Source organism: Pongo pygmaeus, chromosome 10, assembly GCF_028885625.2.
Source record: "Pongo pygmaeus isolate AG05252 chromosome 10, NHGRI_mPonPyg2-v2.0_pri, whole genome shotgun sequence".
NCBI lineage: Eukaryota > Metazoa > Chordata > Mammalia > Primates > Hominidae > Pongo > Pongo pygmaeus.
In genome coordinates, this window is record NC_072383.2 from 27,243,343 (window position 1) to 27,372,771 (window position 129,429).

Below are 129,429 nucleotides of genomic sequence, written 5' to 3' on the forward strand. Positions count from 1 at the left end.
TGAGCCACCCCGCTCGGCCAACAGAGCTTTTAAAAACAAATACATGTGAGAGGCCAGGTGCATGGTGGCTCACGCCTGTAATCCCAGCACTTTGGGAAGCTGAAGCAGCAGGATCCCTTGAAGCCAGGAGTTCAAGACCAGTTTGGACAACATAATGAGATCCCATCTTTATGAAAAAATAAAAAAATTAGCCAGGTGTGGTGGTGATTGCTTGTAGTCCCAGCCACTTGGATACTGAGAAGAGAGAAGCTATTGAGTCCAGGAGTCTGAGGCTGCAGTGAGCTAGGATGGTGACACTGCACTCCAGCCTGGGCAACACAGTGAGCCCCTGTTTGTAAAATAATAATAATAATTAATAATATATGTGAAAGAGAGTTCACAATTAGTCCAATATCTTTAGAAAGATATCTTTAGAAAGATTCAAAAACACCTAAATGCGAAAAATGCCTTTATTCATTTGTCAGCTGGATTACAGAAAGTAGGAGGAAAAGAGCCTGTGCCTCTGTAGGAAAGTAACAACGATTTAACTTCTGGAAATGACTTCCCAGCTTAGAGCCCAGCAATGCCTATTTTGGATTAAACTGTGTATTAATTAAGCTCAAACGATTTCAACATTCATCACCTTGCATTGCACCTCACAGAAAGCAAAACCAAAACAATCCTGGAGTTTTGAGTGAGGAAAACAGACACCCCGCACTCCCACACGCGCGCACTCGCAGCCTGTCTAAAGTGCAGAGGCTCAGGCGGCCAAGGGACCCGCGCCGGTTCCCGCGGGCGACCTGCAAACCCTGCCCGGGGCCCGGCAGGCGCTGCGTCCCGGCGCGTTGGCAGTTGGCGACCCCCCTCGAATCCCCCTCTGCTGCGGGCTCCCCGTGGCCTTTGGAGGCTCGGTGAGTCGGCTCCAAATGTTTTCCATATTTGTTCAGCCTCCATAATTCGAATACCAGGGCAGGCCGAGCCAGCCGTGCGCCGCCCTCCAGGGCCCAGGGCGCCGCACACGCACCCACCCACCCACCCACCCAGCCTCGCAGCGCCATGGGCAAGAACAAGCAGCCCCGCGGCCAGCAGAGGCAGGGGGGCCCGCCGGCCGCGGACGCCGCTGGGCCCGACGACATGGAGCCGAAGAAGGGCACGGGGGCCCCCAAGGAGTGCGGGGAGGAGGAGCCCCGGACCTGCTGCGGCTGCCGGTTCCCGCTGCTGCTCGCCCTGCTGCAGCTGGCCCTGGGCATCGCCGTGACCGTGGTGGGCTTCCTCATGGCGAGCATCAGCTCCTCCCTGCTAGTCAGGGATACTCCATTTTGGGCTGGGATCATTGTAAGCATCGAGTCTGTTTTGCCTAAGCGCGTTTGCCAAACAGGAATGCGAAGTCGCATGGTCGAGTTGAGACTAACCCAGCTGCATGTGCCCTTCCCCGGGTTCACTCTTCTAACTCGCGCTCTGCTTGGCGACTGAGGCGTGGGGCACTGGGTTTTCCCGGGCGGGGCAGGGCTGGACGCTATAGGGCTCCTGCCCCTCTCCTGCTTGCCGCTCCCAGCGCCTCCACGGGGCCTGACTCTGACGCTCTGGAGCTGGGGAGTTCATTTCAAAAGCTGCTTATTTTGGTCAGACTGAACAGCCTCAGTAACAACAGCGGATTCATTCGGGCTTTTTCCTTATCCTATTACCCAGACCCCACCCCTGTCCTTAAACAAGTGGCAAAAAGTGAATTAAGTTCATCTAGTAAAAGCAGGAGAGGAGAAAGCCTGTACTTGGAGTTGCCACATCGAGTAGCATTCATTTTATATTTTATACTGAGGCTCCATTAGTAAGTTTCATGAAATGATGGGCTAAGGCAGGAAATGCGAATACAGCAAGCACAGCCTTAATCCACTGGAGTCTAAAGTGGGATAAACCCATAGCGCTGGCCATGGCAGAAGTATATTTGGGACTCCACCGATGGATGTACTGTTCTAAGTAGAACAGTACTCAGCTGTTGTGAGTGTTGAAACATGTAGCATACTTGGCTTGATTAAATGAATTCTTTAATGTAAAACCGGTGCCACTTACTGAATACCTACTGCGTGCCCGCCCTGCTAGAGGCCTGACATGTATTATCTCTAATCCCCACATCATCCTGATGGGATCGTTTTAATCATTCTCATTTCTCAAATGAGGGAACCCAGGCCAGACTCACCCAGGGTCATGAGTGGGTAAAGCATTCAGCCATGCTGATTCCTTTTTATGCTAGACTATATCTGCATTTTCCTCATTGAACCACGCTGCCACCACATTTGGTTTGTAACTTTAATATTATGTTATATTACAGTGTCTTGTAGCTTATTAAACTCTTTCACATGCATTATTTCATTTGAGCCACGAAACAACACTTTGAAGTGGGAACTGTTATTCCTTTTGGATGTGAGGAAATAGGCTAAGAGAAGTTAGATGACATTCTGAAGCCCAGAGATTGAATGTGGTTGAATCAGGAGAGACTAGAAATGACATTTTTGACTCCTCATCTCATATTGCATCCTTACTGCTATTACTGACCACAGGAACTATAACTCACAAAACATCCCTCAAAATAATTTTGTATCAGGGACAGACATTAGAGAGACCTGATATATATGCATCGATGGAGGTATTTCCTAATTAAGATTATTTGAATACACAAATTTTTGCATAGTAATTTAAAACTTTAATTTTTGTACTAAGAATTCCCATGAAATTATCATGATTGGAGTTTTCTAAATCAAGTGATTTTAAAAATAGCTTTTCAGTAAGATATACTGTGTATTTCAGGCACCTCAATGACTATCCACATACCCAGGAGGAAAAAATGTCTGTCCTTTAATGCCAGGGGAATTAAAACAAACAAAGAATGAAGCTCTTTCATTCAATGTTTTTGAATATCATTTGTGAATGTGTTCCCCATCCTTCCTTTATTGCAGCTTCAAAAATCTCAGCACCAAAGAGGCAAATTAGATGGAGAAAAAACTTATTTTAAGGTTTAAGGCATGAACATACAAACCGTGCAACCCAGAAATTTTATGAACTAAAGCTCCGGTGGGAGATGATGTTCCTAATTGCCCTGGAAGCTCCCTGGGTGTTGCACAAAGGGCATTATATACAGCCAGGTCTCTGCTCTTTCTGGTTTTCTTTTTTATCATCTAGGATTCATTTGAAGTTTGCTCTCAGTACATAGCCCTGATGAAATCTGTCATCTTAGATTTTCTTTCAACTGAGAAACTATGTAGAGGAGAGCAGCTAGTAGAGATGTTCTGAGACTAGTGAGGAGGGTCTCTGAGGAGCCAGGCCAGGAACAACCCTCATCCTAGCAGAGCCAGAATTTGGGCAATGTGTCACTGTCTCACACAGACACCATGCTCTGCTTGTCCTCACCACTCTGTCTGTGGTTGGTCACAGGGCACTCTTCCAAGCTTTCAGGGAAGGGAAAAGACAGCGAGGCAGATGGCAAAGTGCAGATGTGTACACACCACACCTGGTGTTGAGCACCAGCTCAGCCACTGTGTGCCGAATAACTTTGGGTTTTGGGGGGGGGGGTTTGGAGATAGAGACTTGCTCTGTCGCCCAGGCTGGAATGCAGTGGCACGATTTTGGCTCACTGCAACCTCCCCCTCCTAGGTTCAAGAGGTTCTCGTGCCTCAGCCTCCTAAGTAGCTGGAATTACAGGTGTGCGCTGCCACACCTAACTTGTGTGCCAAATAACTTGTGTGCTAACTTGTGTGCCGAATAACTTTGGACAAGTTACTTAACTTCTCTAGGTTTCCATTTCTTTACTAACAAAATCAGAATGATAATAATTCCTACCTTTTCGGGTTGCCCTGAGGATGAAATAAATTAATACATGTAAAGCACTTAAAATAGTGCCAACAAATGGCATGATTCAATGAGTTAGCTTTACTTATTAGCTGCTTGGGAAGCAGTCACCGGCAGTGTCACTCTTCAGAGGAAAGGTGGCTTTATTTCATCTCTAGACTTGCAAAACTATCATTTTTGACTCGCTACATTTCCAAGACTAGTTTGAACCCTGAAGAAAATATCAGTTTTGCTGTCTCACCTTTCTCTGTTCTCAGCCAAGTTACTATTTAGCAATCACAGTGGTATTTGATTTGTCCAGTACTTTCTGAATCTTTCTGGAGGTCTATAAAAATGAACTTGGAGGAGAGTGGCCTCCCCAAGGTCATTTTTCCTTTGGGATATGCAGTGATTCAGGGCTGGTATATCCTGCCGCGTTATATCAGTTTTCCCTGTTCGGGAGCCCCACCAAACCAAAGCAATCCAGGCCCATCCCTGGGGCTGAGGCTGAGTCACACTGGCTCCGGGATATAGGCTGAAGCCAAGCTGAGTGAGGCACCCACGCCGTCTACAACTTTCCATGCTTCATTCTTCTGTTTGCCTTTATTCTGTTTGCCTCTTCTCATGTGGTCATCACTTCATTTTACAGGGGCCACTATCCCATTAACTTGGAATTTGGGGATTGCCATTTCCTTAACAGAACCTGGATATATGGGTAAATCCACTTAGGTGACTTCTCTTTGGCCAATGCCTGGGTGACTTGATGAATATTCAAGGTGTGGTTACAGACTAAAGAGGCCCTTGGTGATCTATGATCAGAAATTTATGTCCAGTGGAATTTTAGGAAAACAAATAGGTCATTTCTTATCTATCCATAAATGTGACTCCAATCCCCAATCAAAAGATGATTGAAGTCTTTTTACTTTGATTACAAAACATTCCTGTAAGGGGGGAAAAAACCCAGAATAGAGTCACTATGGAGACTATGTAAGCTGTAAAATTGCTGTTCATGTATTATAATTCTTTATAGATGGTTTGAGGGTTGTAAGTCATACCGCAATGACAAAACAAAATGAAATAGCAACTTTTGAGGATGCACTTGGCTGGGTACAGGGGATCCTAGGACAGAGAAGTGTATTCTGCATTTTATTCTGTTAATGGCTTTAGTAGCTAAGTCAGATGGGAATTCAAGTTTGCTCATTTTTCTGGAATTCTTATTGATGAAAAATGTGTAAGGATTGAAGTAATCTAAGGACTTTGGGGATTTTACTTCTCACTCAAATGAATACAGTTTTAGTTTAGGTAATGCACTGCATGCTTAACCTTTGGTTTTCCCTTCTTCATTCAGTAACATCTGTGGAGGGTGTCTGCTGTGCTACGCATTGGCCTAAAAATAATGAATCAACTACCTGGAGGAGATCTCCAGATCCTGATGGACATGTGCCCTTATTATATCTGACAGTAATGAATACTTCCGATTAGAAAATTTAACGTACACAAATATTTTTAAGATCCATTTACCTTTCAAAGTATTCCACTTGCAGTGATTTATTTGCTTTGGCATCTCTACTCTGAAGTCAATTTAAGTGCAAACTCTTGCTTCTCATCCCTAGTGAATATGTTTAGTATTCGATATTCTCTTGGCCGTTGTAGGGAATATTCCCATGGAAAGTGAGAATTTCTTTGCCTTATTGTGTTTTTAGCTTCCCCTACTCTCCCTCCATTGTTCCCATACCCCACTCAGTGGAGTAAAAACCCTGAGATAAATACTGCATTAATCACATTGGAAAGTTTAAGGCAAGGGCTTAAAAGAAAGGGAAGAATATTTCCTTTATTTAATGTCATTCGTAAAACTCATCACACGAATCTGTAATGATTAAAAGTCATGTCAAAAATTTCAGTAACAGTTTTCATATGTTAACTTATCCTAAGAAATTCAAGTTGCAGGTTTATTCAGGTTTTAAAAAACTGATTTTAAGTCTTGCCTTAATGGAAGGGAAAATTGGATGGTTATTTATTTTAAAGCAGAATATACCATGAAACTCACAAGCAGATATATGACATATAGCAAATAAGGAACAAATATAGTTGTTATCCAGAATTTATAAGTAGGGAAAGTAAGATAATAATTTAGCTAAATGGTTTGATCATGGTTATGAAAAGTAACTGGAAGAGAGAAAGGTTTGGCATTAGGGTGTGGGATAAACCCTCAAGTCAGGAAGCTAAATGTGGTGTTAACTTTCTGTAGAGTTGTATTGACATTTGAAAATTTTAATCTGGAATTATACTTTTAGGAGTACACTGCATAGTAACACATTATTCTTCATATTGGGACTTTAATATGCTTCCAAAATATAATGTTGCATCCCTGGTATCCCTGGGAAATAATTTTTATTATGGCAACTGCCGCAGGATTGTTAGGAACCGAGGAGAGATAATTACATGGCCCAACTCAATCTCCATTGAATACATAGAACAATAATGACAGGAAAATTATTGTATAGGCATAGGAAGTTCTCATAGTAAGTATAAAAATGGAATGCAATTGAATTATTTTGGCAAAAGAAGTTAATTTATAGATATATATATATATATATATATTTAGAAATAAAATGGAATATTCAAGAATTTGGTGAGGCCGGGCATGGTGTCTTACACCTGTAATCCTGGCATTTTGGGAGGCCAAGGCAGGCAGATTGCATGAGCTCAGGATTTTGAGACCAGCCTGGTCAACGTGGCAATATCCCATCTCTACCAAAAATACAAAAATATAGCTGGGTGTGGTGGCACCCACCTGTAGTCCCAGCTACTCGGGAGGCTGAGGTGGGAGGATCACTTCAGCCTGGGAGGCAGAGGTTGCAGTGAGCTGAGATTGCACCACTGTACTCCAGCCTGGGCAACAGAGTGAGACCCCGTAACAGAAAAAAAAAAAAAAAAAGAATTTGGCAAAATGTTTCCTGAAATAATTTCAGTAATAGAATAAAGAATAAGACAGGTTGAGATTGAACAAAATCATTAGATGTTCAGAATCAGCAGGATAAATGTGTTTTTGCCTCTACTTACAGCCTTCTACTAAGCCTGATGTGCAAAGGCCAAGAGAGTGCTAATATAATGAGGAAATTGTCCCTAAATCTTCTTTTTTTAAAAAAAAAAATAAGGAGGAGAAGGGGCAGGTTCTAATATTTCTTTAATCCTGTATTGTGGATATATCCAACTCAGAAAGTTAGTCTCTGGAAGCTTTTGAGATGTCAATCATCATTTTGGATTTAATTTTTTGATAGAAATACTGGTACATAGAATTTTAGGATAATCAAATGAAAAATAAAATAATTTATTCTCTTACTTTAAGTAATATTCTCAGGGCCACTATATATCCCCTGACACATAATGGATAATTAATAAATGTTGAACTGAAATCTATTTATTCCATACTTGCCATTATCAGAGCTTCTGTTTGAACATGCATATGCCCATTTTTAAGCTATATACAGTCATCCCTTAGTATCTGCAGGGGATTGGTTCTGGGACTGCTGATACCAAAATTCACAGATACTCAAGTCCCTGCTATAAAATGGTGTAGTATTTGCATATAATTTATGCACATCCTACATATGCTTTAAATCATTTCTAGATTACTTATAATACCTAATACTATATAAATACTATGTAAACAGTTGACACACTATATTATTTAGGGAATAATGACATGAAGACGTCTGTACATGTTCAGTACAGACGCAACCATCCTTTTTTATCCAAATGTTTTTGATCTGTGGTTGATTAAATTCATGGATATGGAACCCATTGATACAGAGGGCTGACTGTAGTTGTATATTCAAACACAGACAAATTTATTTATGACATTTAAGACAACTATGAGGTAATAGTAAGGAATGTGTTATTACTCCATTTTGGCTTCTGGATTCTAGAAGAATTCAGAACATATTAACTTAACATTACTTAGATTTTTTATTTCATGTTATAAAATGGCAGGACTCAGGAAGGTCATTTGACTTATTTTGCACTCTCCTAACTAGAATAGGGCATATTAGGATTGATGTGGCTGAATGCTAGATGTTGATATTACCACCCTTAGCTTTTATGAAGAAAGCAATGGCATAGGTTTCTCTAATGTTTGGTCTAACAGTTGAATAGATAGATTGCCAATATGATGCCCTCTTTCAGTGTTGTCTGAGAAAATGAATGTTTTCTAGACTTGCTCTTGCCTTTAGCTGTATCTGAGACATTTCTATTAAGGATGGTCTTTCACTGGATCCACTTGGTTGTATTGTGGCCTGAAGGGTTAATGATAACATTAAAAGGAAACACATAAGGTTATGTTGAAGAGTTCAGCATATATGTTTCTATGTTACTGTAGGATAGTGTATTAGTCTGTTCTCATGCTGCTATAAAGATACTACGTGAGACTAATTTATAAAGAAAGGAGGTTTAATTGACTCACAATTCCACATGGCTGAGGAGGACTCAGGAAACTTACAATCATGGCAGAGGGCAAAGGAGAAGCAAATCATGTCTTACAGGGCTGCAGGAGAGAGAGCACTGGGGAAACTGCCACTTATAAGCCATCAGATCTCATGAGAACTCACTACCTCATCTTCTCATGAGAAGAGCATAGGGGGAACCACCCCCATGATCAAACCACCTTCCAACAGATTTCCCCCTCAACACATGGGGATTACAATTCAAGAGAGATTTGGGTGGGGACACAGAACCAAACCATATCAGACAGGAATGTAATCTAGTCATTAAACTTTAATTAGGTATAATTCACTGCAAAATGCAGTTCATTTTTAGGTCTTCCATCCTGGTAAACTAAGGAAGTACTGGTCAAAAAATGTCCATCAAAATCCAGAGCTGGATGGGACCTCATGATGTCGTAGTTTAACCTTCCAGTTATTATTTGCTGTAAATGTTCAAGTCTAGGTTTATCACGATGAGGTCATAAGCTTACAGTGAACTTCTTTTAAAAAAATAGATGCTAGGAACAGGCTTTACAGCATAAGCTATATAAAAACCTATTCCATAGGCACACCCTCTTTCAGATGCTTTGGATGCAGTCTCAGATCTCTGTGTATTGAGATAAAACTTGGCAAGAGTAACTGTCAGATGCCTGAGTGAAGCAGCTCACTCCATCACCCTGGTTAATTTTAAAATTCATATGTGTACACCTACACATATGGCATTAACTAAAATACATTTTTCTTTCTGTCTTAGTCGGCTCAGGCTGCTATAACAAAATACTGTAGACTGGGTGACTTAAACAGCAAACATTCATTTTCTCACAGTTCTGGAGACTGGAAGTCCAAGATCAGGGTGTCAACATGGTCAGGGGCTGGGGAGGGTTCTCTTCCTGGCTTGCAGGCGGCTGCCTTCTTGCTGTGTGCTCACATGGTCTTTTCTCAGTTCATGCATGTGAAGAGAAGAAGAGATCTCTTTCTCTTCCTCTTCTCATGAATCCTCCAATCCTGTTGGATTAGGACCCCATGCTTAGGATCTTATTTAATCTTAATTACCTCCTAAAAGCCCTATCTCCAAATATAGTTACTTTTGAGGTTAGAGCTTCAACATATGACTTACGGGGACACAATTCAGTCCATAGCACTTCCGGTGAGGGTTATACATTTGCACAACAACCTCAGTGATTCTTAAGCTCGTTTTACGCTTATTATTGAAAGCCCTACGGCTTTCTTGGAACAGCTAGAAGTCTGAGTGTTTCCGATGGGTATTCTGCGCCAGTAATCTGACACACAGAGGTATGATGGGGTGGCGCGGCTCCGTGCTCATGCCGGTAGTGAGACATATGGAGGAAGTTGTTTTCATTGCATTTACAGATTGCTTCTTTTGTCAAATTTCTGTAAAAATAAAATCAAGTAAATCTAGCTACTGAATACAATTCTAAGGTTAACTTAGGCATTTCCTTTGCTGCATTAACTCTTTAAGGCTTAGGAACCTCCATGCTGTAAATTCCTGCATTTCTTTATGTTCCAGGGAGTATCCTGATGTCAAGATGTAGCTCAAGGATACTTTGGCTTCTGATGCAAAGGTGGCTGGCTGAGTGGTACCATTGGGGAATGCTTATATGTTCAGCCATTGACCAAGCCTGCTGTCCTGTGGGGGGTAATGATCGCATACTGTGGGCACCCCCCACCCCCTCTTTGAGCCTTATGAGGTAATAGCCTTTAGTAGGTGCCTTCACTCTTTGGTAGATCTTCACTTTGACACACATTTAAGGGCTTCTGATTGGATTCTGTTCACTCACCTAAGAAGTCCTGGGCTGGGCTCTGCTTTTCCTTCACTAAGTATTGTATTGCACAAACCCAAGCCACCCAAGAGGGAAAGACCAGGGAAGACTAAAATATGCAGCCTTTCATAACAATTGGTCCAATCTCAGTTCCAAAACAAAAAGACATGGCCACGATGGGATGCTGTAAGCTCTCGAGTTTGATTTTTGAGCATATTTAAAGTCGTTGCTCTCTGATCTAATGTTGCTAGAGCCACAGTCTCTTCCTAATTGTGAATTTCATAAATGTGAGTGTTTCAGTACAGTGTTTCCTGGGGCTGGCAAAGGTCCAGTAAGTGACGGGAGGTTAGAAAGCAGACAGTTTGTTCACAAATGAGCATTCTCAGATTCTGCTGAAGAAGTTCTGTTGGACCTGCTTCTAATCTTTGCAGAAATGAGCAACTCTCCCCTGGCTGGGAGTGCCGTGGTACTGAGAGAGGTGGTGAGAAACCTGGAGGATGCGCTTTTAAGTGGCATCCCACTCAGTTGTTTTTAAAGCGTTAGATTCAGCATTCATTGTAAGGAGCAATTAAAAACCCCTTTAAGATATGTTATTATCAAGCCAACTCTCTTGTATGGAAGATAATGACAGGAGACCAGAAAAGGGGGAGGGGGGTGCTGCTGTGTTAACTAGACTTTGACGAGGGAGAGAATTTTAGCTTTATTACTAGGTGGGGGAAAAAAACACTTCCTTGGCTGGCTTCCTTCTAAAGTATCACGTATGGCATGCATATCAGGCCATTAGCCTGATCTCACAGGCTTAGCCCCATCTCACATTTAGCTATGCCAGGAAAGCTATGAAGGAGGCATTTTCTAAGACAAGGGCAACAGCATTTCAGTCCTCATCAATTCTGTTGGAGGGTGGAGGTGCTCTTCTGTCACGGAGAAAGTTGCAGGAGGACTGCAGGAAGACAGTGGGGCACCCAGGCAGTGAAGAGGGCAAACTCGGACTTTCTAAGGCAAATATATGATCATAAATGAGAAGGGATTTCTTCATGACTGCATACGGAATTCTGTGTACAGAATTTGAATCTTTTAGTTTATGAGTTACATGTTCAATAAGTTTATGTACTTCTCCCAGGCTCTTTGCTAGTCAGGTTCTGAAACAGAAGGACCAAACCCACACAGGTTGGCTTCGTCTCATAATCTTTCCACGAACAAGTAGTTTGAGAAGCCTCTTAAAGGGCTTTGGTGTGCATTAAGGGCTCGAGACCAACTAGGATTTTTTTTGTTTGTTTTTTAAATTTATTATTATTATACTTTAGGTTTTAGGGTACATGTGCACATAGGGTGACCGTAACTATTGTGTTATAGAACCCTCAAGAAAGAATTCTTCTTCAGTCACCAAATCGTGTGCGTCACAAATTTTTCCACCTCAAGACCTCCCTGAAGCTTTGCTCCCCTTCTCTCTGTCCTCACACACACATCACAAAAAGCTCAGTGTCTGGCTAACCCGTGTTGCCATGGGAGGCAAGGGGAAACGTAGGAGAGGCTGCAGGCTGCTTGGGGACACTGACCTCCTCATGTTGAAAAGGACAAAACACTTTCAAAGGAGAAGTAATATTATAATATATATTACTTTATGTTCCCTTATGCTGTTTTTCATAAAGTACTCTCAATTAGAAAAGCCACTTGATAATATTTTTAAAGGTTGAACAAAATGGTTCTCTCATTTACACTCCCGTTCCAATGTTACATAATTCAATTTATATTGATTTACTGTACAATTTCTATGCACCGTGCTATTTAATATGTTTATATTTATTGTACTATTCGACATATATGAACCCAGGAGTTTAATGTAGAATTATCTCTGCAGTCATTTCTAGAATGGAACCTAATTTGAGAACTGACTGAATTATGGCTAAGTAATGAAATCCAGCCCATGACTATACCAGTGGAGTAGGCTCAATCCACATCAGCAAGATTCCTTTCCCTCTTCTGAGGGCTTGAAAAATCCCCAAGTGAAACAAATAAACTATAGGTTGTTTATTTCTTCCCACAAATACTGTTTGTAACAATTCTGCCCCTCCTGTTGATTCATGAGAAAGGCTGGAACACAATCTTTGATTCTCTTACATTCTTTGGAAATTGATTATTTTGCAAGAATAAGTATTTATAGAACTTGGTGATTAGTTTCTGGTAAGTCATCACAAGAGTTAGTTAGGAGTAGAAGCCTATAAAAGGGTGCTTACTGGTGAAACAGAACCGTCTCACACCCTAGCCACTCTCCCTCTGTATTTTCATATACCAGGTATGGTGCCCCCAGGAGCTTAGTCTCTGGGTGAGGAAACACAGGTACAACTAACTGCAACTTAGTTTTAAAAACAAAATGCCAAGTTGGTGCCTTAAACAATGTACCGTGCTAGCACAGAGAAGAACATGATGAACCCTCAGGGTAAGATCAGAAGAAGAAAGGAGACGGGTCTGAAATTTGAGGAATGGCTCCAGCTTTGGAGTCAGGGTAGAATTCTGGCTCTACTAATGTAGAATCATTTTCTAAAAAATATTTGGTAATGATTTTAAAATTTTCATTTCTGTGTGAATTTGAACAAATGTCAGTAATTCTGTGCAATTCTATGATTTTTAAAATTATAAACATTTCAATTGCATAATGACATAGAAAATAATAAAATGCCCACTTATCCATTCCTAGCTTTGCTAAATTTTAGTATTTTGTAATAATTGCTTTTTTATTATTTTTTAAGAAAGGAAACATTGCATTGTATTGAAGTCTCCCGTGTTTCATTTCTTAATCAAATTCCCCTACCTCTCCCATCTTCCCCAGAGATATGTACTATCCTGAATTTGGTATTTTTTATGCATAAGCCTGTTTTCATACTTTGAAAATGTGTATATGTCCATAACCAACATGTCATATTTTAATTTTTATACAGATGGTATCATATCATTTCTGCTCAACATTGTTTTTGAGATTTATTTATAATAGTACACAGATACCATTCATTCATGTTTGCTATACTGAATTTCACTGTTAGGAATATACAACATTGGCCAGGTACAGTGGCTCACACCTGTAATCCCAGCACTTTGGGAGGCCAAGGCGGGAGGATTGCTTGAGCCTAGGAGTTCAAGCCTGGGCAACATGACAAAACCCCGTCTCTGTAAAAAATACTTTTTGTAGAGAAATTAGCTGAGTGTGGTGGCAGGTGCCTGTTGTTCCAGCTACTCAGGAGGCTGAGGTGGGAGGATCATTTGAACCTGGGAGGTTGAGACAGTGGTGAGCCATGATCGCACCACCGCACTTCAGCCTGGGCAACAGAGCAAGACTCTGTCTCAAAAAAAAGTGGTGATGTGGGGGGGATATATAACAGTTAATTCATTCATTCTCCTGTTGAAGAAAATTTGTTTTCAAAAATGATTTTGTATTTTGCATTTATGGTGTTACAGTGGATATTCTTGTCTATGACTCCCTGTGCACATAAAGTCTTGTTAAGGCATATTCCTAGAAGTCAAATTGTTGGGTCATAAGATATAGGCATTGTCAAATTACTAGATATTGCCAAGTCACTACTACAAATCCAAATTGGACTAACTTACACCTCACCTCCACCAATGGTAAATCAGAGTTCTTTACCTATCTTATTTGTGTGCAGTGGTATCTTGTTTTAATTTGCATTTTGGGGTTGCTACTGGAGTTGAACGTATTTTATGTTGATTGGCCATTTTATTTTGTTTTCTATAATTTATTTATTCAAAAATATTTTCTATGGGTTGTTGGTTTCTTATTTATTTATAGGATTTGTTACTTTTGTTACTTGATCTTTGTGGTTTTAGGTACTACAAATATCTTTTTCTGGTTGGTATCATATCTTTTATTTATGGTGTTTTTGTTACGAAAAAAGATTTGATCTTCATATATTTATATTTATCAGTTCTTTTTTTATGGATTTGATATAGTTTAAATAAATTTTTCCCTACTCCAAGGCCATAAAAATATTTTTCTATACCATTTTCTAAAAATGTTAAAGGTTTGCTTTTGGGCATTCATATCTTTATTATAAGTGGTTTCTTTTTGGAATGATGTGAAGGGTCTATGTATTTTTTTCTCACATGGATTGATAATTGTTTTAGCACCATTTAATAAATAATTGGTCCTTTTCACAGTGATCTGTTACACCCATTTATCATCCGTCAAGTTTCCATATTAGATTTGCTTTGTGATTTTCCTTAGTTCTATTGTTTTATTTGGCTATCACTATGCCAATACCATTTTCTAAATTAAAATGATGCTATAATGCATCTTATTATAAAGATGATAGGATAAGCAGCCCACCCCCAACCCACCCTCCTTCATTTTATTCTTCTTCAAAATTTTCTTGGTGAATCTTAGCCATTTTCTCTTGCATATACACTTTAGAATAGGCTTTTCAAGTTCCAAGAAAAATACTTTTGGCAATTTCCTGGGATTTGTACTTTCTATACTTGACCAAAGATGATCTCACCATTTATTTGAGTCTTCTCTAATGTCTTTTATCTGGTCTTTTGATTATTGAGTTTGCTTTAATTGCTTTGTGCTCAGTTCATGTGTTTTTCGTATCAATTATTTGATATTTGATTAGACTTATTTTGTGACCAATCTTTATAAACAGTTCATGAATGCTTGGGAAAAATGTGAATTCTCTCATTTTGGGGTTTAGGGTTCTATACTCAATTCTAAAATTAAGCTTGTTAGTCATACTTTTTCAGCTTCTACATCATTACTGGGTTTTCTGCTTAATCTAAAGGTTACTGAGAGATGTGAGTTAAATGTCCTAAAATTATGTGGTTTTGTTTATTTCTCCTTACAGTTCTGCTCATTTTCATTTAACATTTTTAGTCCACTTAATAGCTACATACAAGTTAATGATTATAAAACATTCTTCTGGTGCTAGGTTGACAATTATTTTCTCTCAGTTTTTTTGAAAATATTATCCTATTATCACTGGACTTCAGTTATTGCTGCTAAGACATCTGCCAAAAGTCTAATTGTTGTCCCTTTAGAGGAAACATGCCCCTTCTGGTTGCTTTACAGATTTTCTCTTTGTTTTTGGTGTTCTACAGTTTGCTACAATATGTCTAAAAGTGGATTCTGCTTTTGTTAATCCTACTAGGGACTGGCTATGTTTCCTGAATCTAAGATTTTTGGGTTTTTCGTGAATTCTGAAAAAATTTGAGCCTTTTTTTCCTTAATATTGTTTCTCCCTTGTCTTTGATCCCTTTGCCTGGGATTGCTGTCAGATGTATATTTAGAATCTTCTTATTCTCCTTCCATATTTCTTATCCTGTCTAGTATGTTTCATCTCTCTTTATCTCTCTGTGCTGTATCTTTGGTTATTTTCTCAGATCTTCTGGTTCACTTTTCCCTTCTTCATTTAGGTTTAATCTGCCTTTTACCTGTCCATTGAGTTTTTACTGCCAGTAATTTTAATTTTTCGTTTCTAGAACTCACTGATGTTGTTACTGATGTTATTTTCACATATCCCTGGTGCTTTAAAAACTGTCCCGTTCTTTATGTTTTCAGTTCCTTCCTTCATGTCTTTGTTTTGAATGTACTTTTTATAGGCTCTGCTCATTACTTACATTATTTGGAATTCTTATAGCTCTGATTCTTAGAGCGAGTGTGTGTGTGTGTGTGTGTGTGTGTGTGTACATGCATGTAAGAGCTAGACTTCACTAATAATTAATTCTTCAAGTGTTTGCTAATTTTGGTTTGTGAGTTCATCTTCCAAGAGGCTTTATGTATGATAACTTGGTATAGCCTATTTGAGAGTACAACCCTTCCAGATGGGTTTGTCTTTCCATATGTCCCAGTGATGTTACAGGCCTAGAACCACTTTGTTTCCTTAACTTACTTATTATGAAAAATTTCAAGCGTACACAAGAGTAGATACAGTTGTATAATGAACCTCTATATTCTCATCACCGAGCCTTGATAACTATCAACTCATGCTCAATCTCATCTTATTTGTATGCTCCTATATTTCCTCCACACCCACACACTACACAGTGGATTATTTTGCAGTAAGTCCCAGACTTTGTATCATTTTATTTATAAATATTTTGCTATGTAAGTCAAAAGATGAAGACTAAAAAATAATCAATATACTAATAATACACCTAACAAGTTAATTTCTTAATAGAATCAAACCACTGTTCAAATATCCATGATTAGCTCATTAATAGTTCCTCCTAGGTTTATCAAAATCAGGATCTCAATAAGATCTATACACTGCAGTTGATTCATATATTTCTAACATTTCCTTTACTCAAAAATTTACCCTTTGTCTCTCCTTTCTATTCTCTCTCTCTCTGTGTCTCTCTCTCTGTCTCTGTCTCTCTCCCCCTTACAATTTATTTATTGAAATAGCCAGGTTTTGGTTTATTTTTTCAGGATCACTTTCATGTTACTTTCTCATCTTAATAGGTTCCAGGACTAGGAAAGTAGTAGAAAAACCTCAAACTGCCCCCCTGCATCTGTTGAGACAGAACAATTTTCTTGATGACTTCCAGTGCTAGTGGGCTAATTGTTTTCTCATTTTATAAGGGATGCTACGTTTTATCCAGCATTTTACAGTGTTTTATAGGGAGAGAGTTTTCCTATAATTTAGTCCTTAATATTATGCAGAAATGAAACTTTTTGACGCTTTTTAGAAATTTATTTTGGATCAACTTGCAAGTTTCTTATCCTCTCTGAGCTGCAAGTTTCTATAAAATAGAGTAATATTTTTTACTTTATTGCATTGTTTGGGGGAAAATGAGTTAATGTATAAAAAGTAAGTAATACAAAAAAGATACACTTTGTGGGTAGTGGGAATAGCTGATCAGGATTTGATGAATAAATGTGAGTGAATTCAAGATGGTTGAAAGAGTAGTACCATTACACTGGGTAGATAAGGAAAGAAAAGCACATTTTAGGTCAAAGGCACAATTCATGTCCTATGACTGTTCAGCCCAGTTTTCATCCATAACCAAATTTATTGCTTCACAATTCTGTTGGTTGTGCTTATTTTGTCTTTTGAGGATATAACTGCAGGAATTCCCAGCAGTTCCTATCAAATATGAATCTTAACCCACATACACAAATTTGTGTTATAATATGAAAATGAGACCAAAACCAAAGTGATTCTACTTGAAGATCTCCATGGTAAGTCATACACTGGGATAGTTGTCAGATTTCTCTTCTTGGTTTTCTGTAAATTGATGAAACACTCAGCCTTGGGTTCACTGATTTAAAATGATGAGCTATTTGCAATTGTTTCAGCAAGGTTTTTGGAACTTTTGAATTGTAGTCACTTTGTGCTGGCACACATCTTACAGATCTTCCTAGCTTTCCAGCCTCACTTTGGCAGGAACATCAGAGAAAGCACACTATATCCATAAGATTTGGGGGATTCACACTCCTCTCATCCAGCTGCTGGTCACAAGTTCCAACTCATTTTTATCAGCTCCATTGGGTGGTTTTCTAATATCCTATAAAGCAACATAGGAGATACAAGTGAACATCTGCAAAGCACAGTGTGTGCTGAGAAACAGGGCAGTCACTGAACAAGCACATTTTTCTTCCCACTCTTTCTGTGCTTGGACAACAGATCTGGCTAAACTACACAGCAATGCAAATTACAATGTAACTTTGGTGGAAAAAATTATATAAAATTCTAGTTATCAAGTAGTTTCAAACAATGACAAAACCTACCACTTTGAATTAGAAAGCATGTATCTAGCCATACAGAGCACTTCGGCTTGGCACGTAAGTATTCCATACTTCTTTACCAAACAATCAGAACTTTTATCACAACATACCAGTGAATCTACTCTCATTTCTGGCAACTGCACGAACAAAACTTTCTTTTTTTTTTTTTTCATTATACTTTAAGTTTTAGGGTACATGTGCACAATGTGCAGGTTAGTTACATATGTATACATGTGCCATGCTGGTGTGCTGCACCCATTAACTCGCCATTTAGCATTAGGTATATCTCTTAATGTTATCCCTCCCCCCTCCCCCACCCCACAACAGTCCCCAGAGTGTGATGTTCCCCTTCCTGTGTCCATGTGTTCTCATTGTTCAATTCCTACCTATGAGCAAAACTTTCTTAAGAAAATTGCCCATAAATTCTTAGATATTTTGTTTTTACAATGTGTTTTCCAAAGAGATCTAAATTTAACAAAGTTGTAGGTGAGGAAGCCCTGCTTTTGCATTATAATTTAATTAATTAGCATTTATTTTTGTTTACTTTGAATGTCTTTGCATACTCATATGAAAATACATACATTTACAATAATTCAGATGTAGACCTGTCAACTCCTCAGGTAGAATGACAGTTAAAATAATAAAGGGGTGGGTGTTAAACATGAGGTAAACTTAGGTGTGATTGAGCAAGTGCCTTTTCTCTTTAGATCCTGAAAGGAGATACTTTTCTGTGATGATAGAATTTCTTGTCCAGAATTGACTTTTCACTGAGAAATTTTGACCTGGATTTCTACCATCTTCTTTTAAAAATAATCTCGCATGTCATCTTTGCAAAGTCAGTATTACAAATTGTTTCCCCCAACTCCCCAGAAAGATGTGGAAATGACCAGATGAGGCTCTGTGTCGAAACCCAAACCCCTCGTGGGCAGGCAGAACTTAGTTCTTCCATAAATAGGATTTCTACACTAGAGCTTTTCATCGGCAACTTTTACTCTAATGAAAAAAAAAATTAAATCAGTGAAGCTCTGGGGTTGGCAATACCTAAGACAAATGAAAAGGCATTGAAAATCTTCCAGATATATCATAGGCCAAATAAAGTAGTCATTCGCAAAGCTTCCTAGACATAAAAAGTTGTTGCTAGCTACGGTTTTGTTCACAGTGAAAAAGAAGCTTCTATTTTGAGCTTGGTTAGATAAAACGAAGAAAAAACATTTTTTTTCAAGGTTATAATTAGTGCTCTGAGTTTTAATGCTGGTCCACTAATGTTAGTGTTTAGAGACAGATTGTTACAATGCTCCCCTCCTCTTGGGGGTCAGTTTTGCTATAAACTCTTCACTTTATATTTGCGCCCCTATTACTTCTGGAATTCGCCATGAATATTTGCGCACTAAGTTTGGCTGAAATAATTGTGTTTTTTAAAAAAGTAATATTAACTTGAGGATCTCATATGGCCAGAAAAATAGTTTTAATTGAACAGCATTTTTTTTTCAGCAATTAAATGATTGTCATTGTAAAACCACAGTAGTGTAATCAGAGAAATATGCAGCTAGGCATGGGACATAGTTCCTAAGATTGGCATTTCCTGGGTAGTAGATTATATATAGGTTTGTAGCAGAAATAAAAAGAGGCAGGAAAAGAAGTTTTATAACTCTTAGGTATTTGCAAACTATGTCAACATTGTTGGAAAGATTTTTGAAAAGTGGGTCCTTGCTATGAAAGCAAAATATCATCCTAGAGATGATGAAACTGAGGCTCCAAGGGTTAACTTCGTCAGTCAGCTAGAAAGTGGTGGAGGTGGGTTTTGAACCATTTCACTAGACCCAGAGCTAACATGCATGCACCACCTTGTTCTCTGTCTTTAGGTATGTGGCCCATTTTGCTGTAATACTTCACAGTTCCCCTTTGTTGTCCTTTCTCGGGGGCATTCATATGTTGTCTATGAATCCTGTGAATTCTTAGATACTTATAGTGGATGCATGTTGTTGAAACAGCAGAGCCAGCAAGGCTCTCAAACATCTACTTTTTTTTTAAAGGGTTGCTGGGCATTACCAATTCATTTTTTAAGGGAGAACATATCACTTTAAGGATTTATTATTTGTATTTTACTAATCACTGTATGTCATGTTTGTTGGGAAAAGAAGCTATGATGATAATTGCTACATTCTCCATAGCTCTTCTCAACAGCTGACAGGTTGTCTATCTACTTATTGATTTGTTTATGGTCTGCCTCTCCACTTTAGCCCCATCAAGGCAGGGATTTTTCTCTCTTCTTTTCACTGTGGTATCTCCAAGCCTCAAAGAGTACCTGGCACGTGGTAGTTACACAATAAATATTTGTTAAATGAGCAGAATGAGATGATTTCTAAGTTGTGACTGAGTGCTTATATTTACATCCGTTATTCATTTTCAGCTTGAATTTGAGCACAGTTTGAGTTCCTGTGAGATGGGGAAAAACATCTACTACAATTCCAGGCACGTTATTTATGATATTTAAAAGCCAATTATTAACTATCATTTTCTCCATCTTGTATGTGATAAGACTGAGTCTCAATGACTAAGTCACGGTCCCCTAGCCTGCATGGTCATTTGGACCTCAAAGACTTTCTTTTTCACACTGCCTTAGGATTGGTGCTTCAGCACTTCAGGAGAGGAGCACATGGTACAATGTTCTTCAGATCTCTGCAGTTCTTGCTTATAGCGCTGTCAGGATTCCTTCAGGCAGGTGGCTGTACCATGCAGTGGCTAAGAGCCAGGCTCTGCACTCTGACAGCACAGCCATCGATTCTGTGATATACAGTATATTTGCTGTGTGACCATGACATTATTGTCTCCATTTTATAGATAGGGAAACTGAGGCTAAAAATAATTAAACAGCTTTGTCCAAGATCATTTAGCTAGCAAAGTAATTGAGTCAAGATGCAAACTTTAATGCCCATGTTCTTACCACTATGTAACCCTGTCTCAAGTTCTATACTTGATTTTACAGAACCAAATAAGCAGTTATCATTTATTGAATGAACTGTTACTTGATGTTTCATGCTTTGCGCCATTTCACCTTTCTCACTTTATCCAATTACGAAAAGAGTATATTTTATGTTCCTTTATCTTGCTTTTACCTAAAACTATAATGAAAAAGAATTAATAATAACAAATATATGAAGGGGATATCATTCATAATGCTACCATATTTAAGCCCTATGTGATTAACACCAAAAATTGCGCCTTTAAAAAAGTAACACATTGGGGAAGCTGATTCACTGCTTCTTACATTATAAAATGGATGAGGGATTTTGATAAGTGATCAGCAAGGTGAGGGTTGTATAAGCTGCTGTCAGCTGCTCATATTCACATCTGGCATGGACTGGTCAAATGACATTACCCATGACAATACATTTTCCTGTGCCTCAGTTCCTCTGGGGATTAAACTGTGATTTTCTAAAGGGCAAAGACCATATATTCTTCTTTTATACTCCCAGTCCCTATCACAGTAAAGGTTGAGCTAAATTCTGTTGGAGAGTGATACCTAGATTAGGGTGGCCATTGACAGCAAGATCTCAAAGATTATGCTGTAACCGTTCTTCCTCTATTCCCACAAATCAGGAAATAAGTACTATGATTTCTCCTTGGCACTCTCCTCTGTATCTTTATACAGATTCTGTAGGCTGATTATAGGGATTCCAAGCAATTAGTAATGAGTAATGTGCCAAACTTAGATGCAAACCAATCTCACTTGTTAATCAGATACTTCTGTCAAAAGAGGGACCCAGAAAAGGCAGAAATGGGGTGGAGGTGCAGAAGCATGCTGGAGCATTTCTGATGGACTTGTGACAGCTGATTGCAAGCATCTCTTCGCAACTTTGCTCGGTGACTTCGTGTTGGTTATCTTGAAATCAGCCATGGTAGAAATAGTCACACCATGGAAATTAGCAAATGCTACAAATAGCCCTTCTCTAACTGGTTGTTAGACATTTACCATCACACCACTGGAGAGGTGGTGCAATTTTAGAGGTGATTGTTTTGCTTTGGGTTGGAGTGGCTGATGCCCTTTAACAATAGCAGAATGCCACATCACACTCAATGATTTAGAGATGTTCCTCAAACCACCAGTCAGATACATTGAGGAAACAGACTCTGCAATGAGGTCATATTTAAATAGCAATGAAGACATGGGGATTTCTCCCCCAATTTGAAGGACTCCTATGATAGCAGAGACTAAATTTCTTTATGGGGAAACAAATGGAGCCAACACCTTAGTAATACACAATAGTAATACAAACAATTCAGGGGTGATGAATGTATATCTAGCCTTTTACATTTCTAAGACATCAGTTTTCTCTCCCTTGAAAAATGCATTCTTGAGATGATTAAATGCAAGAATACATGTCAAGTGTTCAGCACTGGGCTTAACACTCTGTAAATACTCATAAACTGTATATTATTATTAGTAGTATATTATTGTTTATAATAAATGACTCTCTATAGGAAATTCTACTAGTCAGTGTGTCACTCTGGACCCCTAACCATTTCGATAAACCCCACACCAGACATCAGCATTTAGAACACTGGGCTTATAGCTTAGCCTAGCGGTTCTCAAAAGGGTCATCCCAGCACCGGCAGCATTAGCATTTCCTGGGAATTTGTTAGAAATGCGAATTCTCAGTCCTCACCCCAGACCTATTGGATCAAAAATTCTGAGGATGAGACCAATATTTACCCACCTTTTCAAGTGATTCTGAACCACTCTTAGGCTTTGTCTTACCATAAGGCAGTGGCAATGAGAATCCAGTAAAAATGTTTAAGTCATGCTAAAATATTCTCTCCAGTCTTTCTGAAATCTTGATTGGATAAGCAGCCTTTAATAGATCCGTGTGAAATGTTCTGTTGCATATCATTTAATTTTCTGGTCTATTATGTGTTAACAATCCTCCTAAGACTATCCTCAATTAACAGACTGTAATATATTTATCATTTGTTGAAAATCACTTCTAATACTTTACCTTAATGTATATTAAATAGATGACAATCCATAGAAATTCTCTTAAGAAATATCTGGAGAAACATTTACAGTTCTGCTACTTCTCTTGTTGATCAATTGATTTTGTAAACATGAGAAGAGAGTTCATCTTGTTACTATATTGATTAGATTAAAGCACTTTAAATACAAAGGTGAAAGTTTATTAACTTACAGAAATAGAGTCCCATTGCAGGTACACGATGAAACAGGGGTAAGAAAGGAGAAGGAAAACATTGAAAGGCATTTGACAGGGGAAGGTTGTATTCCCCAGACAACCCTGTCAAGCAGCTCTGTTGACAACAAAAAGAAGAAAACAAATAAATTGGAGGTTGTGTGAATGTCACAAGACCAGAATATAAATACACATGACATGGAGAGAGTAAATACCAATAATTCTCATTCTCACAAAATGTTTTAGGATGATACCTTCCAGCTATGACAAGATCAAAAGGAAAAAAAAATAATAAGCAGGTAAATCTCCGAGACACTGGTCCAGTGTCCACCTTTTATTCATAATACAAACCCTCAAAAGACACCACTGCAGGTATAATAGGCCAAATAACAAAGACAAAGACAATGTGTGACAAGACTCGGGACTCGCACATCCACAAAAATGGATTTAACATTCAGAGACCATTTCAGCCCTGTCTAACTTTCTAGCTCACAAGAGAGAATGCAGACTTCACTGCATGGACAAAAAAATATCTTCAGGCAGAATGTGGAATTTAGGACTTCAGTTTTCTCTTCATGCTAAACCAATTGTAGAAACACACATCCAAAAATAAGTTAAAGTGATGATTACTGTCTTTCTTTTTTCCATTAAAAATCACTTTAAGCTTTTCTTATCAACTTAATTATTTACATGCACATGGACTAAATCTTAACAAGCTCTTAAATGCTAGTTGCCCTGTTGCCTCTCAGCACTAGCCTTCCCAGTGCCACTCATGTGCCATTTGGCTTTGTGCTCTGTGACGCCGCCATCTGGGTGTCTGGTCCAACAAGCGCCTTCTTGAAAACCTTACATAACTGCCTTTTTCCTGTGCCATGGGCTTCACCTCACCATATCTAATGGGAGCTCTGGCCTGGACTCTAGGAATGTCGTTCCAGATAGGCCTGACGGGTCTCACTGCCCATTAACATGAGCTCCCCCTTCCTTGCTGGGAAGCCAGAATGCTGTGTCTTCCTGGCATGTCCACGTCCCGCCAGCTCAGGAAACAAAACCCTTAGTCTAGCATGAGAAATCTGGTTTTCTCTCCATGGCCAGAAAACCTTCAGTTTTCAGTATCGGTAAAGCCTCCCCTTCTAAAACATGCTTACACTGAACATCAATAAACTCTTTGATAAAGAAGTCTTGTTACAACATGCAAAGCTGTAGGCAAAAAAAAAAAAAAAAAAATGAAAGTCCCCTCTCACCTTAGAACATATCAAGCCCTATCAGAAGGCCAAGAAATTAAAATGTGTTGAATACATTTAAGCTTTATAGCAAATACCCTGTACAAGAACCTAAATTGAAGCTTTCAAAAATCTAAAAGGACAAATCTAAAAGGATAATCCATTTCATGATTTTTAGATATGACATACAACTACAATTATAAGAAATATACCCGAGATGCTTTCTGTTCAAAAAATTCAAAGATTCTTCATAACTGGGTGACTAACTAACATAACTGGGCCCTTTTCTGTTTTCAGACTCTCTCTGGATGGGCCACTGTTTCCTATGGTGTCAGTTGCTTCACATACGGTGATGACTAACAAATCCTTGTCTCCAACCCAGGCCTCGTTCCTGAGCTCTAAGCCCATATGGTTGTGCTTTGTGTCCACGTGGGATCATCATTCCCCACTCCCATTCTGCCCCTCCTTTTCTATCTTATCTCATTAAATGTCCACACCACCCACCTGGCAGCACCTTCCTGACCTCTCCCTCTCCTCAGCTCTTACATCTTTACCTTAATCAGTCTTTAGAGCCTATGGATTCAGCTTTTTTACTGTCACTCAAACACACCCACTCCCTATCCCTACCTCTACCTGAGCTCAGACACTCATCATTTCTCAGGTGAAGAATGGCCTCTAGGTGGTCTTCTCTTCCCAAGAATTGCCCCCATCCAATCCATTCTTCATAGCCAGAAGGACCATTCTGAAAGGCAAAGTCAGCCATGCCCTTCTGCTGCTGAAAATGTACTAGTTGAAATCAAAGTCCTTTGTGACCTACTTCCTGCCCATTGCTGCAAACACATCTTTTGCCTTTTATTTGTTTTCTCTGCACTGGACCTAGAGGAATCCTCAAATGTTTACTCTGCCTTTCTTCATGCCTTTGCACATACTATTACTCTCTCTGCACAGAATACCTTTCCTCACACTCTCCTTTTAGCCACTTTCTGCATATCCTCAAAACTCATCTTTCTCCAGGAAGTTTCCATCAGGGTAGTTATTCCTTCTGGGTATTCCTATAGCAGATGTAGTCCTAGTACTTTTATAATATTCCAACTCATTATCCTCTCTTTTCCCACTGGACTGGGAGATCCTTAGATGCTGGATAGTCCTTGGTGTAAGGGGCTGTTTTGCCATCTCTCGTTTCCCAGGATCATACAATAACACAGGGCCTGCTTATTGTATGTCCTCCATAAAATTCTGTGAATTGAATAAGTTGAATGCTCTAGAATGAGGTCATGTGTTCCTATGCAACTTCTTTCTGGAAGCCAGGGTGAATGAAGGCTACAAAGAAGTAGCTACTGCTGAAATCAGAAATTTTGTTCAAGTAGACGCACTGAATCAGATTTTTAAGGTGCTAGTTAGGCCTTATTACTGGAATGTGTCTCTTATGGAGACAAAGAGGAAAGTCTTGGCAATTGCCAACTTCAGCTGTAGTCTCTAGCAAAGAAGGCAGTTATGTGGGAGAGCCTGACCCTGTGCACCTACAGACAGAAACTCACAGGCATGTGCCTAGGGATATAAGCAGGATTACAAACCTCAATCTGATGTGTCACCAATAAACAAAAAGTAGGTCTTTCTTTGATTGTTTCAAGTTTTGTAAATTCTTAATGTGAGAATAAATAGTAAACCCCTACAGTTCTTATCAAACTTATCCTTCAATTTAGTATTTTTTACAATGAACTTTACAAAAAAGCTTCATCCTGACTTGAAAATGCCACGTTAGGGGCTACATGAATAACTTCAGTATCTTTACTTTTGTATGTGCCAGGCTTCTGCTGAAAAGCTGCCTACCTGGGTCCTATCTGTTTTCTTTTCTCTCCAGATCTCTCCAGTCCATTCCATGCTCACATGTTTTAATGCTGTATCTCTCCACTGCAAATATTCTATCCTGCTATTAAACCAGGCAGCCATTTCCATTCAATAATGGAAAACCCTGGAAACAGTCTGTAGTAAGAGAAGGCTTGGCTTTTGACTTCATGGTCCAGTAGAAATCTGAACAACCCACAACTTGGCAATGGATGAGGGCATAGGCAGCTTATTGATTGTGTAACCGAAGGGAGAAGAGGAGAGAAGTTTTACCTGAAAATGCCATGTTGGCTTTGCAAACAGTTTCTCCACCCTAACAGGGACTGCCTATGGCTTGAAGCTGGCCCTGGGGTAGGAACTATGAGTATGTGCAAACCAGTTGTTTAGTGACTTGCTGGGTGACTCTCAGCCACTCTTTCAACTTCTGTCTCTAGGATAATTGTGCTTATCAGGAAATGCAATTCTGTTGCTTATATTTTCTATTTTGAAAGTGTGGAACTTTATCAATGTTTTAAGCTTTCCAAAATTGAATGTGAATAGATATACTTTGATTAGAAACGCTGAATCCTAGTTCTAAAAAGTCTAGTTCATGAAAAACAAAATGCGGTTTAAATAACAGATTGAGTATATTTTCCCTCAGAGCTGCTGTTTCTCTGGCCAGCCTTCTTTCAGCAGGCACGTGCACCGTCTTTTTGTCACTGATGCACCAAAGCTTGGAGGTCACTTCCGGTTTCTCCCTCTCCAGGTCCTCCCATCAGTTATGCAATAGCCAGGATGTATAGATTCAGCTTTTACTATGCCTGTCCTCCCCATCTCTTTCTCTGAATTTGCATGCTACTATCTGAGCTCTGGTTCACCTGATATATTGATCTTGCTCAGATTAGCAAAATAATACCTGGATGTTCTCACTGCCGACCCACCCAACATCACTGCTAATTTTCCTGAAATGTGTCTCTCAAGTCATGTCATTCCCTGCTCAGAAATTTTCAAGGGAGTGCCACTACTTACTAAGTCCATCCCGTATCCCCAGATTTTCATCCTACCCTTTTTGCTCTATATGTTTTTTTGTTTTTTTGAGATGGAGTTTCGCTCTTGTTGCCCAGACTGGAGTGCAATGGCACAATCTCAGCTCACTGCAACCTCTGCCTCCCAGATTCAAGCGATTCTCCTGCCTCAGCCTCCCGAGTACCTGGGATTACAGGTGTGCACCACCACGCCTGGCTAATTTTTGTAGTTTCAGTAAAGACGGGTTTCACCATGTTGGCCAGGCCGGTCTCAAACTCCTGACCTCAGGTGATCCACCCGCCTCGGCCTCCCGAAGTGTTGGGATGACAGGCGTGAGGCACCACACCCAGCTTATACGTCGTTATTTTAAACTATGGGTGTGCATTTGCTGTTCTTTCAGCACATTCTTTGTGCAGCCCTTCCTCTGTGCTATTGCTTATGGTGCTGCTTTATCCTTAGCTACCTGATTTGAATCCTGGTTCCAAAGAAAAGGCTTTGTGCCTTTTCTTTCTTACTTACAATATGAGGATCATAATATCACCTACCTTATAGGATTTTGTAGCAATTATAGGAGGGAATACAATATAAAGCAATTACAGGAGGAATACAATATAAAGCCCTTAGAAGAGCTCCAGCATGTAGTAAATATTCAGCTAATGTTAGTAATCATGTTTCATTTCTTTCAAGGACCATTTCAAATCCGTGTCGTAATGGAAGCCTTTTATATCCCCCAACTCAATGTAATTTCTTCCTTTTTTTGTACTTCTTTGAATAATATTTAACATGAAATGTCCTGCCTTAGAATATGGTGTGCATTTATTTTGGCTTTCACCGGATTGTAAACTGATGAACACTGAGTAAACTTTATTCATCGTCATATACTCTGAAGGATCTTGTATAGCACCTGGCATATCAAAAGAACTTAGTAAATGCTGGCTAAGTGAAAATCAATTGATTTTTACTAATTTTAAAGTGGTTTTCCACCAGTTGAAAGAAAAACACAGTACATATAGATAAGTAAATGAAATAGACAGCTTTATAACATGGATGTGACTGGAGGAAGACGCTGAGACTGATGTCATTTGAACGCACAGCGTACCCTGATAACATCCTTTCTTCTGTGTTCTCCCTTGCAGGTCTGCTTAGTGGCCTATCTTGGCTTGTTTATGCTTTGTGTCTCATATCAGGTTGACGAACGGACATGTATTCAATTTTCTATGAAAGTAAGTTGTGATTGTTCTTTCTCTTTTATCATCACATAGAAAGAAATCCAAGTACAAAATAAAGGAGTGCCTTCTTAAGGGGTTGCATATCTGATTAGTCTAGAAATTGCATTTTTAGGCAGGCCAAAAAATGTTTTAAGAGGGCATTGATCCAGACCTCAAAGGTAATGCTGATTTTTTTTTTTTAAGTCTTAATTTCCATGAACTGGGTTGGCCTGGAGGATATGAAGTCTGTCCTTCAGTGCCCTTAAAAGGAATATTGAAAATTCATCAGTTCAACAAAACACTTGGCCAGAAAAAAGGTATCTCTTTCAGTGCCCACTTCCATATCTCGGGGGTTATTTGGGATATTTTAATAATGAAGCAGTCTAAGTGTATTTCCTCTTGTAGGTGGGATCACTGAGACAGAAAAAGTACATTGGGTGCATCCAAATGCTCTGTGCCAAGACTCTCAGGGCAAAGTGGGGGACGGGCGATGGGATATGCGTGGTTTGGCAAGCATGTGTGTCTTTCATTTGTGTGTATCTTTTTTCTGTTAGGGACAGTGCATTTGGCTGGAACCAATTCAAGTACACAGCATTTTCACTGCACAACAGACTCAACTCCAAAGGGAAGCAAAGACACTCCCTTTCAGAGTATAAGGACATAGACATAGAACTTAGCAATCAGAGCTAGTAGAAAGCAAATTCCTTCATTTTCTCTCAACTACTGTAGCAAAGAATACAAAGCTTTCTTTAATCTTTTTTTTTTTAATTTGGTCCACTAACATTGTTTTTTCTTCTACAAGAAAACGTATAAAAACTGGATTTTTTGTTCACTACAATGAGAAAACATCAGACATAAAAGTAAGTGAATGACATTATTTGGAAGTTACTAAGGTGAAAAAAAATAAGGTGTGTTGGAAGATTCCAGTATAATTGAAGCTGTTGACATAAAAAAGCAAAGGGATGATATCTTTTAAAATCATGCTATAAAAAGTAATTAATAGAATACAAAAGTTTACATTATAATAACTAATTTTAAAAAGCTGGTTACACAAAATGTATGATATCCTACAGAAAAAATAAAAGCTCTTAATGAGCATAGAAAATACAATTATCTATGAGTGGTGGGATTATATTTGCATTTTGCAGTTTTTCTCTAATTTTGAAATGTTCTCCAATAGTTATAACTTTTCTAAGTAAAAAATTAATAGATACTACTTTTTTAAATGATGAAGTTAGAATTTTGGTGGATATGCCTTCATTTGGAAATTATACTTTTCTGTCTGAGGACTTTCCTTGAAAGAATGCCAGATAGAGTAGACATCAGTCTATGTTTACTATTTTTTTTTTTTTTTTTTTGTAGGGGTTTGACTAAACAGCAAGGCTTGGTGATTTAAAAAAAAAAAGCCAGAAAGCTTAGTAAGAAATGGTCTGTTAAATTACAAGAACTTCATCCAGCAGCTGAAGAACACCCCAAACTAGGTTTTTATTAGTTTATGTGAAAGACCCTCATTTCCCCCCCAGATGATCCCAGAAAACAGCAGAGGCAAAAGCATCAGCTTAAGAGAGGCCCCGGTGCCATCTCAACATCTGCACCTTAGTTAAAATAGGGAGTAAGAGAAAAAAAAAAGAAAAAAAAAAGTCACTGCCAATGTCAGCCAGGTTGAGGATTCCCCACTAGGAAGATCTCATTAGCTACCTCTTTTTTCCACCCGTGACAGGCATTGGCAAATACTGAGGCACTTTTCTCTTCTCCTGAACGTGACCTTTCTTGATGCTTGCTGCTAGCTCTCTAAGGTTGCATGCTACATTATCTTCAGGTTGAAAGTGAGCTTCAGCCCATCTCCAGGTTTTCCAATGACACAACAGGGGACAGCTGACTTCCCTTATGCTTCTCACACTACTAGGGGGGGCGGAGGCATATATATGCATCTTCATAGGGCGTTTCTCATCAGCATAGCCGCATTTTGGTGCCCCCATCTCGGGACCCTGGCCTAAGCTTTGTTAGAGGATTTATTTCCTCCTGTTGAATGCCCAGATAGCCAGGACAAGCAAACGGGCCATGATGACAGTCTCACTGTAGTCCGCACGTATGCACACACACGCACCCTCCCTTTCTCTTAGAGACAATAGCCACGGGCTCTTTTTTTTTTTCTCAAGCTGGGACAGCCCTCTGGGGGTTCGGGGATTGGGGGTGGGGTCCCTTCGCAGGCCCTCGATGCCACCAGCGCGTTCCTTTTTCCTCCCTGGGCTTTGCCTCTCTGCCTCTGGGCTTGGCTGGGCATCGGCTGCAGGTCGCGCTTCCTGCCTTTCCTAGTGGCCTGACTTTCTCAGGGCTCCCCTGGAGGTTCGGAAACGTGTCGGGGGCATGTGCCTGCGGAAACATTCCGGGGCACGTTCCCTCCTGCCCACATCCAGGAGGCCCCTGGGCTGCTGCGGCAGCCTCCTCCCCCGAGCCGCGCGCTGCAGAGGGGCCCTTCCCGTTCAGGCCACCGGGGAAGGTAATTAAATTGGAGCAGAAACACCCTCCTCCCGAGGTCACCGAACGTGAAAGCTGCAGGCCGGGTACCAATTAAAGGCAGCGAGCGAACGGAGACGCGCCCGGGCGCTGCTGTTACATAAGCGCCCGGGGCCACCGCGCCTCCGCCCGCTGCGCAGCGCCGGGCTGATGGGCTGACACCAGCAAGACAGATGCCTCCCGCGCCGGGCTTTTATCAAGATATATTTGCTCGAATTCTCATGGTCATCGTAAACACTCTTCCTTATAGTTTATTCGTGCCATGTAGGTAAAACAAGCCACTTGATTTTAAATTACAGATTCTAACCCAGAAGCTTGTTGCTGTCAGATGAGTTAAAAGCCAGAAAGGAAAAATGCCACAGCGCTGCAGATGCAGCCCGCAGGCTTTAGGGGGGATCGAGTATATTTGTCTTAAAATGGATAAGAAACTTGATTCCGTGGCTTCCTCTAGTTTACTTGGCCTGATGCTTTCCCGAGTGGGAGAAGCCGAGTCATTAATGTGTGAGATAGATATGCACGATGTAAATTTATTCATACTCAGAGAAGCTAAGGGGCATGGTTTTTCTTTATGTTCTCCTTGGGTTCTAGCATAAACGGTTTAATTAAAAGTGAGCAACCACTGTGTTTGTGTAAATGTTTACATCCTTCCTGCAAGCCAAGAATGCATTGTTACCCCCACGTGACAAAATAAGACAAAAGCAGTCGAATTAATATCCTCAGTCCTGAGAACTGGCAGCTCTTTCCATCCCTACTAATTTGCTTATTATTTCACAAATACTTAAATAGTGCTCCTGTATACCAGACGCTGTTCTAAGCTCTTTACAGACACCAGCTCTTTTGATCCTTGTAATTATCCTGTGAAGTAGGTGCTATTATGATCATCATGCCAAGTTTACAGATGAAGAAGTACAGGTGCACAGGGGTTGATGAATTTGCCCAAGGACCATGGCTAGTGAGGGGAGAACCTGACTCCCTGCTTCACACTGTTAATCATCAGCCAGTACTGCTGCACACTTGTTAAATGGTCTTGGGCGCATCTTTTAATCTCTGAGCCAAAAAGTCATCTTTTAAAATAGACAAAATTCCCATTTTCAGCAAATGGATTTTTGTGGCTATCATGAATGAGTAAAATCTTTTTCAACTATTTAAATTATTTGCAGATTGAGAATGAGGGATTTTTGTCATTGCTTCAAGATATTGCCCCAAAAAATGTTACAGAAAATTGCTATCTAAGGAGCTGGGTGCGGTGGCTCATGCCTGTAATCTCAGCACTTTGGGAGGCTGAGTCAGGAGGATCACTTGAGGTCAGGAGTTCAAGACCAGCCTGGGCAAAATGGTGAAACCGTCTCTACCAAAAAAATTACAAAAATTAGCTGGGCGTGGTAGCACACACCTGTAGTCCCAGTTACTCAGGAGGCTGAGGCATGAGAATCGCTTGAACCCAGGAGGCAGAAGTTGCAGTGAGCTAAGATCAAGCCACTGCACTCTGTCTCAAAAAAAAAAAAAAGAAAAAAAAAAGAAAAGAAATTGCTATTTAAGGATGTATGTATGTTAGAGGTAGGAAGGTTATCACAAGACCCCGCCCCCAACTTCCATCCATTGTTGGTGATAAAACAGGTAGAGAAAACTCCATTTGGGGCCATTCTACTAAGCAGATGACTACCAGGTGGGAAATGATCACTTTAACCTGGGCCTTCCCTGGTTAAAGTCATAGATATATCATTGTTCCCAGAGCAAACTGTTCCCAGTTCTCTGCTGGCTGTACTGGGAACACAGCTACAATGGGTACACACACACACACATACACAGAACATGGTCAAGACAGCTTAATTTGGCTCTTGGAACCAAGAGTTTGAAGTCAGTAACCAAGCCTGAATATTTCAGAACAACCCAGAATTGTTCAACTATTCTGCCCCATTGGTTCTACAAAATAAATCCATATTTTCAGGCTAAAAAACTCCAATTTTTGCATAAAATGTAGTCACTGAAAATATAGAGGGTCAGAAGAAGTGGTTCACGGCTCTAATCTCAATACTTTGGGAGGCTGAGGTGGGAGGAACATTTGAGGCTTAGAGTTTGAGACCAGCCTGGGCAACATAGCAAGACTCCATCTCTTTAAAAAAAAAAGTTTTATGATTGTACCACTTTGTATATATCTGGTTCCCTTCCTCCAAGGAACACTAATATTGAGTACAATCATTGTTATGTCCCTGAGATAAAAGATGTTTCTATAAACTGTTTCACAGATGAAAATACTTAGGTTACATCTGACAATCCTTTAAATGATTTGAAGAGGAAAAAGAATGTGTGTTTAAGATCTCTTTGATGAAAAGATCTAAAGAATCCATGATACTAATTAAGATGGATTAAGAAAAAAAATGGCTTTAACTAATTCTACTCTCTTCCAGTGAGCTTAGATAGACCTTGACTGTCTTAGATAGACAGTCAAGCTGTATGTAATCCCTGATGGATTCCCTCACAGGCAAACCAGACATAAGCTTAGGGCACCAGCAACCAGTGTGTACACCCACACCCACACATACATGCACACATACCACTCAAGAAAGAGAAAAAGTAAAAATGTAAATACAGCATTCCAAATTTAAGACTTGAAAACACTTGAAATCATCACTGTGTGGAACACACTCATTTGGAGGACTTTTGTACACATATTTTACAGTGTCACATATATATTTTAATTTTGAATTATATATAAGGGAAGGTGGGGGAAGGGCATCATCTTCTCAGAGCTACTTTCATCTGAACCTGGAAATGACTGGAACTAATATTACTTTGTGAAGTGGCCATTCACCAGAATTATTCTCTGTAGGGAGCAACTTTTGATTGTGGTAATATAATTCTTGCACTAAGAACTATGTATACTAGTCTCAAAAGCTGGGGACTCTGAGCCTTACCTAAAGTCTCAGCAGGTGGACCATTAAGATTAACATTTCTAGTAGGTGAGTTCAATCACAAAAATATTTCTTGTTCCATAGATTTTATTGTGGCCATGTCAGTGAACACCCACAAGTTTTGCTCAGAATATTTTATGTGTAAGCTAAATCCCTAAATTGTTCAGAGTCCCCACAGCCCTTCAGCAGCAGAGCGAGAACTTTAACCAGACTTTTTCAATCCCAAAGCTAACCTGGAGGCCAACAGTGTTCAAAACCTTGGTGACTGAGGAACCATTTAGAGTTTTTTCATGCTCAGCAATCACATGGTCATTGTTGGGCCTGGGGTAAGTTTCACAGACGATGAAGCTGACATTGAGTCACTTGATTTCTGGAGCCATAATTTATTTTCTCCCAGCAACCTCTTACTGGGGATTCTCATGTTTATGGAGACAGTTTGGCAATCACTACATTGAACATAGTCTTTTAAAAAAATTAACCTATGCTATTAGTAGACCCATCATTGCTAATTTTGGCCCACACAGTGTTTGCATTACAGAAACCTGTTCTTTACTTCCTAGTCTTGTTTCAGTCTTAATATCAGAAGTTCTTGAGTTCAAAATAAGCACAACATGTCATCCAGGGGTGGCTAGCTTGTTTGGGATTCATCTAAACTGCTGGCAATATCTAGACAAAAACATTCCACAGTCCAGCTAATATGGTTGTCACAACTCTTGAAAAGGGCCCAACATCTGGATGGCAAGTGAAAATGTGATCAGGGTTTAAGAACTACCCACTAATAAACAAACATGGAGCTAGTTCTATGTCTTGGGTGTTGTGTTTCTAAGAAGAGACAGCCTTTCCATCAGAAAATTTCTGGGAGAGAAGAAAAAGAACAGTTTTGATGAATTAGCTTTGCAAATCATCATCCAATGTTCTTTGTAACCAGAAAGGTTTTCTTCTGCTTTCTTGCAGCTGTTATACTTTCTGCTGAGTGCCCTGGGCCTGACGGTCTGTGTGCTGGCCGTGGCCTTTGCTGCCCACCACTATTCGCAGCTCACACAGTTTACCTGTGAGACCACACTCGACTCTTGCCAGTGCAAACTGCCCTCCTCGGAGACGCTCAGCAGGACCTTTGTTTACCGGGATGTGACGGACTGTACCAGCGTCACTGGCACTTTCAAACTGTTCTTGCTCATCCAGATGATTCTTAATTTGGTCTGCGGCCTTGTGTGCTTGTTGGCCTGCTTTGTGATGTGGAAACATAGGTACCAGGTCTTCTATGTGGGTGTCAGGATATGCTCCCTCACGGCTTCCGAAGGCCCCCAGCAAAAGATCTAACATTCTTGCTCAAAGTTGTGAGAGAAAGTAGCACATGGAATAGCTGAGGTTAAACAAACAAAAAAAAATTTAAACAAAGGAAAAAAATTGACAATAAAAGTCACTCTTCTAATTGAATATTTTTATATTTTTATGAAACAAAAGAGCATTTCTTCAGGTTTCTATTGTATTTTTTTTTAACATTCTCACAGAGAAAGCAAGATCCAAATTGATTTTGGGATATTAAAAGTTAACAGAACACTGAACAAGGAAAGAATGGCATAGATCTATCTTTACAGTCTGGAGTTAATTCCTGTTACTCATTTTATCCATTCCTTACATAATCTTTCCTGTTAGTCCAGTCTGATGGTGTGAATGGTGAATTTCAGGCCCAGTTGCTAAATTTTGTGGCATCTTCCTCTAGTCCTTCCCACCTCCAGTCATCAGCCCCACTCTGTCTTGGAGATAGGCAGGAGGTGGGGGAAGAGCTGAATCTCTTTATTTTCCCTGGTAGAGGCATCTTCAAGGCATGAAATAGCTTAAAGAGCAGAGTAGAAACGGAAGAGGCTTTGCAAAAGGCTAGATAATTATAAACACCTGGGTTGGGGCGGCGGCCTCTTCTCTTCAGCTCCCTTAGCTTGGCTCTGTAAGTGGATCACTTGCTAAATGCTTTAGATGATTGCCTCTCAATAATTGAAAGGTGGTGGTAGTTGTATTCTTAATGATGTAGAAGGTTTAAAAATAATTACATTATGCTTCTATTCTATCATCTAAAACAAATCATTAAAACTAATTTCTAGCTAATTGTTAATTATAATTATGCTCAGAAGTCTATTTAATGAGCTCTGGCTGTACTTATGCTGCACTGTCGGTGTTAAGAGAAATTACTCTCACAAGAGCAGAGGCCTGAAGATTCTTTCTTCTGAAAGCCAAGCACCACAAGGAAAAAAAAAAATTATTAACAGCTCAGGTTAAAAACACTCATTTAAACAAAAACAAGAGCATTTGTAATAGGAAGTGTTTATACAAATAGCATATTTGTGATATGTTGAAAAGTATCTCTCTTGGCAACCAATCTATGTTTGAGGAAGATTGGGTAATGCTGATGTGTTCCATTCATGAAACTGTATTTGATACATAATTCTATTATTAATTCATATGCTTAGTCAACCTAAGAAATCAAAATAATGTTTTGAAGTTCTTATTTGAGCAATATGACCTTGACTTGGAGGGTAGTTTTAGTTGTTTTGTTTTTAAGTGACTGTGATTTAAAGCACAAATGCCCCAAGGTGGGGAGACTTCTCTCTGTGATTATTGTTATTATTAAATTCTGAACTGTATCCATATTTTAAGGAAGGAGCTAAAAATGGAAATTCATGAAACATAAATGGTATCAAGAACTTTCTCTATCAGTATGCTTTGTTGAAAGCAGAAATTAAGATAATAATTGAGTTCAATTCACCTCTCCACATTGCCTATTGATACACTTTACTAATCATGAAATTCTAACCTAAAAGGAAAACATTTTCTTGCTTGTCCTAGAAGAAAGTGGAATAATTCCATTGATTGTGATAACGGTTTCAATTTCTACACAATATAAATATCCAGTATAAAGGAAAGCGTTAAGTCGGTAAGCTAGAGGATTGTAAATATCTTTTATGTCCTCTAGATAAAACACCCGATTAACAGATGTTAAACCTTTTAATGTTTGATTTGCTTTAAAAATGGCCTTCCTACACATTAGCTCCAGCCAAAAAGACACATTGGAGAGCTTAGAGGATAAGTCTCCAGAGCAGAATTGATCACACACAAAAGTTACACCAACAGAATACCAAGCAGAATGATGAGGACCTGTAAAATACCTTGTGCCCTGTTAAAAAAAAAAAAAACAAAAAAAAGCCAGTAACTGAATCCATTTTGATTTTTGATTGAGTTTCCTACACAAAGAAGAAAATAACTGAGAATCTGGAATGTTGTAGTCCGTCCTTTAAAGAGTAAGAACATAGCACTTTAATGCTAGTAACCGTGAATTAGGCACCACTGAAAGCACATCCCGAATTCCTTTAACAACAACATTTTATAGTGAACACTACTAGTTTTTATACTTAAAAATTAAGACTGTATATCCTTAAGGTGCTCTATGCTTTACCAGTAATTCACAGGGTATTTCAAATGGTAGAATCATTTTAGCTTCTGTGCTTCCTTTTTCTAAATAATGCAACTTGTAAGAGTTGACATTGTAATAAGCTTTATAATAGTATAACTGTCAGGAGATATATATATACGTATATATATGAATATATATATTCATATATATGAATATATATATATGAATATATATACATATATATGAATATATATATGAATATATACTATACATATATAAAATGGGGATATTACTATTGTATGATTAAATCATTCTTAAGTCCCCAAGGAAAAAAAATCATAAGCAAATAGAACTAAGCAGAAAAGAAAGAAAGAAAAGATTCGTTTGCTATGAGCTTGCTGTATATTGATAAGTGTAAGAATTGTGTTGCATGAATAACCGCTTTGGGCTGGATTTGAAGTATTTTGATGTTGTGTTTTGCAAATATTGAAGTTACAATAATGGCAACAGAAAAGGAACAGATACACAGCTTTACACTTAGCAAAATGTTACATTTAAAATCTGACAAGGCGCCAAGATGGTGACTGTCTCCTCTAAACCATCAAAGAGTAAGATTTGTGCAACCCTCCTCCTCTTCCACCTCCTTCAGGAGAATTAAATGAATCAAGACTTTGGAAAGACGGGGAAGAGCCGGGACTTGGCAGTACTTGAAATAGGAGGAATACAGCAGCCTAAATGTACAGACTTTGTAGCCGAGCCCACTCGATCGGTCTGTGCCTTCACGTGACCACCATCTGTGCCTCCCTCGCTGCATCCAAATTTGTGTAGGCTGCTCCTTGGAGCTATGCCTAAAATATAGCTACACCAGAGCCCTGGAAACTGTAGTCAAGTAACAGGCCTCACTGTTTTTTTTCTTTGGATTAAAAGTGTATATCTCTCTACTGAGGGGTTTCCAGCTTTACACTTCTATAGGTTGTTCTGACAGTGGGAACACATTATATACATGTTTTCTATTCATGTCCAGGGCATGAGAATCTTAATATTCTTGTACTTCCCTTTTTGCATGCAGTATGTCTGGAATATGTTTATAAAATTTTAGCAAAGGGTGAGATCAAGGGACAAGGGTAGAGTGGTTATTTAAAGATAATCAGAAATGAACTTAAAAGCTGCCCTGCAAAACCAATCCTTTCCTATCATGAAGAGTACCTTCATATTTTCTAGAGACTGTCTCTGAACCGTTGCTACATAGCCATAAATTTCTGTAAATCATGTTGGCTATCAGTTCTTGCTATTCTCAGAGCACTCTATCATGTTTTTAGGTGTATATTGTGTATTCAGAATAGCATTAAAAAGAACTGATGGCAAATGTATTGACTCACAGTGGAAACATTCGTTTGGATGAAGAATTAGTGGTTTAGCCTTTGAAATGAATACCTTGAATCATTTCTTCTGATTTTCTAGTAGTTTATTATCTCAAATGATTATTATCCCCTTCAAAAATACTGGTCTGTACTTTGGTGTTGTGGTTTCATTTTTCTGGCATTGATCAAATAGCAAATACAAAATAAAGCATTTCTACATGTTTGAGGTGATTGTTTTTAAAGGGGATATGTGTAATGCAGATTTTCTTTATTAATAAAATTTTCATAATCTCTGAAAACACTGTTTGGATGTGCTTTAAAGTAACTTATGTTACCAATGAACTGGTACACATAAAATCTCTCAAGTTAGTGTTTATTTCAAAAATCTGGTTTTGGAAAGACAAAAACCAATATTCACTGTGACTCCTTTGTTCCAGTGACTGTCTCTGTTTTGCTACTCTGTATCCATTGTAGAAGTCAAGGTTGTAACTGCTCCCAAGGCAAAGAGAGTCTGACTGGAAAAAGTCTTGTAAAACGTACCTGGAATGCCGATTCTTACTTTATATCTACCAATAGCAACTAAAGTTTGTCCTGAAGAATGGGATTCACAAGTCCTATTCTCTATTTTATTATAAAGAAAAACAGACAGCCTTTTCCATTTCAGATCAGAACCCAAGGACTCTCTCTTACCAACTCTGAGGCAATTTAAACAGTTGATTATACTGTAAAATACAGTGGTTCTTTTTATGTTCTTAGTAAAGCCCAGGACACACAAGCCCAGAACACACTCCCTAATCTAAACTTTCTTTTCTTTTTCTTTCTTTCTTTCTTTCTTTTTTTATTATACTTTAAGTTCTGGGATACATGTGCAGAATGTTCACAGGTTTGTTACATAGGTGTACACATGCCATGGTGGTTTGCTGCACCCATCAACCCGTCATCTACATTAGGTGTTTCTCTTAATTCTATCCCTCCCCTAGCCCCGCACTCCCTGACAGGCCCCGGTGTGTGATGTTCCCCTCCGTGTGTCCATGTGTTCTCATTGTTCAACTCCCACTTATGAGTGAGAACATACGGTGTTTGGTTTTCTGGTCCTGTGTTAGTTTGCTGAGAATGATGGTTTCCAGTTTCATCCATGTCCCTGCAAAGGCCATGAACTCATCCTTTTTAATGGCTACATAGTATTCCATGGTGTCTATGTGCCACATTTGCTTTATCCAGTCTATCATTGATGGGCATTTGGGTTGGTTCCAAGTCTTTGCTATTGTGAGTAGTGCTGTAATAAACATACATGTGCATGTGTCTTTATAGTAGAATGATTCATAACTCTTTGGGTATATATCCAGTAATGCGATTGCTGGGCGAAATGATATTTCTGGTTCTAGATCCTTGGGAAATTAACACACTGCCTTCCACAATGGTTGAACTAATTTACACTTCCACCAACAGTGTAAAAGCATTCCTATTTCTCCACATCGTCTCCAGCATCTGTTGTTTCCTGACTTTTTAATGATCGCCATTCTAACTGGTGTAAGATGGTATCTCATTGTTTTGATTTGCACAATGAGGTTTTTTCATATGTTTTTTGGCTGTATAAATTGACAAATGGGATCTAATTAAACTAAAAAGCATCTGCACAGCAAAAGAAACTATTATTAGAGTGAACAGGCAACCTACAGAATGGGAGAAAATTTTTGCAATCTATCCATCTGACAAAGGGCTAATATCCAGAATCTACAAGGAACGTAAACAAATTTACAAGAAAAAAACAACCCCATCAAAAAGTGGATGAAGGATATGAACAGACACTTCTCAATAATCTGGACTTTCTATCATTCATGTTAAGGTGGTAGGGCCTCGAGTTGCAACTCTGGCTGCCACTTACTGCTGTGTGACTTTGGGCAAAGCATTCCATCTGTAGTTTCCTCATGTCTAAAGTGGAGAAAAATATAACTACCTCACAGCAACATAGGGAAGTTTCAATGAAACAGCACTTAGCAAAGCAACTGGCTTCTAGATGCTGCTTAATACACATCTGGTTTCTTCCTACCTTAGCCCAGTTCCACATAGCCTGGGACTTGTCTCCTCATTGCTGCAGGCTCCTGTCCGCACATCAAAGTAGAAAAGGAGCGCTGCTTTGCTGTGTGACTTCCTTTTTGTAAACCAGAAACATGAAATGGGCCTCAAACAGAAATCCTGCTTTTAAAATAAGATAGCACCAACTTTTGTAGATAGACATATAGCACACAAAATTATGTATTGGTTGGATCCCTTTGTTGTTTTACATATTTGGATGTGTCTTGAATGTGACTGTCTTCTCTCAATTCTTCTCCCAGGAAGAAGTAGAACTGGAGCTATTTCTCCTGTGTTTCATATAACTTCTAACTTAATGTAATAGAAGCATATGTTTCCCCAACTTTTAGAAACCAATCTTTTGTACATTATCAGTCCACCATATATTAGGTTATAATGTACAATTCGTCATTTATTTTAAAAGCAACCATTAAGCACCTTTGGTATGCTTGACCCTGCGGGTCACTGATTCTCATTTAAGAATCATACAAGGTTTATTTTTGAGCACAATCAGAAAATACCAAATGGAGCTTCATTCTGCAAACTGGATATGAAAACATTTACATGAACCTTCAAATTTGTGGCAGATTTAGTTATTGAAATTAAACAGCCATTAATTGACTTTTTCCCTTGATATAGCCTATCTGTCTTAATAGGTCATGATATGTTATTTTATTTTTCACTTAGCACACTCATATATTTTATAAGTTAAACTTTGTAAAGTATAAAACTAATATTAGATATTATATATTTTAAAATTCAGATTGTAAGTGAAAATAAAACTAATATATGGGGATGCCAGCTCAGAGACAACAACTCATTATTTCCAGCAAACATTTATTTATATATGTTTATTGATCCCTTCCAAAGCATGGGTACTTGGAGGAAGTTTTTTTGTTGTTGTTTGAGCGTGTCATTAGACAGGTCCTTTAATCAAAGGGATGGGGGAGATATATTCATGTCTACATGAACATACTATAACATAATATTAAAACATACTACAACAGTAATACTAAAACACGGATTTTATCTGAGACATGAAGTCTTCTGTTTAACAAGACTCTCTGACTGAGGGATGAGGAAGCCTGGAGTCACTTTTGTGGGACAAGGGCTGGTCCTTCCTCTCCCACAGGAAAGCCTGCTGGAGAGGAAGGCAGGACCCAGAATGGGACCGAGACCCACCTGGTGCTGCCAGGAATTGTGGAGGAGACTTAGATGATACCCAACGAGGCAACTGAACAAGGAGAGGTCAGTGGGCGCTTTAGAGACCTCATACCTGGAGACTTTGGACAGTACCTCTCTCTAGGCAGGGTGCCTTGTTTACTCTGTTTGATTTCCTACCCAGATGTTTCCCCCCAGGAAATTCTCACTGTGTTGTCTTTGCTTGGCCAGGTGTGATTGTAGAGAGCAGGAGGAGGACTCTCAAGGACCACAGGGGACAGTGGCACTGTGACCAGAGAAGATGAGAATAATCTCGTGAAATCCACCCCCAAGTGGTCTCTCTACGTTTTCCTAGACATGTGTTTGTTAGAGCACTGGTTACCCAGGGAGGGCCTGAAAGTGGTGTGCCAGCCATAGTGAATTATCATAAGCAGAGGAAGCAGAGTCTGAAAATTATGTGATTAAAGCTGTCACTAACCTCAGTGGATTAGTTTTCATTCTTTCGCTCGGGTATTCTTACAAAATAGATAACGTTCCTTCCTCAGATACCTTTGCTCACAAGAGTAGACTTAATTTTTTATTAATTTTTCCCTAGATTGCAACAAAGTGACAAAAGGATGGTTATAAAATTACAAAAGGAGAGATTGCTGCTTCATTTTAATATGGGGAAGCTTAGGACTTGGGACATTGAGCATGGCTATTTAACCAATGGCAGGGAACGTGCATTCTGGCAAATGCAGGGAGGAGCGACATCATGAGTGTACTTGGTGGCTGGACAAGGTGCCAGGTTTTCACAAGTGAAAACCTGGATTCCATTTGGCCTGGCTTGAATTAGAGTAAAAGCATTGCTCCTGGTACAACTCACACCCACCCACCACTAGATTTTAACATTGTTCCAGACACTCCGGGAGAAACTATTAGAAAGACTCCCTCCACCTGATTCATCTCTCTGTCCCCTCCTGGGCTCCCTCTGCTCCTCCAGATAAGAAACTTCCTCCCCAAACCTTATTCCACAGCAAAATCTGCCCCTCCTTCATTTCCTGTCCCATTTCTATGGGACGCTATTAAGATATTATTGACTTAAGTGCTCATGCTGAATACAGAGATTTCTTCATAAATATGGTTTTCATTTTAACAGGCTATTTCTAACAATCAGAAAAACTTTCAGATCCAGAGAAATGCAGCACCCTGCCAAGGAGTGGAGACCCACCCAGTCATCCTTCAAATTCACCATGTAGTTGGCCACCTACTCTGTCTGACCAGAATTATCAGACTTTCAGGGCCCATGGGACTTGGAGAACATGGACCATCAGCCCCAGCCCTGGCTGTGGCTTGGAAACCTGTGTGGATCTGTGGCTAAACAGGTTGCTGGTTACATCTGAACAACTCTGTGCTCAGACTGGTGGAAGGGAGGTGTCCAGAAGAAGCTGGCAGGGAGGGATATTTCCTCCCATGATTTCAGAGGACATTTTATTGTGGAAGACAGGATGAGTGAAAGAGAAGAATTCATGCAGAACCTCTTTGCTCCCAGGGCCCGGCTCCCTAAGCATTCCTTGTGACAACTCACCAAGGTTGACTGGCTTTGCTCAGACCCCTGAGCTTCTCTATTCATTCCACACAGAACACCCTCAGATACTGGCTGGGCTTCACAGTGCTGCCCAGAGGAGGATATGTCAGCCAATCAGCAGGAAAGATGCTCATTTCTTGTTGAAAAAGTCCCAAATTGTAACTTAACAGGGTGATCTCTCTCTCACTCTTTTTTTTTTTTTTTTTTTTAATTTCCAGAATGTGTTTTTCCCCTAGAGTCCTTGAGCACAGACCTGCGGTTTTCTCTCTCCTGGTTTTACAGTCTATCTGCCTCAAGCCAAGAGACTTGGCTCTGCTCCCCCCTGACTCAGAGTCTCGGCTGGTAGCTGAACCCAGGAAGCCCTGGCCCCACGTCTCTCCCTGGAACCACCAGACCACACAGCCTCCTGTGCTCAACCCTTTGGCTGGGTGTCCTGCCTCCTCTTTGTTTGGAAAGAGATGTCTTACGTAACTCCACAACCTACTAAAGGCTCCATTGTCTTCCACTTGGGAGAGCTCAAAATAACCCATTAGTGACTTACGACTTATCACAAAGAGAATCTATTGCCCACATATCCACAGCCCCCATGGAGCTAGCTTCACCTATCTTACTTAGATCAATAATCAACAATGAGACTTAATGACTTGTGGTCTTTGGGAAATTATAAGTTCAGTACAAGGTGCAGGAAATACAAAGGCTAGTTCATCTATAGGTCACGGTACTTTGCCCAAGCAGCACATGAAAGTCATTTGTAATTCAAGATTGAGATAGGCATAAACAATTCTGATCTGATTATTCTTTTACTAATCTGATTTTGATAAACAGCTGATGAAAATGGAAGGTGTCTGGTCATCAGAGGAGAGATACTCAGGCAGTGAAATAAGTTTTCCTTATCTCACTGGACAGGGATTTATTTCAAGGCTCCTATTAATAGCCCCTAATGCCAAGAACTGTGATCACTGCCCCTGATTGCAAGAGCCTTCTGAGCAAAATGACAGAAACCCACTGGGTAGGGTGTTCTCCTTCATTTTTATTTTCTATAAGTCTCTGATTAGCTCTGTTGGGAATTCTAGTAATTATTTTAAGCTGGCACCTTTAGGAAAAAAAATATATCTCTTAGGATTTAATTAAAAATGAAAAGAACCTCTGCATGATGTTGCCAAGGAGCTCTCACTGTTTAAGGCAGAGGTGTAGACCAGGAAGAATAAAACACTCTGCATTAGGTGACATTTCCATCTGGTTCTGCTGCCAGAGCAGCCCTGGGGAGAGGAGCAGGAGAAAGAGAGGGGACAGCCTGCTCCAGCCTGCTCTCTCCTCCCCGTGGACCTCATGGTCTTTCAAGGATCCTGCAAGTCCTTTGCTTCTTTCTTTCTGCAGCAGACATTTTCTCATCTGGGACCAGCTATGTGACTCGTTTCAGGTGGAGGCACATTTCTTTCCCTGCTCAGTGACATGTGAGTCCTCCACAAGCTTTCAGAAGGGATTCCTGAACTTGGTGAGGCGCAGCCATCTCCAACTGCCTTGTGGAGCATCCCTGGGCAGCACAGAGAGGAGAGGTGAGAGGCTGCCTACCCGTGCTGTGGCTGTCCCTCCCACCTCCCTTAAAGCCTCCACATTGGGCGCCAGTCCACCAGGTTCACTGCGTGGATCTTTGGACAGCAGCTGCAAAACTGAGGGTTCCAGAAATTGTGCTACACTCAGTTTTGTGTATACATGTGGCTCAGGTCTCATCATCTTCAGCTCATCACATTTCAAAATGCTGAGAGTAGAAAGGGTTTCTCATTCTGGCTTTAAAAGAGAGACTTCCCCAAGGATCATTGAAGACACCTCTTCAGTCTCTGGGCCCAAGCTTCTTGAAGGAGCTACTTGCCTACTTTACGGGGCAAAATTTTAGAAAACATAATTTGAAAATCCCACCAAATTTAATGTGAAAAAAAAATCAATTCCTTTTGATTTATGATCCCCAGGAGACAAGGTGAAGTTCAAGTACACCTCAGATAAGAAAATGAAATTGCTTCTGTTTTATGTGAACACAATCTGCATCCAAAATGGGTGGGGCTACCTACACTGCAAGGACAAGAACTCAAAAGGCAGTGCTCAAAATGCTCATGGAAGTGTTATTACAAATCCATATTCTTTTTCAACACTAACTGACTAGGAAGAATTTAGAATAGACATTAGGGTGAAATTCCTAACTATGAATCTGTAAGAAATGGAAGAAATTACCAAGGGATCTTTGTGTAAGCCCTATTTCTGCAGTATATTAAGTAAATTTTCTCTGAAGATTATTAATAAGATAGTATAAAACTCTCTTTCTAGAGTGTCTTCATTCAAATGCTACCCAAAAATTATAAGGAAAAAAATTTCCCAACTGGAAATTATGGGACTTTACCAAGCCAATAGAGACTTCTAATAGAGTCATTTTCCCTTCTTATTTGTCCCCTGGCCTCTTCTGGCTCTAAAAATACTTCTAGTTTAGGAAATTTTAGAGACAAGGCAAAAAATGGGGAAGTTAAAGGACTGAAGCAAGGAGTAGAATTGAAATATCAATACATTATCACTTCAAGATCCAATAACAATAAAACTTAAAGCAAAAAACTACTTAAGAATCATCTACATAGTTTAAGTACATAAAAATAATATGCAAACCATGGTCTTTAACTAGACTTGGGAAATCCCACAGAATAATATTTTAAAGAGCCCTTGAATTAGTATTTATATGTATTGGAGAGGCCACATATTATGGTCACTAAGAGAATAGATCTGGAACAAGTTTGCCTGTGTTTGAATTCCAGTGCGGCCTCGGACAAGCCACCTAATCTGTTTATGCCTCCTTGCCTCAGTTTCCTCATCTGAACGATAATAAACAGGGGCTTGTGAAGAATGAATGATAATTATTTTATATAATAGATACAGAACAATGCTATGCAAGTGTTTGATGATGGTGGTGATGATGATGGTGATGGTGAGAAACTGTCAACAAATAGAAATTCATAGGAACATCAGGAAATCAGGAAAATAACTGTAGCACCTAAAATTCCTATAGCAAAACACTTTGCAGAAACATAAGACAATAGTTTGTATCCGCTGGAGCCTAAGTACAAAACAGCAATCCCTCTGCCCTCTGCAAACATTAGAAAGTGCAACAGAGAAGATTTTCTTGTGTTTGTTCCCAAGCCATAATCTCTACTCCATGGGCAAACTGGGTCAGGCTTCCAAGTCCTGGCATCTAGGAATCCTGAGGCTCACCGACCTGGGAGAATGATGCCAGGGACAGAATAAGACTTTTAGAGCCCAGAGCCATCCCATTGGCCACTCCCCTACTTCCATAACTGCAGGTGACTTTAGATTATAAGAAATACCTTATACAGCCTTTCAGGGAGTAAAAAAGTAACAAAAGCTTAAGGTAACGAGCAGTGTACTTTGGAAGGGAAAATCCCACCATCTTTGTTTTTGAGACTCTGGTAGGTTTTATGAATTAAGTGTTTGCACAGATATATATGACTACTTTCTTCAACGCAGCTGGCCACGTTATGTTCTTCCTGCCCCTCCATTAAGCTCTGTCCCTGAGCCCTGCCCAGCACCAGTAGTAACTCAGGTTCCATATAAGAGCTGGACTTTGGCAAAGCCCTGGTAGGGACTTTTGTGTGACAGTAAGAAGGTGCAGAGCAAACTTGTTTCCTCAAATTTTATAGATTCATGTCCAGACTGTCAAGGTCAGCCCTGGAATCCAAGAAACAACACCTTCAGAGGCCTTTTCCAAAGCTGTTCTTACCAGGCCACATTGCCTGCCCCAGGCTCCGTGGGGTGGTGTTAGAAGTGGACTTAAAATGCAAGGCTACTCTGTTCAAACCTAAATGTAGAGTTCTATAAATTGACATCTTGGGTACCCTTAAGAGCTAAGATAGATGAGATTTAGATTTGCAGCCTCCTGGTGAATTAAAAATAGACATGAAATACAGACAGGACCAAACAATCTTGCTGGGGGAGAGATGCCTTCCTGCCTTTGGGAGAAATGTCACGGGATCTGATCAGACCATGAACAAACACTCCAAGCCACAGTCATTGCTCCAAAAGTAGTGGATCTATGAGGTCAAAAGAGGGGCATAGCCAACACGATGCCCGACCCCAAACCACCTCCCCTCCTACTCCAAGTTCACTCTTTCTCTGCTTTTCTTTCATGCAGAGGAAGAAGAAACAAAACTAGGGTGAGGGACCAAGGAGATGTCAGCATAGAAACCCTTGGATAGCTGCCCACAGAACTTTGCATTCATTCCTCGTATAACACAAAAGAGTTTCTGGATGAAAAAGAGTTGAAGGTCAGAGTGAATGAACATGTGAGGTACTTAAAGATAGGCACTAAGGTTTTCACGCTGTGTTCTGGCAAACCTAGGATTTACTGAAGGTTCACGGACTCTTTTGTAAGAGGAAGTAGGCTTCAGGTGGGGTTTTTATGAAATTACTGGATTTTAGTGTGCTTTTAAGGGATACTTCTCTTCTTCTGCCCCCAGATTTTACCCTCATCCATATTCTACCTCTGGGCATTGTTGCCCCAGTGCAGTCATGGCCCTTGACATAAGCAAAGGTGAGAAATCTTCTGCTCTTTAGTTTAGGTCTTGTTACTTAGAGTCAAACGTTATCTATTTATTATAATATATTAAAATCTTCTGCTCTTAATTTTAGGTCTTGTTACTTGTAGTCAAAAGTTATCTATTATACTTGTTTTCCTGTCATAAGGAAAAGTATGAAAAGGGAAAAGGAAATATTATTACAACCTCTTTTAGTTTACTCCCAACTCGATCACCTTTGCAGTTACTTCTTATCTTAAAATCACTGTGTTAGAGCTGGAAAGATTCCTTCCAGTCCAACTTGTGTATTTTACAGAAAAGCAAACTGAGGCCAGATGAGGTTAGATGACTCGTTTAGGCTCACTCACCTCAAATCTTTTTCTTATTAACATAAACTCTTGGCTTAAAACTGGCATATGTTTTTCTCCCCCTCCTTTTCCCCCCTTTACTCTTTGTCTTATGATTTATCTTTTTTTCCTATTTGATTGGGATCTGCAAATGTATAAACCCTAATTTCAACAGGTTTGAAACCCCTGCCCAGTATTCTCAAGGATATTAGGCAAGAACTCATTATTTTTTCTTTTTTTCTGGGACAGGGCAAAATGTTGACATTTATTTTGCTAATATACCCAGGATTTTTCTTCTATATATATTTTTTAGAATAAAAGAAAGTAAATAAAATGAAAGTTACTCATATTATCCGAGAGTGAAGAAAGGAAAAAGGTGATCTGGGGGACCCAAGACCTATTTGAAGAAGGGTAGCTGTAAGTGTGACTAGAAAACAGTAAGGCCAGACCAAACAGCCTCTTTCCTTAAGAATGAGCCCTTGGTGTTGATTATATAACACTGGTGACTGCAATCCCCGAGGAAGCTGCCCGCCTGCCACAGTGTGGTTCAGTGGTTAAAAACAGACTTGAGACCAGTCATATTGCCTCGTGTCCAAGCCTAGGTTTTGCTACCATTTTCTAGCTATATATATACGTGGACAAATTCCTCAACTACTCTATACCCAAGTTCGTTCCCTCATCCATAAAATGGGGGTAATAAGAGCACCCATCTCATAGAGTCATTGTGAGGCATACATGGGTTTCTCTCTGTGATGCACTGGGAAGAGTGCCTGGAACATTCTAAGGGCGCAATCTGTGCTTATCATTATCATTACCTGTTATCAACCCTGTTTCCCAGCTCATCTTTGAATCTGAAAATATGGGCTAGAGATGGAAGAGGAGGGGAATTATTTTATTATACTTGACTAGGTGCTCAGGAACACTAGAGTTACAACTTGATGAGAGCGCGAGGAATCCTTTTTCCTGTACCTAAACCCAGCTGCAAGCATGCATGCTTGTAGTTAACACTGAAATAGAGAGCAGTTTCCAGAGTGTGCTTTCTTAGAGAAATCCCTGATAGGCTTCAGACTTTTACATTAAAGTCTGGTTTCTGGCTAATATAATGACTCCTCTCTGAAACTAGCCCAATATGCACTGTGCTTTCTCATTGTGGCATCAGATCTACAACAGGAAGTGGCACTCCTGCCACCAAGTCTTCAGCAGTGGAATTGGGTTTTAGACTCTGTTGCTAATGCCCCTATTGCCAATAAGCATTCGATATTTCTGCTCAGCCTTCTTCTTGTGCAATTGGTGATGCCCTTCTCAAAGACGGGCTGGTCCTCCGGGGGAGATACATGCTGGGACTTCTAAAAAGCCCCAGGATTTCAGAGCCAGCCCCACTATGATGCATGAAAAGGGATAGTGGGCAAGTAGTGGGACTTTCTGTTTTCCATCAGATCCTCAGTCCTTCTAGTTCCGTGTCAGTGCTTTTGCCTTCAGTGAGTTTGCAGTGGAACTCTCAGGAGATATCACATAATTACTAGCACACAAGGAAGAAGTGGAAAGTAGAGAGGGAATCTAAAGACAATTTCCAATGGCAATTAATTGGCTTGATGCCAAAACATTCTGAAGGCCATTTTATGCTGGAAAGAAAAACAGTGATCTGGGAGTCCCTGATCCTGCTAATGAAATCATGCAGCAGGAAAACCTTCCCATGTTTCTGATTTTTTTTCTTTGTCTTTCCTACAACCACCAGTGCAAACACACAACACCCATAATGAATGGAGAACCTGGTTAATTGTGTAAACTCCTTCCAAAACAATCAGGTCTTAGCCCTCCCCACTGCATTTAATATGCAACTTAAAGCTAACACACATTGGACGTGGGAGTCCATAGGACAACAGAAATAAGCACCATCATTAGTCATGCCGCCGGAACAGTTAGAAACATTCTTCACCTGCTCAACCTGAAAAAAGGACCCGGCTCCAGCTTATCTTGGTAAGTGGCTAATGTGACGTGAGCTCGGGGAAGGCTGCCATGGCCTCAGAACCATCTTCTCCACTCTGAGTAGTGCCCTTGGCCACACAACAGAAGACTGGAGGAAGGGGGAGAGGCCCCACCCCAGGAGAAGGAAAGGACAGCCTGAAACATGATGCAGCTGCTGAACTTTCTTTTCATTACCTTTAAATTATATCAATTTCTAGACTTTGGGATATCTACTGAAAGGAGAAAAGAGACTTAAAAAATAATCTATCTGCTTTTAACCTAATTCAAATTGAGCAATAATGAAAGTAATTCTGCCTGTGCAGAGACTGGACCACCACTTTCACTGCTCCCTGCCTCCCAGTTCTGTGTGGCCAGGAGTTTCCATTTCAACTCTCCTCCTCTGAAGCAAGAAAAACATAGGCCTCGCTGCTGTCGCCTCTGGCCCTGTGTTACCCCTTACCTGGAGTGACTCACCACATCAGCCCAGGGTGTGAGCAAGGGCAGGGCTTGTGTACCAAAGCTGGAGGAATGTGCACCATCTCTCCAGCTTCCTTAATCACCTGTGCCTGAAGGGCCTCTGTTAGAAATGCCCAGTACCTCCTGGATCATTAAATTATTGATGTGCTCCATAGTCCAAGTGGAATTGGGGGAAGAGGTGACCAAGATGTTGCTTGGTCAGCTGAGGTTGGAGTGGTTGAGTGGGAACGTGGTGGGTAGAGGAGGAGGTGTTAGCGTCACCAACCCCCAAGCCTTTGTCAAGATCCTAGCACTCCAAGCCCTTCCTTGATCTTCTGCCATGAGGCATATTTTATTATCACTGGATCTATAGATCTTTGAGTCATCTGAGCTTCTCCTCTTGGTCACAGGATAAGAAATGAGGGCAAGAGGGAAAGGAAATGCAAAAGCTTTAATATACCTATTTTGTGCTAGTCATTGTTCTAGGAGCTGGACATATAGGACCAATAAAACAGACAAGCTCACTACATCCAAGAAGGAGAGACAGACAATGAAAAGATAAATAAATAGAACATTTTAGATAGTGGGCAAGTGCTATGAAGAGGGTGCTCTTACAGAAGAGAGAAAAGAGGTAGGGCAATATTGGGAAGGATGGTGAGGGAAGGACATGCCATTTGATCCTTAACCTGAATAATAAATGATAGCCTGCCAACAATATGGGGAAAAAGCATTATAGGTAGAAGGAATGGCAAATGCCAAGCCCAGGAATGAGGCTGGGCAATCAGAGCAACAGAAAGAAGACATGGGTCCCTTGATCAGAGTGTCTTCGGGGCCAGCTACTACTGCACGGGAATGAAGTGGTCAGTTGCTGTCAGATTGCAGAGGGGCTTACAAGCCACTGTAAGGAAGTTGGGAGCCATTGGAGTGTTTGCAAGCAGTGGAGTGACATGAAGTTTATCACCTGTGTTTCCCACTCACATATGTGACACACACATATAAACCCACACATAAACACAGGGAAGATATATGAGTGGGCAGAGACCCAGTTTGAGTTGTCAAAATATTTTATGTTTTTATAATTGACTGTTACTACAAATTGTACATTTATAAAGATGAACAATTTCTCAGAAGTATAAAAGGAAGGGCTAGATTAGAAAATAAGTCAAGTATTTCTTGGAAACCCTTTTATAAAATTAATACCTGAAATGGAACAGCACCATTCACACAGAAGTCATGCTGGACATTGACTTTTGAAAGCCAACCTTTAAGACATTTCTTCGTGACCAGAACACGTGACCAGAACAGGGTCACAATAGGGAAGAAAAAGCTGGATGGCTTTTTCACTAAGCCCCTTGGACTTACATATCCATTAAGAGAAGGCACAACTTCATTTAAGGAACAAAAAACCAGTAATTTACAAGTGGCGTGGTTTATCCATATTTGCTCAGAGCACCAAGCCTCCCTCTGAGACCCAGACGAGAACTTTCAGTTTTACCCTCGTGTTTAACCACAGTGGTCTCTCTTTGTCCAAAGACATTGCACCACCCTGGAAGACCCAGTCAATGAAAGTTCTTGGAGCAAGTAAACGTTTTGGGGTGTTGACCTATGAAATTCCTTCAAATACTTCTTTTATATTGACTGACTGACTTCCTTCCTTCCTTCCTTCCTTCCTCCCTCTCACCCTCCCTCTCTTCCTTCCTTCCGTCTTTATTTTCTTTCAAGAACTTTAAACGGGAGAGACAGCCAAATCTGAGAGAAAAGGGAAGATTATTTTTATTACAAACTGTGAGTATATTCAATATGGCTAAAATTACATAATACTATTCTTCTGAAAGGATGGAGTTTTAAAAACCTGGTATTCTCTCAGACTACAAGTAAACAGACTTCATAGCCACAGAGCTCCTTGTTGTTGAAAGCAAATATGTACAGAAGGCAAACAAATATCTTTTTTAAAAAACCAAAGTTAATGTTGAAGCAAATTATGATGGTCTTGAACAGAGTAGTTATTAGCAAAGAATACATGAAAACATGAATTACTTGTAGGTATGTATATTCAGTTCATCTTATTTGCTCTTTACCAACTTAAAAGAAAGATATAATGAAACAAAATATTTTAAGAGTAAAAAACAGAAGTCAAATAGTAAATAAAATAGGGAGAATCTACTATAAACAAGACAAATAAAATACTTAACTCTGAAAAATATGGACACTTCCCTTTCATAGTGTTTCCAGAGCTCCAAATAAATTAGATTTTAAAATTTCATTTTCACCTCAGATATATTTCCTTCATCAAACAGACATTGGAAGCTAGCTCAATGATTAAAAATGTAAAAAATAATGGTAGACTGAAGTCCTACAACAATATCCATGTTCCAATCCTTAGGATCCTGTAAATCAGTGGGCCCCAACCTTTTTGGCACCAGGGATCAGTTTTGTGGAAGACAGTTTTTCCATGGAGCGGGTAGAAGTGTCATGGTTTTGGGATGATTCTAACATACTATATTTATTGTGCACTTTATTTCTATTGTTATTACACTGTAATAGATAATGAAATAATTATACCACTCAGCATAATGTAGAATCAGTGAGAGTGCTGAGCTTGTTTTCCTGCAACTAGATGGGCCCACCTGGGGGTGATGGGAGAGAGTGACATTAGATTCTCAAAAGGAGCATGCAACCTAGATCCCTCACATGCACAGTTCACCATAAGGTTCGCGCTCCTATGAGAATCTAATGGTGCCACTGATCTGACATGAGGCAGAGCTCAGGCAGTAATGCGAGCAATGGGTAGCAGCTGTAAATACAGACGAAGCTTTGCTCGCTTGACTGCCGCTCACCTCCTTCTGTGTGGCCTGGTTTCTAACAGGCCTAGGACCTGTACTGGTTTGTGGTCTGGGGGTTAGGGGCACCTGTAATGTTACCTTATGCTGTAAATGATACCTTATATGGAAAAAAGAGACTTTGCAGACATAATTAAGTGAAGGATCTTGAAGTGGGGAGGTTATCCTGGACTACCCAGGAGGGCTCTAAGTGCAATCACATGTATCCTCATAAGAGAGACACAGAGGGAGTTTGACACAGAAGAGAAGGCAATCTGACCAGAGATTGGTGTGATGTGGCCACCAACCAAGGAATGCTGGCAGCCACCAGGAGCTGGAAGGGGCAAGGAGTGGATTTACCCCTAGAGGCTTTGGAAGATCTGCAGCCCTGTCAACTCACACCTGGTTTTCTGGGTGATGAAACGAATTTCAGATCTGTGGACTATCAAACTACTACAGATAATCTCTGTAGTAAAAAATCATGTTTTTGGACATCCATTTTGTGGTTATTTGTTACAGCAGCCATAGGAAATGCATACAAAAGCTATTCTGAATTAATGCTTACTGACACAGGAAGTGAAAAGGGCGGCGAGGGGGCAGAATCTTTAAAAAATGAGATAACATTAAAGTTATGTGCATTTCTACACCAAAGGAACAAACCCCAGTACTTGTTTCATTAGGTTTAGGGCATGTGTTTTTAAAGAAAAGCACATAATAGCTAGGTCATATTGGCCGGTAAGGTTTTAGTACTAATCATATAGGAAGCGTTGACTCTTCACTTGTTGAAGGGACTATAAGCTCTGAAACCCTTTTTTACTTTTTCCTTTTTTTTTTTTTTGAGGCAGGGTCTCGCTCTGTTGCCAGGCTGTAGTGCAGTGGTGCAATCATGGCTCACTGTAGCCTCAACCTCCTTGGCTCAAGCTGTCTTCCCACCTCAGCCTCTCGAGTAGCTGGGACTACAGGTGTGTGTCACAATGCCAGGCTAACTTCTGTATTTTTTTGTAGAGACGAGGTCTTGCCATGTTGCCCAGACTGGTCTTGAACCCATGAAGTCAAGCAATCTGGCCATCTCAGCCTCCCAAAGTACTAGAATTATAGGCATGAGCCACTGCACCCACTTGAAACATTTTTTAAATAAGTCAACATAATACATCCAGATGATTAAAAAAAAATAGTGTAGGCAGATTTGGACTGAGCACTAATTGGCTAATTCTACACTCCCAAACTTCCCAGCCCCACTCTTCATTGGAGACAGTGCTTCTGATGGTTATTTTCACAATTCCAAATAACATGATTATATCTCTATTATCAACTTTAGGTTGGGAGGCATTCCAATGACCTCTCTATTAAGAAAGATGAAGATTCAGCTCTGAGGTTTTCTACCTGGATGCAGATTAAAATCACCTGAAGAGCTTTTAAAACATATCTATAACTTGTCCCCACCCCTATAAATTCTGATTTATTTTGTCTTGGGCGGATTCTAAGTTATTAGTCATTTTTCAAGATATTCAGATGATTCTGCTGTGAAATCAAGGGTGAGAACTAATTTGGCTCGCATTCAACCCCTGAATTCCTTCCTCCCTCCTAACATTTACTGGTATTACATTCTTTCTTCTTTTTTTGTCATTCTTACAAGTAGGTGTTTTTATGGTATTAATCTTTATTCAATTAATCTTTATTTTAGAAATATAGGCTGGGTGCAGTGGCTCATGCCTGTAATCCCAGCACTTTGGGAGGCCGAGGCGGGCAGATCACTTGAAGTCAGGAGATTGAGACCATCCTGGCCAAGATGGTAAAACCCCGTCTCTCCTAAAAATACAAAAATTAGCTGGGCATGGTGGTGCGTGCCTGTAGTCCCAGCTACTTGGGAGGCTGAGGCAGGAGAATTGCTTGAACTCAGGTGGTGGAGGTTGCAGTGAGCCAAGATCGTGCCACTGCACTCCAGCCTGGCGACAGAGTGATACTCTGTCTCAAAAAAAAAAAAAAGAATATCGTTAAATATCTATTTCTTGTCTGTCAACTTTGGATGCTGTTTTCCTGATTCCTAACTGTAGTAGGCAGAATTCTAAGATGACCCTCCAAGTTTCTATCCCTTGGTGTGCATACCTTGTGTAATCCTTTTCCTTTAAGTGTGGGCAGGGCCCGTTACTAATCAATTAAGTTTGAGTTAATCAACAGGAGGTGTCCTGGGTGGGCCTGACCTAATCAGGTGAGTCATTTAAAAGAAAGTGAAGCAACAGAGATGCTCTCCAGCTGGCCTGGAAGAAAGAAAACAGCCATGTCATGAACTGCCTCTGGAATATTCCATGAGGAACACCAATCTTACAACAACAAGGAGCTGAAAATCTACCACAATCAGTGGGCTGGGAAGAGGGCCCCCACCTACTATTAGAGTGCAGCCCTGGCTGACTCCTTGATTGCAGCTTGGCAAGACATTGAGCAGAAAACCCAGCTGGTTCATGCCAAGACATCTGACCCACGAAAACTAGGAGATAATGAGTGTTGTTTTAGGCTGCTAAGTTTGTGGTAATTTGTTATGTAGCAAGAGAAAGCTAAAATACTAGCCAAACAGGATGAAGATATCGTGACTCTTACTGTTCCCTTAATATCACTTCTCTGTTTCCTGAATCCTAGTTTCTATCCACTACACATTTATTTTTATATTTTCAAGGATAATAATATTTACATTAGCCAGGTGCGGTGTCTCACGCCTATAAACCCAGCACTTTGGGAGGCCAAGGCAGGCGGATCACTTAAGGTCAGGAGTTCGAAACCAGCCTAGCCAACATGGTGAAGCCCTGTGTCTACTAATAATACAAAAAAGTTAGCAGGGCCTGGTGGTGGGCAACTGTAATCCCAGCTACTAGGGAGGCTGAGGCAGGAGAATCTCTTGAACCTGGGAGGTGGAGATTGCAGTGAGCAGAGATCACACCACTGCACTCCAGCCTGGGTGACATAGCAAGACTCTGTCTCAAAAAAAAAAAAAATTTACATTCTGTTCTAAGATATGATAGTGCCATGGTTATGAGAAGGGTCTGTAGCAGACTGGCTTTGTTTGAACCTGCTTCTACTCACTTTAGCTGATTAAATTTGGTCAAGCAAGATACTCTATCTGTAGTTCAGTTTGTTCATCTGTATTTTATAGATGAAGAAAAATAGGTCCTACTTCATAGTGTTGTTGTAAGAAACAAATGAGTCCATGTATGTAAAGTGGTTAGAAGAGTGACTAGCCCATAATATTAATAGTAACTTAAGATTATGTTTATGCTTTTCATGATTGGACTATTAGTTTATTCTAAAACTTAAAAAGTAATAAATTGCATTTACTTAAATGAGACTAAGTATATTTTTTATAGCAGTGCCAAATGGTGTGCTCATATTCAGTATCTTTATCTGCAGATCCATTGTCATGACTTCTGAGCTGTTTGAAAGAGAATGTTCCCAGAATCAAGGTAAAATGGATACTATTTTTCTCTTATACTTCATCAATTCTCAAAAATTTGCCGTATTTTAGCTTATTTCAGATAGAACAATAACTTTTGTGTACAGATTTAAAATTTTCTCTTCCTAACAAAAAATTATTTTATAATGCTTAAAAATCATCCAGTCTTTTAAGAATTCAAAAAATTCCAAGAATCTCCTCTCTCTCCGGAAATATCCCTCAGCTCCAATCTGGACTAGTTCTCTAAGCTGTGAAATGGCAGCCAACCTGAGATTGTCTAGTAAATACTTGAACACTTTTTTTCTAGTGATCAGAAAAAAAAAAAGATAGTGGTATAAAGTACATTTTCCTGGAAACTTCTGTCAGTATGATAATCACGGATTGGAATAGTCCCATGAGGAAGAGGACCAGCTTGGAGGTCAAACACTCCTGAGTTCTAACCCTACCTTATCATTTCCTCACCAGGAGATCTTAGGCAAATAATGAACTTTTCAGAGCCTCAGTGTCATCTTTAGAATGATGATAACAGCACATGGCTGATAATTCTGAAGATGGCAAATTAAATGAGATAGTGAGTGTAAGCCCTGTGCATGGTACCTGGTACGTAGTAAATTCTTACTAAATGGGAGCTATAATCATTATTAGTCAATGACTGAAGCTAATCACCCTTTCAGCATTTACTTAACCCATTCAATGAGAATTATTTATTTTTAACTGGAATATAGAACACAAAAGAAAAAGCATACAAAATGCACACATTCTGTTTAACCAATAATAGTAAAATGAACACACAGATGACAAACAGGTTTAAAAAATCCATTGCTATCATCCCTCACTACTTCCCAACCCTTTACTTCTTCCCCATCAGAAATACTTCCTTGTACCTTAAGAGTAACTGTTATTTAATTCTAATTTTCTTAAACTTATATGGTAAATACTTCCATGCTATGTTTTTAGTTTTATTACCTAAAGATGAGCCACAGATGACTTATGAGTTGCCTAAGAAAGTTTGGTGTATTGATTTCATATTTATTGAGGGACATAGTGTGCAAAAACTGTACAGAAACTAATAAAGTGATATACTGTTTGCTCTTCAGCAGCTTATAGTGATGAAAAATAAAGCCATGCTCTGTTTCCAGCTTGTCTGATTCCCTTTTATGCCATTTTCTTATGGAGCATAACAATATTTACTGGAAGCAAAAGTACGATTAGAAATTGTTCTTTTTAGAACTGTTTTCAAAGCCAACTTTGTGCTCACATCCCATGGCATGAAGAGAGAGGGAAATGGAAAGGGGCTTAACATTTATTTAGTACCTGCTACATGCTCAGCAATGTGCTAAAGTTTTTTTTCCATTTTACTTGTTTGTTAACAACCATCTAATACAATGGATATGATAAAGGAGAAAAAAATAGGTTTCTCTCTACCCTTAATCATTCTTAACTGGAACTCTCCATAACGAAAGATACAGATTAACAAGACAAAAACAAACAGAAACTTACTAACATGTATATCTCTTATATACATTGGAGAAATCCAGATAAATGAGTAAATAAATCTCTAGGGTAGATCTCAAAGAAAGAGACTACTCCTGTGTCTTTAGTTTCTCTAAATAACCAGCTCAAAATAATCAATTTTCCAAATAGGCATATTTTGGGGGGTACAGTCATATTTTGGGGTCACATGTCCTGAACCCCACCAATATCATTAACACTATTTAACTTGTGAGGAAACTGAGATAATGAATAGAAAGTTGAGACAATACAATCTTAAAAATGGTAATTGGTGAGACCTCCATGTCACTACATCAAAAAAGTATAATAATTATAAATGTAAATGCACCTAACAATAGAGCCCCAACATGCATGAAAAAAATCTCATAGAATTAAAATAGAATTAGAAAACTCAACAATTATAGTTGGAGATTTCAATACCATTCTCAATAATTAATAGAAATGTTAAACAAAAAATTATCAGAAATACAGAAAACCTTATACTGTCAACCAACTCAACCCAAGTGGCATATAGAAACATTCTATCCAACAACTGCAGAAAACACATTCTTTTCAAGCACACATGGTTAGACCATAATAGGCCATATGCTTGGCCCTAAAACAAGTCTCAATAAACTTAAGAGAATTAAGATTATACAAAGTATGCTCTCCAATTACAACAAAATTAGAAATCAACAACAAAAAGAAATCTGAGAAATTCCTAAATATTGGAAAATTACATAACATGCTTCTAAATAACTCATGGTTCAAAGAAGAAATCACAACGAAAATGAGAAAATATTTTAGCCAAAATATGCCAAAATTAAAGCAGTGCTTAGAGGCAAATTTATAGTTTTAAATGCCTATATCAAGAAAGAAGAAAGCTGCAAATCAATAACCCAAGTTTTCACTTAAAGAAACTAAAGAAACTGAAAAAAGAAAGGCAGTTGTGTTTTCTTTTAGTAATCAAGAAAACTGACAAACTATCAGCTAGACTGACCAAGAAAAAAAGAGAGAAGACACAAATTAAAGGGTAAGGCCAAGATGGCTGACTAGAATTAGCGCCATTTGGAGGTTCCCATCAAAAAAAAAAACAGGATAAGCGTGTGAATCCTTCACCAGCAACCGAGGTATCCAAGTTCTCTCATCAAAATTGACTACAAGGCTGGCATGACCCATGGAGAGAAGGAGGAGCAGTGTGGTGCCACTTGAGACCCACATGGGGAAGAGGAACCCCCACCCCTAGTCAAGGGAGGTGGCGAGTGAGCTCATACTCAGCTGGGGAAACTGCTTTTTCCATGGAGCTATACAACCCACAGATTGGAAGATCCCACTTGCAGACCCACACCACTGGGGCCTAGTGTCCCAACCCTGGAATGCACAGATTCTTACAGCTTCTCAGCTGGAATCTGCTTAAGCCTACCAAATTCCCAGGGGAAGGGGTGACCATCACGAGATGGGGCTGCCTGCTGTCTAAGCCCTTTGAGCTTGGGGGAGGGGCAGCAACCAGCACTGGGACTGGGAACTGCCTAACATGCTAAGCTCCCTGGGCAGGTGAAGGGCAGCACCCATTTCTATAGCTCCGGGCTGTGCTTTTCCCCTGCTGGAGCCAGGGAGACTGGATGGCTTGGTCCCAGGACTTGTCCCCACAGTCCAACACATGGAACTGCAGCAGTCTGTGGCCAGAGTGCCTCTTCAGGTCTAACCTTGACCCATCCTTCCTCAGTGGGTGGGGCTTCCCTGCAAGATCTCTAATAACTCTAGCCAGAGGCTCAGGGACAGAATTTGGATCTCCCTAGGCCTGAGTCCCTAGTGGGAGGGGTTGTAGGAGATCGGTCAGGGTGGTGGGAAAATTGCAGAAAGATGCAAACCTTCTTGGAAGGCTGGAAGGTTTTGCAAAAGCTTCAGAAGAGGGTTTGGCTGAAGGCAGCTGAATTATCTCAGAGTAGATAACAAGGAAGTATAAGGGAATTGATCTAGATAAGTTAGTTTACTTAGGCCTCAGGCCTCAGAACTGACTACTGTCTGGGGGCAAGGGCAACCATGTGAATTGTCCACAAGTGTGTTGACTCAAGGCCTTTGTCATTAAATCTATACTGAATAAATGCCCACAGCACCAGCTGGTTGAGATGCAGCTGCTGACTCTTTACAGCACCCTCATCAGTATCTGTGGGTGGCCAGGTCCCCTAGCCCACTCTTTCACTGGATATCTATGTCTGAGTGCTCTGTTCATCTGTCATTCGGCCAGGGTCTGTGGGTTGGACCTGGAAAGGGGTGGCCAAAGTCCCTGTGGACCAGCTGATTTAGCCTCTCCTCCTGGTAGTTCTGAGGAATCTGGGCAGCCCAAATGAGTGGGCTCCCCCCCAGCAAAACACACCCTCTCCACCAAGGGACAAAGAGCTTTGTTAAATGGGTCCTGGTCCCCATGCCACCCAACTGGGTGAGACCCTCCAACAGGGGTTTTCAGACACCCTATACAGGAGTGATCCTCCTGGCATCAGATTGGGGTCCCTCGAGGTCAGAGGTCCCAGAAGAAGGAGAAGGCACTCAGCTTTGCTGCTCTCCAGCCTCCTTGAGTAACATCTCCAGGCATGGGAGTGAATCAGATGAATAAGGCCTGAAGTGAACCCCCAGTAAACTGCGGCAGCCCTACAGAAGATGGACCTGACTAATGAAAGAAAAACAAACAAGCAGAAAGTGACAACAGCAGCAGCAGCAAAAACAACAACAACAAAAAGGCCCCCACAAAAATCCCATCCAAGGGTCAGCAGCCTCAAAGACTGAAACTAGACAAACTCACGAAGATGAGAAAGAATCAACATAAAAATGCTGAAAACCCAAAAGGCCAGAGTGCCTCTTCTCCTCTAAATGATTGCGGTGTCTCTCCAGCAAGGGTGCAGAACTGGACGGAGGATCAAATGGATGAATTGACAGATGTAGGCCTCAGAAGATGAGTAATAAAAAACTATGATGAACTAAAGGAGCATGTTCTAACCCAATACAAAGAAGGTAAGAATCTTGATAAAAGTTTAGAGGAATTGCTAACAAGAATAACCAGTTTAGAGAGAAACATAAATGATCTGATGGAGCTGAAAAACACAGCATGAGAACTTCGTGAAGCATACACAAGTATCAACAGCCGAATCCACTAAGTGGAAGAAAGGATATCAGAGTTTGAAGACCTTACTGAAATAAGACATGCAGACAAGAATAGAGAAAAAAGAATTAAAAGGAATGGAGAAAGCCTCCAAGAAACATGGGACTTTATAAAAAGACCAAACCTACGATTGATTGGAGTACCAAAAGGAGATGGGAGGAATGGAAACAAGCTGGAAAACACACTTCAGGATATTACCCGGAGAACTTCCCCAACCTAGCAAGACAGGCCAAAATGCAAATTCAGGAAATACAGAGAACACCATTGAGATACTCCACAAGACACATAATCATCAGATTGTCCAAGGTCAAAATGAAGGAAAAACTAAGGGCAGCCAGAGAGAAGGGCCAGGCCACCTACAAAGGGAAGCCCAACAGACAAACAGTGGACCTCTCAGCAGAAACCCTACAAGCCATAAGAGACCAGGGGGTCAATATTCAACATTCTTAAAGAAAAGAATTTACAACCCAGAATTTCATATCCAGCCAAAAACTAAGCTTCATAAGTGAAGGAGAAATAAAATCCTTTCCAGACAAGCAAATGCTGAGGATTTTGTTACCATCAAGCCTGCCTTGCAAGAGCTCCTGAAAGAAGCACTAAATGTGGAAAGGAAAAACTGGTACTAGCCACTGCAAAAACACAAAACATAAAGACCAATGACACTATCAAGAAGCTGCATTAACTAGTGTGCAAAATAACCAAACAACAGCATGATGACAGGATCAAATTCGCACATAACAATACTAACCTTAAATGTAAATGGGCTAAATGCCCAAATTAAAGACACAGACTGGCAAATTGGATTAAAGAGTCAAGACCCATCAGTGTGCTGTATTCAGGAGACCCATCTTACATGCAAAGACTCACACAGGCTCAAAATAAAGGGGGGGAGGAAAATTTAACAAGCAAATGGAAAGCAAAAAAAGCAGGGGTTGCAATCCTAGTCTCTGACAAAACAGACTTTAAACCAACAAAGATCAAAAAAGATGAAGAAGGGCATTACATAATGGTAAAGGGATCAATGCAACAAGAAGAGCTAACTATTCTGAATATACATGCACCCAATACAGGAGCACCCAGATTCATAAAACAGGTACTTAGAGACCAACAAAGAGACAGACTCCAACACAATAATAGTGGGAGACTTTAACACCCCACTGTCAGTATTAGATCAATGAGACAGGAAATTAACAAGGATATTCAGGACTTGAATGCCGCTCTGGATCATGTGGACCTACTAGATGTCTACAGAACTCTCTACCCCAAATCAACAGAATATATACATTCTTCTCAGTGCCACATGACGTTTATTCTAAAATAGACCACATAATTGGAAGTAAACCACTCCTCAGCAAATGCAAAAGAACTGAAATAATAACAGTCAGTCTCTCAGACTACAGTGCAATCAAATTAGAATTCAGGATTAAGAAACTCACTCAAAACCACACAATTTCATGGAAATTGAACAACCTGCTCCTGAATGACTCCTGGGTAAATAATGAAATTAAGGCAGAAATCAAGAAGTTCTTTGAAACCAATGAAAACAAAGAGACAAGTACCAGAATCTCTGGGACACAGCTAAAGCAGTGTTAGGAGGGAAATTTAGAGCGTTAAATGCACACATCAGAAAGCTAGAAAGATCTCAAACTGACACCCTAACATCGCTATTAAAAGACCTAGAAAGGCAAGAACAAATGAATCCAAAAGCTAGCAGAAGAGAAGAAATAAGCTAAGATCAGAGAATAATTGAAGGAGATAGAAACACAAAAAATCCTCCAAAAAATCAACGAATCCAGGAGCTGGGTTGTTTGTTTGTTTGTTTGTTTGAGATGGAGTCTTGTTCTGTCACCCAGGCTGGAGTGTAGTGGCATGATCTTGGCTTACTGCAACCTTGCCTCCCGAGTTCAAGCGATTCTCCTGCCTCAGCCTCCCGAGTAGCTGGGACTACAGGCGCATGCCACCACACCCATCTAATTTTTTGTATTTTTAGTAGAGACGGGATTTCACTGTGTTAGCCAGGATGGTCTCAATCTCCTGATCTCGGTGATCTGCCCGCCTTGGCCTCCCAAAGTGCTGGGATTACAGGCATGAGCCACTGCGCCTGGCTGTTTTTTGTTTTTGTTTTTGTTTTTAATTAACAAAATAGATAGACCATTAGCTAGACTAATAAAGAGGAAGAAGGAGAAGAATCAAACAGAAACAATAAAAAATGATAAAGGGGATATCACACTGACCCCACAGAAATACAGACTACCATCAGAGAATACTATAAACACCTCTCTGTAAATAAACTAGAAAATCTAGAAGAAATGGATAAACTCCTGGACACATACACCCTACCAAGACTAAACCAGGAAGTAGCTGAATCCCTGAATAGAATAATAACAATCTCTGAAATTGAGGCAGTAATTAATAGCCTACCAACCAAAGAAAGCCCAGGACCAGATGGATTCACAGCTGAATTCTACCAGAAATACAAAGAGGAGCTGGTACCATTCCTTCTGAAACTATTCCAAACCATTGAAAAGGAAGGGCTTCTCCCTAACTCATTTTATGAAGACAGCATCATCCTGATACCAAAATTGGGAAGAGACACAACAACAAAAAAAAACTTCAGGGAAATATCCCTGATGAACATTGATGCAAAAATCCTCAATAAAATACTGGCAAACTGAATCCAGCAGCACATCAAAAAACTTATCCACCATGATCAAGTCAGCTTCATCCCTGGGATTCAAGGCTGGTTCAACATAGGCACATCAATAAAAGTAATCCATCACATAAATGGAACCAATGACAAAAACCACTTGATTATCTCAATAGATGCACAAAAGGCCTTTGATAAACTTCAGCATCCCTTCCTGTTAAAAACTCTCAATAAACTAGGTATTGATGGAACATATCTCAAAATAATAAGAGCTATTGATGACAAACCCACAGCCAATATCATATTGAGTGGGCAAAAGCTGGGGGCATTCCCTTTGAAAACTGGTACAAGACAAGGATGCCCTCTCTCACCACACCTATTCAACATCATAGTATTGGAAGTTCTGGCCAGGGTAATCAGGCAAGAGAAAGAAATAAAGCGTATTCAAATAGGAATAGAGGAAGTAAAAATGTCTGTTTGCAGACAACATGATCCTATATCTAGAAAACCCCATTGTCTCGGCCCAAAAACTCCTTAAGCTGATAAGCAACTTTAGCAAAGTCTCAGGATACAAAATCAATGTGCAAAAATCACAAGCATTCCCATACACCAACAATAGAGAAGCACAGAGCCAAATCATGAATGAACTCCCATTCACAATCACTACAAAGAGAATAAAATACCTAGGAATACACCTAACAAGGGATGTGAAGGACCTCTTCAAGAAGAACTACAAACTAGTGCTCAAGAAATAAGAGAGGACACAAACAAATGGAAAAACATTCCATCCTCATGGATAGGAAAAATCAAAATTATGAAAATTGCCATACTGCCCAAAGTAATTTATAGATTCAATGATATACCCATCAAACTACCATTGACATTCTTCACAGAATTAGAAAAAACTACTTTAAATTTCATATGGAATCAAAGAAGACCCTGTATAGCCAAGACAATTCTAAGCAAAAAGAACAAAGCTGGAGGCATCATGCTACCTGACTTCAAACTATACTACAAGGCAACAGTAACCAAAATAGCATGATACTGGTACCAAAACAGACATATAGACCAATGGAGTAGAACAGACACCTCAGAAATAACAGCACACATCTACAACCATGTAATCTTCAACAAACCTGAGAAAAACAAGCAATGGGGAAAAGATCTCCTATTCAGTAAATGGTGCTGGGAAAACTGGCTAGCTATATGCAGAAAATAGAAACTGGACCCCTTCCTTACACCCTACACATTAACTCAAGATGGATTAAAGACTTATATGTAAAACCCAAAACCATAAAAACCCTAGAAGAAAACCTAGGCAATACCATTCAGGACACAGCTATAGGCAAAGACTTCATGAGAAAAATATGAAAAGCAATTGCAAAAAAAAAGCCAAAATTGACAAATCGGATCTAATTAAACTAAAAAGCTTCTGCACAGCAAAAGAAACTATCATTGCAGTGAACAGGCAACCTACAGAATGGGAGAAAATTTTGGCAATCTACCCATCTGAGAAGGGTCTAATATCCAGAATTTACAAGGAGCTTAAATATATTTACAAGAAAAAGACAAAGAACTCCATCAAAAAGCAGGCAAAAGATATGAACAGACACTTCTTAAAATAAGACATTTATACAGCTAATAAGCATGAAAAAAAGCTCATTATCACGGATCATCACAGAAATGTAAATCAAAACCACAATGAGATACCAAATCACACCAGTCAGAATGATGATTATTAAAACGTCAGGAAATAATAGATGCTGGTGAGGCTGTGGAGAAATAGGAACGCTTTTACACTGTTGGTGGGAATGTAAATTAGTTCAATCATTGTGGAAGACAGTATGGAGATTCCTTAAGGATCTAGAACCAGAAATACCATTTGACCCAGCAATCCCATTACTGGGGATATACCCAAAGGAATATAAATCATTCTACTATAAAGACACATGCACACATATGTTCACTGCAGCACTATTTACAATAGCAAAGACATGGAGCCAACCCAAATGCCCATCAATGATAGACTGGATAAAGAAAATATGATACAGATATACCATGGCATACCATGCAGCCATAAAAAGGAATGAAATCATGTCCTTTGCAGGGACATGGATGAAGCTGGAAGCCATCATCCTTAGCAAATGAACACAGGAACAGAAAACCAAACACTGCATGCTCTCACTCATAAGTGGGAGTTGAACACTGAGAACACATGGCACAGAGAGGGGAATAACACACACCAGGGCCTATTGGGGGGTGGGGGGGTAAGGTGTGAGGGGAAGGAACTTAGAGGATGGGTCAATAGGTGCAGCAAACCACCAAGGCTCACATATACCTGTGTAACAAACCTGCACATTCTGCACATGTATCCCCTTTTTTTTTTTTTTAGAATAAATAAAGAAAAAATTTAAAAAGACACAAATTACCAAAATAAAAAACTATAAGGATTGTAAGGGATATTATTAATAACTTTATTCCAATAACTTAGGAAACTTATATGAAAAGAACACATTTCCAAAACGTTGCAATTAACACATTTGACCCAGGAAGAAATAGAAAATTTGAGTAGGCATATAATAAATAAATAAAGTAAATTAGTTATTAAAAATCTTCCCACAAAGACAAACCCAGGCCCAGATAGCTTTACTGGTGAATTCTATCTAATATTTAAAGACGTCTTGTCAGTCCTTAACAAATTTGTTTAGGAAGTAAAGGAGAGAACACTTCCCAATTCATTCTATGAGACCATTATTTCCCCAGTACCAAAGCCAAACAAAGACCTCACAAGAAAATGAAACTATAGACAAATAGCCTTCATGAACACAGACATAATAATTACTACCACAATATTATCAAATTAAATCCAGCAACATATAAAATGAATTATACACCAAGACAAAGTATCCCAGAGTTATCAAAGGTTTATCCCAGGAATGCAAAGTTGCTTTCTGATCTGAAAATCAACCTAAAACAGGAAGGATAAATACCACAATGCCCATCTCGATAGATATAGAAAAAGCATTTGACAAAATCTAATATCCATTTATGATTAAAAACTCTCAACAAATTAAGAATAAACAAGAAAAAAACAAACAACTCCATGAAAAACAAAACAACCCCATTAAAAAGTGGGCAAAGGACATGAACAGGCACTTCTCAAAAGAAGACATTCATGCAGCCAACAAACATAAGAAAAAGGCTCAACATTGCTGATCATTTGATTGCAAATCAAAACCAGTGAGATACCATCTCACACTAGTCAGATACCATCTCACACTAGTCAGAATGGCGATTATTAAAAAGTCAAGAAACAACAGATGCTGGCAAGGTTGCAGAGAAATAGGAATGTTTTTACAGTGTTTGTGGGAATGTAAATTAGTTCAGCCATTGTGGAAGATGGCATGGTGATTCCTCAAGGATCTAAAACCAGAAATACCATTTGACCCAGCAATCCCTTTACTGGGGATATACCCAAAGGAATATAAATCATTCTATTACAAAGATATATGTGCACATATGTTCATTGCAGCACTATTCACAATAGCAAAGACATGGAATCAACCCAAATGCCCATCAATGATAGACTGGATAAAGAAAATGTGGTACATATACACCATGGCATACTATGCAGCCATAAAAAGGAATGAGATCATGTCCTTTGCAGGGATATGGATGGAGCCGGAAACCATTGTCCTTAGCAAACTAACGCAGGAACAGAAAACAAGACACCCTATGTTCTCACTTATAAGTGGGAGCTGAACAATGAGAACACATGGGAAGGGGAACAACACACACTGGGTCCTGTTGGCGGGGGGGTTGCAGGGAAGGAGAGCATTAGGAAAAATAGCTAATGCATGCTGGGCTTAATACCTAGGTGACAGGTTGATCGGTGCAGCAAATCACCATGGCACATGTTTAGCTAAGTAACAAACCTGCACATCCTGCACGTGTGCCCTAGAACTTAAAATAAAAATTAAAAGAAAAAACAAAAGAGTAGAAGGGAACTTCTTCAACTTGTGGATTTGGTGGCTTTTGTACAATTCTCTAAGTTTACTACAATAATTTAAGTTTAGATTTACAATGGGTACATTGTATTATATGTAAATTACACGTCTGTATAGCTATTCAAAAAATAAAAAATGGCTAAATTTCCTCATTCTTATTAGTAGAAGCTGTTATGACCAAGAAGTAGATCTTTATTATGTTCTCTTTGGAGCACAGCTCATTAGGATTGCTCAATCATTTTTTAGTCAATTACTCAATTGAGCTTTAAAAAACTAATCATGTTCCATGGACTATGACATTCAAGTAGCTACATGTCCTTGCCATACTAATTATCTTTTAACTACTCTTTTTTTTTCCTAAAAGCAGCTTTTTGTACCTGCTTTCTCATCTCTGTGCCTTTGCATACACTGTACCCTTCAGCCACTACGTGGTGCTTTTGGCCTGTGTAGCCTAGTTGCTGTCCAGAATGACTTCAGGGTAGTTTAAGAAAGGGAGACACAAGATGTGAACAATGTTAGATGGGTAAGTCAAAAGCTGGCAACGGTCTTTATCAGAAATAATTAGACAATTTTAACTCACACTCATAGGATAAAACTTTTTTTTCTCTCTCTGTCTCGGCAAAAATTGAGTATGAAGTAGCTTATGGCTCAGAATTTTTCTGAAATGTGTGTTCCTTGGGCTGTGTGCACACAAAAGCCAACCTTATGAGGGAGCAAGTGGGTAGGTACACAGGCTATGGGGCTTCATGTATTAATTCTTCAACCAATATTTATTCAGTGTCTGCTCTGTCCCAAGTGCTGATCTGGGTATTGGAGACACAGCACTGTACAAACAAAGTCTCTGCCCTCATGGGGCATACATTGTATTGGGAGAGAAACAAACAATAAGCAAAGAGACACTGATATTTAAGCTGTGAGAGTTTTGGAAAGCCTTGAAAAGAGAAAAGGAGAATGTGGGAATGTGGAAGTGGCAGTTACAATTGGATAGGAGTGGCCAGCCAATGCCTTCCTAACAAGACGACATTTGAATGTGTCTGAAGGAAATGAGGGAGGGAACTGTGCAGCTAACTTGGAAAAAAGCAACCCAGCCAGAAAGAACAGGAAATACAAAGGATTGTAGGCAGGAGGATTCTCGGCATATTCAAGCATGAAAAAGGAGGAAATGCATGTTGCTGTAGCACAGAATATAAGGGGTACATGGTAGAGATAAGTTCAAAGAAGCAGAGGTGATGTGGCTTGTAGAGCATGAAGGACCTTGCAGGGCATTTTAAGGCCTTTGGATTTTAGTCTGAGTGAAGAAGGAGCTGTTGAAGGACTTTGAGCAAAGAAGTGATGTAATCTGACTTTTTAAATAAAGGGATCAACCCTTGTGGAAGTCAGTGTGGCGATTCCTCAGGGATCTAGAACTAGAAATTCCATTCGACCCAGCTATCCCATTACTGGGTATATACCCAAAGGACTATAAATCATGCTGCTATAAAGACACATGCACACGTATGTTTACTGCGGCATTATTCACAATAGCAAAGACTTGGAACCAACCCAAATGTCCAACAATGATAGACTGGATTAAGACAATGTGGCACATATACACCATGGAATACTATGCAGCCATAAAAAATGATGAGTTCACGTCCTTTGTAGGGACATGGATGAAACTGGAAATCATCATTCTCAGTAAACTATCGCAAGAACAAAAAACCAAACACCGCATATTCTCACTCATAGGTGGGAATTGAACAATGAGAACACATGGACACAGGAAGGGGAACATCACACTTCGGGGACTGTTGTGGGGTGGGGGGAGGGGGGAGGGATAGCATTGGGAGATATACCTAATGCTAGATGACGAGTTGGTGGGTGCAGCGCACCAACATGGCACATGTATACATATGTAACTTACCTGCACATTGCGCACATCTACCATAGAGCCTAAAGTATAATAATAATAATAATAATAATAATAATAATAATAAAAAGAAAAAATAAATAAAAATTAAAAAAAAATAAAATAAAGGGATTACTCTGGCTACTGTGTTGAGGTTGGCTATAGTAGGGTAGTGGTAGAAGTGGGGAGACCATTTAAGATGCTATTGCAGTAATCCAGGTGAGAGGTGGTTGTGGCTTAGATCAGGGTGTTAGCAGTGAGAAGTGATCATGTTTTGTATATATTTTTAAGGAAGAGCCAACAAGAGTAGCTGATGATTAGATACAGGGTGTGAGAGAGAAAGAGAAGGGTCAAAAATTAGTACTTACTTTAGTCATTTAACAAAAGTTTATCTAATACTAATTATATGCCAGGCACTGTTCCAGGTTCTTGACAAATATTGACTCAATCTTTGCAATAGCCCTATGCAATAGATACTATTTCTTTATCCTCATTTTCCTGCCTTCAAGGTTTTGGCTCTGAGAAGCTAGGAGGATGGAGTTGTCATTTACTTAGAGAAGACAGTATAAAGAAGAGGTTCAAGTTGATATGTTAAGGCTGATGTTAATGTTGAGATGGCTGAAACAACTTCATGGAGATGTCAAGTGGGCAGTTGGTTAAAGAAGTCTGGAGTTAAGGAGAGTGGTCTTGGCTGGAGACATACATTCAGTGGTCATCTATGTAAAGATGGTATTTGAAGATGAAACTGATGAGATCTCTAAGGGAGAACAGATACAGAAGAGGAGAGGACCAATGACCAAGCTTGAGGCCATGCAATATTTAAATATGCAGACAAACTATCAGCAAAGTCAGAGAAATGGCCAAAGAGCCTGACATCCTGAAAGCCAAGTAAAGAAACTGTTTGAAGGAGGAGGAAGTGGGCAACTGTGTTAAATGCCATAATTGGTCACATAAGAAAGAATTGGGAATTTATATATTGGTTACTTCAAGAAACAGGAGGAGAATAGAAGACGGTGAGTGAAGATAACTCTTTTGAGGCATTTTCTATAAAAAAGAAGTAGAGAAATATGGCAGCAGCCAGAGAATAATATAAGAACAGGAGGGTTGTTCTTTTTTTATTTTGTTTTAAGGATGAGTGAAATGGCACATTTGTATGCTGGTGGAAATGGTCCAGTAGAAAAGGAAAAAAAAATATTGATACAGGAGAGAGAAAATTAAAGGATGTGAATGAGCAACTGAGAGAGGATGATCAAGTAGAGGGCTTAGACTTGGATAGAAGCAGAGACAAGTCATCCTCAGTTCATGGAGAGAAAGCAGGATGTATGGAGACAGATGCCTCTTTGGAGGGAGATGTGGCTGACACTGGGACTCCCTCCAGATTGGTTTCCATTTTTCAGTGGACTAGAAAAAAAGTCATAAGTTGAGAGTGAAGATCAGAGGAAGCATTGGAATTTTGAGAAGAGAGGTGTGAAATGAACAACCAGGAAAATGACGACTGTCAGCCAAAGCATTTGCCCAACCACAGGTCACTCCATCCTTCCAGTCTCAGTACTTGGGTCTGGAAAAGTTTGGTTTTCAAGGGGCCCCTATTAGAATGCAAATATTTGGGAACCCAGGTGTTTTTCAGCTGGTTTTCTTGATTAACACATTTGTGTCAGAGGATGTCTGAGCTGTGAGGCAGTGTGAGTCAGATCCCTCAGGTCCTGATGCTTTTACTTGATTGTTCCTGGGAAATCTAAATTTCACCTTCTCTTATCTGTTTCAGGGAAAGTAATTTATTAAATGTAAAACTGAATGTAATTCATTTGAGAAGATTTGCAAGATTTAATATAGTGAAATCCACATATCAGAAAAATAATTTATCAAGCCATTTGTCCCAATTTTTTCCTGTAGAAATAAGACGTAAGACCAGGCCTTTGGTGAGCATTAAGTAAGTGGTGGTAGGAGAGACATCTATTCTTACAAAGGAGGAAAGGGGTCTCCTACTGAAGGAGAGGCGTTGTTTCAGACTAATAGTTACTTTACAATTATGGAGATTTTCTCTGTGTCTGTCAAACCTAAGCATCATTGAATTAATAGCCCCTCCCAAATTAACAAATACGGAGCAGGAACATACTAACTTGTCCTGTCTTCTACTATTAGGGCCAAAGAATTTCTACAGAATTTTCTTTTTTTCTTTTTTAACTTAAATTAAATTAAATTTATTTATTTATTTATTTATTGAGACGGAGTCTTGTTCTATCTCCCAGGCTGGAGTGCGGTGGCACTGTTTTGGCTCACTGCACCCTCCACCTCCTAGATTCAAGCAATTCTCCTGCCTCAGCCTCCCGAGTAGCTGGGATTACAGGTGTCCACCACCACGCCTGGCTAATTTTTGTATTTTCAGTAGAGACAGGGTTTCACCATGTTGACCAGGCTGGTCTTGAACTCCTGACCTCAAAGTGATCTACCCACCTTGGCCTCCCAAAGTGCTGGTATTACAGGCATGAGCCATTGTGCCCAGCCCAGAATTTTCTTTTTTAAAAGTGTGTTTTCTTACCTCTAGGATAGCAAAAAAAATGCTTGACATAAGGCACATGGGCTCTGGCACATCGCTGAAGCTTGCTTTAGAATCCAAGTTCTCTTGCATTCTAACTTTCTGACACTGGGAAAATGTCCTAATCTCACTGAGACACTTTCCTCTTCTCTAAATCACAGGCTACTGATGAAGGTTGTTATGAAATTCAGTGAAACAACATGTCATAGTAAGTGTGCAGGCCTGTGTCTGGCATATTGAAAGGGCTATCATTATGAATTGTATGTTGCTAGACACTTAGGTGTTATCTTCCCTTATACCTGGAGAAGCATCTAGAGCTCCCTCTGAAGATTTCTGCTTAAACTTGTATTGAGAAATCCAGCTTTATACACACACACACACATGCATTACATATATATATAAATATATATTATATTATTATATATATAAAATATATATTATATTATTATATATAAAATATATATTATATAAATATATATAATATATAATATAAATATATATAATATAAATATATATTATATAAATATATATAATATATACTATAAATATATATTATATATAATATATAATATAAATATATATTTCTATAATATATAATATATAATATAAATATATATTTCTATAATATATAATATATAATATAAATATATATTATATATTTCTATAATATATAATATATAATATAAATATATATTATATATTTCTATAATATATAATGTATAATATAAATATATATTATATATTTCTGTAATATATAATGTATAATATAAATATATATTATATATTTCTGTAATATATAATGTATAATATAAATATATATTATATATTTCTATAATATATAATGTATAATATAAATATATATTATATATTTCTATAATATATAATGTATAATATAAATATATATTATATATTTCTATAATATATAATGTATAATATAAATATATATTATATATTTCTATAATTTAAATATATATTATATATTTCTATAATATATATTATATATTAATATAATATATAATATATAATATATATTAATATAATATATAATATATAATATATATTATAATATATAATATATAATATATATTAATATAATATATAATATATAAATATATAAATATATAATATATAAATATATAATATATAAATATATAATATATATAAATATATATATATATAATTTTTCACTATACTGTTACTCAAAACACTCAGTACTTCATTTCTGACCATTAAAATATATGGGCTTTTTTTCCCACACCAAGCAATTCTCTAATTCTCTGCAGATACCAACTGGGTGTCCTATAGTTCAATATAATCCTGATACCAATCCAAGTTAGCACAGACACCACAGGTTAAGGGTTCAGTCCCACCAGACTGCCCCCCACTTCAGATGCCAGTCATAAGCAGTAGGTCCCCATGTTACCCACAACTTCTGCCCCACTTGGCTAAAATCGGAAGTTCTCCTGATCCTCCTCTTGGGTCCAATAATTTGCTAGAGCTGCTCACAGACCCAAGAAAACAGTTTACTTACTAGATTACTGGTTGATTACAAAGGCTATATTAAAGGATACAACTGAACAGCCAGATACATAGAGCAAGGTATGGGAGATGTGGCATGGAGCTACATGCCCTCTCTGGGTGGACAGCCCTCCCAGCACCTCCAAGTGTTCAGCAACCAGGAAGCTCTGTGAACCCCAACGCTTTGAGTTTTTCTGGAGGCCTCATTACATAAGCATAATTGATCATTGATCATTCATGATTAACTCAATGTCCCACCCCTTTTCCCTCCCCAGAGGTTGAGGGGTGGGGCTGAAAGTTGCAATCCTCTAATCACAGGGTTGGTTTCCCTGGCAACCAGCCTCCCATCCTTCGGGGCTTTCCAAAAGTCATCTCATTATTAAACTCAGGTGTGTTTGAAAGGAGCTTGTTATGAATAACAAAAGATCTTTATTGCTGTTATCAAGATTCCTGGCCAGAAACCAGATATGAAGATCAAAATATATATTTCCTATTACATCATAATATTATAATACACAACCCAAAGACCCACATACCACTAAAACAGGGAAATAAAAGAAGAGTTGGAAAGTGGGGAATGTACAGGCTATGTTTTTAATTATCTCCTTGGTAATATAAACATGTCAGGGACTGCTGTATATTTTGCTCATCTCTAGCTGGCCTAAGACTCTGGGAATCCTTAGCCAGTAGATGAGGAGGACATCTTTGTTTTACCATAATATTGTAAAAGTTCCAGAAGGGTGGAGACCATGTGTCTAACTGAACTCAGTAAAGCTGCTTAATAACTCATTAAATGAAAGGATAATAATTAAAAAAAAAATGTGTGCCTGTCCTCAGCAGTTGGGTTTCAAAGGACTGCAGCCACAAGGTCCATCTCACATGGCTTGGCCCCGGGAAGTGAGTGGGTGTGCTCTTGAAGCTGGCTTTAATGACACCCTCCAACAACTGCATCCTTTGCTGATACAGCTGTTTCAATCTTGCAGCTGTTGTGCTCTTGCTTATATGTCACTGTTTAAAATGAGGATAGCAGGAAAAACTCTTGGGGCCACATATAGAACCCCCATGGGCAGAGTCTTCAAACTGGGATGTTCCGGGAGCAAGAGAGCCAAGGCTCTGTGTTATGCAGAAAGCCTGGGCTTCTGTGACCTCTGTGTATCAATCAGCCCAGATTCTAGACACTCTGTCCTGGATAGGGCCCCAGGATAGGCCCACTGGGCAAAGCACGGGCCGATAACTCAAACTGTTATCCGTGAACCTGACCAGGCGGGAGGGAGTCAGTGTGTGTAGTTTATAGGCCACAGCGATGAGGGCATATGTCTTTTACAGCCAGCTGGAGTGTCAGGCTGATCCCATGCTTGTCACCTGGCCCTTTTCTTCCCTGGCAAGTGACTGTCGATTCCTCTTGCAGGCCCTCCAGAATCTGGGACTATCAGTGCAGGTCGCAGGTTATGCTGTGCAAGGGTTTTTAGTTTCTTTATTTAGCCATGGAATCTCAACTCCCAACAAACTCTCAGGCCAAAGCCGGATATATAAAAACAGTTAGTTCTGGAAGTATTTGGCATGAAGCGGTAGTAGATGAACCAAAGCTGGCTATCTCTGCCACACCAAAATTCACTACACACACACACACACTCACACTCATTGAGTTACCTCTTTAGAATTCTTAGGACTCTAAGCAGAGACAGTTAGAAAACCCCTGATAGTGTCATTTTTTTCATTTTTATAGATGAGAAAGCAACTCTAGGTCTTTCCTGTCTAATGTAGAAGCTACTAGTCCCAGGTGGCCACTGAGCATTTGAATGGCTAGTCTGAACCGGGGTGTGCTGCGGTTGTAAAACACATGCAGGATTTCAAAGACTTGGTACCAAAAAAATATATATATAAAAAATCTCATTAATACATTTTTTCTTGAGGGCATGCTGAAATAATAATAGTTTGGATAGATCAGGTCCAATAAAAAATATTATTAAAAGTAATCCCATTTGTTTTGTTTTACTTTTTAAAATATGACTATAAGAAAATTCAGAATTACGCAGTGGCATACATTCATGGCTTTCTAAATTATAATTGTATTGAACAGCAATGGTTTCTATTGTTTTGCTAAATGCCTTTTCAAGGCTATCTGGATCATTGGAGACAGGTCAGGACTCCTAACTAAGTAGTCTCTCCTTTCCACCATCCCCACATGATTCATTTACATGGAGACATAATTGACAGACAGAAGCTTACATTAACATCCTTGGGGAGTTTCCTTTAATATAATGGGATAAGAGGAAAGAACTTGCAGACAAAGGTGAAGGTGGGGTAGGATTAGGCCCATGGATGATCTTCCTAATGACAGACTTTTGTTTTCTAGAGCATTGACTTAGAAGCACCAACTTAGAAACAAGAAGGGCTGAGTCTAGAGCCTTTGACGATTACTCTCTCCTTGCGTAAGTCACTAGACTTCCTGGGTCTCATTTTTCTTATCTGTAAAGTGAGGAGATAAGTTCACAGCACCCAAAGTCGTCTTCAGCTCTGGAATTCCATGACTCACCATTTTTGTCTTCACCCATATTCTTCAGTGCTAGCAAATACTTTTTGATGTGGTGTTCCTGCATTTATTTCTTTTAACTTCTTGATCACCCTCTTCTCCTAAAACCCAACTTCAGCTAAGATAAGTAGGGTTGGGAAGGGAAGATTACTTCAAAGACAACTGCAAGTCACTCCTCTTTACTCTTGACCCCGACGGCAGTGAAAGATGAGCTGTGTGCTCTTACCTCTAGCTCAGTAAAGGAGGACCAGGAGGAGGAAGATGGCAAGGAGGGAATGAAGGGGGAGGAAGCAGAGAGATGGGGAAAGAAGAGGAAAACGATGAAGAAATAAGAAGAAAATGGGTTTTAGCAGTGCATACCTGAAGGGATGATGAGCCTGGACTCTCTGGACTCCTAGATTATGAACTCCTGCAGTGGACCATGTCCTGTTTTTTGGAGGCGTTGGGGGGAATTGTCTTACACAGCACCCAAGCACACTGCTATGCAATGGACCACAGATAGGAAGCAAGCACTGCATTTGGCTCACTGTGTTTGTAGCCCCTGCCTTTTATAGCCAGCAAGTTGATAATAATTGTGAGATAGTGAAGGCAGATGAAACACACAGTACTCAGGGTGAGACGTCAAACAACAAATTTACTGAGCTTTTTACCTTCCTTCTGAGCCCCTATGAAGCAGAAAACACCCAGACATTGTTTTAAGTTAGGGAGTTTCCAGCTTTGCAAGTGAACTCCCTGGCGGAGGGCCAGGCCTGCCGTCAGCGCGTGGGAGCGAGCAGCATTCTCGGGGCTGTGTTGGAAGTTCCAAGCGTATGAGGCATTTATGGCAGGATGGAGCTGGTACCTATAGGTTTAGGGTTTAATTTTTGTTCTAGAACGTACTTCCTCTCTGAATTGCCGCACGTGCTGAGACACTGGTTTTGCTGTTTCTTTCTGAAGGCCTCTCTGTTTTAAGTGTTGTCTCGAAAGGAATCATAAGGCGAGAAGCTTGTCTCAGGCCCCACCCACACCTGGCAGCCCTGAGGGTAGAGCAGTGTGAAGGGACATGGCTCTGTGGCCCACAGTAACCCATTGTCTTCCCTTCACGTGGGCTTCGCAGAGGGCAGAAGGGACTGGCACTGCTTTGAAAGGCAGTGTGAACTCAACCTCTCCTGCCCACACCAGGGACACCAACCTTTGGGGTTAGCTTAGCCAGGAACCAAAGAACATTTAATTAAAACATACTTTTTAGAAAGGAAGAAAGGAGGCCAACAAAATAGCTAGTTAAAATGCCAGATTTCTGGAAAGTCAGAAGAGAGTAAAGCTGGAGCAAATTCTCTGGTGGTGGTGGTCAGGGGGTGGCAGTCAGGACTCCTTCAGGGCCATTATCCTGCTGCTTCTGGTGTCCAGTACCTGCCTCTCAGAAGACAGAACACAAAACCAAGCTCTACCAAAGCCAATAACCAAGTATCAAATACTGTGAATCAGGGTTCCTTTTGGAAGTGTCCACTGAGGCCCTCTCAGCCAGAACACAATATTCATTTCCCTTAATATCATGCAGGCATATGGATAAACTGCTCCTTTGGCAGTTTCTTAACTGAATGGGGGCTGATGGAGCCCAGCCAGGCTCCAGGTAAATGAGACTGTAAAGTGGGGCTCAAAGAAAATGTCCTCTGGGTTGCGCATGCTCTGTTGACACAGGGCTGGTTAAAATGTCCTGGAGTGGGAGGTCCAGGTCCAGGTCACTTCCTTACTAGTGCCTCAGGGAGACTCTTCCTTCTCACCAGAGCTGATGGTCCTTTGTATTTTTCTCACAGAACTGAGGATCCTAGCCCTCCCATCTCCATCCATGCTCAGGCATTGCAGTGGGGGAAGAAGGACCTCCCTTTCTGCATGTCCCCTCACTTGTCTTCTGAGAGCTACCTGTAAAAGAGACAGGCTTTGAGCTACAAACAAAAGCCAAGCACTCCAAATCTAGGGAATTGCAGGGTCACCTTGTACGTTACTCAGCTTGACTGCCATAACAAAGTATTAATACTATAGACTGGGTGGCTTAAACAACAGAAATTTATTTTCTCGTGGTTCTAGATGTTAGAAGTCCAAGATCAAGGTTCTGGCAGAGCTGGTTTCTTTTGAAGCCTCTCTCCTCGGCTTGCAGATGGTTGTCTCTTCCCTTTATCTTTGCAGGGTCTTCCTTCTGTAGTATCCTCTCTCTTTATAAGGACACCAATCACCTTGCATTAGGGACCAACTTAAGACCTCATTTTAACTCAATTACCCCTTCAAAGGCTCCATCTTCAAATACATTTTGTAGTACTGTAACTCAAATGTGTAGTGCTGTAACTCAAATGTCTTCAAATACATTTTGTAGTACTGTACTCAACATGTGAGTTTTGAGAAGACACAATTCAGCCCATACACCATGTCTGTGACTTTCAGGAAGGCTGGGAACCATAGCAACACACCACATTTAAATCATCCAATAATGCCATTCCATCTCCTCTTCTTACCCAAATGCCCTAGTTTTACTGGCCTTTCTGAGCTTCTTAGGCCAGTTTTCTCCAGGATCTCGGTTCTCTGTGGTGCTGAGGACATTTCCTGGAACATTTCCCTTGGGGACAGCAGCATTGCCAAGGTGGAGGCCAATGCGCTCCCACACCCGCGACTCCTCCCTTGCTGGCTGTTGCCAGCTCAGCCAAAGCAGAGAGTGAGGCCCAGTTGGAGGGTTGTGGTCTTGCCCGACGAGCCAGGGCTAGCAGACCTCCCAGTCCCCCAGGGGCGGCATTCAAAAAGATAGCCTTCTCCTCATCAGCTTGTACTTCCTGTTGTGTTTACAAGCAGGCTTTCTCTTCATGAAACAGGTTCCAGATAAGGATGTTCAGAATTTGTTTGGCTTCCCACCACTCCTAAAAAGTAATTGCCTGGTAGTGCAGGCTGGGAAAGAAGACAGGATTACTGAGCCCAGAGATGATCTCTTTTAACCCCTCTGTGTTTTTTCAGATCAATTTAAAGTTACTTTTCCTATCCCTGAACCAGATCAACAACCGTCCCCTTTACTCTGGGCTTTGCAGTTCAACTCTATTTTCTATGATCGCAGTGCTGAGCTTATTAAACAAAAGCAGCTCTTGTGAATCCTCTCCCTAAGATGATCATTCCTGGGTGGTCCTTCTTGGGTGGGTCCCTGGGCACAGAAACCCCAGGCCACGTTTCCTCCTCTGCTCAGCACGCTGGGCAGATGCTGCCTCCCGCAGCTCAGCTCTGGCTCATCAAGAGATAAGATCAGAGACACTACGGAAGGGCCAGGTTTTAACAAGGCAGAAAATACAAGCTATTCCAAACATCAGGCCTACTGTGCAAAAAACAAACCCCCTGGCTTTGGGGGCCCTCTCCTGGAGAGGGTTTCTCTGCTCATAAAGATTGGTATCAAGGGGTGAGGAGAGAGTCATGCCATCCCAGCAGGGCCTCCAGTTGAGGGCTTCACTTTCAATTACCCAAAAGCAGCTGTAGACTGCTGCTTATGTAATGGGCTCTGTGCCTCCTTCTCGGGAGGAGGATGTGGAACCGTTTGGTGTTTGCTGAATAATGAGTCATGGTCAGAGTTAGGGAGCAGAAACAGTGACTCTCTCCCCTGCATTGCTTCATCCGGAACTTCTAGTAAAGAATGATAAGCCCTGAGTCAGTGCCCAGTGGGGCCTGCCCTGGAAGGGGAAGCACCACAGGAGGCTCTGAAATGCAGGCCCCACAGAGCCCACGCACCAGGCTGAAGGAGACTCTGGGGGCATTTGAAGCCCAGATGGGATGCTTGCAAGAAGATTCACTGTTTATTTAGGCCTGTAGCTGAGCTGCCGGGGTTTTCCTATCTCGGGTAATCACAGCTCCCTTCCAGGGTGCAGCCAGGATCCAGGAGTGTTGGGGTGAAGACTGAGGCTTCAAAATGAACACAGCTTTCTCCAAACCTCATTTTAGCTCTAAGAAATGAAACAAGTCAGCCGTACGCGGTGGCCCTGCTGTAATCCCAGCATTTTGGGAGGCTGAGGCAGGCGGATCACAAGGTCAGGAGTTTGAGACCAGACTGGCCAATGTGGTGAAACACCATCTCTACTAAAGATACAAAAAAATTAGCCGGGCATGGTGGCGAGCGCCTATAATCCCAGCTACTCCGTAGGCTGAGGCAGGAGAATCACTTGAACCCAGGAGGCGGAGGTTGCAGTGAGCCAAGATTGCGCCATTGCACTCCAGCCTGGGCAACAGGGTGAGACTCCGTCTTAAAAAAAAAAAAAAAAAAAAAAAAAAAAGAAATGAAACAAGTCTGAGGGGCAGGAGAAAGGGCACATTTATATCAACTGAGAAGTCAAAAGGTTTGGTTTTAGCCAGAAAGGGAAAAAAAGACACACTATTGCTCACATTCTGAGGTCAAACAAACAAAACCCCTGAGAAAACAATATGAAGCCCTGTAAGAAAAGGCTTAATGGACCAGAAATTATTTGTCCCTCTTCCTGTTTCTGAGAAATGTAGTTCAAACTTTATAGACTTTCCACATCAGCAAACAATTAATCATGGCTTGCACTCCCACCCCACCATGCTTTTCAACATGCCCAGCAAGAAGCCACAGGCCATTTCTTGTCTTTCTGTAGCAAATCACAGACCAGATCTGGGTGCATAAGCGAGGTTTCCTATGGAGTTGGTGGGTTATGCTATGGTGGGTGCTGCAAGAAGTTCAGGGCAGCTTCCCTAATGCACAAGGAAGGGAACATTTCCTTCCCTGTGCAAGGCTTCAGGAGGCTGACCCCTGCCTATGACAGCGTAACACAAAGCTCAAGGTCAAACTACCTGGGTTTGAATCCCAGCTCTGCTACAGGCCACCAGCTATGTGAGTCTGGAACTGATTTCTCTGCTTGGTTCCCTCATCCGTAAAATGAAGGCAATGAAAGCTGCTACCTCATAGGGTGGTTGTGAAGACTAAAGTGAAACTTGTAAAGCATTTTGAATGTTTTTCTTTTTCTCCATCATTATCTTTTAAGGTTAGCCTAATGTTCATCTCTAGTGACTTCTATCTAAAAATGTGTTAGTGAGACAGAATAGCATAAACAGGTCTTATGGTCAAGCAGATATGGCCTTTTTACAACTAGTAAAATTTTTCTTCAGAATTTTCATTTGCAAAATGGAGAAAATATAAATTTGTAGTAAGGATTCAATAAATAAATTATATAAAGTCGCTTAGCTTAGAAAGTGCTCAATAAGCGGTAGTTATTTTGGTTATAATTCTCAATAGACCTGAATCTCTGCTCAAATAACTTCCATATTTCATTATCCCATGTAGCAAGATGAAATCCCAACACCCAGATCACAGACATCCCTTTAGAGTATTTCTACATATATTTATAATATAAAATTTCACAGAGGAAGGACATTCATAAAATTCTAATTTAAAACAAAATCCTTCAGGCACTAATTCTTAAGGCAAAACATTTTGTTGTTTGGTTGAGAAAAGGAAGGAGGAAAGATGAGGCAATTCTTTAGATTCTTTAAAGAAGGGCTCTTTCAGCTTGAGTTATACTGATTGACTTCCTGGCTTGAATCACTTCGTGGTATTTTGTTCAGCTCAGCTGACCATAGGAAGCAGATGACATACCTCCTCTGAGACTGGCTCTTTAGCACCAGATGGACAGGATAAGTGCTGTAAGATGAGGGGCAGCCACATGGCTGACATTGTCATCATCATCATCATCATCACCATCATCCCATGTAGTGTCCACGTGTAGGGAGGAGCACTTCTTGTGTGTTGAGCACAGCACTAAAGGACTTTACATATTAATTCAGTTTTATCCTTACAACAACCTTGTTGGCTTAATATTATTATCTCTTTTTTATTTTTATTTATTTATTTATCTATTTAGAGACAGGGTCTCATTCTGTCACCCAGGCTGGAGTGCACTGGCATGATCATAGCTCACTGTAGCCTTGAACTCCTCAAGCAATCCACTTGAACTTGCTCAAGCAATCCACCTGCCTCATTCTCCTGAGCTAGGACAACAGGCATGTGCCACCACATCTGGCTCTTTTTTGTTGTTGAGAAGGGCAGTAGGTGGTTCTTGCTATGTTGCCCAGGCTTGTCTCAAACTCCTGGCCTTAAGTTATCCTCCTGCATCGGCCTCCCAAAGTGCTGGGATTACAGGTGTGAGCCACTGCACCCAGCCTGTTTCCATCCTAAGAATGAGAAAATCATGTTCTTTAGAGTCTTTCAATCTGTTCATGGTTCTGCCACTAAGTGGTACAGCAGGGGTGAGAATCCAGGATCCCAATCTTGGAAGCTTTTTCCATTAGGCTTTATGGCCACTGCTGCTGAGAGTGGGGCCTTCCCAGAAGCCACTCCCACCCATGCCATTGTGGTTTATAAATCATGCTAAATGTCCCTGCTAAGCAGCCCAAGCTGACCTGCTGGGCCAGTGGCCCTGTCCCGGGAGCGCTCACAGGCAGTGTTGGGAGAGACTGCAGCCATTGCTGACAGGCCGGAAGAGGCATTGCCATCCTCAGACTCTTGGTGTAACTGAGATGAACTTGACAGAAATGATTCGGTTCCACAGGAAAATAAAATTCCCTGTAAGTTATTTTGTGGAGTCAGCGGTAAAGGAGGCAGGGGCGTCCCCAGTGTCTTGGTGCAGATATTGGTGCCCCCTGAGAGGGCAGACCTGATGGCCGGGACAAGTTTCCTTTCTTGAAACAACGTTAATTTGTCCAGTTTTGTGGCTTTTTTATGTGGAACAACATTAGCTCATCCAAGCTTGTGGTTTATTTGAAAACGAAATTCCGGTAAATCTTTTGCACCATCTGGCAGTGTGGTGATTGGCCGCGAGTTAGGAACAAGCCACTGAGCACACAAGAAAACAAAGCAGAGAAAACCCACCACCCCAAACAGAAAGGCTTTCTGTAAATTTTGTGCCTCAGCAACCCCACGGGGCTCTCTGAGGACGGGTCTGTCCCTGTGAGCAGAGCTGTAACCTGTCACTCTTGGGTGGGAATCTGTTTCCTTCAATAGCTAAGGCCTAGTGGAATTTCTTAGCGTAAGCTTTAGCCAGGGTCTTACATTCTTTCTTTAGACACAGATTAGCAAGGACCCTCTGAGGGCACATTCAGAGGATCTAGAAACCAACATGAGTGATCAGGAGAAAAGGGAAATTGAAACATCAGTGGTTGACTCTGGCGTGTGGAAAAATGAGTGGGCCTGAGTCCCCGAGGGACATAGAAGATGGCATTCTCACTTATCTGTCTGCTACACCCAACAATCCTTCCCTGGTATTCATTGTACACATAACAAATGTTTATCCAGTGCCAGCTACATGCCTTGCACTGCTTTGGGCACAGGGGAGAGAACTGTGAACAAGACAGTCAGAGCCCTTGCCTTTAAAGAGCTTATATCCTAGTAGCATGGACAATTTAAAACGCATATGATTTGAAATACTAATTTTGGCTGGGCACAATGGCTCATGCCTGTAATCCCAGCATCTTGAGAGGCTGAAGTGAGAGGATCGCTTGAGCTCAGGAGTTTAAGACCAGCCTGGGCAACAGAGTGGAACTCTGTCTCTACAAAAAATGAAAAATTAGCTGGGCATGGTGCCATGCACCTGTGGTCCCAGCTACTCGGAAGGCTGAGGTGGGAGGATTGCTTGAAGCCAAGAATTTGAAGCCATGGTCACGCCACTGCACTCTAGCCTGGGTGACAGAGTGAGGTTCTGTCTCAAAAAAACAAAAAACAAAACAATGTAATAATTTCAAATACATTAAGTGCTATGCTGGGGACACACAAGGGGCAGAGAAGGAGAATGAATGCAGGGAATGAGTGATCTTTAGCTAGATGGGTCAGGGAAGGCTCTTGGAGTCAGTGTTTCAGCAAAGAACCCATGTGAGATGCTGGTGACTGTGCAAGGTGTGGAAAGGCCTCTGTGCTGCAGGAACTGAAGGGCCAGCCTGAAGAGGTATGCAGAAGAAGGAAGAGCGCATGAGAGGAGGAGGGGGAGGCAGGCAAGGGCCATGCTCACAAGACTGTGAGAAGTCATTTCTCCCTTTCATGCAGGGGAAGGGCACGATCCAGCTCACATGAACAGAAAAGCACTTTTGCCACTATGAGGAGGATGCATTGTAGGAGGCCAATAGTGGAAGCAGAGCAGCTATTGAATAGGTTATCTCAGTTGTCCAGGCAAGAGACAATGGTGGCTTGAGCCAAAGGGATAGCAGCAGAGAGGGAGAGAAAAGACATTTGATCTTGAACCAGGAGAATTTGCTGATGGGTTTGATATCAGGGAGTGAAGGAAGGGTTCCAATAAGTATGAAGCTGGTATTTGAAACCATGAGAATTGATGAGATGACCTAGCTGATGGGAAGAGAAAAGCATTCCAGAAAAGAACATGTGGGGTTTCTCACCCTGTGGCCTGCATGGGCATCTGGGCAGGAGTACACACAGAGGCTGTAACCCACATCATGGGGGCCTCATGCGCAGATGTTGGACACCTCAGCCCACTGGTACACAGCCCCCAACCCCTATCACCTGCCTCTCACAAAGCACTCATTGGCTATTACTCCAGGACGAACATGGGAAAAGGTATCAGGCAAGTCCTAGAATTTGGCCTTGAGCTATTTGGATGGAAATTACAGGGCCTCAGGATTCCAAAGGGTGGTCTAGAAGAGACAGTGTGTAGACTGGGCAAGCATGCCCCTCAGACCTGTGGGCTCCTCACTCATCTGGCTAGGATCAGAGCAGGCCAGGTCAGGGAAGAAACCTCTAAAGCATGAAACACGGGGCAGGACCCTGGCTGCCAGATCTAAGGGAGGTACTGCGATGGTTGTAGTTATCAGAGTAATCAAGGCCATTTCTCCAGGAAGCTGAGGTACAGGCCCTAGGAAGGGAGTGTGTGTAACTCACCCTGCCAATCCCTGGACTACTGCTACAGATTACCCAAAGAACTAAGCACAGAACTACCATTTGATCCAGAAATCCCACTACTGGGTATCTACTTCTTGTCTTGAAAAAGAAATAATTATACCAGAAAGATGACTGCACTCATGTGTTTATCACAGCACTATTCTCAATAGCAAAGTCATGAAATCAACCTAAATATCCATCAATGGATGACCAGATAAAGAAAATGTGGCATACATACACAATGGAATACTATTGAACCATAAAAAGAATAAAATCATGTCTTTTGCAAAAACATGGATGGAACTGGAGGTCATTATTTTAAGTGAAACAGCTCAGAAACAGGGTGACAAATACTACATGTTCTCATTTATGAGTGGGAGCTAAATAATGTGTACACAGGGATGTAGAGTGTAGAAGGATGGACACTGGAGACTTGGAAGGATAAGGGAGGGAGGTGAACGATGAGATATTCCTTAATGGATACAATGTATGTTATTCAGGTGATGGATATACTAAAAGCCCTGACTTTCCCATTACTCAATATATTCATGTAACAAAATTACACTTGTACCCCATGCATTTATACAAAAAAAAAAAATCCCTTATTACTTCTACAGTTTCTAATACATGGTCCTGCACCTAACTCCACCCTGACCATGTATGTCATAATGGGAGTTGGCACCCTTGCTACACTTGCCAAAACTTATACTGGTGGGAAGAAGAAAAAATCTAAGATACAGACTTAGGTGAAAGGAAAACCCCAGTTGCAGAGGCTACTTCAGCCAGGTTAGCCAGAAGATCTGAGGACAGGATCCAATGGGCATCTGATGTGTGTTCGAACATCAGGTGTGGTTTTCATAGGTGCTGGTGAGAGGCCACCCCCCAGGCAGTGGTCAAGATGGGAATTCCAGACATGAGTGGTGTGCAGGGAAGTGTAGAGAAGCATAGCTTCTGTTGGTCTGTTCGTTCAAGGCTTGGATCCAGCCAGGTACTGACCAGCTGAAGCATAGGATCCATCCAGTGCCCTGTGACCCCAAAGGTTGGGAGTTAGCAAGAGTTGGTTAAGGAATTTGAGGCTCAGGGCTGCCTTCCCATCTTAGTGAATTACAAGAGTGCTAGGTAAGACAATTCATATTCATTTCGTGAAGCTGGTCAGTATTTTGGGATGGTTAGGGTACTGAGGCTGAGATACATTTGAGCATTCACAGTGCATCATTCACATCTCCACTCTTGGGACTGCTGACCTTGAGTTAATTTCCTGCTCTATAGTACACGGCTAAGTTGCTTGCCTTTGACATGGTTGGCTCAAGCTGAGGCAGGGCTGGAAGCGAAGCCCATCAGCATTCCCTTTTCGAAGTCTCAAGGACTGGCTGCCCTCCCATAAATTCCATGACTGGTGACGAGACCTTATTCGCTGTCCAAATGATGAAATCCTTAGCTTTCTTCATCTACAGAGCAAATTCACAACAGGCAGATGTCACATACAATAGGGCTATAAAAATAATACAGCTGCATGACACTTTCTAATTTGTTCCTTTTTGTCTTCATGGCAGCCCCGGTATCCCTGTAGCCAAAGAGAGGTAGGACTGTGAGGGAAAGGTACTGCAAGCCAGGAACGACATGTCTCATTCCAAACCTTGGTTGTGGCACATTTTGTGGCCTTGGGCAAGTCACCCAATCTGTCTGCTCCTTCTTTCCAAAATGTGAAACAAACTGAAAAGGGGCTGGGAGAATGCATTAGTTTGGTGGAAAGGTCTGGGCCACTTGTTTCCATCAGTGCAATAATGACCTCTTTCTATTTACAAGAATGGCTGCTCTCCTCATTTCACTTTTCATAGTCAAGTGGATTTGCAAGTAAATGGGAGCTCTGGCGACAATCTGTGGAGCATTCTAAAAGCCTCTGGTTTGCATTATCCAGAGAAAATGTCAGGGATTCTTGACAGTGTTCCTTAAAGGGGCTTTCAACAGGACTCACGTCAAGACTCCCATGAAGCAAGTTTTACACACAAATGAAATTATGCTCCATTCCTGTTGAAAATTAAGGCAACAGGAAATTTGTGCTTTGAAGTGTGGCCTTGAACTTTGTATGTTCATTTATCTCAAATGACTGACTGTTGCCTAGTGCATTGCTCTGTGATCCATTTAAGTGCTTAACAAACGTTGGTGGCCAGGTAGATGGATGAATGGGGGGCTAAATCATAGTAAAAAGTCACCTATTGTTAAGTTTTCCCCTAGCTCTGGAATTCTCACGATTTGGGGTTCAGGATCCTCAGGCATACTTGATATTAACTTCCATCCATCCTCTTTTACTTCAGGAGGGTTCAGGTTGCATTTGGATTGAGGTGAAACCAAAAGTAGATTCACTGTACTTCTCTGCAGCTAAAGGAGGACAGTAAAAAGTATTCCCATGAGATATGACTTACAGAAAAAGAAACTGAGGTCTGGAGATGCCAAGCATCTTAGCTCAACCTTACCCCTAGATGGAATACGCAGCTGCATGTGATGTGAGAGTCACTGGAAATCCCCTGTCCCCAAACACCAGGCTGCCATTGTGCTTAGAATTCCCTGGATGCTCATAGATTCTCTGTGTTGACACGAGAAGTCAATGTCATTTATTAATATCTTCACAAGATCACTCTTTCAGATTAACTTCCTAGGCTGGACACAGGCCCAGAGAGGAGCTTGGTGGCAACTTAGTGGTCACCAGATCACAAAGCAGCCCAGACCTGCCACGGGGTGACCCTGGAGACTCCATGTAGACTCATGGATACCCTCTTCCCATTCTGCCACGGAGGTACTGAAGACACACTCCTTCCTCATATGCCCAGACACCATCCCTGAGAGGAGCAAGGGGAGGGAACAGAACTCTGAACAACTAAGTATTGTATGTAAGAGAGACTAAAGAGTTTCATAAGGAGACTATTTAAATTATGATACCAGACTAGGCTTCTCGTAGTGTCTAAAAGCCTTACTACTCAAAGTATGAGCCCCAAACCAACAGCTTCAGGTGGAAGCTCATTAGAAACAGACTTTGAGGTCCCAGACCTGAGACTCCAGACCTAAGGAATCAGAATCTGCATACTGACCAGGCCCCTAGGGGGTTCACAGGCACATTCAGGTTTGAGCAGTGCTGATCTAAAGCACAGAACCCTTCCTTGTCCCCTCCCCATTGTCCAGTAAGGGCAACAGAGAGCAGTTATGGAGCAATACAAAAGCACTTTATCTAGACATCTTCGTGGCCTGAAGTTAATTTGTGACCCTGCCATGGTTGAATGTAAATAAAGAGCAAACTGAAGAGAAGGGTGAAAGCTTCCAGCACCCTTCTGAATCGAAAGCAGCAGGTGAAAAAAAAAAAACCAAGCTGGCAACTGGGTGTCGGTTCACATGTCAACTCCCTCTTGAGTGCTATCTTGAGAGGGATTCTGAACCACATCAAAGGTCAGTGGGAAAGAGGCCACGCATGCCAGGTTAGCTATGACTGCATTGGTGAGGGATGGGAGACTCCCATCATACCTTCTGTGATGGTTAACATTAAGTGTCAGCTTGATCTGATTGAAGGATGCCTAGATGGCTTGTAAAGTATTATTTCTGGGTGTGTCTGTGGGGATGCTTCCAGAGAAGACTGACATTTGAGTCGGTGGACTGGAAGAGGAAGACCCACCCTCAATGTGGGTGGCAGTGCGGCTAGAACAAAGCAGGCAGAAGCAGGCAAAGGTTTGCTTGCTCAGTCTTCTGACTGTCTTTTTCTTCCTATGCCAGAGGCTTGCTTCCTCCCCTCCTGCCCTTGGACATCAGACTCCAGGTTCCTCTGCCTTTGGATTCTGGGACTTGCCCCAGCAGCTTCACAGGGACTCCTGCACCTTCGGCCACAGACTGAAGGCTGCACTGTTGGCTTCCCTGGTTTTAAGGCTTTTGGACTTGGACTAAGCCACTACTGACTTCTCTCTTTCCCTAGCTTGCAGACAGCCTATAGTGAGATGTCATCTTGTAATCATGTGAGCCAATTCTCCCTAGTAAACTCACATATATATAGTAAACTCATACATAGAGAGAAAGAGTAAACTCATCTATATATATTAAACTCATATATACATAGTAAACTCATATATATATACACATACACATAGTAAACTCATACATACACACACACACACACACACACACATATATATACATAAAAATAGGATATGTATATATATAGGATATATATATATATAGGATATATATATATATATATATATATCTCCTATTGGTTTTGTCCCCCTGGAGAGCCCTAATACATCTTCCCCAATTTGCCATCCTTGAGGAGCAGGTGTGCTGAGAAGGACCAATTTGATCTCATCTGACAGAAGTAGCAACAGGAGAAGTTTTAAGTGCTCTCTGGCTTTTAAAGAAAGCTTGTGAGTGGACCAAATGGCCATATGGTGAGCCTGCCTCACCTTAGGAGAGTCATGGCCCTCATTCTCTAAGCCTGCTCCTTGCTTGGGGCCTCACTTATTTGACTTTGTACTCATTAAAATGGGGGCGGCCGAAAGGAAGGGTTTTGCTAAGCATGGTGTCAGAAATCAAATTATCAGGGCCATGCTTACCCTGCTAGTGAAAACCTTGCTTTCATAAGTAGTGTTTTTTCTTTTTCCTAAAGAGATGGGGTCTCACTATCTTGTCCAAGCTTGTCTTGAACTCCAGGGCTCAAGCAATCCTCCTGACTCAGCCTCCCAAGTAGCTGGGAATACAGGTATGAGCAACCAAGCCTGGCTCCTCATAAATCTTAGAATCACCTGATTATATAGGATTTGGGTCCCTCTTGAATTTTGCCAGCAAAGATATTTTTGCTGAGTCACAAATACAGTTTCTTGAAAATGTACTGTTTAAAAGAAATTCCATAATTAAAGTTTTTATTGTTTAAATCAGATTTCCTGTTTCCTTCCCTTCCTTATGGCATTATAGTAAGGGTACTGAAGTGGGAGTGGAGAAGATGTGTGCCCTAACCCTGATCCTCCTATGTATTAGCTAGGCCTGTGGGGAGTTAATAAATCCCTCCAACCCTCAGTTTCACTGGTGACTGATATACACTAAGCAATCAATACTTTTTTTTAAAGAAATCAATCCTAGCCTGCTCTATAAATTTTGTTTAGTTTGAGTACTTATCATTGTTAATGGAGCGATTTCTTTCGTCTGTGAAATTTTCAGAGCATCTGGCAGATGCTGGAGGTGGGAGGAAAATGGATCTTTGCAGCTAGGATCATTCTTCTTCTGCCTTGAATGATTTCACGGCATAGAGCTACCCAGAAGCAAGTGACCACGCCAGAAGACCCCTCGAGGTCCCCAGCATCTTTAAGATTATGTGATTTCCTAAATAAATGTGTGTGGTTGAAGAATATTAATAGAAGCAGAAGCACAACAGTAATTTGCCTCTAACTCTCCCCCCCACCAGCAAGTAGAAAAATAAGCAAGCCAACAATAAAGGCTCTTTCAGATGGCCATGCCGGTGCCCCATCCCCAGCAAGATCACAAGAGCAGATGAGGCACGCTGGATGCCTTATGTGTTGATAGGGCTGATGTGCTAGTTCTGAAGTCTCCAGACAAACTGTTTGCTTCCTGATTCCCAGGAATCCATTCCAGCACCCCTCATAAGCAATTACACTTGCTGGGGCACCATAAGGGAGCAAATTGTGTCCTCCTCCCCAAATTCATATGTTGAAGCCCTAACTCCAAATGTGACTGTATTTGGAGACAGGACCTTTAAGAGGTAATTAAGCTTAAATGAGGTCATAAGGATGGGTCCCTCATCCAATATGATGGGTGGCCTTATAAGAAAAGAGGTACCAGGGGTACTTTGCACAGAGGAAAAATTATGTGAGGACACAGCCAGAAGATGAGTGTCTGCAAGCCAGGAAGAGGGGTCTCACTAGAAACCAAGCCTGTTGGCACTTGATCTTGGACTTCCAGCCTCCAGAACAGTGAGGAAATACATTTCTGTTATTTGAGCCACTCCATCTGCAGCATTTTATATGGCAGCCCAAGCTGACCAATACAGGGGTCTCTAGCAGGCTGGGGGTTGGGCCCCACAGCTACAACAGGCCCACCCTGGACAGCCATGGAGCCTCAAGGTTAATGACTCAAGGCTGACTCCCTTCCCAGTAAGTGGGGCAGGAAAGAGGGAGAAGGCTGAGGTCCCTGGGCCCATTTCCTGCTGCCAACTCGATTTGGATACTGAGAGCAGGGATGGCAGATGGGAGAGTGATGAGCTCCTCCTGCTGCAGGTGATTCATAGGGCATCCGGGCACGCGGCCCACCTCCAGCACCAGTGGGAGCTGATTTCAAAGCCCTCCGCCAGCCTACGCTCAGCACATGAGAATCACATGAGGCTGGGAGGCCACAGGAGAAAGGGGCTATTCTCATGGCCCAGGGAATCCAGTGGCCAAACTCATTGCATCTTGCTTTTGCCCTCTGTGGCCTTTGGTCCATTTCTCCATTAGCCTACTTAGGGCAGCCGTGTTTATAGCCCTATTTGCCTTCAACTTGTACTAGCTGAATTCCTGCCTCACTTTCACAGGCATCCTGCATCTCTGCCTCTTTTGGGTGACTTCTATACCTTCCCCATGGATACCTTCTCTTCACCAAAAGGAGTCCCACACCTTCCAGCAGGACCCTGGGAAGTTTCTCCCTTACAGCAGAGCTACATTCTGGCCACATTGTCTGGCACCTTATGGCCTGTTCAGTTGGGTGAGGCTGGGGCTCCCTGTTTTGTAGTTTAAGGACTCAGACTACATGAAGATAGAATAACTTGGCTCTTTGGCTCTTTCCCCAAAGACAGTCTACACTGGGGTTTTTGACCCATTTCCTCCTCTCTTTTATCTTTGCCACAAAATACCTTGGTCAGGACACTTGGCACTGGAAATCTATCATGCTCCAAGCAGGAAGTGAAGGGCCCCTTTCCTTGGGGCTCCAGATGTTCCCAGCATCATTTGAGGCAGATGGAGATTTGATCTCCTCATTGTCCAAGGGCTTCTCTTTCTTCTGGGCACCCTGAAGGCATTATAGACACTCTTCCCTTCCCTTTCTTGCTCCTTTCTTTTCTCAGGGAAGGAAACTGAGATTTCTCTCCTCATGAGATTTCTTGTTACACAGAACCCTGATGGCAACAATGGTTTACCAAAACTTGTTTCTGTGCCGCCTGGTACCCGTCCCTCTCCGCCTGGTCGGGCATTATAGCAGCAGGAGTCTGGAGAGACTTCCCAGCCCCCAGCATGCTACCCGCACATGTCCAGAAGCATGAGGAGCAACATTAACCTTTTAGGAGAGTTTCCAGGGCAAATGAGACAGTCCATGGAGTGTTATTTATGTGTCTTCTTTTCTTCTTCTTTTTCCCCCTTTTGGAAGCAGCCATTTGGAATGGACAGAATGAAACAGAAGTCAAAGAGCTGTCTACACGTCCTTCCCAAGTTATAATTAAGATGGAAGCTCATTTGCCATTCTGAGGATTGGTGCAATCAAGCATACGACAGAGCAAGATTTTGGAACATTTTTATCAGTTTTGGAACCACAGCTCCTCCATGGCCAAATTTCTCTTTATGTCTCAGGTTTCAGAGCATGGCCTAACATTTCCCGTACAGACAGGCCGCTCCCCTGCCCTCCTGATTCAGCTGACCACTGTGCACTGTAGCGACATGCAAGGGGTAGGAGTGGACACATTCCAGCTCGCTGGGGTTTGGAACAGCACCCTCTCATCCCCAGAGAAGGGATTCTCTGTGGAGGCTGAGTTGGCAGTGCTCAAGCTTGCCTTGCGGTTGGCACGTAGGCCATCAGCAATCATCTGAGTATCAACCTGCCAAGCTCAGGCCGTCCTGGGGCACAGAGATTTATTGCTAACAGAGGAAAGAAAAGAAGCCATTTCCTTAATTCTGCTTTGCAGGCCAATCTCATGGAAAGGAACTCCCCTGCTGCCCCGATCAGTTCAATATCTAACTCATCATGCCTGTGTTCTTCCCAGCAGCTCAGGCCGGTCTGCTACCAGGAACAGGTGCCAAATCAGAGTGTGGAATTTTCCCAGCAGGCCCCAGGGTGTGTTGCTGCCAAGGCAACTGTGGTAGGGTTGGGGAATAACTAGCGAACCACAAATCCAGAAAAGGAAGAGGAGGCCTCCTTTTCGGCTTGGGCCAACTCAGGTACAGGCTGTCCCTTGAGGAAAGCTGTGGGACACCCCCAACACCCAGTGCCAAGGCCAGACAAGGCCAGGGCAGGCCAGGCTGGACCCCATGGGCAGCTTGCCAGACCTAGGTTAACCAGACCAGGTGAAGACAACTGAGAATGGCTGCCTGCTAAGGCCATGCAGGCTCTGCCCAGGAGGAGTAACAAAAAACAGCTGGTTGCTAGGCAAGACCTAGAGACCTGTGTTCAGTGAACAATAGCGTGAGGATCTGAAGTGAGGCCTGAATCTAACTGGGTACCAGGGAGGAAGCAGAGCTGTGTGCTACATGGAAGCAGGCCTGGTATTCAGAAAAGCAGGAACAAAGCTAGTGATATACGAAGAGCAGAGAGTAGAAACAGAGAGGCTAGTTGGGGCTAATCAGTGGTCAATATCCATTGGCATTATCTAAGAGAACACGTTCCTCCTCCTCCTTGTGAAGGGAGCTCTGCCCATGGCCAACACAGCATGCAGCACCCCTAGACAAATGGAGCCCTGTCATTAGAGTTCTCACCTGCCTTTACTTGTTCTGGGCCCCAAAATCTTAACTGCAAATCTGACAGCACATCCCGTGTCAGTAGGAATGAGCACCGTGGGGTGAGTTTGCCACAGAAACAGGAAGAGGAGAGTTAGGGCACACTGGCAGTGCCCAGGGTTTTGCTCTTGCTGAGGTTTTGCTTAACTTGGAGATTTCTTTAACTTCACAAAGACAATTAAATGTTTTGTTGGGAATGACTGAGGTCATAATTTGAAATGAGAACCATAGTTTTAAAACCTTGCTCTACATCAATTTAGACAACAAAATTGTCCACAGCAAATTAAAGACACAGAAGTCCGGGTCTTCATCACTAAACAAATAAATCAGGTGCTCTTCCTCAGTGCACTGGATTATTCTGTTCTCATCAAGTTTTGACTTACCAACTTCTATTGTTCCTCTTCCATGTATACACTTTTTGATAGAATTAAGATTTTTCTGGTTTGAAGTCTAAGTTGAAATTCCCATTGGGCTGAAACATGGATACCATGACACTCCCTGCATTCCAATATCAAATGTCCCTTTGGTAGCAAAGCTTGAGGTTTTCCTTTCTAACTGTTACTAAGTAGGTATGGAAGGATGTTGTTCTGGCCAATGGCCTTTTAAGAAGTTTGAACAAAGCTATTTCCTCTTACTTTTTAAAGGGACACAGCAAGGAGTGTCTAATGTTTGTATGGGGTCTAAAATCTCAGAGTTTGGGATGGCCACCTAGTAAAAAGAAGAGTAAACTCACACTTCTTGAGTACTCAGGTGCCAAGCAGCATGCTAGTGCTGTCCTGTGTATTATGTCATTACATCCTTAGAATAACCTGGAAAGGAATCTTCACTACCATTTTTACATAGGATTACAGTAACATCCAGAGAGATTAAAGGTTATAGAGCGCATATCTGAGAGAGCTGACGTTGGAACCTAGGTTTCATTCTAAACCATGGGGATTCTGGGTTGCCCTGCTGGATTCTGTTCTCTTGGTGGTGGCTGTTTTGAACTACTTGTTTCTTCGACTACTTCATCCTCCAGCTTTGCAACTTGAAGCATTAGCTACATTCATAATTACATAAATAAACTGGGCAATCCATTTGGAATAGAGTCTTATGTTCTCATTTTCCAGTAGTTATTGTTGTTTAATATTGGATCTATAACTTAAATGTGGAAGGTACTCCAGCAAAAATTCTGATTATTCTACAAAGTTTATGGCCCATGATGAGAGGCAAAAAAGTACAACATAAGGTGACCTCATCAACTCCTCCTTTTCCATTGGCAGGTTTTAGAAGTTCTCATGTATCCATGGGCATCATAATTCTTGCCAGGAACTGAGTCCATTTTTCCTCTACTATCTCCTTTTTGTTTTCAGCTACCCGTTCTTCTTCATGTGGGACACACAGATCTCTTGACTATGGGATTTCATCTCCATATGGAACTATATTTTTAAGGCACGCATAGTTTCAATACTTCTAATAGAAAGAGCTCTAGGTATACGGAAATATGAGAAAAAAGAGATTATTGGCCGACATCAGAATCGATTGTAAAGAGACCTTCAAAACCCCGACCTGTCCACAGGAAACCTGATTGTTGCAGAGGGAAAACAGAAGCAGTATTTGGGTCTGAAAACAGACAATTAGAGGCCCTCAGGAAAGTATCTTCAGAGAATATTAACTGTTGAATAAAAACACCAAATGACTTGGGGCACAGGTGCTGTTTTCTATCACTTAATACTACTGAGAATCTGGATTTGAGATGAAAGGGAAAGAGCTGGGAGATCGACGACTGCCTGCCCAGGTGGTGCTGACAAACTGGATTTGGATTTGGGGTCCGTTGGCTTAAAATCCTGGAATACTAGGTTCTTGGCCATGGGTGGTTTACATTTTGCATGCACAGAAAGAATGTGTCTGGGGAGAGGCTAGACTTTAGACTTTTAACTCAACATAGTGTGTTGTGGAGGGGAAAACAGTCAGATAAATCTGGGAACACAGTTACCATAGAGCATGGCAGATAAAAACATGGAAAGAAGAAATCGAGTGGAAAAGTCACAAGTGAAAGTGGGAAACTGTCTTCAGTATCAGTGCACATTGTATGGAAAATTCACAGGCGGAGATGGGATGATGATGCAGGCATCTGGTCCTCTGTTACTGATGCCTGAGGAAACTTCAAAGCAAGTGCATGCCCTACATGGGGGAATAAAGCAGGAGGCCGGGAGGCTAAGAGGCGGGAACAGGTTATGAAATTGGTCCCAGAGTGGTTTGCATTGATTACATTCAAGAAGGAAGCTGAGATCTTCTCCAGGTTGCCAGGGGTTATTGAGAACTGGCTAATGTATGAGAGTGGGAGGTGGTGAGTGGAGCGTGGCTTCTTAAAAGGCTCAGGACTGGGCCATAAACACATTATGGGGTTTAATTTCACACGTAGCAATAAAATTTTGGTGGAGAGAGGCTCAAGCATCAGGTGAAGGGGTTTCTCATTGACTCATTTCTTTATTCTACAAATATGATTTGAGTGACTATTTTATTGGGGTGCAGAGGATAGAGCATTGATTGAGAGGCAAAAGCCTTTCAGTGATGGAGCTCACTGAGAAATGGGAGAGGGAGAGACAAAATAGAAACAGAACAGCAATTAAATACATAACATTTCATGTAGTGATATGTGCTATGAAAAAAAGTGATAAGGTGGAATGAGAGTGGAAGCAAGTGCAGTCAATCTTAGATGGGGAGGTTGTCAGGGCAAGCATCTCTGAGAAGGTGACATAGGAGGTGAGTTCTGAATTGTAAGATGAATCCACAGTGTTAAGGGATCGGGGGTTGGGGGGCAGAGGGCGGAAATAATCCAAGCAGAGGGAACCACACATGATGGCACTGAGGGAGAACCCTACCTCCACTGTTTCAAATAGGAAGTAAGCCAGTGACGGGAGGGTGGTCAGTGAGAGGGAGGTGGGAAGAAATAAGGTTAGAAAGGTAGACAGGGCCAGATGATGTGGAAACTTGACAGTAATGGTGAGAGTTTGGATTTCTTTCTAAGTGCAATAGGAAGGCACTGGAAGGTTTTCAGCAGATGAGTGGCTTGAATTAAACTTATGCTTTGGAAAGATCATTTGCTACATGTTGAATGGATTGTGCAAATGGGAAGATCAAAACAGGGGCACTAGTTAGGAGGTTGCTGACAGTGGCACCATGAGCTAGGATGGCAGGAATGTAGATGGAGATAACTAGGCAGAGTTTGGAATACACTTCCTCCATTCACTCACATGCCTTAGTTCTCCACCTGAGGTATGTCTCTACCTAAATGTCACCTTTTCGAAGAGACCTGTCCTGGCCACCCTATCTACAAAAGCATACCCCACTCCACTCCACTGCCACTCCCTGCTCTCCATCATGCTCTAGCCTCTTATCCCAATTGATTCTCCTTCATGGTGCTTGTCATCTGATATTACATTATATGTTTACCTATTCATATATGTGGTCTGCATAACTCACTAAAATATATGCAACATGGAACCTGGGGTTTTTCTCTTTACTTCTGTAATCCTAAGCACCTAGAACAGAAAGGCTAAGTGGGCCAGGCACAGTGGCTCACGCTTGTAATCCCAGCACTTAGGGAGGCCAAGGCAGGTGGATCATAAGGTAAGGAGTTCGAGACCAGCCTGACCAACCTGGTGAAACCCCGTCTCTACTAAAAATACAAAAATTATCTGGGTGTGGTGGTGGGCGCCTGTAATCCCAGCTACTTGGGAAGCTGAGGCAGGAGAATTGCTTGAAACCAGAAAGCAGAGGTTGCAGTGAGCCAAGATCGCGCCACTGCACTCCAGCCTGGGCAAAAAGAGCAAAACTCTGTCTAAAAAAAAAAAGAAAGAAAGGCTAAATGAACACCTTGGAGGTGAAGCCAACAGACTTGCTGAAAGATTGGAAGTAAAGACTGAAGGGAACAAAGAAGGTAAGTTCATGACTGAGTTTCTGGTCTGAACTAGTTTTCAGACACAGATCCCATTATAAGAAGGAGATGCTTTTCTGGGAGACAGGACACTGCAACACCACAGCAAACAGTTGGTAATGAGTCACCCAGTCCTTCCCAAAAGGGTCCTACCATCACTTACTCTGGTAGCCATGCACTGGAGAAAGGATTAACTAGGCATTGTGAGGATGGGAGAATGCTAATACAACTCATTTAATGGGTGACATAGGCTTCCAGCTCTGAGACAGGCCCAGAGCAGCTCTGTAGCAGGTCCAGACTGTGGTCCAGGCCACCCTGCTTTTTGGACAATATGACCCAGCAGACTTTATAATATTAGAGACACCCATGGTAAGAAAAGCTGTCATGTGGTGTTTAAGGCAAGACTAGTAGGAAAATCACAATATAGACTCCAAGGGTTTTAGATCGAGGCCTACTGTGTACAGCAGAGAATCATACACCTTTCAAAAGATAACAATTTGAATGCTACTCACCCATGGTAGAGATGAAATTCCTGACAATGGAACAGCAAAGGAACATGTGGTCAGAATTGCCCATGATCTGGTTCCTAGCAGACTCACCAAGTCATAAAATCAGGTGGATCAGCCACAATCCATTGTAAGATGGAAATAGCACATCCAGGATAGGTCACAAGCAAGGCCAGAAGGAACAAGGAAGCCACACAAGCAGGTGACTTGGACTCCCGTGTCACCCCGCACTGTCTGGCCACATCTTCTCTCAGCTCACACCTGTGGCTGCATGAGAGTCCCTTATAACCAAGTGATGGAGGAAAAAAAAAAAAAAAGGCCGAGCTTGTGGGTGCAAGCCAAAAGTGAATGCTGCTACCTTACTCAGAGAACACCTTGAAAGACAGCAGTAAATAGAAATCCTCCCAACAGGCAGAGCCTCAGGTGGTATACCTGGCCAGCTACTTCATGTGGAAAAGGAAGTGGCCTGCAGTAAGAATACAAGTGGGTTCATAGGCAGTAGTAAACGGTTCAGCTGGTTGGTCAAGGGTCTGGAAAGAGAAAGATTAGAAGATTGGACAATGAAATCTGAGAAAGAGGCATGTGAATGGTCTTACTGGAATGCACACAATGTGAAAATCATTGTATCCATACTATCCACCTACCAGAGAGCATTAACCACAAAGCACTAAAATATCAAGCAGACAGAACAACTTAGCCAGTTGACACCAGCAAGCCTCTCTCATTGGTGAGAGTGCTGGCACAATGGGTGTATGAATGAAGTACTGTAGTAGCATGATTGGAAGCTACTCATGGGTTCAACAGCATAGGCTCCCACCCACCAAAGCTGATCTAGATACTCCCACTGACAATTGTCAGTCTACCATCACCAGGCCCGTGATATGACCCAGTCCTTCCAGGAGTTCAACCAATCACTTGATGGTAAGTTGATTACATTGGATCCCCTCCACTTGGAAGGAACAGTGGCATATATTCTGGGTATGGGTTTGTCTTTCCTGCCTGCAGGGCTATAGCCTGCAGTACTGTCCAAAGGCTTATAGAGTGTCTGATGCATTGACTTAGCATCTTGTGTAATAATGCACTGGACAAAGGAACCCAAGCAGTGGTTCTCAAAGTGTGGTCTCTGGACCAGTGGCATCAGCATCACTTGGGAACTTATCAGAAATGCAAGTTTTTGGGTCCCACCCCAGACTTACTGAATGAGACTCTGAGGCAGGGCCCAGAAATCTGTTTTAACAAGCCCATCAGGTGATTTTTTTTAAAAAAAATTGTGGGTACATAGTAGGTATATATATTAATGGGGTACATGAGATACTTTGATATAGGCATACAATAAGCAATAATCACATCATGGAAAATGGTGTATCCATTCTGTCAAGCATTTATCCTTTGTGTTATAAACAATCCAATTGTACTCTTTAAGTTATTTTAAAATGAACAATTAAATAATTATTGATTATAGTCACCCTGTTGTGTTATCAAATACTAGGTCTTATTCATTCTTTTTAACTGTATATATTTTTCGGTACCCATTAACCATGCCCCCCCATCCCCACTCAGTCCTTCTTACACCAATGCTAGAGAACGACTGTTTTATAGCAAAGAAGATGTGGCAGTGGACATACGATCATAAAATCTCCTGGCCTTATCATATAATGCATCATCAAGAAGTTAGTTACTAGCCAGGTAGAATGGTGAAACGGTCTTTCAGAAGCATAGTACCTGCTTGGAGATATTACCTTGTATAGATGAGACGCTGTCTTGTAGGATATGGGATACAACTTCCATCTTTTTAAATCAGAATTCCATGAGAGATTTAAGGCATACCGAAAATGATTTGCATAACTGTTTTCTCCATTCTCCTATTTCTTCCAAGGACGGTCCACAGCTAATACTACCCTAGACTCTTAGGCAGAAAGTTAACCCGTTGTGTAGAATGGATGCCTTAGGGCATTCGGGATTAATAATCTTGGAGAATCCTTGGTAAGAATAGCAGCCATAAATCAGTGGCCATTGTATTGTGCTGTGGGCCCAGTAGGTAGAATAAATGGATCTGGGAAACACAGTGTGGCTGTAAGAATGGCCTTGCTTCCCATCACTCCCAGTGACCCACTTGGGAGACCTCTGCTTCCTGTCCCTACAACTCTGGGCTCTGTGAGTTTATGGAGAGGGCTTCTTTCCTTAAACCTCATGAGCAAACCTCTGCAAAATTCAGCGTTTTCTTCTGTAGCTTCCTCATTCTTGTCAGCCTTCATAGAATTGAAGTGAGTTAGGGCCTTGCTCTGGATTAGGCTTTGGCTTAAAGGAACGTTGTGGCTGCTTTGATCTTCTCTCCAGACCACTCCAATATTCTCCATATCAGCAATAGGGCTGTTTCAATTTATCATAATTTGTGTGTTCGCTGGAGTAGCACTTTTAATTTCCTTCAAGAACCTTTCTTCTGCATTCACATATTGGCTAAATGTTTGATATAAGAAGCCTAGCTTTTGACCCGTCTTGATTTTTGACATGCTTTCCTCACCAAGTTTCGTTGTTTCTGGTTTTGATTTAAAGTAAGAGATGTGTGACTCTTCCTTTCACTTTAACAGCTAGAGGCCATTGCAGGGTCATTAATTGACCTAATTTCAATATTTTTGTGTCTCAGGGAACAGAGGGAGAGGTAGAGAAATGGGAGAACAGCCGGTTGATGGAGTAGGCAGAACACACACAACATTTATTAAGTTTGCTGTCTTAAATGGGTCCAGTTTGTGGTGCCCCAAAACAATTGCAATAGTAAAATTTTTTTTAAAAAATCATAGATCACAGATCACCATAACAGATATAATAATAATGAAAAGTTTGAAATATTGTGAGAATTACCAAAATATGACACAGAGACAGGAAGTGAGCACGTGGCTGGAAAAACGGTGCTGATAGACTTGCTCCATGCAGGGCTGCCACACATCTTCCACTTGGGAAAATGTGGTATTTGTGAAGCACAGTAAAGTGGTGTGCAATAAGATGAGGTATGCCTATATATGTTAAGAACTTGAAATCACACCTATCACCCAGTAAGCACTAGACAAATCTAAGCTATCATTATTCCCCATGTAAATTTTTCTATGTCAACTGACAACAGCACCAAATGACTGTGATGGTATATAATATTCTGTAATTTATTCAGTCTCTCTTCTTTTGAAGAGTTTTCTCTTTTTTCCCCATTTCTTCCCCCTCATACAGGCAGCATTGCAATATATATCTGTGTACTTACATCTTTTTGTATTGCTGTTTGATTTCTATAACATTAAAACCGAGGTGGATGGTTGGGGTGAAGGCTATATGTATTTTTAATTTTAAGAGACGTTGTCATTTTGCCTCCACTAAATAAGGCTGCAAGTAAGTCTTCATATTTTCTCCAGTAATATATAAAAGTACAGTTTTCCCTACATGCTCACCAATACTAGGTAGTAGAGTTCTTTTTAACTTTTGCCATAGAAGTTGATATTTCACTAATTTTTTTTTTTTTAGATGGAGTCTTGCTCTGTTGCCAAGCTGGAGTACAGTGCCACGATCTCGGCTCACTGCAACCTCTGCCTCCCGGGTTCAAACAATTATCCTGCCTCAGCCTCCTGAGTAGCTGGGACTACAGGCATGCGCCACCACGCTCAGATAATTTTTGTATTTTTAGTAGAGATGGGGTTTCACCATGTTGGCCAGAACGGTCTTGATCTCTTGACCTTGTGATCTGCCCTCCTCAGCCTCCCAAAGTGCTGGGATTACAGGCGTGAGCCACCATGCCCGGCCTCACTGATTCTTTAAGTTGCAGCTCCATAATTTTAGGGAATTCAAGCACCCTTTCATGATGGTTAACCATTTACTCCATTTTTCTATTGGATTGTTTACATTTTTCTTGTCAACTTCAAACAGCTCTTTGTATAGCATATATATCAACCTCTTATTTGACTTCCCTTAAAACAACCTCAGTGCTAACCATGGGGTATAGCCATTGCTGAAGTTTGGGTGTTTGTCCCCTCAAACCTCAAGTTAAAATTGGAGCCCCTAAAGCCTTCCTGCCTAAATAGAAAGGTTCCAGGTACTTTCATGTGGTAAGAGTTCAAGGTCTTCTCTGACATTGCCTTCCCAGCTCTGCACTCCCTACTCCTTTTCTGCTCCTAAAACTCCCTCCATCTTCTGATTTTTGACTGGAATGCTTTTTCTCCTGCCGCTTCCTCTGTACAAACCCTATTCATTCTTAATGCGTCGGTTTCTCTGAATGCTGTCCTGACCACTCTAGCCTGATGTGAACTCTTCTCATTCTGGACTCTCACAGTAATTATTATCTGCCCACGCATTTGGCAATTGGTCATTGTCTCCTCGAGATCCTACTGGAAACATCCCCCACCAAACCACCTTAAGCAAGAAGGGAAATTTATTATCTCACACAGCAAGAGCTCTGAGTTAGGACATGCTCCGAGGTTGATTTGAGAACTTAAAAGAGTTGTTGGAGATCCATGTTTTCTCCACACTGCCATCCTATGTCTGCTTTCTTCATGGGCATAAGATGGCTGTCAAAAGCAGCTAGGGTGACATACTTCTTTGTTTACACCTAGTGGCAGACAGCAGGAACTCTCTCTCCAGGCAGTGACTCAGTCTCTCTTTTCAGTCTGATTGAGCCAACATCAGTCGCATGCCCATTGCTGGCAGTAGCATTGCAACCGTTACTGGTCCAGCAGTGGGCATGTCACCAATGTTGGCTCAATCAGAATGAACATGCTAAGTCTTATACTAATTAGGACCTACACCTGAACCTCCCCCACATCGCCTAGGAGGAGTGGATACTTTAATAAAGTTGGGGTCTGGTAGGAATCAAGAAAAGGGGAGATGAATGTCATATGTTGCCGTGTGACAAGTATTTATTATCTTGAATTGCTATTAACAGCTTTTATTGTCTTCTTTTCATATTTTTCATATCTCTTCCTCCCAGGTAGATTAAAACATGTGAGGCAAAGCCTATACCTTGTAACTCTTCAATTACTTTCTTATAGATGTGCCAGTAAATATGAATTGGTTGGATTTGACTTCTCAATGATACACAATGATTCTCTACCTTGACTAACACCACAGAGGATGCAATAGAAACTTCTGAGATTTAGATGATAAATATAAAAAGTTGAAGCTTAGGGGAGCCCAAGCCAGGAAGCTGGAGGTCTGTTTGAATTCCTGTTGAGCTCCTCCCCTACCTCTGCTCCAGAAACTACATGGATATTAGCATCAACACTAATCAAAAGAATAAGATCAAGGATACTGAAGAGCTGCAATGCAATAGATTTCTTTATCCTTGATACTTAGATCTGAGCACACTTCACTGCTGAGAACTGTACAGTTTGCCTTAGCTAGAAAGTGTACATTTTCTTATTTCCTCTCTGGGATGACAGTGATCACAAAAAAAAATTGATATTTAAGATACTTCATTTATTCAATCATTTAACAAACATCTGCTTTGAATATGTATTACCAAGTTCTGTGCTAGGTATAGAAAATACAAAATTTCATAAGAAATGATTTCTACCCTTCAATTGCTCATTAAAAGAGCTGCTACCATTTCTTCAAATTTGGTAGTAGTTATTTCTGTGAGGTCACTGGGTTCAGACCTTAACCTATCAACTGGAGTGTCTGCTCTAGAGCTAAGTGCTTTGCTGTGGACACTTGCTATTTTGGGGATAAGAAGTACGATCTCATCTTCTCTTCGATGTTTAGCCTAAGGTGATTCACTTCACTCAGCTTTAACATCACTAAAATGTGAATTCATATTACTAGCGTACTTCTAGTACAAGCTATAAAACCCATTACCCATGTGTAAGGCATAATTCTGACAGCCTAAGCTGGAGAATATCATTAGCTAAAGTAGAGTAAGATTGGGTGAGGTGGTTGTTAAGAGGTTTCTGAATGAGTCTGAGTCAGGCCTCCGGGGCTAAATTTATTAATGAGTCATTTTCCTTGCCTAGCAGACACTGTGGCAGAAAGTGAAAGAGGAAGAAGCCATTCGACGTCTGTTTTTAAAAATGTGTTCTGTCCCTCAGTCCGCTAAAGTAGGTTTCAAGATATTTTAGCATTTTAGGCTAATACCTGTTACCAAAATGTTTTCCTGGTTCCTCTCAGTTTGCAAAAAACAAGTGAGGTCTTTTTTCCAGGAAGGGGGAGACTGGTTTTCATCTCCTCCCAGAGGGGGCAGATTGTAAATTCCTAGTGGCCAGATATAGCATCTACTACCTTGCTCTGTGCAGAACCTGAAATTCAAATCTGATTATTCCAGGCTTTACTAAAAGCATCTTGATGACAATGATGATGACATTCCTCACATTCTCTTCCCTTATATAATTTTAGCAGCCTTCATCTCGAATCCATACCAACTTTCCACCTGCATAGCTTTATCCTGGGTCTTTTCATGGGAGATGTCCCAATCAAGATCTCAAATTGGTCCTTTCATCTTTCTCTTGAAACCTCCCCATCTGTTCTCTCTTCCACTCACTCATAAGAACTAAAAATCCTCTTCTACCCTTCTGCTAGATTAAATCGCTTATAATTTCTGTCTGTCACACCAGGACATAGGAGCCCCTCTGACTCCACTCAATGCCCCATTCAGCTTAAAGTCCGTGGTCAGCAATTACAACAATGTCCCCATCATCCTAGACACCTTTATCCATTTGGCACTTAGCCACATCCACCATGCCACCCCCAAACCATGGTCTGCACCCACTGTGTTCTCTGGACCTGCCTTTGACAATATGAGGCTGTGAGATAAAGACCAAAATCTTATAGGACTGGCCTTCTGTAAATTTACACTAAAAATTCCAACTGATCTGCAATATTAGGGAGATTTTAAAATTCTGTCAGAAGGCTTAAAACATTTCTCCTGGCCAGTATGTCCAAATACTTTGTTTTCTTCAAATATCCAGCCACATAATCCTTGATCTTTGCAAATTAATCTTCTAGATTTATAAGTAATATTAATGTTATTCCATAATTTCTTTTCTCCTTCTCCCCCTCCTCCTTCCTCTTCTCTCTGGTCTGCATGTATACATATGTGTGTGTATATATATATGCATACACACATCTCTATATCCATTTGTCAATCTGTCTATCAACTATCATCTCCTGATTGCATTCTGTCTTAGCTCAGGCCTATGGTACGTTGTCCAGATCCCCCTTCAAGGAATGACCTGCCACCCAATTGTGGACAGTGTGATCAGCTGATATTGTCCAGCTGTCATCTTCTTCAGGGTCTGCCTCAGTTGCTTTGCCTTGCATCCTTGCAGGAGTGGTCCACATCCATGCCAGAGAAAAGTGGGTCTAAAGGCCTGGTTGTTTCAGCCACTGCAGGATTATTGACTTAGAATCTTAGCTCTTGAGCTCTCTGTCATCTTCAACTTTCTCTGTTTAATCCTGCTTCTTTGTTCTTCCTTTATGGGTGTTCATCCATAATATGTGGCTTGACCCCAAAATGTGTCTTAGTGTCTCCTTCTAGAGAACCCAATCTAAGAGTAGTCCTAGGAAATACACAGTAAGTTAGAGTTTCATTTCCAGCTGGCAGTGATGGTACTGGAAACCATTGCTGGTGGAAGGTGGATCACAGATAGCCCCTGGCCCAGTGTGTTGATCTGATGGTTAAACTTTTACTGGTGGTGAACTGGGAAGGTGTACTGATAGCAAAGAATGCTCTAGAGGGTATGATATATCAGGTTTCTGAGGCATACAAAGGAAATTATAGCTAAAAGGATAACGATATTCCTCAATACTGATTGCTAAGGCCATTGATGCCCTGCAGAAACACAACAAATATCTGAGTAACAGATAATTGAACGCCAAGTGGAAAAGCCAGTGGTTTTGTTGTTTTCATGCAGAAGTCCTCATCTCCTGAAGCTGCAAGAAGAGAAAGAGCCCAGCCTGATAATCTGAGGACTGAACTTCAAAGGTGGTTAAACTTTCAGCCAAAGCAGGTCTCATGCCAACATCAGGACCCTGATTGGGGGGAAATGGGAAGGGGAATTCTGGGTGTATTTACATTTTTACTACGGCATTTGGAACATTATACTTTTCTTATTTATTTATCTGATTCTCCCATAGGCTTTAAACCCTTTGACTGTCGGGTTTATATTTTACTCCTTGTTGTCTCCCACTCCCCTCTCCTTCATCGCACAGCCCCTCTGTAGCTCATAGAAAGCTGCTTGACAGGTAGTGAATTCTCAGTACAAGTTTTCATGAATGACTCTCCAGTGTTTGCTTGAGATTACTTATTCCTTAACATGTATACAATTTTTTTTTTTTTTTTTGAGATTGAATCTCGCTCTCTCACACAGGTTGGAGTGTGGTGGTGTAATCTCAGCTCACTGCAAGCTCCATCTCCCAGGCTCATGCCATTCTCCTGCCTCAGCCTCCCGAGTAGCTGGGACTACAGGCGCCCGCCACCATGCCTGGCTAATTTTTTGTATTTTTAGTAGAGATGGAGTTTCACCTTGTTAGCCAGGATGGTCTTGATCTCCTGACCTCGTGATCCGCCCACCTCGGCCTCCCAAAGTGCTGGGATTACAGGCATGAGCCACCGCACCTGGACTCCTTAACATGTATACTTTCATCTTTACTACCTAGATCCAGAGGGAAATGTATTCACTTCTATCTTCTTTTTTACTTTTCAGTGTCTTCAGTCTTTTTCTCTCTATTATCTGTCTTTCCATGTAGTATTACCCCAGAGTGAGGGCTTTGCAAGTATCAGCTTAATGAATGAGTCTTCCGTTGTTTCTCCCCATGAGTCTTCCACATTGATAAACCTGATCTCTCAACCAAAGCCATGGTTAATCTCAACTCTACACCATTATCCATGCTGCTGTTCTCTATCTGTCCCCTCAGGTTCTACAGTGGGGATGGAAACTAACAAAAGATAATATACCCAGAGTAGTGATTTATACCAGCAACAAGAAAGTATTGCATAGACGAGGGGCTAGTCAACCAAATGCCACCCTGAAGTGGGCAAATTGAAAGAGCCTGTCTATGAGGAACGGGTATTGCCAACAATAAGATTTCATTCTCTTGTCTTAAAAATGCTCTTTCTGTCTTTATCTTTAGTGAACCTTCCTTCATGTTCACACTCTCTTGTTTCCTCCATTCCTTCTTTGGGCTTAGTCATTTTAGATGATACAAGCCTGTGTTTTTATTCCCCACCCCCACTATGTTCCCACAATGGCTCCACTACAACCTCTACTTTGATCCCACTAGGTAGATATTGAAGGAGCTGACATGCTACTTATTAGACAGTCCTGTGGGTTAGGAGATCTAGGTTATTAGTCTAAGTGGAGTCCAATCTTAAAGTTTCAATGTGTTTATGGATTTGGAGATGAGAGAGGCTCTGGCAAATGATCAGTTTTGGAAGACAAACCCATAAACTTTATCGAAAGCACAGGGTCAGTGTCATGGGAGAGACACAATTTTCAGTGAAGCAAAGTCTTTGTTGCTGAAATCATGTCATGCGTATTCACCCCTTCAATCTTACCTCCAGCCCCACATACCCAGTTACTCATGCCAGGGCTGTAGGGGAAAGGAGAACTTGAAAAATAATATAGCACTTTTTTTCTAAGTTTAAGAACCCACATGATAGCTGGAGATATCAGAGTGGAGCATAATGTTGAATGTCAAGTTTACCCATTTCCTTTTGGAGAAAGCAACTTATTAGAGCAAGAAGGGTAACAGCAGTAGAGTAACACTAGAACAGAGACTTATGAAGGCCTAAAGACCCAGGGAAACCTTGTTTCCTTTGTGTCCTTCCAGGTTTAATCCTTCCCCTTCACCATCCCCGAGAGCATGTCTATCATATTTCTAACCCTTGTTTTGAAGCCCTTCATGGGCAGCCCCTTCTCCATATCGCTTCCTTTTGAACTCTAAAATGCTCATGGTCTGTCAATCATTTTGGTCCTGAATCACCATTTTATATCTATCTGGCTTACTCTTTGCAGAGAATAGACACTGGTTTCTGAATTGTCTATAGTATCCAGGAGAATGGTAGGTCTTCCTACTGTCACGTGGAAAAATCTGTTGAAACATTAATGATCTAAGATAAGGGCTAAATGCGAAATAAGAAAACATTGACTTTCTGACCTTGCATTCTGCTTCTTTTTCATTAATGTTTCCCTTATGGCTTTTTTTTCTCTCCCTCCAAGGTCACCCAGCCAATATAATCTACTCTGCCTGCCCAAGTGTGAAACCTAGTGTGAAACCTACTCCAGAGGTGAAACCCCACCAACAGATGAAAACCACTTTGGGAAATACCTTATGTCTTTGATATTTTCTTCTTCATTTTTTGATAGGACTTTTTTTTTTTTCCTGCTCAAAACTGACTATCTGGTAGTACATTCCCAGAGGATCCTGGCCAGGTAACAGAGAAGTCTGAAAGGCTACCTTGAGATAAGGTGCTAACAGCCTGTGGTAGCTTTAATAGAATATTCTGGTTTAAATAAAAACCTTGAATATCCAACTTATTCAGATTCAACAAACATCTATCAAGTATTTACCCTGTGCAGATAAGACAAGGTCATGTATTAGATGTTTCCTCATGTGTTATATCATTTAGTGATTACAACAAACATCAAAGGTAGCATCCCTACTTTACAAAGTAAAACACAGATACTCAGAAAGGGTAATTTATTCACTGAAAGTCAAAGTGAGCTGAATTCAAACATAGGTCCTCTAACACCCAGGGCACAGACTGATGATGTTCATGACCAGCTGAGTTTATGAAATCTCTTATGCTGTCTGTCCCTAACCTGCCTATACATTAGCAAGGTGTAGAGGAGCACCATGCCTCTGTCCAACATAAGAGGGTTAGAAGTTCACTTTTCTGCATGTTTCTACATTATTTTCAAAACTGCCATTCATCTGCATTTTCAAATAAATATCAACAAAATTACTTTTGTTAACCTGTAGTTACTTTGCTATCCTACAGCCTTAGTCACATATAAGCAGATTACTAGAGCAGCATGGGTTTCAAATCTCTTCCTGGGAAGGAGTCAACAGGTGGAAAAACAAATGCTAAGCAAACCATCTAGAAGACTCCTTCTCAAGGCTTTAAATGTGAAACAACGTGGATACGACACATGGATATATCGTGCCATCTTCTGCTTTAGAAAATGATTACTTTGTACCTGTGACCCATTTACTAAACCTCAAAACTCTTGGTTTAAGATATGTTGTTTTGTAATTAAGCTTTTGAAATACACATTTGTTGGCTTTTGTCCTGTGCTCGTTATTATCTGAACTATGATCAATTATAAATACTAAGCTATTTAGAGTCTTAAAAACAAATGGATATCTATACTTCATGATTTACACAAATATTAACTTTGTTAGCTATAAAAAATTATAAATTGGACTTTATATAAAATTAAAACCTGTTCTTCAAAAAAGAAAATAAAACACAAGCCACAAACAGGAGAAAATATTTTCAATGCACATATCTGGAAAATAACTTGTAACCAGAGTATAGTAAAAGCTCTTACAACTCAGCAGTAAGAAGATAAAACAAAAATAGGCAAAATGTGAACAAACAGTTCACAAAAGAAGAGCTAAATGGCAAATAATCACATGAAAAGATCTTCAACATCACTAATCATCAGAGAAGTGAAAATAAATACCACAAAATATCGTATACCTATTATAATTGCTAAAAGTAAAAGGACTGAAAATTCCAACTGTTGGTGAGAATTTGGAACAACTGGAACTCTTGCAAAACAGTACAGCAACTTTGGAAAACAGTTTGGCAGATTTCTAAATGTTAAATATAAACTTTCCAAACCACTCAGCAATTCTGCTCCTAGATATCTACTCACAAGACAAAAAGTACATGTAAAAATAAATAAATAAATATCTTATAGACAAATATTTATAGCAACTTTATTTGTAAAAAGCTTGGAAAACAACACAAATCACCAACTACAAATAAATAAACAAATACATTGGGGTATTTCCATATAATGAAATTCTTAGCAATAGAAAGAAACAAACTACTGATACATAGAACAACATGGATAAATATCAAATACATTATTCTAAGCAAAACAGTCCATATATGAGATTATATATGTATGATTGCATTTCTAAGAATTTATAGAACTGGCAAAACTAATCTATGATGATAGAAATCAGATCAGTGATTGGCTGAAATCAGATCAGTGGTTGCCTGAGAGCTGTGAAGAGGGGACAGGAGATCATAAAGGGACACAAAATAATTTTCTGAAGAGATGAAAATAGTCTACATCTTAAATGGGAAGTTTGTTATATGTGTGTATGTATATATATGTGTGTGTAGGTGTGTGTGTGTGTGTGTCAAAAGTTCTTAACTTATAAGACTGCAATACAATAGCTTTTGAGCAACTAATGGGTCAAAGAAGAAATCAAAAGGAAAATTAGAAAACATCTTGAGACAAACAAACCGAAAACACAATATACCAAACTAATGAGATGCAGCAAAAGCATTTCTAATAAATACCTACATTAAAAAAGAAAAAATATCTCTAACTTTACACCTCAACAAACTAGAAGAACAAACTAAGCCCAAAGTTAACAGGAGTAAATAATAAATATTAGAGCAGAAATTAATGAAAAATATAATAGAAAAGCAACAGAAAAGTAATTATAACCAAGAGTTGGATTTTTTTAAGTCAACACACCTTTAGCTAGACTAAGAAAAAAGAGACAGAATTCAAATAAAATCAGAAGTAAAAGAGGAAACACTACAACTGATGCCACAGGAATAAAAAGGATCATAAAAGACTATAATGAATGCCAACAAACTGGATAATCTTGAAGAAATGGATAAATTCCTAGACATATAACCTACCAAAAGTGCATCATGAAGAAGTAATAAGGAGATTGAATCAGCATCCTAGTCCATTTTGTGTTGCTACAACAGAATACCTGAAACTGGGTAATTTATAAAGAAAAGAAATTTATTTGGCTCACAATTCTGGAGGCTGGGAAGGCCAAGAGCATGCTGTTGGCATCTTGGAGGGCCTTAGTGCTACATTATCCCATGGTGGAAGGCAGAAGGGTAAGAGGGCAAAAGTAAATGGAAAGAAGCCAAACTCATCCCTTTATCAGGAACCAACTTCTATGATAAATAACCCATTCCTGTGATAAAGCTAATGCCTTTATCCCATTCATGAAGGCAGAGCCTTCAGGACCTAATCACCCCTTAAAGGCCCCACCTCTCAACATTGTTGCATTGGGGATTAAGTTTCTAACACATGAACTTTGGGTACACACTCAAGCCATAGCAGTCAGTAATCAAAAACCTCCCAACAAAGAAAATTCCAGGTCCAGATGGCTTCACTGGTGAATTCTACCAAACATGTAAAGAAGAATTAATGTCAATCTTTCTCAAACTCTTTTCAAAAATTGAAAAGGAAGGAACACTTCCAAACTCATTTTTATGAAGCCAGCAAAACCTTGATAACAAAGCTAAACAAAGACACTGTAAGAAAACTATAGGCTAATAGTCCTGATGAACATACATACAAAAATCTTCAACAAAATGCCAGCAAACCAATTCAACAGCATATTAAAAGTATCACACACCATGTCCAAGTGGGATTTATCCCTGGGATACAAGGATGGTTAAATATATGAAAATTAATTAAAGTGATACATCACATTAACAGAATAAAGGATAAAATCACATGACTATCTCAATAGATGCAGAAGAATTTGATAAAATTCAACATGTTTTCATGATAAAAACTCTCAACAAACTAGGAATAGGAAGAAAGTACCTCAGCATAATAAATGTTACATACAGAAAGCTCATAGCTAACATCATACTCATTGGTGAAAACTGAAAGCTTTTCCACTAAGATCAGAAACAAGGCATGGATACCCAGTCCTTTCTATATAGCAGAGTACTGGAAGTCCTAGCCAGAGCAAGAAAAAGAAATAAAAGGTAACCAAATAGAAAGGAATAAGTAAAATTGTCCCTATTTGCAGATGACATGATTTTATATAGAAAAGCCCAAGGACTCCACTAAAAAACTGTTACAACTAATAAATTAAGTAAAGTTGTAAAATACAAAATTAACATACAAAAATCAATTACATTTCTATACACTAATAATGAACTGTCTGAGAAATTAGAAAGCAATCCCATTTACAATAACATAAAAAAAGATTTTTAGGAATGAAATTAACTAGGAAAGTATATCCTGAAAACTACAAAACATCGATAAAATAAATTAAAGAAGGCGAAACAAATGGAAAGACATCCTACATTCACGGATTTGAAGACTTAATATTGTTAAAATGTCCCCAAATGATCTATAGATCAATGCAATTCCTATCAAAATCCCAATGGCATTTTTTATAGAAATAGAAAAAAATACCCAATTCCGCAATTCATATGGAGCCACAAAAGAACCTGAACAGTCAATGCAATCTTGAAAACTAACAAAGGTGGAGGCATCACAGTTTCTGATTTCAAAATATAACACAAAGTTATAGTAATCAAAACAGTGTGGTAGTGGGATAAAAACAGACATATAGACCAGTTACCCAGAAGTAAACCCACACATATATGGTCAACTGATCTTTGACAATGATGTCAACAATACACAATGGGGAAAGGATAGTCTCTTCAAAATGGTGTTGGGAAAACTGGATACCCACATGCAAAATAATAAAATTGGACCTTTATTTTATACCATACACAAAAATCAATTCAAAATGGATTAAAGCCTTAAAGGCAAGACCTGGAACTATAAAACTCCTAGAAGAAAACATAGGGAGAAATCTTCATGACGTTGGCCTTGACAACGATTTTGTGGATATGACACCAAAAAAAGCATAGGTAACAAAGCAAAATAGACAAGTGGGACTGCCTCAAACTAAAAAGCTTCTACCAGCAAAGAAACAATCAACAGAAGACAACCTATAAAATGGGGAAATATTTGCAAACCATATTTCTGATAAAGGGTTAATTTCCAAAATATGTAAGAAGACTTATATATAAGAAACTCCTATAACTCAATAGTAAAAAAACTAATAACCTGCTTAAATAATTGGGCAAAAGACTTGAATACACATTTTTCCAAAGTGGACATACAAATGGCCAACAGGTTTATGAAAAGATGCCCAGTGTCACTAGTCATCAGGGAAATGCAAATATAAACCACCATGAGATATCACCTCACACTTGTTAGGATGGCTATTATAAAAATACACACACACACATACACACACACACACACACAAAGACAACACATGTTGATAAAATGTAAAGAAATTTGAATCCTTATACAGTGTTGGAGGGGAAGGCAAAATGATGCTGCCACTATGACAAACAGTATGGAGATTTTTCAAAATATTAAAAATAGAACTACCATAGGATTCAGCAAACCCACTTCTGAGTATTTGTCCAAAAGAACTGAAATCAGGATGTCAAAGAGATATTACCATTCCCATATTCATTGCAGCACTATTTATAATCGCCAAGCTGTGGAAATAAAAACTAAGTGTTCATTGACAGATGGACGGATTTTTAACAATGTTATATAGACACGTAATAGAATACTATTTAGTCATACAAAAGAAGGAAAGCCTGCAACATGGAACAACACGTATAAACGTTGAGAACATTATATTAAGTGAAATGAGCCATTCACAAGAGCACAAATACTGCATAATTCCACTTATATGAAGTGTCTAAAATAGGCAAACTCATAGAAACAGAGGGTGAATAGTTATTGTCGGGGCGGGGGGATGGGGAAAATGGAAAGTTGCTAATCAATAGGCAAAATATTTTTATTTTTATTTTTATTTGAGATGGAGTCTCACTCTGTCACCCAGATTGGAGTCCAGTGGCGTGATCTTAGCTCACTGCAACCTCCACCTTCTGGGTTCAAGTGATTCTCCTGCCTTAGCCTCCTGAGTAGCTGGGACTACAGGTGTGCACCACCACACCCAGCGAATATTTTTTGTGTTTTTAGTAGAGATGGGGTTTCACCATGTTGGTCAGACTGGTCTCAAACTCCAGATCTTAAATGATCCTCCCGCCTCGGCCTCCCAAAGTGCTGGGATTATAGGAGTGAGCCACTGCACCTGGCCACAATATTTCAATCATGCAGGATACACAACTTTGTGTCTATAGATAGCATTACTGTATTTTACATTTAAAAGTCTATTAAGAGGGCAGATTTCATGCCAAGTGTTCTCATCACAATAAAAAAAAAATGAAAACAACACCAATGATAAAAAGGCAGTAGGTAAATAAGTACCCCGGCTTCCTCATCTATCAGTCAGCTGGGGTAATTCTGTAATATGGTCTACACTGTCTCCCAGTGTTCTGAAATGGGATTAAGCCTTTTTCCCCTAGGGATAATCACAATAATTCACAATTTATTGGTTTCCTTCACTGACCCATTTCGATTCCCACTCCTTCTCTGGTACTCTTGACTACAATAAATCATTTTCACTGTAAAGAATGTAGTCTTTTTATTCCCTCAAAAAATATTTGGGATGCTTTTGGTACTGATTTAATTAATTAATCAATTATATTACTTCATTATGAAGTTGGTGTTTGGAATAATTATCATAAAAACATAACATGGGCTCTGTCAGTCTACACATTTTAGGATGATTTTATCAGCGTGAATGATAATAAAGGTTAAGATAATAAAAAAGTCATCAAATTGTATACTTACTTATGTGAATACTATTGTATATAACATCAATAAATTTGATTTTTATATGGATAGACACAATATTAAATGTGTTGACATATGTATATGAATTTAATCAGAGATTAACTTAAGAATTATGTTCAAGGATGTTTCTCACTGCTATTTTTTTATTATTATACTTTAAGTTTTCAGATACATGTGCAGAGCCTGCTGCTTTGTTACATAGGTATACATGTGCCACGGTGGTTTGCTGCACCCATCAACCCATCATCTAGGTTTTAAGCCCTGCATGCATTAGGTATTTCTCCTATTGCTATCCCTCCCTTTGCCTCCCACCCCCTGATAGGCCCTGGTGTGTGATGTTCCCCTCCCTGTGTCCATGTGTTCTCATTGTTCAACTCCCACTTAGGAGTAAGAACACGCAGTATTTGGTTTTCTGTTCCTGTGTTAGTTTGCTGAGAATAATGGTTTCCAGCTCCATCCATGTCCCTGCAAAAGACATGTTATCCTTTTTTATGGCTGCATAGTATTCCATGGTGTATATATGCCACATTTTCTTTGTCCAGTCTATCATCGATGGGCATTTGGGTTGGTTCCAAGTCTTTGCTATTGTAAACAGTGCTGCAATAAACATACGTGTGCATGTGTCTTTATAGTAGAATGATTTATAATGCTTTGGGTATATACCCAGTAATGGGATTGCTAGGTCAAATGGTAATTCCGGCTCTAGTCCTTCAGGAATCACCACACTGTCTTCCACAATGGTTGAACTAATTTATACTCCCATCAACAGTGTAAAAGCGCTACTGTTTCTTCACATCCTCACCAGCATCTGTTGTTTCCTGACTTTTTAATGATTACCATTCTAACTGGTGTGAGATGGTATCTCATTGTAGTTTTGATTGCATTTCTGTAATGACCAGTGATGATGAGCCTTTTTTCAGATGTTTGTTGGCTGTATAAATGTCCTCTTTTGAGAAGTATCTGTTAATATCCTTTGCCCACTTTTTAATGGGGTTGTTTGTTTTTTCGGGTAAATTTGTTTAAGTTCCTTGTAGATTCTGGATATTAGACCTTTGTCAGATGGATAGATTGTAAAAATTTTCTCCCATTCTGTAGGTTGCCTGTTCACTCTGATGATAGTTTATTTTGCCATGCTGAAGCTCTTTAGTTTAATTAGATCCCATTTGTCAATTTTGGCTTTTGTTGCAATTGCTTTTGGTGTTTTAGTCATGAAGTCTTTCCCCATGCCTATTTCTTGAATGGCATTGCCTAGGTTTTCTTCTAGGGTTTTTATGGTTTTAGGTCTTATGTTTAAATCTTTAATCCATCTTGAGTTAACTTTTGTATAAGGTGTAATGAAAGGGTCCAGTTTCAGTTTTCTGTATATGGCTAGCCAGTTTTCCCAACACCTTTTATTAAATAGGAAATCCTTTCTCCATTTCTTGTTTTTGTCAGGTTTGTCAAAGATCAGATGGTTGTAGATGTGCAGTGTTATTTCTGAGGCTTCTGTTCTGTTCCATTGGTATATATATCTGTTTTGGTACAAGTACTATGCAGTTTTGGTTACTGTAGCCTTTCAGTATAGTCTGAAGTCAGGAACTGTGATGCCTCCAGCTTTGTTCTTTTTGCCTAAGATTGTCTTGCTATGCGGACTTTTTTTGTTGTTCCATATGAAATTTAAAGTAGTTTTTTCTAATTCTGTAAGAAAGTCAACAGTAGCTTGATGAGAATGGCATTGAATCTACAAATTACTTTGGGCAGTATGGCCATTTTCAAGATATGGATTCTTCCTATTTGTTTGTGTCCTCTCTTATTTTCTTGAGCAGTGGTTTGTAGTTCTCCTTGAAGAGGTCCTTCACATCCCTTGTAAGTTGTATTCCTAGGTGTTTTATTCTCTTTGTAACAATTGTGAATGGCAGTTTACTCATGATTTGGCTCTCTGTTTGTCCATTATTGGTGTATAGGAATGCTTGTGATTTTTGCACATTGACTTTGCTGAAGTTGCTTACCAGCTTAAAAAGTTTTGGGACTGAGGCAATGGGGTTTTCTAAATATACAGTCATGTCATCTACAAACAGAGACAATTTGACTTCCTATTTGAATATGCTTTATTTTTTGCTCTTGCCTGATTGCCCTGGCCAGAAATTCCAATACTATGTTGAATAGGAGTGGTGAGAGAGGGCATCCTTGTCTTGTGCCAGTTTTCAAAAGGAATGCTTCCAGCTTTTGCCCATTCAGTATGATATTAGCTGTGAATTTGTCATAAATAGCTCTTATTATCTTGAGATATGTTCCATCAATACCTAGTTTATTGAGCGTTTTTACCATGAAGGGGTGTTGAATTTTATCAAAGGCTTTTTCTGCATCTATTGAGATAATAAGGTGGTTTTTGTCATTGGTTCTGTTTATGTGATGGATTACATTTATTGATTTGCATATGCTGGACCAGCCTTGCATCCCATGGATGAAGCTGACTTGATTGTGGTATATAAGCTTTTTGATATGCTGCTGGATTCAGTTTGCCAGTATTTTATGGAGGATTTTTGCATTGATGTTCATCAGGGACATTGGCCTGAAATTTTTGTTGTTGTTGTGTCTCTGCCAGGTTTTGGTATCAGGATGATGGTGGCCTCATAAAATAAGTTAGGGAGGAGTCCCTGTTTTTCTATTGTTTGGAATAGCTTCAGAAGGAATGGTACCAGCTCCTCTTTGTACCTCTGGTAGAATTTGGCCGTGAATCTGTCTGATCCTGGGCTTTTTTTTTTGTTGGTAGGCTATTAATTACTACGTCAATTTCAGAACTTGTTATTGGTCAATTGAGGGATTGGACTTATTTCTGGTTTAACCTTGGGAGGGTGTATGTGACCAGGAATTTATCCATTTCTCCTAGTGTTTCTAGTTTATTTGTGCAGAGGTGTTTATAGTATTCTCTGATGGTAGTTTGTATTTCTGTGGCATCAGTGGTGATCTCCCCTTTATCATTTTTTATTGTGTCTATTTGATTATTCTCTCTTTTCTTCTTTATTAGCCTGGCTAGTGGTCTATCTATTTTGTTAATCTTTTCAAAAACCCAACTCCTGGATTCACTGATATTTTGAAGGGTTTTTTGGTGTCTCTGTCTCCTTCAGTTCTGCTCTGATCTTAGATATTTCTTATCTTCTGCTAGTTTTTGAATTTGTTTGCTCTTGCTTCACTAGTTCTTTTAATTGTGAAGTTAGGGTGTTGATTTTGGATCTTTCCTACTTTCTTCTTTGGTCATTTAGAGCTACAAATTTTCCTCTAAACACTGCTTTACCTGTGTCCCAGAGATTCTGGTATGTTGTGTCTTTGTTCTCATTGGTTTCAAAGAACTTATTTATTTCTGCCTTAATTTTGTTATTTACCCAGTAGTCATTCAGGAGCAGGTTGTTCAGTTTTCATGTAGTTGTGTGGTTTTGAGTGCATTTCTTAATCCTGAGTTCTAATTTGATCGCACTGTGGTCTGACAGACTGTTATGATTTCCATTCTTTTGCATTTGCTGAGGAGTGTTTTACTTCCAATTATGTGGTTGATTTTAGAATAAGTGTGATGTGGTGCTGAGAAGAACGTATATTCTGTTGATTTGGGGTGGAGAGTTCTGTTGATGTCTATTAGGTCTGCTTGGTCCAGAGCCAAGTTCAAGTCCTGAATATCCTTGTTAATTTTCTGTCTCATTGATCTGTCTAATACTGACAGTGGGGTGTTAAAGTCTCCCACTATTATTGTGTGGGAGTCTAAGTCTCTTTGTAGGTCTCTAAGAACTTGCTTTGTGAAGCTGGGTAATCCTGTATTCGGTGCATATATATTTAGGATAGTTAGCTCTTCTTATTGCATTGATCCCTTTACCATTATGTAATGCCCTTCTTTGTCTTTTTTGATCTTTGTTGGTTTAATGTCTGTTTTATTAGAGACTAGGATTGGAACCCCTGCTTTTTTTTTCACTCTCCATTTGCTTGGTAAATCTTCCTCCATTCCTTTATTTTGAGCCTATGTATGCCTTTGCATGTGAGATAGGTCTCCTGAATACAGCACACCGATGGATCTTGACTCTTTATCCACAGTCTGTTTCTTTTAATTGGGGCATTTAGCCCATTTACATTTAAGGTTAATATTTTTATTTGTGAATTTGATCCTGTCACCATGATGCTAGCTGGTTGTTTTGCACATTAGTTGATGTAGTTTCTTCATAGTGTCATTGGCCTTTATATTTTGGTATGTTTTTGCAGTGGCTGGTATCAGTTTTTCCTTTTTATATTTAGTGCTTCCTTCGGGAGCTCTTGTAAAGCAGGCCTGGTAGTGACAAAATCCCTGAGCATTTGCTTGTCTGGAAAGGATTTTATTTCTCCTTCGCTAATGAAGCTTAGTTTGGCTGGATATGAAATTCTGGGCTGGAAATTCTTTTCTTTCAGAATGTTGAATATTGCCCCTCCTCCCCTTCTGGCTTGTAAGGTTTCTGCAGAGAGATCCACTGTTAGTCTGATGGGCTTCCCTTTCTAGGTAATCTGACCTTTCTCTTTGGCTGCCTAAAGACATTTTTTCCTTCGTTTCTACCTTGGTGAATCTGACGATTATATGTCTTGGGGTTGCTCTCCTCGAGGAGTATCTTAGTGGTGTTCTCTGTATTTCCTGAATTTGGATTTGGCCTGTCTTGCTAGGTTGGAGAAGGTCTCCTAGATAATATCCTGAAGTGTGTTTTCCAACTTGGTTCCATTCCCCCCATCACTTTCAGGTACACCAATAAATCGTAGGTTTGGTCTTTTCACATAGTCCCATATTTCTTGTAGGCTTTGTTCATTCCTTTTCATTCTTTTTTCTCTAATCTTGTCTTCACACTTGATTTCATTAAGTTGATCTTCAATCTCTGATATCCTTTCTTCCACTTGATTGATTCAGCTATTGATACTTGTGTGTGCTTCATGAAGTTCTCATGCTGTGTTTTTCAGCTCCGTCGGGTCATTTATGTTCTTCTCTAAATGGGTTATTCTAGTTAGCACTTTCTGTAACCTTTTATCAAGGTTCTTAGCTTCCTTAGAACCTTGTTCCTTTAGCTTGGAGGAGTTTGTTATTGCCCACCTTCTGAAGCCTACTTCTGTCAATTTGTCAAAGTCATTCTCCATCCAGTTTTGTTCCCTTGCTGGCAAGGAACTGTGATACTTTGAAGGAGAAGAGGCATTCTGGTTTTTGAAATTTTTAACATTTTTGCGCTGGTTTTTCCTCATCTTCATGGATTTATCTACCTTTGATCTTTGATGCTGATGACCTTTGGATGGGGTTTTTGTGTGGGCGTCCTTTTTGTTGATGTTAATGCTATTGCTTTCTGTTTGTTATTTTTCCTTCTAACAGTCAGGCCCCTCTTCTGCAGGTCTGCTGGAGTTTGCTGGAGGTCCACTCCAGACCCTGTTTGCCTGGGTATCACCAGTGGAGCCTGCAGAACAGCAAGGATTGCTGCCTGTTCCTTCCTCTGGAAGCTTCATCCCAGAGGGGCACCCTCCAGATGCAAGCCGGTGCTCTCCTGTATGAGGTGTCTGTCGACCCCTGCTGGGAGCTGTCTCTTAGTCAGGAGGCATGGGGGTCAGGGACCCATTTGAGGAGGCAGTCTGTCCCTTATCAGAGCTCAAGGGCTGTGCTGGGAGATCTGCTGCTCTCTTCAGAGCTGGCAGGCAGGAATGTTTAAGTCTGCTGAAGCTGTGCCCGCAGCTGCCCCTTCCCCCAGGTGCTCTGTCCCAGGAAGATGGGAGTTTTACCTATAATCCCCTGACTGGGGCTGCTGCCTTTCTTTTAGAGATGCCCCGCCTAGAGAGGAGGAATCTAGAGAGGCAGTCTGGCTACAGCAGCTTTGCCACGCTGTGGTGGGCTCCGCCCAGTCCAAACTTCCTGGCAGCTTTGTTTACACTGTGAGGGGAAAACCAGCTACTCAAGCCTCAGTAATGGTGGACATCCCTCCCCCAACCAAGCTCGAGTGTCTCAAGCTGCCTTCAGACTGCTGTGCTGGCAGCAAGGATTTCAAGCTGGTGGATCTTAGCTTGCTTGGCTCCATGGTGGTGGGACCTACTGAGCAAGACCACTTGGCTCCCTGGCTTCAGCCCTCTTTCCAGGGGAGTGAATGGTTCTCTCACTGGGCTTCCAAATACCACTGTGGTACAAAAAAAACCTCCTGCAGCTAGCTTGATGTCTGCCCAAATGGCCACCCAGTTTTGTGCTTGAAACCCAGGGCCCTGGTGGCAAAGGCACTGGAGGGAATCTCGTGGTCTGCAGGTTGGGAAGACCATGGGAAAAGTGAAGCATCTGGGCCAGAGTGCACAGTTCCTCACGGCACAGTCCCTCATGGCTTCCTTTAGCTAGGGGAGGGAGTTCCCTGACCCTTTGTGCTTCCCAGGTGAGGCGATGCCCCACCCTGCTTTGGCTTGCCCTCTGTGGGCTGCACCCACTGTCTAACCAGTCCCAGTGAGATGAACCGGGTACCTCAGTTGTAAATGCAGAAATCACCCACCCTCTGCGTTGGTCTAGCTGGGAGCTGCAGACCAGAGCTGTTCCTATTTGGCCATGTTGCCACCTCCTCCTCACTATTATTTTTAATAATGAAAAACCAGAAATTGGCTGGGTGGTGGCTCCTGCCTGTAATCCCAACACTCTGGGAGGCTGAGGTCGGTGGATTGCTTGAGGTCAGCAGTTTGAGACCAGCCTGGGCAACATAGTGAAACTCCATCTCTACTGAAAATACAAAAATTTGCTGGAGGCAGTGGTGCATCTATAGTCCCAGCTACTTGGGAGGCTGAGGTGCGAGAATTGCTTGAGCCTGGGAGGTCAAGATTTCAGTGAGCTGAGATCATGCCACTGTACTCCATCCTGGGCAACAGAGTGAGACCCTGTCTCAAAAACAACAACAAAAAATCCAGCCATTACCTAAATGCCAAGAAATAAAAGACTGATGTACAAAAACGGGGGCCTTTGGTGTGATGGATGCATTAGAATTTACAAATGAGTTTCCTGCTCTAGCCTAACCTGCCCTGCAGACTCCTGTAAGGTCTCCCCAAGTATTTCTGGACTTCCCCTAAGTTCTCCCACAGGAACTCGTAAGTCAGACTATTAGATATAATCACATGTGGCATTTGCCTTATTCTTTCTCTTTCTCCCCCTCTCCCTCCTCAGCGTCCTCTACTCACAACACCTTCTGAAGGAGCCTCAGTCCTGCCATGACTGGGAGAACCTATCACGAGCATTGCCAGCATCCATGCAACAGCTCACCTGCAAGGCTTTCAAATCTGCTGACCTTCAGAGTGTCAGAGCAGTGCTGAAGCCCAGGACATGGCTGTCATCCCTTATTCCTCCTAGCTCAAATCACCTTCAATATCCTGATAGGAACCAAACACCAGGCCATCCCGCCATTTCAGTCTCTGTCCCAAGGACATTAAATTCCATCATCGTCCTTCAGCTAACAACCAAAAGCCTTCCTGAAACACAGCCTCATGCAAATAGGTACTGAGAAAAGTTCCTAGCCCCCAGTTCTGCAAACACTCACCTACGCAGTTTGGAATCAGCTAGGTTATGTGCCTGTGCATTTATATATGCAGATAAATAACACAGCAGCTATACTACAAGTATGTGTCTCCTCAGCCTGTTTACTTTCTTTAATTTTTACATATTAGGCTCATCTCTGAATGCCCCAAAGAGGATGTAACTGATATATTCTCCTGGCAAAAGAGTCAGGAATCATTTCCCAGCTGAGGGGATGGGTTGATACTCTTCCATTTTCTCTTAACCCTGTGCAAATGGTGCTGGGCCATAAGAGGACATCTGGGATTCAACTCCCACTGTGTATGGCTAAGAATCAGAACAAAGTATGATGTCCACAGAGGACCTTGAGCTCACAGGCTCCATTCCAGAGAGTAATACAGGGATAGTAAACCACTGGAAGCAAAGACTCCCTGTGGAATAGCTGCAGTTATCCCCCCATGCTGGCACAGCCACCTGAGAAGAGACAGTCTTGTTAGGTTGACTTGACTATTGGTCACCTGAATTTAATTTGGTTTACTGAATTATGGAGGAAGGAGACAATAATCCCCAAGAGTTGGCCAATCTTTGTCATCAGGGGTTTTCTTATCTTGGTGAGAGTGTTCTAGTACCTTAATAGGCAGCTTGAGTTTGATGCATGAGTCATAATGAATCAGATGTACCAGAATTGTTGTTTTGATTCAGCTCAGCAGTTATGTCTTTGAATCTGAGTCTCAGATGGGCACCTGAATAGACTCATCACAAAGCTTCATTGCAAATTATACAGTGCAGGGAAGCTCAACAAATTATTCTGATTGTTTCCAGAAAGAAAAAGGAAGGCAGGATTATACAGCATTTAGTGTCACCAATTAACAAGGTCATGGGGCTGAACCACTCATTCCAAAAACTTAATATCTACAAACTGAAGCGCAAGGAGCCTCTTTTAATTATTTGGAAATTGTGGGCTGCAGGGAAAGCGAGTGCTCTCAGCCTTGTGATCTGAGCAAGGTTCAGGAGCTGGAGTGGGTTTGGCTGAGTCACTGCTGGCTGCATGACCCTACCCACATCACCTGACCTCCACATGCTTCAGCTGGCCTGGCTGTAGAGATGAGAAAATGCAGCCGGAAGGCCCCAAGGGGCAAAAACAGCCTTCTGCACACAGCTGCCCTGGGGCAGCTTCCGGCGGCACAGTTTAGCTCCATCAGAGGCAGGGGGACCCTAGTTTGGGCCACCAAAGCAGCTTTACCTAAAAGCCACCTTTGGGAAAGGGCCTGTTTCATGCTGCAAGTGTAGGAGTATAAGTAAGTAAAACCTTTTTTAAGCCTTGAAAATACTCATATGTTTTGGTTGCATGATTTCATTTGAATGAATTTATTCTTAGTCAGGATTCAGAGGCGTACACAAATATGTATGTTCAATCATGCTCATCATAGTGTTATCTTTAGTAATGAAAAACTGAAAATTATCTAAATGTTCAACTGTAAAGCATTGTACAACAAACTATGGTACATTTTTATGTTAGAATGTTGTATGGCCATTAAAAAATCACTAGAACAGAATAATCAATGACCTGGGAAAATGTCCACCATAGGATGGTATATAGAGAAGGACCATAAAACAACACCGTTAGAATAATCCAATTTGTTTTACATTATATGTACTCCCAGGTGGATAGACAAAAGCCTGGAAGGTGAGACAAGAAATTATTAATGATGTTTAATCTCTGCATTTGGAGATTATGAGCTCTTTTTAAAATTTATGGTGCTTGCCTGTATGTTCCAATGTTTTCTATCACAATGGTCATGTGTTCTTTTTGCCATAAAAATCAATTTTGAAATTCCCCGAGTTTCTGTTAACTTGGCCTGTCTGTTGCATATGGGGCCAAACTACACGCCTACCTGTGGAGCAAATGAATACAGTGACTCGTCTGTGAGCTGAGGCTTGAGCAATTCCAGCCTGGGAGGCTCTCCGGCCTGGGAACAGAGTGGGATTTTTTTGTCTGAGGAGGCTGAGTCTGGAAGAAGGATGACTCTGTGGGTGGTTTCCTAGATCCTCAATGCACGTGGCTTCCAGCCTTGACTCTTCCCTCAAATTCTGGGTTGCTGGCCAAGGTTGAAGAACAAATTTGCCTCAGCAGCCAACTCCTCTATGTAAGCCCGACATTTACTCTGTATCTACATAATATCTATTAAACAACACCTGATCCTGTTCACCAGGATGTATGTTCCCAGGGAAACCTTCCTTTCAAAGTTAAGCAAACATTCTTGGTAAGGAGCCCTAACACCTGGAAATCATGCAGTTAACTTTCCAGGCTTCAATCCTACATGAGTGTCTTGGGTTACAATAGCATGGCTGGATGGATGGTGATCTCACCATTTCGGCCAGTGGCTCATCCTGTATGGGAAAAAAAGTTTTGAAATGGCACAGCTTCCTTTGAGAAGAGAGCCGTCTGCTCCATAATATATGGGGAAGGAAAATGGTGCTTTATGAGACAACAGAGCAAATTGGTATATCATCATGAAGCTTTCAAGGTGATATTTTCTAAAACAACATAGCCATTTTTGATTCCTCTTACCAAAGCCAAGGGGCAGTAGATAATCTCAACATTCCTGATGTCTGCTTCAGGTGTAGGCCGTCATTGGCTTGCTTAGGTCAATAGTGGACACCAGCCTTCCCTGAGCTGACTTACTGAAGATGGCCCAAGGGCCTGGCAGGCAGTCTGAAGTACAATCTAACATTGTAACAGATAAGTCCCAGTGTGAAAGGGAGTCATATTATCCCCATTTCACACAGAAGAAACCAAAGTATGAATCCTCATCAAAATAAATTTTATTGAGTACCTACTTTGTGTCTGGTAATGTTTCAGGCACTGGTAAAACAGCAGTGAACAAAATAGATCAAGTCTTTGCCCTCAAAAAGTTTACATTCTTTTGAGAGTAAACAATAAGCAGAGTTTTAATATACTGGGTGATAATCGATACGAAGAAAAGTAAGGCTGCGTAAGAGGATAGAGAATAAAGGAAGTGCAATTCTACATAGAGTAACTAGGGGAGTTTTTTCTGATAAACTGATGTTTGAGCAGAGACAAAAAGGCAGGGAAGAAGTGAGCCACTTGCATCCTTGCAGGACAAATGTTTGAAATAGAGAAAAGAAGGCTGGGTGCGATGGCTCACACCTGTAATCGCAGCATTTTGGGAGGCCAAAGCAGGTGGACCACCTGAAGTCAGGAGTTGGAGATCAGCCTGGCCAACATGGAGAAAGCCTGTTTCTACTAAAAATACAAAAACTAGCTGGGTGTAGTGGCATGCATCTGTAATCCCAGCTACTCAGGAAGCTGAGGCAGGAGAATCACTGGAACCCAGGAGGCAGAGGTTGCAGTGAGCCGAGATCATGCCACTGCACTCCAGCCTGCAAAACAGAGTGAGACTCTGTCTCAAAAAAAAAAAATATATATATATATATAAAAAGAAAAGAAAAAACAGAAAAAGTGAAATAGAGAAAAGAGCAAATGCAAGGCCTTCAGGTGAGAGCATGTCATGATATAATAAAGAATCAGCAAAGATGACACTGTGGCTTCAGATAAGACTCTCGTCTTTGAAGGGTTCTCAGCAGAGGAGGGACACGATCTGCCTTATGTGTGCTGAGAGCAGGCACGGTCACAGATGAGAGGAGGGGAACCAACTAGGACGCAATTGCCATAATCAAGGCAATCATGGTTGGGACCAGGCTTGAAATAATGAAGGCGTAGGAAGTGGAGCAATTTCAAAGGAAGACTTGGGTGCCATTTTAAAGAGCAAGGTCACTAACAAAAAGCACAAAAGTGTAAAAAAGTGGCATTAAATAGATCATGAAAAGGATGCTTATTTACATCATGAGAGTTGAAACAAGAAGGTAGAATGTCTTGTCTCATCCCAGCTGGAACGTACATGTCGGGTGACTCAAAATTTTTATAGGCCTGCACGTGACTGCAATGATTATGAAAGTGCCATGAGTACTGATCTTGGGGTCACAAATAGAGTTTAGTGAATAAGAAAATTTGCAAATATGGAATTTATGAATAATGAGGACTGAACTATCTGAAGGTTGAGAGGCCTATTATTCATGTAAGTGGAGATATGATAAATGAGAAGAAAGTTGGAGGTAGAGGCACAGATCTGGGAGTTATTGCAATGTATCTAAATCTCTATATCCTGCATGAAACTGGATGAAACTATCTTAGGAGTACAGAAAAATAATAGGAGAGTTCCAGAGACCGGATCCGGGGGCACTACAGTAAGAAGGTGCCTGCAAAGGATGCTGAGAAAGAGCAAATAGTAGAGTAAGAAAAAAACCAGGAAAGGAAAAAGTCGTGTTTTAAGAATGATGAAGGGAGTCAGGAATGGGTCAATGCTGCTGAAAAGTCGAGTCTCATGAGATGTAAGAATGAACCTTTAGATTAGGTAAGATGAAGGGCATAGGTGATTTGGATGAACAGCTTCATTTGAACACTGGAGGTAAAAGTCTGAGTGGATCAAAGAGCAAATGCACAATTCTTTCCAGGAGTTTCTTTTATTGTTTCAAAAATGCAATTTATCGGGCCAGGTGCAGTGGCTCATGCCTGTAACCCCAGGACTTTGGGAGGTTGAGGTGGGGGATCACATGAGGTCAGGAGTTTGAGAGCAGCCTGGCCAACATGGTGAAACCCCATCTCTACTAATAATACAAAACTTAGCTGGGTGCGGTGGTGGGTGCCTATAATCCCAGCAACTCAGGAGGCTGAGGCAGGAGAATCGCTTGAACCTGAGAAGTGGAGGTTGCAGAGAGCCGAGATCATGCCACTATACTCCAGCCTGGGCAACAGAGCCAGACTGTGTCTCAAAAAAAAAAAAGCAATTCATTTATGTATTTTTAATTTTTAATTATGTTAAAAAATTTGTATAGGTACATAGTAGGTGTATATATTTATGGGGAACATGAGATGTTTTGATACAGACATGCAATGTGAAACAAGCACATCATGAAGAATGAGGTGTCCATCTCTTCAAGCATTTATCCTTTAAGTTACAAACAATCCAATTACATTCTCTATGATTGTATATCTAGAAAACCCCATTGTCTCAGCCCAAAATCTCCTTAAGCTGATAAGCAACTTCAGCAAAGTCTCAGGATACAAAATCAATGTACAAAAATCACAAGCATTCTTATACACCAATAACAGACAGAGAGCCAAATCATGAGTGAACTCCCATTCACAACTGCTTCAAAGAGAATAAAAAAGTTAGGAATCCAGCTTACAAGGGAAGTGAAGGACCTCCTCAAGGAGAACTACAAACCACTGCTCAAGGAAATAAAAGAGGATACAAACAAATGGAAGAACATTCCATGCTCATGGGTAGGAAGAATCAATATCGTGAAAATGGCCATACTGCCCAAGGTAATTTATAGATTCAATGCCATCCCCATCAAGCTACCAATGACTTTCTTCACAGAATCGGAAAAAACTACTTTAAAGTTCATATGGAACCAAAAAAGAGCCCGCATCACCAAGTAAATCCTAAGCCAAAAGAACAAAGCTGGAGGCATCACGCTACCTGACTTCAAACTATACTACAAGGCTACAGTAACCAAAACAGCATGGTACTGCTACCAAAACAGACATATAGATCAATGGAACAGAACAGAGACCTCAGAAATAATGCCACATATCTACAACTATCTGATCTTTGACAAACCTGAGAAAAACAAGCAATGGGGAAAGGATTCCCTATTTAATAAATGGTGCTGGAAAAACTGGCTAGCCATATGTAGAAAGCTGAAACTGGATCCCTTCCTTACACCTTATACAAAAATTAATTCAAGATGGATTAAAGACTTAAACGTTAGACCTAAAACCATAAAAACCCTAGAAGAAAACCTAGGCATTACCATTCAGGACATAGGCATGGGCAAGGACTTCATGTCTAAAACACCAAAAGCAACAGCAACAAAAGCCAAAATTGACAAATGGGATCTAATTAAACTAAAGAGCTTCTGCACAGCAAAAGAAACTACCACCAGAGTGAACAGGCAACCTACAAAATGGGAGAAAATTTTCGCAACCTACTCATCTGACAAAGGACTAATATCCAGAATCTACAATGAACTCCAACAAATTTACAAGAAAAAAACAAACAACCCCACCAAAAAGTAGGCAAAGGATATGAACAGACACTTCTCAAAAGAAGACATTTATGCAGCCAACAGACACATGAGAAAATGCTCATCATCACTGGCCATCAGAGAAATGCAAATCAAAACCACAATGAGATATCATCTCACACCAGTTAGAATGGCAATCATTAAAAAGTCAGGAAACAACAGGTGCTGGAGAGGATGTGGAGAAATAGGAACACTTCTACACTGTTGGTGGGACTGTAAACTAGTTCAACCCTTGTGGAGGTCAGTGTGGCGATTCCTCAGGGATCTAGAACTAGAAATACCATTTGACCCAGCCATCCCATTACTGGGTATATACCCAAAGGACTATAAATCATGCTGCTATAAAGACACATGCACACGTATGTTTATTGCGGCACTGT

General features: G+C 40.7%; 1 protein-coding gene and 1 long non-coding RNA gene across 4 annotated transcripts; one reads left to right on the forward strand and one right to left on the reverse strand.

Annotated features, from left to right (window-relative positions):
- The first annotated feature begins 732 nt into the window (after positions 1–732).
- On the forward strand, positions 733–38,673 carry SSPN (sarcospan). 2 transcript variants are annotated; one of them, XM_054443192.2, is made up of 3 exons: positions 733–890; positions 28,185–28,271; positions 34,640–38,673. In XM_054443192.2, exons 2-3 carry the CDS (start codon positions 28,215–28,217, stop codon positions 35,003–35,005), a joined length of 423 nt encoding a protein of 140 aa, XP_054299167.1. In that variant the 5' UTR covers positions 733–890; positions 28,185–28,214; the 3' UTR covers positions 35,006–38,673. The 2 variants fall into 2 exon arrangements, with proteins under 2 accessions (XP_054299167.1, XP_054299166.1); XM_054443191.2 differs by having other exon boundaries at positions 873–1,314.
- On the reverse strand, positions 16,737–77,152 carry LOC129009730 (uncharacterized). Of its 2 annotated transcripts, XR_008492835.2 has the most exons (3): positions 76,988–77,152; positions 22,979–23,096; positions 16,737–17,572 (listed from the first exon to the last, which is right to left on the reverse strand). It is a non-coding gene; the product is annotated as an uncharacterized LOC129009730 (long non-coding RNA). The 2 variants fall into 2 exon arrangements; XR_010127780.1 differs by lacking the exon at positions 22,979–23,096.
- Between the last annotated feature and the right edge of the window lie 52,277 nt (positions 77,153–129,429).

Coding starts and splice junctions, on each gene's coding strand:
- SSPN (XM_054443191.2), top strand. CDS start 1,036: ATGGGCAAGAACAAGCAGCCCCGCGGCCAGCAGAGGCAGGGGGGCCCG. Junction 1,315..28,184: donor CATTTTGGGCTGGGATCATT/GTAAGCATCGAG, acceptor TCTCCCTTGCAG/GTCTGCTTAGTGGCCTATCT. Junction 28,272..34,639: donor GTATTCAATTTTCTATGAAA/GTAAGTTGTGAT, acceptor GCTTTCTTGCAG/CTGTTATACTTTCTGCTGAG.